Genomic DNA, 144,179 nt, shown 5'->3' with positions numbered 1-144,179 from the left:
TGCATCCTCCGACATGCCAACAAGGGAGGCTGTAAAAACAACAAAACTATTAAATATAAGTAAAACAAACAAACAGACAAAAAAACTCACCTCATAAACAAGGAATTAGGATCATGTAATTAAACTTTTTTTAAGGGAGAAGGCAGTGTTAGCTAGCAACCCAAATATAGGTAAAAGATCCAGTAAGACTTTAGCATCTGCTATTATTTTCAATCAATTCATCACCAAATGTATAAATAAATAAAAGATGTGCTTACAGTCTGAGGAGATTGTCCCCAACACCACAGATCGCATTCGCAACACTGTCCAGTGATGCTGCATCTCCCTGCAAAGGATCATCTCCTCCTCTCTCAGGCGCCTCACAGCCATCACCTTCTCAAAGACCTTTCTCTTTGTCCGGAGGTCAGCAGCAGCTGCAGTTTAACAACATCAGATGGGAAAACATAGCAGCATATTATGATTCAAGAACAAAACATTCAACTGCTGCTCAGATACTGGGAGTTTGTTTAAAAAGGATATTTAGAAATCAAGAGCTTACGTTCACTTGTGCTCTGCCAGGGCCAAACGTCGCTCTGCATGAGGGCATCACTGGATACGATTTGCTTTGTTGCTTGTTTCCTTGTTGTAGTCGTCAACAGCAGCCGCCAAGCGTTTCTTCTCATCTAAGATGACCTTGCGAATTCTGTGTCGCCTCTTGTTGCTATCTGTAAATAATCATAAAAAGGAACACCTTCACATAATGCATATATTTACATTTTAATCTACACTCATCAATTCGTTTGCTAGAACAAATCACATCCAGCTTAAACAAACCTGGATCTGATTTTATTCTGTTTACAAAGTAGCTGTACAAGCTGTACAAACTGAGCATCAAACGGTCCGTTTCAAAGAAACTGTGACACCATTTTGTCTGTAAAGACTTTGTGTTCGCACTCTGATGATGACGACAAGCTCCTCTACTCGTGCCTGCAACGCTCCAAGGCTGCCATCAGTTTGATCCGTTTCTAAGTGAGAGGAATATTAATCATAACACAGGATGAGTAACAGTCACCAAACTACAGTGGACTCTGTAATCACTGACTTGATGATATTCATTATAAGACATCTGGAGCCTTCATGTGCTGCATTATCATGAGATAACAAGTATGTTGGTGTTCAGCTTTATAAAACCAACTAGTACGACATCACTTCAACCCAGGTCCAATCCAATTTGATCAAACGCAACAACTCTGCCATCAATTCTGCTTTTACAAGCTTATTTTTCATTGTTTGTTGACACTGTCAGAAAGATCTTAACTCTAAGTTCTTTAATGAGGCCATGGTGGGTCCTGTTGTTATACACGAGTGCATTATATTGAGACTCACCTTCAGCCCATTGCTGCAGTGTGTCGTCATCCACACCCAGCTCATTTCTGCTCGCATTCAGGCTCTCCACTTGTTCTCTAAGGATCCTTATGATCTAAGAATACATTAATAAATGTCATTCATATGGACATTTTTAGAGTACTGGTGTTTTTGCCCCATTACCACACACATTAAAATGGGTGTTGAAAAAATGACCTTTAGATATCTCTGGCTCAAAGTGCGGCCCAGTTGTTCCACTTTCCTTTTGTTCCAGCCCAAAGCCAGGAGGCTCAGCATGTCTGTTCGCCCTGCATTTCAGTTAGTATACAAATAAGAATGAATGAGCAGGAGACTGAGTGGAATCTCACACACAGACACACACCTGCTTTAGACATGTACTTCGTTGTGATGGCCGCCCTAGACAGGAAACTGTTTACTTGTTCCACCTCTTCTCCAACTGTAGAACTGGCCCCATCCTGAAACGCACCTCCCCATTTGATCTATAGAAAGGAGGTCACAATACATGACTGCTGAATTCATTCAACCTTATAACAAAATGTCTTAAACGTATCCAAGACTACAAGCTGCAGTATACCTCGCACATCCAAGTGTGAGCTACTCAAAATGAAGTACACATTAAGATAAAGTCAAGTAAATAGTATTACGACAACACCAAGAGAAAAACAAAATAAATATCCACCCATCCAAATATGTATCCACACACACACACGTATGAGTATATGGTTATGGCGTTAACGTCATTTTAACAAGATTAACGCTGACAGCACTGATATATATGTGTATCTTACATCATTTGTGTGTCTCTGGATGTATTTCACAAACTCAGCAACTTCCTCATCTTTCTCAATGAAGACACCTTCAAAGTTCCCCTGCTCTGAAGTGCTGAACGAACACGGTGACAGTTGTTTGAAAAGAAACATCAAAATACAATTTTTGTACAAATCCATATTTGATTTATGTACACAATGCATAACGTACCTTGCATTTGATTGAAAGCGATAAAGCTTGCAGTTTCCATCAACTGAGACGGCGAGCATGTCTGGAGTGCAGGCAGGGCAGCTAAAGCATGGCTCCTTGCACATCCTGTCCACCTCACACTTTACAGCACTCCACTCCAAGAAACTTTTACTGAAGGCATCAGCTGATATTCGGCCAGTCTTTTAAGTAGAGGACAAACAACAGAATATTCACGGACAGTCATCATAAACATTGATTTGCACAATTTCCTTAAACTTGACAAATTTAGAAACTCACCCTTCCAAAATGGGCTGTTCGTTCATCCAGCACTTTGACAAAGGCCTTAAGTGACATCCCTGCTGCAGCTTCTTAATGTCATAGAAAGACTGAAAGACATCCATTGAAAACAGGGTGCAGAAATTTAAGGTGCCAGGCCAATATCCACCACCCTGGAAGTCCTTAACTGAGGGGGACCACATTAGGCCACAGCTGGTGCAGCTCACCACTGGCAGTGCAAGGTTATAACGGCCTTTAGGAAGGATAAGGAGAAATCCAGTCATGGCTCAACAAAGACATTCATTTTTTCCCATGTTGTTTTCAAAGCGGTCTGGTAAATCCAAATGACCTTTGACAGGTGCCCACATATACTGCGGGCCGAGGGTAATTCAAAACAATGTAGCAATGTACAATTTGCAATAAAACCTGCAAACACATCTATTGTGTATGTACTGTGTGACAAAAGAGCAACTTACCATTTATGGTTACAAGAGCCACAATTGCACCGGGTGAAACCTCAACGTTACCTGCTGGGCAGTCACACACAGTCTGGTCTTTGCACAGGCAACAGCCGAACTAACATTAAAAACACACAATATATATAAAAAGAATTGGAAATTAAATGATACACAATAAATATACAATAACAGCACACACTCATAGTACATAGCAATAAATGCATAAGACTTAAAAACCGTACATATTGGATTGTGAAACTCTGATGAAGGCTGCAAAAACCCTCCTGTTACTGCCTCTCTGCTGTGCAGGACAAAGCGTGTGTGAACTGCAATATCACAGTCAGCACAAAGGAATGGAAGAGGCAGGCAGTCCAGACACCTCACAACTACTTGTTTGCCACACTGACACACACGGTGTGACTGTGGATCCAGAGTAGCTAACATATTGTCTATAAGACAAGGCCTGGCCTCTTTCCACTTTAGCAAGGACACCATGTTTCTGATCGCCCAGTGAGTAGCAGCTGACTCAGACAACGTCTCACAAGTCATGGCTGCGTCCTCTTCTCCATCCTCCAACAACTGAAGGAGCTCCTGACGAAGCACCTCAGTTCCACACACTAACAGAAAAAAAATAAAGAAACTCTTCCACAAAGTGAAAAACACTCTAGGCAGTATGTTTCTTAGGACTGCACAAAAGCCCTGCCTAACTCAACTATAACAACAAATATAAAAGTAAAGGAATCACAATATATACAAGAAGGTAAAGTACCTTTTGTTGGGTTGACACTGGCAACATAACTAGGTTCTTCACGTGGACACTGATGCTGATCTGCAGACACTGGGGGGAAAAAGAGATTGAAGAATATTTACTTACTGAAATTCTTTGGTGAAAACAAGTTGTGAGATAAAATCAATGGTTGTGAGAACACTGACCACGTGGCAACTAGTACTTCGACTGGATGATGGTCTTTGAGGAATAAAATCTCCCTGTCTGTCAAGGGCGGCATCACTTACATTTTGATTAGATACCTTGAGTTTGTAAATGATCAGATTACATAATTGGAATACAATGTATCCAATTCAGGGTTGCAGGAGGATGAAGCCTATCCCAGCTGATACAGGACAAAGACAGGCTGCCAGTTTATTGCAGGGCTAACACGATATGTGTAACAGAAAATCCACTTAAATGTTTGATATTTCTTATAATAATCATAATTATGACTATTATTTAAAGGTTTCTTTAAATAATACATTTTGATTTTTTATAACCTCTAAAATATAAACCTGAGCTGTTTCAGATTCTGACCTCTGACCTCACTGCAGCTCCCTCTTGGAAGTACGTCTGCTTCTTGTCTACCCCCAGTGATGACCGCCTGCCCTTGATATCACGTACTGTACCTGAGGAACAAAAAAGGACAAACACTTGCCTTCATTTAAGAAGTACATTCATACAGAGGTAATCTATGGAAACACACTAGTTCACCCTTTGGGAGAAATCAGTTCCTGTGAAACATTTCTGTAAATGAACATCATGTGGAGAATGAATGAAATGAGTTCTTCAGGTGACTCAGCAGTCCCACACTGACAAGTGAAATCTAGTTAAACTATTAAGCATATTTGCTCTTCTGAAATCTGTGTTAAACAACAACAAACATAAATTAGTAACAAAAATACAGCTGAGTAGAGGCTTTACAAACCACCAGCAGCCATAATGCTAAATTTTAATCTTCAAATGTTTCTGAGCCGTCTTCAACCTGCTTTTAACACATTAAAGTCCCACAGTCAATGCAGCCTGACTCAATCCTAGATGTTCAGCACACAGAGACACAGAGGTGCCGTTTAAAGTTTAGTGATAACCTGAGTCACTGATCATTTGCAGTATTACAGAGTCTGGCAGTCTTTGCATGATGTCCACGTCACTGTGAGTTTCTAGCTGACTCTCAGGTGTGACAGGTGTGCCAGCAGGAAAGAGTAATAATAACCTGCATCCTGAGGTTTGTCATGCAGGATTAAAGCAGCCAGGCTTTGTTCACACAGCTAGGATTGTATTTTACACTGACCCTGGGTCAGTATAAGTATCATACAGTTTAAACGAAGCACTGAAACTTGCACATATTTATTACAGATGCACTGAAGCTAATCGAGATATTTGCTGTCAGTCTGTGGCTGCGATTAAACACTTTACTGGAAACTTTATTAACTAGTAACTTCATCAGTCATGACAGAAGCTAATATTTCTGTGCTAACATCGTTTAAACAGTAACAGCTTTCCTCCAATATAAGCTAACGTTTACACCGTAACTTTAAGCTAGCACCATAAAGACGGTAAAACACGTAATAACATCTACAAATGCATCTTAAAGCTGTTATATTAGCACTCGGTGTATTACTAACATAACCACATTAACATTACTGACACTCGCAGACTTTTAATAGTCATTCTATAAATGCTGTCCGTTTAAATGGTCTTACCTGGTGGTCCATATGGTCCATAAGTGAAGCAGAGGGAGCCTGACCATGCGTCACACGTTTGACGAGTTGGGAGTGAGAACGTGTTGGGCTATAAGGAACACACTCACTTCCTGAGCCCTGGGCAATAAGAGACGTTTTGTGTTTTATGATTTATTGATATGTTTGATCCTTTCTGAGCTGCGTTAATGAAGCAGTCATTAGAGCACCATGTCCGCTAGAATAGTTCTGTAGTTTGATGCTTGAGTCGTTGCAGACTTGTTGAAACTCCCTCACCCGTCAAAGCAGCGTCTTTGTTATTCGAGTCCAGCAGATGGCAGTGTTTCACTGTCTGACGGCTGTCTGAAGCTTCAGCTGGATTATCCGTTTTCATGTTTGATTAGAGGTTTGTGTGTGTGTGTGTGTGTGTGTGGGTTTTTAGCCACGAGTTGTCCACGATAAAGCATATTGAATGGCCTGTCTAATATTGTTAGAATTCTCCTTTGGGTTAGTTTCATTACTCAATCGGGACATTTATTTGGAAAAAGAAAAAAAGAGGGAAAAAAAAGAAAAAAAAAGAAAAGAATTAAAAATAAATAAATCCTCATAGTTTACATTTACAAATATCAATACTGAATGTTACGTCCCTCTGCAGCTTCTAATCGTCTCAGTGTTTTCAGCTGGTGCTAATTGGCCACACCTAGTCAGGTGTGGATAAAAGCATACCTGAGGCAAGCTTCCCGGCAGTGCACTAGTCTTTGCCTTGGTGGCACCAGCCATTTTAGCCAACCTGGTTTTCCATTTTAGGATGAAACCTCTTCTCACCCACACTCTGCTATTCATCTCTGTTTTTATGTTGTGGCTTTTGAGCCGGGTCGTAACACTGAAGATTACAAAGATCAACATTAAGACCAGTCTGTGCATTCAAAGCAGTGACAGAAAAGAGTGTGGGGCATTAACCCCCACTCACTGAAATGGCATCCAAGATGCCTTCATAACTTTAAGAAAAGGAAAGAAAAAAGGCAATAAAATGCAACAGCCTTTAAATTTGGTTTTATTTGTAGAGTAAATGTAATAGCGTACATGTTAAATAAACATTTAATTCCCACGAAACATACTAATGATATGGCAGACATCGAAACAGGTAAAAGAAACAATCATATTTATTCATTTTCATTAATTTAAAATACCCTTTACAAAGTATATATATAGAAACATAATCCAACATATGTGGAAAAAAAACAAAAAAAACTGACACCCTGCTTTAAACGCACATATATAAAAGTTACTCTTTTAATAATTTCTACTTTGTTGTCCTGATGACGCAGTCGTTCACCTGCATGTGGTGCAATCCAATTAGGCTGTCAGTAGTACTTCAGGTCTCCCAGCCCTTTGCCAGACAGGAGGAGACACCAACCCCCAGGTAACTCAAACAAAGATGTATTAATATAACATAAAACAGAGCTTTGACCTTGCAAGGTTAATATGTGTGCACGCCATATAAACATTGGAAGGTGTGATGGAAAAATGAATACATTTAATAAAGAAACGATATTGAACAATAAATGGAATATTTTAAAATAGTGACTGTAAATTAAACTAAAGTGAATCAACGGGTGGTGAGGTGTGGAGCTTACCATGTGTGGCATGCCATCACACATGGCAACTGTCATGACCAACTCAGCGTGGAAACCTGAGATGAACCTAAAAAGTAGAAAACTCAGGGTTTTTTTTTTAAATAATTTCTACTTTTTGTTGGCAGTCGCTGTCCTGATGACGCAGTCGTTCACCTGTGGGGGAGAAAACAAAACAAAATTGTCAAAAATGTTAAAGTTACAGTGAAACTTCAAATCCTTGTACAATTCAGTGGTATTTATACTGTAAACTTAATCCCTATGCTGTAAACTGACATGTAACTCTAGGAATCACTCATTTCAGCCACCTTTGCCACCATTTTCCACATTAATTAGAAGAAATGAAATAAATGAATCGATTAGCTCAAAGAAATTCCACTGCAGACGAGTGTTTTGGTGGTTAAACTGCAAAGCAAGCCACGCACATGGTGCAGGCCACTTCTGTGGGCTCTATCAGGGATTTATGTGACTAGTCGACTAATTGTCACTAGTCTGTATCAGACTTACCAGTCGTTCAATCTAATTGTTAACATTTTAATTGATGCCCAATGCTGGTACATTGTGTTCTAAATGTTAGGCAGCGATCTACCACCAGATGGTGCACTGTTGTTGAGAAACGCCATAAATCTATTAATCTACCCTGATCTTCTTGTTAACACTGAGATCGCAGATACACGCAGAGGAAATTAGTTTCCTGAGAGGTGGAAAACCTCTCCTTTAGGAGAGCAGTTAAGTCAATGGGGGAGGGGCTCAGAGTAGAGTCACTACTCCTTCACATCAAGTAATCCTGTTACTTTACTGATTACTTATTTTCAAAAGTAATTAATTACTTAGTTACATTTTAAAAACACGATTTACAACCTGAATAGGTGATAAAGCGATAGATCTTTCAGCCCAATTCTACTTTTTCTGCATAATTCATCATATAAAATGTAATCAAATGGAAAAGTCTCTCTTTTTAAAACTTGTTTAATTAGTTTTAATCTTTTAACTTTATGCATCAAGCAAAAATTGAATTATATGCAACATTCTCTGACTGGAAGAAATTTGTTTAATATTTAAACTTATTTTCTACACATTCCAGCACATAAAATAAAATATTTTTTGTGTTTACACTCACTCTTTCAAATAGATGCAAGTAAAACACAGCAGAAAATAAATAAAATCAAAGACTAGCGGTCCTTTGGCTCTATTTTCACCTGTAAAGCAGGAGTAGGGTAGGCGGAGGTTTACCCTGGTGCAGGTGTGCCGCGGTCAGTTGAAGAATCCGCGAGTTTCTCTGTGACTTTCCCATTACGTTGTAGCGCACTCGGTGCTTGCTTGGAAGTTTAGGGGGTTTTTTCGCCGTAAAAAGAAGTTTTCTTCCCACGCACAACGGACGCTAATGTTTTTGTCACTTTTTATGGAATCAAACTCAAAGTAAGGTCAGTACTTCCACGCTTTAAACGCTGCACGCTCATACTCTCTCCCGCACTCGATATATTATCCATTGTTGATCTGCACACAGCTGTTGTCACGGACGTTGCACTTGCTTACGTCACTGTCATGAGACATTCTCGCAAAAAACTCACTGTTTTAGTAACGCAGCGTTCCTACGGGAAAGTAACGGTAATCTAATTATCGTTTTTGCAATAGTAATCCCTTACTTTACTTGTTACTTGAAAAAAGTAATCGGATTACAAGTAACGCGTTACTGCCCATCTCTGGTCAGGACACAAAAGACTGCATTTCTAAGCCAGTTGGCACCCGTACCGTAATATGCATAAGAATAGTGCAACAACATTTTAGGTGCGGCTGGCTTGACTGTGTGGTCGTAAGTGAGGGCTCACTTGACCGCGGTCAAATATGGTGCTGGAGAAACAAACTACAGAGAACTTCGTAAAGAGAGTATTGAGTGCTTTGGCGATGTAAATGGACTGGTTCTTATATAGTACTCAAAGCACTTTAAAGAACTTGCCTCATTCAGGTGTACGCAAGCACTTTTCTCTGTAAGCACTTTCTGTGTAATGTTCACACACATTCGGAGAGCAACTCTGGGTTGGTATCTTGCCCAGGGATATTTGGCATGCAGACGGGGATTGAAGCACCTTCCTCTACTACCTGAGCAAAGCCACCCCATGTTCGTCTGTGCACAGATTTCTTTCAATACAGTATTATCACAATTGTGCAAAAATACAGGCATGAAAGCTTAAAGTGCGCGATCACAATAAAGGTGACGCTCAGAGACTGACTGAGTGATCTGAGAACTCATCAGCCCTCATCACTGCCTTCACTTACTTGCTGCTATGGGTGCAGGAATAACACAGTTATGCAGTTATCTGGGACTCTCCACCATTTGACCTTAGAACTGAAGAAGCTTCTCAGATGAGAGGTGAAACGTCTTCAAGTAACTTAAAGAAGTCCAGACGCTTTTCTTTACAAGCTCCTTTGACCAGTTATGCAGTTACTTTCTCAGTCTGCTAGAGCCTCCACTTGAACGCAAGAACCTTCATTTATCTTCTCAAACGGAATTCAAAATGTTTTTTACAAATTGAAGGATTAAGATATAAATCGCAGAAGCATCGATCCACACATTCAAAGAAGAACAACCCAACAAACTCTTCATAAAACTCCAAGAGATATGAAAATCTTTATTTCTGTCTATTCTGTGTTGTTAATAACATCACATCTTCACATAGTAGCAAAAACATATTAAACAAACATTAATCTCAACATGCATACTGTACTTCAAGTTTCTCTCATGGAAAGGCCAGTGTTACTTTTATAGTATCCTTTCCATAAATATCATAAATATCTTTACCCATGTAGTGGAATTATTTTATTTTTTCATTTTAGTTAACAAGTATAATGTGACCACATTCACTTTTTATCAGGACAAGCTACACCACCACGGTGGTTAGCATACAATAACACTGCCTTGTTCTCAAAGCTTCTTGCTAACTGTACTTTTTTCTGAGATGTTCTCTTTAAGTAAGGATACTGAAAGTGTAAGCAGTGTATACGGTCACATCACGTGCTTAAGGTTGTGTTAGCACTGATAATTCCTTCACAGTTCTTTAAAGATGCTGAAGTCATCATATCAGCTGTAAATGCAGTGCTGCTGCTGTCCTTACGCTATACTTTCAAGCATCACACTTTCTTACTGACCAGTTTATTTCCACTTTTTATGCTCTAGTATGGTGTGACTGAATGAAGTCAGCAAACCAAATTCTGTCCATCTGACGATGAGAAGAAACTTGCATGAAATGGGAAGAATGAGATGAAGATGGCTCCTATGCTTTAGACGTGGCACTGTTTCTGCCATTGTAAGTACGCTAATGCTTGAAAGATCCATTAAAAGTCTGACACTTCACTCTTCAGCTGGAGCGTCCATCAAGTTTTACATTCCAGGTTTCCTCGTTGGGATTACGACTCAGACGATGATGTGAAAAATTAGTTATTACATTAAACCCATAAAATCAACACTGGCAAAAAAGCCGTGCACTTCACAGAGCAGCTTTCTATGGCCGAGCAGCTCCTGCAGGTGTAAGGTGTAGGTGTCACAGCACTCTGGTCCAAAGAGGTTATGTGCAGCATGCAGACAGAAAATGGCTTTACAGAATATGACTGAATGTTGAGGCACCAAAACACACTCAGTCTGCCCCTCAGTCTGATCAAGAAGAAAACCTGACTGAGCGCTTCATAACATCAGTACGATGATGTCCCAGAGGCCATGTTCAGGTTATTCTCCCGTCCACACTGAGCGGGCGGATCAGTGGAGTCTGCATTAGCTTTAACAGAAAGGTCTGATTTAAGCAGGTAAGCTGAATAGACAAGAAAAGCTAGAAAGCTTTATCAACTATAACCCCAGCGAGGACCTTGACAGGTGTCTTGTGTACAGGTGAAGGCTGGACAGTCAGCAGGATACCTTCCTAACATTTGTCATTCCCAGCATTGAACCGTTTCCTGGCACAGCCTCAGTGAAACAGAGCATCGTTTCCACCCCACAGTTACAGACAGGCTGTGCTTTTCTTTGGTAACACCGTCGAATGAGCCCCGTGTCCTCTCTCAGTAGCTGCTTTCGTGTCCTGTCAGGATGTACAGGCTGCTCAGTGCTGACGGGTCATCAGTCGGTGTGCTCTGAAGGATGATGTCTCTGCACATTGTCAGCAAATGAGAAGGAGATGAGTTGTAAAGGAGAGCCAGAGAAAGGCAGTACTAACCTAAAGCCAGTGCCTCCACCTGCTTCTACTCCTCCCACCTCTAGTACTAACACTACTCTACTGATACTACAACCACTGTAGTTTGACTTTAATGCTACACACTGGTACAGTACTGGTACACTTACTGGAGTTTTACTCCTGTTCCTGCTCATCACCACGCCTACTACTTTTTTAAACTTTATGATAAGTGTGAACATTTACACACCAGCATACAAACAAGTTTAAAGTAGAAAAAAGGAAGCAAAGAGCTGAGAAATACATAAAACATAACACAGAAGAAAAAGAAACCTTTGCAGGGATTCCTTCTACACCCAGTTTGAGTAAAAACTAACTGAAACACAAGGAAAGAAGATAAGATCAACTAAAATAAGGGTTGTATAATAATACTTAGTACTGGCAGCCAGCAGCGCTAAGCCTCAGCCTCCCAGTAGACACACCTATGGTACCGATTTAAAATCCTACATGTCTTTGTTCTCAGGTTATCACGTTCACAAACTTTGGTGTCCACGCTATTTGCCTGCCAGGCTGACAATGATTTAGATCACAGAAACATTTTTAAGCTGTTATTCCTGGTTTCACAGTGGAAAACTCCGGGTAACGTCCATTATCTTTGCTCCTGTATAAGACTTTCCTGAATGCTGAGGTTTGGTCTTCCACATGAAATTCAGTACTTTTGTTTCAGTTTCATTAATGATGCATTGATTTTGGACATCGATGTAATACATATGTGATACACGACAGTCTTTGAGTCCGTCCTTCTCATATATAATCCCACTGTTTTTGCACTTCAGATGATTCCAGTAATGACTGATTTAAAAAAGAAAAGTGAAATATTTCTAATGAACTCACCACGATTCTTATTACAAACTTCATTAAGAGCTGCTGGATCAACAGGGGTGTCCTGGATTTGTTAGTAATATAATATAGTAATATATTATTATTAGTTTTAATTATTTAGTCAAAAATCAATTCCAGACTGCTCTGAGCAACATGCTGCAGCGAGAGTCCTGACAGGGACTAGAAACAGAACATTTATTGGCTCCCTGTTTTATCCAGAATAAAAGATTCAAAATCCTCACATAAAAGGTTTTGAATAATCAGCCCCTGTCTTATCTTAATGACCTTATAGTACCATATCACCCCATTAGAGCACTTCGTTCCAAGTATTTAAAAGTAAAATGGGAGCCAGACCCTTCGGTTTCCAGGCCCCTCTTGGTAAATGGTAAATGGACCGGTTCTTATATAGTGGTTTTCTACTCTGAGCACTCAAAGCTTGCCTCATTCACCCGTTCACACCCATTCATACTCTGACGGATGCACCGAAGAGCAACTTTCATGCAGGATATCTGGCATGTAGACGGGGAGTAGGTGACCTGCTCCCCCACCTGAACTACAGCCACCACTTCTGTGGAACCAGCTTCCAGTTTGGGTTTGGGAGACAGACACCCTCTCTACTTTTAACATTAGGCTTCAAACTTTCCTTTCTTCCCTGAATCCTCCCTTAGTTAGCCTAAGTCTAGGCTGCTGGCGGGTTCCCGTGATGCACCAAGTGTTTCTTCTTCTTCAGTCGCCCTTTTCACTCACTATCTATTTAAACACCTCTCTGCATTCAATCATTAGTTGAGAATATTCTCTGGCTCTCTTCCCCAGATTGTCTTTGTCCCGTCTTCCTCCTCTCACCCCCCCAACCAATCGCAGCAGATGCCCGCCCCTCCCCCAGCCTGGTTCAGGTTTTCACCTGCTAAAAGGGAGTTTTTCACCTTTGTGCACCATAATTGCAGGGCCTTTACCTTACAATATACAGTGTCTTGAAGTGACTATTGTTGTGATTTGGTACTAGCATAAAGAAAATTAGCACTAAGGAAAGTAGTTTTCTGTACAAAGTGTCAGGTAGACGGTAGTTGGTAACTTTAATGGCTGTTTTTCTTTGGAGGGCTGCATGCAAACACATAGGCTGCATTTCCTAAATCCTTGGATCTGAGTAACCAACAGAACAAACACTCTAGTGTGACTCCTGCTTTAATGCTACCATTAATGCTAGCAGTATTCATGCTACTTCCACATGCTACTCTGAAAATCACTTCCAGGTCTATTAACAATAGTATCAAGAAAAATACTATCCTGATTACTTCTGATGTACTAGGATTACTAGTTTCTCACAGTGATTGATAGCTCTTGTCAGCATACAGTTAACATACCTGTTTGTTCCCAGAACTCTGAACACACGACTCTCATCTGTAATTTCTTGTGTTACCTGCACATAAAGTGAAAATTCACATGTGTAATGACTTAGAACAAATATGATACGCACATGATACGAGCTCAGCCAACGTTGGATGAATTTACTAGTTCATCACCTCATCTGAAACTCCTCCGTTTGAGGCCATGCTTCCAGAATGCCAGCACACTATCCTGCAAGCAGACTGACAGAACAGGAGGTGTCACTCAGCTTTCAGGACACACATCAGCTCTCATTCACTTTGTTTGTCACATCATCATTTCTACCTAGTGTTTCAATGGGGAAGTCAAAGACTATTTCTGCAGCCAGCTGTCTGGATGGAAGTCCTTGCAGGTTCACGATCTTTACAGTTCCTGTCCAAACAGTACACAGATTGAGAATGAGCATGAAAGACATTTGAAGGATTCACAATATGCGAGGGGACTTACTTTCCAAGGTGATGAGAACAGTGTCTCGGTCCAGCTGGGTTACCTGCACGACTCTGAGTGCTCCACTATCTCCTGATGCACGGAAAGAAGGAAGCTTGTTGCAACAAGTTGAAGCTTGAAGCTTCAGGAAGTCAGCAGAGACACGCAGAAACGGTCCTACCTGGCACTGGAACAGGAGCGCCGTTCAGCTCTATAATATCAAACCTGAGCTGTTGGCCGGTTGGTGGTTTATCATTACTACAGTCTCTCACTCCAACACACAGCTGAGAAGAGAATCTGGGAGTCTGATGGCGAGTTGCTGTGAAACAGTCACCAAGGAAAACAAAAAAAACTAAATAAATTCTCATGGATGGTTAAGTGATGCTTGTTAAACCTGAGCTGAACCTGTTCATACAACCGTCAAAAACAGCACAACAGAATTCTTGTATGATTATTAAATCTTGAGATTAAAGATAAACCGATGCCATCCATCCATCCATCCATCCATCCATCCACCCGTCCATCTGTTCGTCCAAACATCCACCCACCCATCCATCCATCCATCCATCCATCCATCCATCCACCCGTCCATCCATCCATCCACCCGTCCACCCATCCGTCCATCCATCCATCCACCCACCCACCCATCCCTCCATCCATCCATCCATCCATCCACCCATCCATCCATCCAGCCGTCCATCCATCCATCCACCCGTCCATCCATCCATCCATCCATCCATCCATCCCCTAACTGCACGTCTTTGGACTGATGCCACTTTTCCATAATGTTGTGGCACAGGCGTGTTTCTCCAAGCAGCACTGTGTTAGGACTGCAGACAGGCTTAACACAGAGCTCTGTTCTCACAGTACATACATTATCGTTATGAAATGTGCGAGACATTCACAAAAAAACTGTCAATTATCTGTGCTATGTGATCTAATGGTGCATGCTGGCGTTGAACTGTGTGCTGATAACACTGTTCCTGTAGCACAGAAAACACATGGTAACCATTCAGTTACACGAGCTTGGACCCAGAGAAGGTGCTGTTGGTGTTTTTGGACGGCGTTTATACAACGTTTCTTTTATTTAGTCTCTAAAATCTTGTTGGGCTTGAATAAAAAGTATGCATATGTTATTAAAAAAAAATCAATTACATTCTTCAGCTTCAGATTTTGATATGCTGTCTGTCTACTTTTATGTAATTCAGGTCTAATGACTGGTTTGCATTGTGGAAATAGGGTTAGAGTTAGAAAGGAAGGCATTTATTCAGGTGGCAAGTTCGACATATCTGTACAAACCTTTAGATGCATGAACTTTTGAAGAGGCTCATACCACAAGAGTAAAACCAGGCCAGATGGGACAGCCCCGCACAGATATGTACTATCTGTGTATGGGTTTCTTGCTGAAACAGAGAGAGCAGGACTAAGTGTCTGCAGTTGTTCTCCGTGAACAAACAGACTGACCAGAGTAACTCGGCATTGCTTACCTACACTGCACCTCCTACAACCTTTAGTGTCAGGAATCTTTACAGATATGGTAAACTTTCTGTGGCCAACAGAGAATATCCAGGTCAGAACAAGCAGACAAAATTGGGTTTACAGTATCCTCCTTCCTCAAAATCAAGTGGTAGCATCATACATGACATTATTAACACTGCTGCACCTACAGCTCCTGTTTCCCTGCATCTGTGATGGCGTGTCGTACCTGAGACTGATCCGCTCAGTGAGGCGGTTGGTGCTGAGCGACAGGCTGCTGTGTTTCTTGTGCAGATGTCCTTTCTGTTCAAACAGAGCTGGCAGGCTGTGCAAGTAAAGCTGGGCCGACTTGCCTGCAGGATGGAGCCTTTTTAGAGCAGCATATTATCGAGTGGACACAATGTTCTCCGTTTGTGTCACGCTGTTTGTTACCTGATACGGACATCAGCACATTGTTCAGAACATATAGCCATATACATCGCTGAGGGAGGAGCTGTGGGGAAAAGACAAGCAGTTCACTGAGACTTCAAACATCCAGCTTCAGTCATCAGACTGTTCCAGAAACATCATTTCCTGGTTTTCAGTGCTCCTCCTTTCATCAGGAGCTGCACTCCTTACTCAGGTTTTTCAGGGTGATGCGATTAATGACTTGCACTTTTTTGTTATTACTTGCATTTTTACACAATGCTCTTCTACTCTGACTGACACTTTCAACTACCAGCTTGACCGCGCATCACTCTTTTCTACCTCAAAACGACCAGTTACACATGTCTGCATGAATTCTGCACGCACGTTTGCACTACAAGCTGCACACAAACACGTGCGCACATCCATGATTTACTCCAAACCTAACTTAACCTTCGGCGCTTTTTAACTTTCAACCCCTTCAGTGCAAACATTGGGAGAAGTTTGCCAATGTGGTATTATAATATTATTTTATGCCACGTTAGACCCCTAATTGAAGATTGTGAATTATTATGTAGTTTTAGTTTGCATTATTCTCCTGAATTAGAAGAAGGTGATAACTATTGCATTTGTTAAACTGATTTGCATTACATTAGACTGCTGATTTATTGTGAATGAATGATATTGTTTCATGATGCATTATACTGCTGAGTTATAAGAAATACTGTTCGCAGAAAGTCATCGCCTTATTTGTCTGATTAGAAGAGAACAGAACATGCTGGAGTTTTCTGCCCCATCTCAGCAGGAGCAGATAAACAGGGAGCCAAGGTCGTAGCTTAGGCGCCGTGTGAGAGAAAGCATGTGAATGTTTAGGCTTTTATGATAAGGTGGAGGCCACTAGAGGCTATAAGAGTTTGATCAATGCTCCACCATTTTGAGATCTGATGCTGTCTACGTACGGTGTCCATCTCCCACGCGTGTGATCATTAAAATCATCGTTTGACTTAACCCGGTCGGACCAGTGTTGTTATTGTGGTTTTTCCTCTTGTATCCATCCCCAATATTTGAATCCGTAACACCATCAAACTTGTCGTTGGAGGGGAGAGGGAGGGGAAACAGGAGGACAAAGGATGGCGGGAACAACTGAGCTGTAGTGCTTTTTTTTTTTCAACTGTGCAATATTTGCAATATTGTTTTATATTCGACCTTTTTTGTGGGGCAAATAATATTGACACCAGTCATTTTGTGTTTTTCTGAAATTATTCTGTTATTGTGTACAAAATATTAAAAAAATTCAGCTATATATGTTGATGCATGCTTTTATTACCAGTCGCATTGATTGCTGTAACGCCCTGCTCTCTGGTCTCCCCAAAAAGAATATATCACCCTTACAACTTTTACAAAACTGCAGCTCGTGTGCTGACGAAGACCAGAGGGTGGGCCCACAGTACACCGGTTTTAGAATCGCTGCATTGGCTCCCCGTGTATTTCAGGATCGATTTTAAAGTTCTTTTATTGGTTTTTAAATGTCTTAATGGTCTGCTTCTCTCAATAACTATCGCCCTGTAGCCCTCACCTCAGTAGTGATGAAGTGCTTTGAACGCCTGGTCAGAGACTTCATCATTTCTTCACTACCAGACACACTGGACCCACTACAGTTCGCTTACCGTCCAAATCGTTCCACAGACGATGCCATCTCTCATCTCCTCCACACATCACTCACTCACTTGGACACTAGAAGGGGGAATTATGTTAAAATGCTCTTCATAGACTACAGCTCTGCATTTAATACCATAATTCCCTCCACACTCACCACCAAGCTGGAGCATCTGGGACTCAGCTCATCTATGTGTCAGTGGATCTCCAACTTCCTAACTGGCAGACCACAGGCAGTAAGGATGGGCGGACATGTCTCAGCCTCCACCACTCTCAGCACTGGAGCCCCCCAGGGGTGTGTTCTGAGCCCCCTGCTGTACTCTCTGTACACATATGACTGTGTGGCCACTACCAGCTCCACCACCATCATCAAGTTTGCTGACGACACCGTCGTGGTGGGCCTGGAGAACTGGTGCCAGAGGAACAACCTCCTTCTAAACGTCAGTAAGACAAAGGAGCTGATAGTGGACTTCAGCACTAAGCAGGAGAGGAACTACCAGACCCCTGTCATCAACGAGTGCCCAGTGGAGAGAGTGGACAGCTTCAAATCCCTCGGAGTTCACATCACGCTGGACCTGTCATGGTCCTGTCACATCAACACCGTGGTGAAAAGGCCCGACAGCGTCTCTACCACCTCAGACGCTTGAGAGACTTCCAACTGCCCTCCAAGGTGCTCAGGAACTTTTACTCGTGCACCATAGAGAGCATCCTGACGGGAAACATCTTAACCTGGTTCGGGAACAGCACCATGCAGGACAGACGAGCTCTACAGAGGGTTGTGCGGTCAGCTGAGCGCACCATCCGCTCCGAGCTCCCTGACCTGCACTCAATCTACAGCAGGCGGTGCTGGACCAAGGCCAGGAAGATCGTGAAGGACCTCAGCCATCCCAACAACAGACTGTTCTCTCTGCTGAGGTCAGGAAAGCGATTCCGCTCCCTGAAGACCAACACAGAGAGACTGAGGAGGAGCTTCTTCCCGCAGGCGATACGGTCTCTCAATCACACCACCACACAGTACTGACCCACACATATGGTTCTTACACACACACTGGACTTTCTGGACATTGTTTTCACTTCATCACTTAAATCACTTTAAGCATATTTGCACTGCACAAGACATAATGTGGATTGCACAACACTGGTCACTATATTCTTCATTTCCGGTTAATACTTGTACAGCTGCTGTTATTGTGTATATATTTATTTATTTATATTTCTTCATACATTCTTATATAGTTCTATATTGTGTATTTTGTTGTACAGTTATTTTATTTTCAACTTTAATTTATATATTTTATCTTATTCTCCCAGTTAAATTTACCCTTCATTCTAATTTGTGTTGTACAGTTATTTCATTTTTAACCTTAATTTATATCTTATTCCCTCCTAGTTAAATTTACCCTTTTTAATTTTTCCTATTTATTTCCTATTTATTTCCTTTTTTTTTTTCTTTAGGTCACGAGCAGTTGTCCAAGCATTTCACTGCATATCGTACTGTGTACGACTGTGTGCGTGACAAATAAAATTTGAATTTGAATTTGATTTGGGCCTTCTTATCTCTCAGATCTGCTTTTACCATACGAACCCTCGCGGACCTTGAGGTCCTCTGGTACTGGCCTTCTGACTGTTCCCAAAGACAGCACACATACTCACGGAGAGGCAGCTTTTCAGTGGTATGGTCCTCGTCTGTGGAACAGCCTGCCGGAGGAGCTCAGGGCCGCAGAGAACGTACATGTTTTTAAGAACAGGCTCAAGACCACCTTTTTAATTTATCTTTCACCTAACGTTTATTTATTTTATGCTTATTTATTCTATCCTGTTATTCTATTTATTAATTTAGGTTTTACCTAATATTTATTGATTTTATTCTTACTCATTTTTTATCTTCTTACTATTTCTATTGTATCCCGTTCTTATTTACTTTATCTTTTTACCCTGTATACATCCTATTGTGACATATCTCCAGTGTTTCCTCGGAGGGGGCTCTCTGCACCGGGGCTGTGATCGACCGTGGCTGCTGGGGCTCTGGGGGTCCTCTCAGCCTGGCTGGGGGGGGGGGGATATGGGTGCATTCATGATTGTTTATGTTAATGAGAGTGTGGGGGGTTAGTTGGAGGGCAGGGTGGGGTGCTTTTAACCATGTAAAGCACTTTGTGCTACTTTTTTTGTATGAAAAGTGCTTTATAAATAAAGATTGATTGATTGATTAATTTCCCAGCTTTGGTCATTATATACAGTATTTTGGAGACAGAGAGTTACAGACTCTCTCCCAGACCACGGACTCATAATACAAGTCAGAGCTTTATAAAAAAAAAAAAGTTGTGTTTTCTAAATTGGAGTTCAAGTTATTTGTACTTCCAATAGTGTTAATATACTACACAGGTCATGAACAAGATTTCTTTTACATTTTCATTGTAAATGGGCTGAAGCAGTTCATTAAAAGTAGTCTAACATAAATGTAAACGCTGTAATTTGATTATTTTAATAAACCATGAAACTTGGATGGATTCGATGCCGGTGTGACCACAGTGCACACGTCTGCTGTCGCTCACAGTGGTCCAAGGAACCGCTCAGGGAGTTTGTGTGTTCGCTCAGACACCTGAAAAATTAGAGGGAACATTGGGCCTCTGACATTCAGTACCCAGTTATTAAAATGTTAAGTGTAAATCATCCGCAGCCCACAATAGCAGCTGAATTTACTACGATTTCAGATCTTTTTACACGTCAATAAGAAACCACCGATGTGTAAAACAGGCTGACAACAGAATGACGTAAACCACACTGCTGCAACTGTGCAGCTCTCAGGTTTTATCTATTGTTTCTCTGTGTGGCCAGCAGGGGGAGGTGTTTTTTTTTTTTTTTTTTAAATATTAATGAAAACATTTTTCATGAAAGTTGCAAATTTGTTATCTGTTTTTATGACATTTTTCACTGTGGATTACAACAACATCAACATTAGAAAATGAAATACATTTATAGTAGGTGATCATTAATCACTATTATTGGCACTATTAAAGGGCCCCAAAAATCAAACTTTGCTTAGGGCACCACGGAGGGCCAACCCTTTTTACACTTCAACGATTGTACACAAAATACAATCATCCATCCTTCTATCTATTTATTTTTGTCCACTTATATAATTCAGCATCACAGGGAAGCTGGATCCCAGTTGTTTTTCACAGAGGGCCAAGCAGTGGAGGGAGCTGCCGACCTCCCAGCAATACATGTAAAAGCTTTATTTTATGCTGACTCTGGTCATCTTTATCTATCATAAATATTTGCTTCACGATCTGAAACACGTAAGTGTGGCAAATATGCAAATAGCTAAGAAATCAGGATGGGGTAAATCGTTTCTCACTGCACTTCTGTTAGGCGACTGAATAAAAACACAAAGTCAGCAGTCTGGCTATGAATGTCTTTAATGTTTCCAAGATCAGAATCACATCAGGGTGTACAACCTCACCCCTGGCGCCGTTGCCCACCTCTCAATTTTAAATACACGTAGACATTGAGGGCTACCAGGAGGGGCTATGCGCTTACCTGCTGCTGAGTAATTGCATATGAGAGCATGAGGGTGGGAATGGATGTTTGTATCTGTGTGTGCCTGTTTGTCTGTGTCCATATGTCAGGTCGGGTATCAGACGCCACCTCTCTGGGGACATCTCAGGCCCTCCAAGGTATGGAGGCCTATCTCCCCCCACCACTCCCCCTGCCAGTGGCAGACGCCCTCAGACATCGGTGCATTGGTGGTTCTTTGTGTCTGGGGATGGGCGTCCAGGTACTGCTTGTCGGGGCCTGGAGCCTGGGGCTCGCTCGGGCTCCTTCAGGGTGCGGTGCCTTTGGCCTCTCAGCCTGGGGCTCGGTCACTCTGGCACAGCTGGCTGCCGGCGGAGCTCACGGGCACGTCACGTTTAAATCATGCTTTTTATCCGTTTTTGTTTTTTAATGTTCTGTAAAGAACTTGGGATCACCTTGTTGTTGAATTGTGCGATATAAATAAACTTGCCTTGCATTTTGGCTGCTACCTCAAAGCACACTGTGCGCTGTCGATCTTACGTGCTGCACAATAATATTCAATATTTAGTATTTACAGTTATATTCACATAGATCATCGCGGTGATGTTGTTTATTATATTGCTCTCTTTTGTTTGCTTGTTTTCTCTTTTTTCTTTCTCAACAGGTGATCCAGGTGATTGATATGTGGATTTTTTGTCTGTTTGTTTTGTTGGCTTGGACAACTTCCTACCAGAACCGTGGAAGTGGAAGCTTCAGTGAAGAAAGATTCCTGCTCCCAGCCGTTCATTGGCTCGGCATTTTAAACCCCTAAAGGGTCACCTGGCCTGTAAATAAACAGGGCCAATAAAAAAAATCACAAGAATAATACAAAACTTTCAGCCAGTTTATCTTAATACATTAACTTATTCTTGTGTACACAGTAATTCATAAATAAATAATGTATATTATCAATAAAGATTGATCTAAACAGTTTAACTGCTATGTGCAGATAAAGGTTGCATAGCTTTAAAACATTTGCTATCCAGCAAATATCAGTCAAACTCAACACAAAGGAAACACAACAATGGTTCAAATTGTTTGGACCGGTGATCCAAATCAACTGGCGTTGGTCAAACAGATGTGTGGTAGACTTACTTTGAAGGAGCTGCTACCGACAAACCAGCAAATAAACACCAAATATTTCATCTGTGACATTTGTGAGGTTTCCTCAAACACACTCCGTCAGTCTTGTTGCTGTTGAACGACAAACTATTTAAAAATGTCGCGGGTTTACCTGGTCATATTCTCATTCACGGGGCGCTCGCCAAAACAAAAGCAAACCATTAACACCACGCCGATGCTGTTCACAGGACAGCAAGAGTAACGATCAGGAGCATCTTGTCTTCATTATCGTTCCCCTCGTACGTGTTATTACTGCGATTTCAGCGTTTTCGCTTCACAACTAAAGTGTGCAGTTTACTTTGTGTGGACTCAGATGTGTCAGTTGGTTTGTCTTTGTTTGTGAGTGTGGAGGAGAGTTAGATTGGGTTGGTTTTAAAGCTAAGTTAAGAATATTCTGAATTTCAATTCAATTTTATTTACATAGCACCAAATCACAACAACAGTCGCCTCAAGGCGCTTTATATTGTACAGTTTAATTTCCAAAACTTGCATATGATCTTCAGTTTGCAGCTGGACTATCACATAGCAGCTGGAGCAGTCTCACATGGAGGCCAGTCCACTGCTGCCACCTGTGGCCAAGTGCCATAGCCTACTACTAGATGAACTTGTGACACACATCTGCAGTAGAGGCTGAGTGGCTGCTCTCACACCTGGAGCATCCAAATCGACCCACAAACACGCTGAAAGATGCAATGCCATCAATGTGGATTGTCAAGACTGAGAGACCTCTTCCCTCTGACCCCTCCCCAAACCCTCAAACCCTCCTACCCACCTCGACATACAAACTCTGTGTGGCTTCACGTGTTCTGTTGATGTTTACATGATCGAAATAACTTGAACACAAACACAAACAAACAAAGAGGAAGACCGCACCGGAAGGAAACAACTACAAGTCCCAGCATCCTCTGTGTTTAGGGAGCAGCAGTGAAAGTGAAAGTATTGAGCCTCCATTCAGAGCAGCAGGAGGAGGAAGGTGGAGCTGAGGCAGGTGAGTGTTAACATGAATGTTTCTTCTTATGACATAAAATAATTCCACGCTGTTCGTGTCTGTGGGTGAAATGTGAGGCCGGTCGGCTCCTCTGAGCGCTGGTTTCCTGTAAGTAGAGAGGAAGTGAGTTTAGCTGAGCCTCCGTTTAGTGTGAGAGAGCAGGAGGAGAGTGAGAGCTGTGCTGAGGCAGGGTGAGTGTTAACACCGCTCTGACATTACTGTGTCTCTGTGGCGGGAACAACAGGCTCCGTCAGTGGAGGCAAAAATAATCAGACTTTGGTTTTTCAAAGGAAACAACTTTATGTCGGAGGTTCCCGCACGCTCATTGGATAACGATGTGTCAATCTCGAGCTATTAGCCAATGAGCGTGCGGATTCACAGAAAGACCCGCCTTTATCACGGGACTTTAAAAACTACAATGGCGACAGAAACTCCGTGAGTGGAGTTCAGGGTGACGTTATGAAACTGTGACGTTTGAGCCACTTCCTGTTCTCAGTCCCAGCGTCCTGATCACCGAGGTTTCTGTTGCTCTGATATCTGATATTGATTATATTGGTAAACAGGCTGTAGCATAAACATCAAACACAGCTGAAGCAGTTTTTGGATGGTTGGCTTCAAATGATCCGTCGGTTTGAAAAGTAAAAACAATTAAAAAAAGGTGAAGCTGATGCAGGGTGAGTGTTAACACCAGGACTTTAGAGGGAAGAAGAGTCACAGCTCAGCATGTTGTTGACGGGTTGTTGTTCAGTCGGGGGAAGACATCTGAATCATTGCAGGGGGAATGGCTTTCACAACTTTAATGAATTTACTCTGAGTACATGATATGCCATAATTATCTATGAATTTGTTATATGTTAACACATTTCCGTCATTGTCTAAAAGGTGTAAAACCGTCCAAATGCCATGATCCATCCAATCCTTATAAAAGATGGATTTTCTTTTATCGTATACATCTGTTGTTCCAAATCGAATTTGTATGTGGAGAAAAAATATGCTTGTGTATCATTTTCCAGTACTGGAGAACCTGTTTGTGAAAATTGGATAATTTAATTTGGAAATTTCAAAGTCGCACTTTATAAGAAATTCAATGCCACCCAGCTTCTCCAAAATTACTTTGGGAAAATAAAACCAAATACTGTTTGAATTATTTATGAAAGATTGCAACCATTTGAGTTTGATGGAACCATCATTGCTTCAAAATCAATCGCATTCAAACCTCCTTCTTCAAATGACTTCACTATATCATTCTTCCTAACATAATGTTGCTTGTTTCTCCAAATGTAATTGAAATTAATTTGATTTATATTATTGATTAGACTATTGGAAACATATAAACATTGTGATGGATAAATCAATCCAGAGATACCTTCTGTTTTAGTAAGCAAGACACGTCCAAAGATGGAGAGGTGTCTTTGTAGCCTGTAATCTTTTTGATTTCTGGGTAATTTGCTCAAAATGTAGATTTTCTCTATTATTTGTGTTCTTTGACATTATAATACCCAAATATTTAATGTCAGTTTTAACAGCTATGTTAAGAGAGCTACTAGGTCACAATCACGAATAGTTAATAATTTGCATTTTCTAATATTCAGGTACAAACCAGAAGCCTTTGAGAAAAGTGAAATTTCATTCATGTTCTATAAAAACTGACGATTCCTCGTCTAACATTAAAGCGTTTAGATGTTCCAAAAGGTAAAGAAACAGAACTATTGAGTCAGAGTATAATAAAGAAATTAAATCTATGAAGTTTTGTTTACCAAAACCAAAATAGGGTAGAGCTTTTAAAATAAAAGGATGTTCGACCGTATCAAATGCCTTATAAAAGTCTAAAAAAAGAATCACACCATCATCTTCAATTAAGTGATTAGAATCCAGTAGATCTACAACCAATCTAATATTATTGGTCGTAGATTATCGATTAGTCTTTTATCTTTACCAGGTTTGGGAATAAGGGAGATAAGACCCTGTTTCATTGTCGTTGCTAACATTTCATTACTAATGATTTCAGTAATAGTTTTGAAGAAAAATTCTTTTATTTCTTTCCAGAAGAATTTATAAAAGATTGCAGTCAAGCCATCCTGACCAGGAGCTTTGTCATTTTCAGTTTGTTTAAGGCTTGATCTCAGTCATCCAGTGATATATCAGAATCACAAATTTCTCTGAATGCAGAATCGATTTTTGGAGTATAAGGTTCAATCTGATCACAAAAAGTTAATGAATCAGCAATTAAATATTTTGAGGAGAATAAATTTGAGTAAAATTTATGTTTTTCTTCCGCTACAGTCTTATGATTTGTGCATTCCTCCCCATTTATGATTAATGTATTAATAGATTTCTTTTCTTGCCTCCGTTTCTCCAAATTGTAGAAATATGAAGCACTTTTTCAGCTTCTTCTATCCATTTTGCACGAGCTCTAATGTAAGCTCCATGAGCCTTTTTCTTGTATAGATCATCTAATTGAGTAAAGACAACAGGGATTTCTTATCAGCCTCTGACATAAAATGTCTATTACAATAGTTATTTATATCGTAAAGTAATTTACTTTCAAATTCCTTCTGTTGTCTACTTTTCATTTTACTAAACGTAATTGAAAATTCTCTAACTTTAAATGAAAAAATTCCCATCTATGTATGTAATTGCCAATTGTTACGTTGTTGTAAATGTTATGGAGGAGCTCTTTAACTATCTTAACATACCCGTCATCAATTAATAGATCTGCATTTAATTTCCAGTAATCTTTTTTAAACTGCGTTTTATTTTCAGGGTTAAGTTTAAAAGTAATAATACTGTGATCTGTCAATGGGGCTGCTGAGATGGAAACATGTGAAACATCTATATAGTAAAGTCGACCCAACCACAGTATGGAATGCCAGCAGTGCCATAATGAATTAATTAAATGCACCATTGAATAATAAATTAAATGTGACAATAATTAATTAAAATTTGAAATAATTAATTAAAATGGGAAATAAATAATTAAATAAACATTTTTTGACACATTTAATTAATTAATGAATTATTTCACGTTTTAATTAATTATTGCCACATTTAAATAATTATTTAATGGTGTATTTAATTAATTCATTTTGGCACAGTTGACTCCTTCAGGTCTCACCATAAATTTATTTTATGTGTCAACCTCACCCATCAAACCCAGGGGGCGGGGTTAATGCTGATCGAGTCAGAACCATTGCTTTGGCCTGGTGGCCATTGTTTTTAGAAGGCGTTACTGCACACCAACAACTGCCATGTGGAAACTAACAGAACTGAACTTTGAAAAACCCTGTTTGTGTTTGTGTGTGGGATGGACTCAAGCGCAGACAAGGCAGCTAGAATACAGTTCCGTTTTTTACTATACAACACCAGGTGCAAATATATACAAGTGAGATGGCAGGGGGAATCCAGGGCACAGGGAAATCCGGGAAAGGAGCTCTTCACACACGAGGGACTTCATAAAAAACACAGCACACCAAGGGTTCCAGGGAAACGGAATTCCTGTTTACAGACAACAAGTGATTAATCCAAAGGGTCAGCGATACGAAAAGGCAACAAGAGACTAGTACTCCGGAGCTTACTACCGAGGTTACTCAATAGTCCAGCGACGAGATGTTTCCAGCCTCTGCCTTAAGTAGTGGATGAGTTTAGGCGATGAGCCACAGATGTGTGATTAACTTCAGGTGCAAGGGCCAGGGGCGGGAGCCCGCAATGAGCTGCGCCCTGGCGAGACACAGCTAGCGTGAGAGAGGTAGATGTAAACAAGAAACATATGTAGCCAACCTGAGTCAGCCGGGCAGACACGGGGACCATGACAGTTTGTGTCTCACCAAATACCGTTTTAATATTTTTTAGCCGAGAATGTAGCGGTTTAATCTTCAGATGTCTGGTCGGTTTGTCAAGATACAGCTTTTTTGCAAAAGTGCTTCGATGATTTCGGAGATGTCTGCCCAGCCCAGTCTCACGGCAAAGCGTGGGACAGACCCGCTCGCCTCGCAAGCAATCGAGCTGCTATTACCACCGACAAAGCGCAGGCCGGTACACAGCTGTAATAACCCCCGCTGCACACTGACTTCATTTACAGAGGTTATATTTATCGTGTTTTTATTTCCTGATGTTCGTATGTGTCATACGTGTTCCAGTCGCCAATTCTGAATTATAACTAACATTAAAAACATGTTTAAGGAGGAGAGAGAGCAAAAAGATTCGATTAACATCTGATGTTTGGGTTTTTGTTCAATAATCAGCGTGACCTGATAAACACATAAAAGAAATAACGTTGGTGTTTCCGTCATGTAGTAACTGTTAGGTTTAACTGTACAAAGGTGGTTCGACACTATGAAACACACACAGACTTCATGATGTTCGCCTCATTTTTTTATTGTGAATATTAATCATGAGGGTAAACGGCCCTGTACACCACGGAGCGAGGTCAGCATGTCCACCATATCTTCAGCTCTCTGAGTTAACCCATCAAACTAATCTAACGCTCATCTACGAATAATTCACGGGTCATATCAATATGATTTTACAGAAAATCATCCTTATTACTGCCAACTATTCCAGATACCGTCAAATGTTAAAGGAAAATATGAGGATGAGTGTCTGTGAGCTGAGAAGGACGTGAAGCGAGCAGTTTATCCCAGAGCTGAAGCTGCTCTGTGTGCAGAGATGAGCTCAGATTCCTGCTGTGATTGATCAACAGTCACAGAAATGTAGACTTGTAGTTATTACTGCAGTATGGTCACAGCAGATACTGATAAACATGTATTATGAGGATGGATGATCAAGTTTCTCACTCTCTCCTTTAAATCTCAGTTTTTTCTTCTTCACAGTTTATCTGTTAATTTATTAATGAATAACACTGAAAGAGTTTCTGTTATATTTCCCCTTGAACATCAGCTTATTAGGGCGGCATTAGGAAATAGCCCCCCTCCAAAGAATGAATAAATGAATGATGATAATAATAAAATGATTCAAAAGCAGAGCTCAGAGTGGTAGAATGGTCAAACATGGATCCACGGGTGGTTCAACTGCATTTGGTGACGTGACTAAAGCAAATCTTTCAAATAATCCCACCATCAACGGGATGTTGTCTCCTTTACTACGGTTACTTTACTTGGTCACCGTGTGAATTTCTTTGAAATGAACCAAATTCTTTTATTTGTCGGTTGTTGCATATTTAACCTCTACAGTCAGGAAAGGAGGAGATTGAGGCCTCAACAATGTTGGGTTGCAGCTGTGGTTCAGGTTAGAGTGAGTGTCCATGGAATAAATGTAAGTCAGTGAACTGGAAACATGACTGTGTTCAAACTTTGTTTCCTTTTTATAATGAGTCTAATCAAAGGTGGACAGAAGTATCTCCACTGTGACTTTTCTGTGTCACCATCAGAGCTTCTGCACAGTGTTTCTGGGGCAGATAACATTGCAGCATTATGGAGACATTATGGAGACAAAAAGAAAAGCGTCTGGACTTCTTTAAGTTAAACTTAAAGGAATCCAGACGCTTTTCTTGGACTGTTGGTTTCAGTGTTGAGTCTCATTCACACACTCCCTCAGACTCTTCACACACACTGATTTGCTGACATAAACACACTCCTGTGTGCTTCACACACACACTGAGGACCATCTACAGACTGTGAGCTCCGTCTTCTTTGTCTTTGGAGCCGAACTCTGACAAAGTTAGGAACAAAACTTTCTCCAGCGTGTGAACTTTCCTCCTAGACTCAGTCTGAGCAGTCAGACCACATATTTCTAAAGCAGCACATGAAGGTGTGGCTCACACACACACAGGTGAAGGAAACAGCTGCAGTATTAAAAACTGCTTCACTGTCTACAAATATATGAACTGAATGTTTCTTTCAGGCTGTAAAAACCTTATTTATCCTCCATTACAGTCCTGCATTCAGAGCATTACTTCTGTTATATTAGTACATGTATTTTATTCTGATGAACACATGAAACTCTGAGCTGGATTGAATCCATTGAATCAGAGTCCAGGACTCAGACTAAACACACTGAATGTGTCCTGAGCTCGGCCGCTGTTCCACAGTAACTGCTGTCAGAGTCACTGTTACTGAGTTAGCTTAGCTAGCAGAGCAGCTAGCAGTTAGAGTATGAACTCTGTAAGCAGTCAGCTCGGTCCTGGACATGGTTACTGACATAAAGCTGCTCTCTGCAGCCATGTTTGACCTGCTGCTTTGTAGGACTACAGTAATGGAGGATTTGGAGGCTGAACTGGGCTCTGTGACACTTTTTGTAGTGAACTGATGAAAGCTGCGTCTCAGATGGATGTTAGTCCAACACATCAGACACGACCTCTGCAGCTCTCAGTTGATGTGCACATGAATGATTTGTGTTTCCTCTGCAGGTGAAGGTAGAAAGTGTGTGTGAGCTGATGTGAACTGAGCAGCATGGATCAGTGTGAGGACAGAGAGGAGGGAGTCCCTCCCTCTAAAAGCACTCTGTGTGGGGAACATGAGAGCCAGACCAAAGCTCAGAGGTGAGATGACCATCTCTAACTGTCCATGACTCTTCTCCATGTCACAGCTCAGCACTCACATCACTGCTCCATCATTATTCACACTCATACCTCTGTGTGTGTTGTTTTAAAGCCCAGAGCTGTGGGGCGTACCAGGCTCAGCTGGACATAACCCTGAAACTAATCCAGAGCCTGGACCTGAACCCAGCTGTGTTTCCTTAAAGAGCAACGTGTCGAAGGGTGTTGGTGTAAACTTTAACAAAAGACTGTTATGTGACAAAGAGTAAGTACATTATTTTTATGAGATTGTTCATCATGTCTTTAATTTAATATTTCCAGTTTTTCCTTCCTGTCTCATGAAGCTGTGACATTTATTGTTTTTCTTTTAGGATCAATAAGAGGCCAGAATCTCCTGGACCTGAACCCAGCTGTGTTTCCTTAAAGAGCAACGAGTCGAAGGACTTTGTTGTAAACTTTAAAGGCTGTTCTTCTGCTGCTGAGAGGTAATGTGTGTCTAGATGTTGTTCCTGACTCTGTATTTCTGAATAAATCCTCATGTTTAATATCAGCTCAGCTCTTTTTCACACATTTCTATGTTGGTATGTGAAGCGGTGTGTGTTGGAGTGTTTCCACAAACACAGCAGTCAGAGTGGAAAGAGTGGATGTTGTAGGAGGTGTTTGTGTAGTGAAGAGGCTGAGTGTCTGTAGGACTCCAGCTGCTCCAGCAGGTGTCTCCTTTGTGCTTTGCTTCAAACACAGTGTAGGGAGGAGCTTCCACTCAGGTGTTTCAGGTGTTGCTGGATGGAGGAGGACAAATAGTTTTTCCCTTCAGTGACACTTCAGCAGCTCAATGTTCTGGGAGATGTTTGTCTTTATGAAGGTTTATGGATTCTTGTTCTTACTTTGGTTAAACTGAGCAATACATTTTCCATCTAACATTTAAAGTAAATTTCCAGGTGAATAAAAGATCTGCAGCTGCAGCCTCTGTGATGTTTCACAGTCTGAAAGTAACAAATTCAACCAGAGTTCAAACAAAGGCTTAATATACGTGTGTGTTTGATATAATGCCAACAAGTACAAATAGGTGTTCTTACAGGTCTTAATCACAGAGGTCTGATAAGTCTGGTGACTTTCACACTCAGCAATTTTGCTGCCTTTTATTTTATATTGGCCTTTTTAAAGCCCTTCAAAGTCTCCCACATTCATACAGAGCTTTTAACACCAAACTCCTTTACAGTCCTTCTCCTCTCACACACGATCACACGACTGATTTGTCTGCAGCAGCTGTGTTACTGCTAGTATTTTATTATGTGTGTAATCTCCTCATATTGTTCCTGTGGTTTAGTTTGACTTCCTTCTGCAAACTCAGCTGCTCTGTTGCTGATACACGTCTCCATGAATATGATTGATCAGATGCTGCCAACACCATGTGTTTCATGTGAGCGCTCAGCTGAAACCCTGGGTTGACTTATCGAGTTAATAACAAGCTTCACGTGACTGTGAATGCTAAAGTGAATCAGATAAAGGAAAGAGACCCTGCTAATGTTGGACTCACTTCTTAGTGTAGATCCCAGGAGGAAGTTCAACATAGCCATTCTTTGTGCTAGCTCGACCAAACCTGAGACCACAGTGCAGGATAATGATCATCATCTGTCTCTGTCAAGGACATTTAAAATCCACAAATAACAAACATAATTATATTTGATCATTAAAAATATGTTTTCAATTAAAAAAGCATGAGCACACTGGTGGATTACAGAAACATGAAAACTCGTTAACAGTAAAGTTAATTTAGATGTAAACAAAGTGTCAAACATACTTAAGTAGAAGGACTGATGTTTGTGTTAAAATACCCTCTTAAAGCTGAAATAATGATTCAACTTCTTTACTCAAGTAAAGGTAAAAGAGTCCAGGCTCTGAAATGTACTCACAGTATTAAAGTAAAAACTGCGGTAGTTCGTAACCTAAAATCATCACACTGCCCCTCTGATTGTCGCCCCCCAACTACTCTTTCAAGGATTGTCAGGTTGGAGATCGGCCTATAATTAGCTAAGACAGCTGGGTCTAGGGATGCTTTTTAAGTAAAAGTTTAACTACAGCCAGCTAGGGATGGGTACCGTTTAGATTTGAAAACCTGCTAAATCAGAATCAGTTGCTGATGACGGCTTTTTTCTTTTCCATCAATCACGTATAATCTTAACTCAAAGTGAACATAGACTTGATTGAAGTAACTCAGATCAGCCAATTCAAAATGCTAATTCAATCAACTCTGAGTTCATGGCTAGACTCAGTTTGTTGGCCCTGCACCTTAAAACTATTCCCTGTTTGTCTCTCGTGTTTTTTGGATATTGTTTTCACATCTTATGTCACGGCTAGCGGGGCGAGCCATGTTGAATTTAATAAAGGACCCAAGATGCCGACACTGCTGTGAAGTGAGTGAGCTTTATTGAAACGGTGAAGTGCAGTGGAGATGGCCTGTGCAGAAGCTAAGATAACCTCTACTGAAAAAACTACAAAACTAACCTGGAACCTTAAACGGAGACACGGGGAGACAACACAGACGAACCAGCAACAAGCAGGAGAAAACAAAGGGCTCATATACACAAAAGAGCCATCAGGGAATGAGAAAAGGGAGACACAGCAGGATTCATTGGACATAACCAGACAAGGGGAAGCAAAAGTAGACACACTAACGTAGGACATGGCACTGTCAAAATAAAACAGGAAGTGAACACAGAGACACAATACTAACACAGTACAGAGGGAACACAGAAACCAAAACCTCAGAACTAGAAAATCTTAATCAGAATGAAATTGTAACAAAAGACAATAACAATTAAAACAAAACTACTGAGTCCACAGACTCGGGACATACATCGGCTCAAACTGTGGTCATAAATATTTTGTACTTGTAAATCAGACTGTGTAGTTTTGAACTGAGTTTTGTAACATTGTGAAACAAAATATCTGGAAAGTTCATGTTTTTGCGTTCATTGATTTGTGTGTGTAAAAATGTAAAAATGTAAGAAATGTAAGAAACATTAGAACTACTTTTGCTGACACAAAGTTTGGCGAGCACTGCAAGTTGTCCCTTTAAACCAGTCACTGATATAAAGAGAGCACCTTGTTCCAGGGCATCTGAGCATGGAGGGAAAGCTTTATGCAGGAGATGGTAAGAGCTGTTGGGACTAAAGAAACTGAGCAGAAAACTACAGACATCTGGAAACTGAGTTGTTAATTCTCAGTGGGATCACCAGGACTAGCAAAGCTCCACCATGACAGTCATCTGATTGACTGAACCCATCCAAACATCACTTCATGGACCTTTAGCTTGTGTCTGTGTGTGGACAGACATAACATGAGCTAATTATACATTACTCCTCCACAGAGTGGACCAGCAGAGAGCAGAGGTTTCCACTGGTCAGTCTGCACAGCAGCATCAAACACACCTGGACTCTGTGGTTATGGTTTGTAGTACTACGTTTACATTTGTTCTTTTCAGTCACCTCTATGCTGCACTTTGTGGACCAGAGGATTGTCAGTGTGTCCAACATAAGTCAGAGTTTGGGCTCCATGATTTCAGTCAGATTGGGGTGACTGTAGCTCAGGAGGGGAGCAGGTCAGCTACTAGTTAGGTTTGTGAATCAAACCCTGGCTGGCAAATGTACTGGGTAACGTACTAAACCCAAGCTGCCCTCTGATGCATCCATCAGAGTGTGAAAGAAAGTATTTAAGCATAGAACAATGTGCTTGGTTGAATGAGGCATGTTGTATAAAATGCTTTGTGTGCACAGAGTATCAAAGAGAGCTATATAAGAACCAGTCCATTTACCACTGGGTAATTCATATAGTCTTCTTTTCCAGCGGCTGGAGGACAACATCACCATGTTTGTGAAGAACGAGCTGAAGAAGATCCAGAAGCTTCTGAGTCCAGATCACCCAGAAACTTTAAAGAGCCAGATGGAGGATGAGGAGATGTTTGAAGGAGAGGATGAAGATGAAAGAAAGAGCTGCAGAGAAGCATTTCTGAAGATCACACTCCACTTCTTGAGGAGACTTAAGCAGCATGAGATGGCTGACCATCTGCAGAGCAGTAAGAGAATTTCTCTAAAGACTGAATATTGATCTTTCCTAATAGCTCAAGAAATGGACCAATAGACATTCATCCTTTCAGGGTACTGAAAGGCTATGATATTTATTATATAATATTTGTTTCTGAATTTCTTACTTTCAGAATTTGCTCCACTCTGTAAACGTGAACTTAAAGCCCAACTGAAGAAGAAGTTCCAGTGTGTGTTTGAGGGCATCGCTAAAGCAGGAAGCCCAACCCTTCTGAATCAGATCTACACAGAGCTCTACATCACAGAGGGAGGGACTGCAGAGGTCAATGATGAACATGAGGTCAGACAGATTGAAACAGCATCCAGGAAACCAGACAGACCAGAAACAACAATCAGACAAGAAGACATCTTTAAAGCCTCACCAGGAAGAGACGAACCAATCAGAACAGTGCTGACAAAGGGAGTGGCTGGCATTGGGAAAACAGTCTTAACACAGAAATACAGCCTGGACTGGGCTGAAGACAAAGCCAACCAGGACATCCAGTTCATATTTCCATTCACTTTCAGAGAGCTGAATGTGCTGAAAGATGAAAAGTTCAGCTTGGTGGAACTTGTTCATCACTTCTTTAATCAAACTAACGAATCAGGAATCTGCAGGCTTGAAGACTTCCAGGTTGTGTTCATACTTGATGGTCTGGATGAGTGTCGACTTAATTTGGACTTCAACAAAACTAAAATCCTGACTGAAACAAGAAAGTCCACCTCATTGGATGAGCTGCTGATAAACCTCATCAGAGGGAACCTGCTCCCTTCTGCTCGCCTTTGGATAACAACACGACCTGCAGCAGCCAATCAGATCCCTCCTCAGTGTGTCGACATGGTGACAGAGGTCAGAGGGTTCACTGACCCACAGAAGGAGGAGTACTTCAGGAAGAGATTCAGAGATGAGGAGCAGGCCAGCAGGATCATCTCCCACATCAAGAAAGCTCGAAGCCTCCACATCATGTGTCACATCCCAGTCTTCTGCTGGATCACTGCTACAGTTCTGGAGGATGTGCTGGAAACCAGAGAGGGAGGAGAGCTGCCCAACACCCTGACTGAGATGTACATCCACTTCCTGGTGGTTCAGGCCAAAGTGAAGAGGATCAAATATGATGGAGGAGCTGAGACAGATCCACACTGGAGTCCAGAGAGCAGGAAGATGATTGAGTCACTGGGAAAACTGGCTTTTGATCAGCTGCAGAAAGGAAACCTGATCTTCTATGAACCAGACCTGACAGAGTGTGGCATCGATATCAGAGCAGCCTCAGTGTACTCAGGAGTGTTCACACAGATCTTTAAAGAGGAGAAACAACTGTACCAGAACAAGGTGTTCTGCTTTGTTCATCTCAGTGTTCAGGAGTTTCTGGCTGCTCTTCATGTCCACCTGACCTTCATCAACTCTGGACTCAATCAGCTGGAAAAACAACAAACAAGCTCTCAGACAGAGAAATACTTCTACCAGTGTGCTGTGGACAAGGCCTTACAGAGCCCCAATGGACACCTGGACTTGTTCCTTCGTTTTCTCTTGGGTCTGAAGACTAATCAAACTCGTTTGCAAGGCCTCATGACACAAACAGGAAGTAGCTCAAAGAGCAATCAAGAAGCAGTTCAGTACATCAAGAAGAAGCTCAGTGAGAATCTGTCTGCAGAGAAAAGCATCAATCTGTTTCACTGTCTGAATGAACTGAATGATCGTTCTCTAGTGGAGGAGATCCAACAGTCCCTGAGTTCAGGACGTCTCTCCACAGATAAACTGTCTCCTGCTCAGTGGTCAGCTCTGGTCTTCATCTTACTGTCATCAGAAAAAGATCTGGATGTGTTTGACCTGAAGAAATACTTTGCTTCAGAGGAGGCTCTTCTGAGGCTGCTGCCAGTGGTCAAAGCCTCTAAAAAAGTTCTGTAAGTTATGAAGTTTTTATTATTTAATTTGGTTGGTATGTTATGAAAAACACACTGCCATGAACCTCTGTTTTGTTTTTGTCAAAATCACTGTAATATAATCACTGTACCTTTATATACATGTGACTTGTATTAATGCTGCTGCCCTCTTGTGGCTAAAGTGTAATTATGTTCTTGTTATTAGGGAGGATTTGAGAGTAACATGCCAAGTGAGTCAGCACCTTCGCTTTAGCTTAAAAAATCCAAATTCTTATGTCATCAGTTATAGTTGCATGTATTCATTATCATAACTTAACCTTTAATATTGATATCTTAAAATTATTTTGAGTAAACTAATGTTAAGGTTCAAATATTGGGGAAGGAGAGTACAAACAACCATGGTCCAGAACTTGGTCAAACAATTGATTTTAATGAAATACACGCGTGGGAAGACCAGCTCCGTTCGCAGACCGGGCTGATCTCCGACTTAATCAAAGCATAAACAGATATTTTATACCATCAGGGCTTGAATTTAATGACGCCCCCTCATACGTCACAAACAGAATATATGCATACGTCAAATCAAAACCACAATGACTTTTAACACAGTTTAAAAGAACATTATCTCCTATCTTCATGGCAGGTACTTCCTGTCACTGCCGGATGCTCGCTTATCATCGTGACACATCAGCAGCAGTTCTGCGACAAACTGCTCTTTTGCAACCCCGAGCAAAACATGATTAAACTTCCACCTATAAATGATTCTCTTTAACTAAGTGTGTGCCTCGTCCTTAAAGGCTCCTCGAAATAACCTGCACTTAGACTCTGCTTTCGGTTTCAGTTCTGCAAAAGACACACTCTTCAAACCTGCAACTTCCTGTCAGCCTGCAACTTAGTCTTTCTGAAAGACACACACTGTTTAAACATCTGAATGCAATATCAATTTTGTAGATTATATTATTAATGCAATGGTAATGATGATGATTATTAACAATAGCAGCAAAATATCTCTCCAATCTCAATACTCCCTCTCTCGACCTCTGGAACACCAGAGGTCACAATACATTGTGTTGGGTCACTCCTCGGCCCACTCAGCTGCTTCCATGTCCATCCATGGCATCATGGACATCGGGGTCACCACTCCCGCTCTGACCCTCTCTAGCCGTCCTCTGGCTCAGCAAATCAGACAACCTCATGTCATCTAAGTGGCCCAGTAATAAACACCAGCTCCCCCTCGAGAACACTCCATGCGTAAGATTAGGTTTTTTCTGCGTCCCTCTCTTGTGGTCCATCATGCCTCGGGCCTCCAGGATCCTCACCCCCCTGTGGTCGCCGAGATCTTCTGTAAAGCAAACCAAACACCTTTTCCTGCACCTCCCTAACTTATCATCTTTGGGACTCTTTAATCAAAAGCCTGATCCTAATTATCTTCTTGACTTATTGACTTGTATTTATATATATTCTTCAACGTTACTCATCATTTTAAAACTCTTAAAACGCTGCTTTCACGTCCCTGCATGCGTTTCCTGTCGCTTGCCTTATCTAATCATCAACATCCTGTACACAGAACTCTCGCTGCTGCAAGGCCTCCACTCTGACCTAGAATCTCCTTTCACAAGAAAATCATTATAAGCGCCTATTCTACTAAAAGATCCAAAAAAAACAACCACTTTAATCAATTAAGTTTAAGCATATAAGCAATTACTCCTGCATACATTTTATCATAGCTAAACGCTGCCTTGAAACAACTCCTGTGTGTTAACACCAGTGTTGGTCAAGTTACTTGAAAAAAGTAATCAGTAACTAATTACTGATTACTTCCCCAAAAAAGTAATCCCGTTACTTTACTGATTACTTATTTTCAAAAGTAATTAATTACTTAGTTACTTAGTTACTTTTTAAAAACACGATTTACAACCTGAATAGGTGATAAAGCGATAGATCTTTCAGCCCAATTCTACTTTTTCTGCATAATTCATCATACAAAATGTAATCAAATGGAAAAGTCTCTTTTTTTAAACTTGTTTTATCAGTTTTAATCTTTTAATTTTATGCATCAAGCAAAAATTTCATTATATGCAACATTCTCTGACTTGAATAAATTAGTTTAACATTGAAACCTATTTTCTGCACATTCCAGCACATAAAATGAAATATTTTTTGTGTTTACACTCAGTCTTTCAAATAGATGCAAGTAAAACACAGCAGAAAATAAATAAACTCAAAGACTCAGCGGTCCTGTTGCTCTATTTTGACCTGTAAAGCAGGACTGGGGGTAGGCGGAGGTTTACCCTGGTGCAGGTGTGCCGCGGTCAGTTGAAGAATCCGCGAGTTTCTCTGTGAATTTCCCATTACGTCGTTGCGCACTCGGTGCTTGCTTGGAAGTTTAGGGGGTTTTTTTCCGCTGTAAAAGGTTTTCTTCCCACGCACAACGGACACTAATGTTTTTGTCACTTTTTATGGAATCAAACTCAAAATAAGGTCAGTACTTCCACGCTTTAAACGCTGCATGCTCATACTCTCTCCCACAATCGATTTATGATCCATTGTTGATCTGCACACAGCTGTTGTCACTAACGGCGCACTCGCTTAGGTCACTGTCGTGAGACATTCTCGCAAAAAAATCTCGGTTTTAGTAACGCAGTAACGCAGCGTTCCTACGGGAAAGTAACGGTAATCTAATTACCGATTTTGCAATAGTAATCCCTTACTTTACTTGTTACTTGAAAAAAGTAATCAGATTACAGTAACGCGTTACAAGTGACGCGTTACTGCCCATCTCTGGTTAACACTAACTTCATTTTAAAACTCACATTTCCTATGTTATAACCTGTTTTTGGTACAGCCTTTTTATTTCATCTTGCTCCTTTGATGTAACAATACCTTCTCATTCTAGTTTATCAGACTTAACCAAAATATATGCTTTCCTTCCTTTGGTCCTTCTCTAAAGCAAGAAACTCCTATTCAGTTCCTCTTTTCTGTCACTTGTTACAGGGCCAGCTCAAGTTCAGTTAAACGCTAAATTAATTTGAGGCCTTTTGCCTGGAATCAATACTGTCATGTGTGTTTATGGACTCTATATGTCTGTAAGCGTGTGCAATCCTTCAATAACTCATATCATCCTCACAGTAGATTGGCTAATCATAGCGCTAGCCAAAGGCTCGTGACCCACAAGAGACGAATTGAGCCGCAACTCCCTTAAAGGCACAAAATGCAATATGTATAAAAAGTCATTTCTACGTATAAGCTCTCCCCTTTATCCTAAAAATAAATCTATGTAATATCTGTATGTGTGTCTTCTATTCATTAATGTAATTGTCAGTTATTTTCTCTCTTTATTTTACCTTCTTCTTGTTTACCTCTTTGTTTGTGACGTGGACATCCCTAAACCATCCTGAGTTCCGGCTTCAATTTCAACCCAATTGTACCCTCTATTCTCGCAGTCGAACTCGTCTGGGCTTCACCTTCCCACTGGCTCCTGTGCCCTTCTCTTAGTGTCCTTTGTTGTCTTGTGATCCCCAGCAAACACAGTCTGTTTCTTCTCTGTTTCTTCTCCGTTGCTCTTTTCAGTATTTTCCTTTTAGATTAAATCCCAGCCTGGCAATATATCCCATTCAGTGTCTTTAAACAGTTATGTCACACTGTTCTTACCAGCCTGCAGTTCACCGTGCATTTTCCATCACGTGCTTTTCTTCCATGCTGCTGCTGGTATCGTCAGTGTAGTTTCAGTTGCACTGTCTTTTGCCTGCTGTTAATTCTTGAAGTCCACGATGTTCTGTCGGTCTTCATCAGGAGATTAACTGTCCTATGAGCTTCTTCTCAGGATCGGGACAAGTGGGAGGTCAAGCTGTAAAATTTTAAGCCAAAATCTGGCCTGTTTTCCTCCCAATTCTGTTAATCAATGGTTTTGTACTCAAGATTCTAGGTTGAAAGAAGTCCACCTGTATTGACACACTAAAGCATACAATTAATATCCTTTTCATTTCTTTTCTTAAAACCTCCATTTGCTTCATCTGCCTGGAGTTTAACTCGTATGTTTCTCTCTCTGTGTGCTCACTTGTCACAGTCAGTTCCTTTTATGGGCATGCAAAGTTCCTGTCACACACACCATTTCCTGTCAACCTTGCAGCTGCTCAGAACCATATTTTCTGTTTCTATCTCTCCTGTTTTGTTTTTTTTACAGGCTAATAAAACTCTTGTTTTACTAAGTCTTGATCTAAAACAATTCACCCTTATTTCACGCACACACTTCTAAATATACTAAATTCTTTGCGTTTGTCAGATCGTCTCACACACACACCGCCTTTTCTCTCACACTTCCACTTCTGCACTCACTCTACTATCAAAACTTTCATAGTGTTATTATTATTTATTATTTTGTACAAATCACACCCAATCACTCAAAGCCTGCTACTCACAGCATTCACACACTTAAACTGTGACAAGAGTTGAGGAATATACTCACAACACGCTTTCCTAAGAGTATTTCAGACATGCCTTTCATAATCAGAAAGAGCAAGTCAAAGAAAACAATTGAAACCTCTATTAATTCTCACAGCACACACATAGAATAGAAAAAATAAAACACACCAGCATTTATTGCTGATGAGAGGTTACTCCTAAAAGTAATATGTTAGTCTTAAATATATACAGTGCACTCACTATATTTATATATCAAAACTCAGTCAATTACTATACATCCACTACGGCAACTCAAAACTTTATTTATAGCCCTCTAATGAACATAAATGGCGTCTTAAACACACACTCAACAATGTTTGCAGCAGTATTTGTAAAACCAACTGTGGTTTAAACAGTTCACTGCTGACTAATTTGCATTTTCACACTCACACACACACAGTCTAAAAATAGCTCCAGCACTGCCTCAGACTCCTTTCACACAGAGATCTCTTATTTTATATTACAAAGACGTCTTATATTTACAACCACTGTCACATCTGTCAGCTTTAGCGCCTAAACAATTTCGACAAATTTAAGTTAACGGTCCAACCGATAAAGTCCAACTTTTTTGTGATCAATTAACCAGTATCTGTCCAACAGTTTCTGGCCTCATCTCTAAAATCCCTAACTCAATTTAAAAGCGTCAACCAACCCAAACTTTGCCTGAAGCTCTATTTTTGGCATTTCACAGCCAAGGCTTACCCCGAAGTTTTAAGTTAAAGTTACACGCCCGAAGTCCAACTTCTGCTGGCCAAAAAAGCGCAGACTACCGTTCCAAACGGTAAGGAGACTCTAACTCCTAGTTATTCTGGAGTGCCCCAAGCTCCACAGTGACCAACTGACTATCCCTCTTCGAGGACAATGCCTAAGCGTCCTTGGCATTGGCAAGCGTTACCTCTGAGGACTGCGCTTCCTATCAGTCCAACTGACGTTCTTGAATAATTTATAATACTTTGGAACAACAGTAAAACAGCCAAAAAAGTGTAAGACTGAAGCAGGTCCAACCTTATAACCAATACGGGCTCCACCCCAAACAATAACCAAATTCCCTAATATACTAAAATCACTCAGCAGTCCAACTGCTTTCCACGGTCCAACCGTATTAAATCATTTAGCGGTCCAACCGCATTCAATCATTTTTAGCAGTCCAACCACATTAAATCCTCAGTACTGTCATGAGATTCTCATCAAAATCAAAGCAGACATTCCCCAGTAATTTCAGTGAGTAGACTTTAATTTGTAATGTCCAATTTGGCACACTTTGGAAATAATTCAACAGGTAGTGCCTTACCTTTGGATAAGCGGCTTAGAACAACAATGAGAAAAAGAGAGCTGATTATTAGCTCATCAAAACACAAAACAAAATCACAATGAATTATCGGTTAATTTCATTTAAAATAATTCATTAAGTATTTATGTACAATTCAAATTAGTTAATTACATATTTTGTTGGTTTGTTTTCTATTTTAATTATTTTACTGACACATTTAATGAATTATTTAATGATGTATTTATTTAATTCACGTTGCTACTCCTGGCCCTGCATCGCTGTTCATAAATACATTTTATTTGTCAGCTTCACCCATCAAAGTCAGGGGGCGGGGTTAATGCTGATCAAGTCAAAACCATTGCTTTGGTCTGGTGGGCGTTCTTTTAGTGGGCTTTTCTCAATACTAAGTAGGCCTACACACCAGGGTTTGGACATGTGTGGACCCAAACTATACTTTTACCCTTTTTTGTGTGTCACCAAATACACTTTAATATTTTCTAGACAAGAATGTAGTGGCGTAATCTTTAACCTCGTTTGGCTCCAAACAGAAGTGACAGACTTGAGCAGGGTTCATTTAAAGGCTGACAGAAGTGGAGTGGTGACGGGGAGATGTTTGACAGGACAGTGTTTCAGCCTCCACAGGTTCATGTTGTGCTCCATCAGTCAGTGAAGATGAAGTCAGTGCTGATGAGGCTGTAGAGTGTGTGAGGGATGTGAATGAGGATGATGAAGATCTGATGATAGCAGATAAAAACAGGCTGCAGAGACTTTGAGCCATACAGGGCACACAGTGTGTGTACAGAACAGCTGAAATCATTATGGAGGCCTCACTGGAATATGGAAGCATCACAGTACAGCTTCAGTGAAGCTTTAAAGTCTCTGATATGAGATGAGAAATGAAGCAGCCAGAGCTTTTTCATGAGTGGAAACCCACTGTGACTGTGAGCTGCTGCTACAGCCTCCAGATTAGCCAGCAGCTCATCCTGCTCAACATGGACCTGTGGTCAGAGTGTGTGCTGGATAATCCGGCCCAGGATGAGGCCAAACTGACATGGGATGAAATGTCTGTCACATAATTGAGCTTAGTGTAGTTTCATTTCTGCACAATTTAAAAACAACCAAAACTTTGTTCTGTCTTTTCTATGTTATACTGTAGACTTTCTTTGATACTGTGTCCAAAAGGAGCAGCTTTTACTTTGAAGGGGAGGCGTCTCTGTTTCCTCTTCAGGTTGGATGATGGAAGCAAATTAGTAGCTGTGTCCCAAAACGTCGGCTGCATCCTCCAGAGGCTGCATTTGAAGGCCGATTACATCACAGCCAGGCGATGAAGGCTGTCCGTATTTGTCGACTCCTTCAAATGTGCCCGACAAATGCGTCCTTCATTTCCCCGAATTTGAAGGATTCGTCGGGTGTGTCCTTCGTGGCCCACCATATCCCAGAATTCATATCCCAGCCAAATTTCAGCTGCCGACAATGGCGGCAGCTACTAAGTTTTCAAATTACTCTTATTAATCTTTCTGGGTCACAAAATAAACTTTTAACATATTTTCAGGCGAGAAAGTAGCTGTGTAAACTTCAAATATCTGCTTGGTTTATCAAGACATCGCATATTTGCAAAAGTGTGCCGACGTTTTCGGAGACGTCTGTTACCCACCCGCTCGCTAGCAAGCCGGGGGGTTCAATGGTCACTCCAGCCGGCGAGAGCAGCAGACGCCCGGCTTCATCGTTTTCAGACCCCGCTCTTTCGCTACTCAGGTGAAACATGATATATAAGTCACTCGGATAACTTAAAAATGTAATTGTTTGCCTTTTTTCTGTGTTTTATTTGTTCCGGAGTAAATCGGTTTGGCTGAGATCAAAGTTCCTCCGGGATTTTCACACAGCTGAATAAACGTTAAACAGGAAACTGATTAAACAGAAGTGTGAGACGGTCGAGAATTTACGCCAGTGTCCTGTTATATTTTAGATAGCAAGGAGCAGACGGCCGAGTTTATTAAACTCCACAAAGACAGCGGTGACGCAAATCTGAAGGCTAGACCGTCCCATTTCACAGCCTCGCACTTCCAGCCTTTTCGGTCTTTGAAGGACCCGGCCCACGTAGACCGCGAATACCGGGTCCTCCGAAGGATGCAGCCGACGTTTTGGGACAAAGCTAGTGTGTGATGTTCTTTCAGAGTTGCACTTTGTAGACGCTCCCTGAGCACTGGTCTCACAGCCAGCTGCACATAGAGACCAGTGTTGTTAGTCCAGGTCAGAAGATGACTTGTTGGAATGAAAATGAGCTTGTAGTTTGTCTGCTTTAATAATGTGACTGGAAAAAGGTGTTGGACTTCAAATATGTCCATTTCTTTCACACTTCACCTTTAAAAGTGAAGCCTTGTGGTTCCTGGAAGGAAAAACACGACTTTTTCAAGTCTTTGTCCTGTTTTTATGATAAATGTACGACTTTAATGTGAAACATTCAAAGTTTTTTCTCTTGTTGTGTTTGTTTGAAGCTGCTTCCTGTTGGCTTCAGCTGTTTGGAGTTTCCATTTTCTAAACTTCTACATTCTGAACCTTCTTCAGCTCTGAACAGATGATGAAACACTGAATGATTTCAAGCTCACACTTTGTCTAATAAACTTACATCTTTCATTCTTTATACAGATTGTGGGGCTGTGGTTTGTCAGAGATCAGCTGTGATTATCTGGCAGCAGCACTGAAGTCCAACCCCTCCCATCTGAGAGAGCTGGACCTGAGCTACAACAACAAGCTGCAGGATTCAGGAGTGAAGCATCTGTGTGGTTTCCTGGAGAGTCCAGGATGTGGACTTGAAACTCTGAGGTCAGTCAGCATGTTTTAGTTGTGCTGAGATGAATATGATGTGAAAGTTGTGCTGACACTAAACTGCAGACATCAGGCTGATATTATACTGATCCACACTGAGGATCTTCATGGTAAAGTCTGTTTTCTTCTTCTCTGGTTTAGTCCATTGACTGCAGCAGAACAATGTTCACATTTCAAACAGTGAGACTCAACGTATGGCCCGTGGCCCACACGCGGCCTGCCCACCTTCCCTGATTCAGAGAGAGGGGACCCTGATTAACTGTGTAGTGTTCTTCCTCACAGTTCTAAGTATCAGACACAACAATGAATAATCCACAGCTGACTGTCTTTAGCAGGTCAAAGGTCACGGCACACAGCAGACAGTGGGAAATATTATAACTCTGATCATTTATCAGCACATATCCATATGTATAAAAACAAAGCTGACACTGTGAGACTTGATCAGAGGTGTGATCATCACAGCAGAGGCCTTTGTGTCAGAGTCACTGAGGATCAAACAGAAACACATGAAGCAGATTTTCCTGTTCTGGCTTTTTATAGCAGATAAACTTCAAAATATTCTGCAGTCCATCAAAAACTGAAGCAAACCATGAATCAACATGTGAACATGAGCTGATGCTGCTGAAGTGAAGCAAAGTTACAGAGGTTTGATTACAGACACAGCTGAGAGTTTGTAATCTGTCATCATTTTAAAAGGTTTACATTTCTTCAGTATATCCACATTTGCAGCTGGTACCTCAACCTCCACTTGTCCAACACAACTGCTGTCCACTGCCTCCATGACATTGTGATTTTGCTGTTGGTCTTCTGTCAGATCTTCATCAATCACTTCTGCACGGGGCACACCTTCAGACTCTGCAGCTGCATAACGAAAGCCTGTAAGATAAAATTAGACATAAGGTAAATGTACACCAATATTCCAATGACAGGTGTGTGATTCATCTGGAAGTTATGTGCGGATTAGTGTACAGTGATAGCAATTTAGTATGTTTTTAGAGGGGGGGGGGGTTGTTTACCTCCGATGGGTGCTCTTTTTCGCTTCCGTTGCGTACGCCTTGAGTGCCGGTCCGAGTCTGATACAGGTATGTCGTCATGCCCCATGTGCAGTGTTGGTTCCCAGTCTGGATTTGTTACATCCATTTCATATGCTGGTTTGCCTGCAATAATGCCAAATCATAAGCTACTCAGTCGACATGATGTGGTTCTGCAGCATCACACATTAGCATGTTTTATCTCATTATCTATGACCTCAGCACGTTGAAAATCACACTAAAAGCCTTTCAAGAGTGATATGAATTAATTTAGAACTCACCGGAAAGAAAATGCCGTGAGCAAACCAACAAAAAGCTGGGGATTGCAGAGAACTCGATATCCGCTCGTCTCACCGCTGCAATCCAAGCCTGACGTCTTTGTTTAGTAATATCGGATACATGGGATCCCTCACGTTGCCTCCAGGATGGAAAACGATGAAAAGAGAGCCCGTTATCCAGCTTCTTGCCTTCACGATCGTGTGATCTAACGTTGCAACCGACAACACAACACGTACGATCCATAGCTGAAATGGTATCCTTTGGCTGGCCTACTGTCATGGCGGAAGGGGGCGTGGCCCATCTCCCGTGACATCACGCTCCAAAGCCCTATAGGTGGGAAAATGTACCATGTCGACCAATCAAAAATGATATGGAAACATGACATTTGGTTGTTTAGCAAAAGGGGGAAGTTTTAGGAGTGACCGGCAAGAGAGAGCGAGTGAGCGAAAGAGAGAGAGAGTTTTGATACGTGAGAGATTTGTGACGTTTACCGTGTTTGGTCTCAAGTTAGTTTGTTGTCTTGTGTATTTAGTGTGTAGCTGTTGTTTTGTTTTGTGTGTCAGTTCTACTAGTGATCGTCACAGTTGCTGCCTTAAAGCCAACAAAGGCAGATTGCAGTGTAAACGCTGAGTGACACACCTGCTGTCAGACCTGCAGGTTTATCCCTGTGCTGTTCTCATATGTGTTAGAGTGACACAAACTATTGTTTGACACCTGATTGTTCTGTAAATAGTTTGAAATGATTATATGAAAAACGTCTGAGCCTTGGCTGCATTTTTTGGTAAATAGTACCATATAACTTTGTTGTTTGCAAAACGTGTGCGTATTTTTAAAAATGTACAATCTCTATTTGCATTTCAAGTTATGAAGATGATTCGTTAAACATGTGTGTGGTTTTTACAGTCAAAATATCACTTTCTACTTGTATTTTAAATTTTGTCTGAATTTAGATAAATTGTGCTGATACAGTTGGTCAAAATGAGAAAATAACAGATTGGCAAGATGAACTGTTTTTAAAGGTAAAATATAGAGGCCACATCAAAAGTAGTCAAGAAGGGTTAAAGGCTAAAAGCAAAGTTGTCACCAAGTACTGTTTATATTTGTGTGTATTGCTGCAGCTTTTTTGAGTATTAATTTGGTGCCTTTGTGTGAAATAATGGTATTGTGAGTGATCCATATAGTCACAAAGAATAGCCACTTGTTTCTGTGCTACCAAAGTTCCCCGGCTTTCATTCAAAATGTGTTTATCGTCAGCACCTGCACATTAAACTACTTAAACATTATAAATGTCTTCAAGCTCACACTGAGGCCTGTGGGGTACTATCAGCCACTGAGACAGTACACACATTTATATGTGTTTGTATATGAATATTTCATACTTTAAGACTGCCTGTTTATTTAAGGGAGATGAACAAAATACATTGGAATTGTACAAAATAATATCATGGATGATAAATTAAATAGATTTTAAGTAGATGCTTGTGCATTCTTAAAGTCTTATATGTTGAACTGAACTATGTGATCTGTTCAAAGCCTTAATCTTAATTTGAAGTGAAATGTGCATTTTGAGTTTATACACTATGTATATAAGGCGACCGTTTCCTTTTGCAGTATTTTTGTGTGGTGTACTTTTCTATGTCTTAACAAAAGGGGAACAAAGGTGTTTAAGTTCACCTAGGATGATGTGTTTTAATTTTCACATGGTCTTGCTTGAATTTGACCCTGACAAAGGCGTATGAACTCTGTCAGCTGTTTGGAGTTTCCATTTTCTAAACTTCTACATTCTGAACCTTCTTCAGCTCTGAACAGATGATGAAACACTGAATGATTTCAAGCTCACACTTTGTCTAATAAACTTACATCTTTCATTCTTTATACAGATTGAGGGACTGTGGTTTGTCAGAGATCAGCTGTGATTATCTGGCAGCAGCACTGAAGTCCAACCCCTCCCATCTGAGACAGCTGGACCTGAGCTGCAACAACAAGCTGCAGGATTCAGGAGTGAAGCATCTGTGTGGTTTCCTGGAGAGTCCAGGATGTGGACTTGAAACTCTGAGGTCAGTCAGCATGTTTTAGTTGTGCTGAGATGAATATGATGTGAAAGTTGTGCTGACACTAAACTGCAGACATCAGGCTGATATTATACTGATCCACACTGAGGATCTTCATGGTAAAGTCTGTTTTCTTCTTCTCTGGTTTAGTCCATTGACTGCAGCAGAACAATGTTCACATTTCAAACAGTGAGACTCAACGTATGGCCCGCGGCCCACACGCGGCCTGCCCACCTTCCCTGATTCAGAGAGAGGGGACCCTGATTAACTGTGTAGTGTTCTTCCTCACAGTTCTAAGTATCAGACACAACAATGAATAATCCACAGCTGACTGTCTTTAGCAGGTCAAAGGTCACGGCACACAGCAGACAGTGGGAAATATTATAACTCTGATCATTTATCAGCACATATCCATATGTATAAAAACAAAGCTGACACTGTGAGACTTGATCAGAGGTGTGATCATCACAGCAGAGGCCTTTGTGTCAAAGTCACTGAGGATTGTTAAGGTTCAAAATATTGGGGATGGAGACAAGAGAAAAACCACAATAACAACACTGGTCCGGTCGGGTTGAGTCAAACGATGATTTAATGATCACACACGTGGGAGATGGACACTGATGCAGACAGCCTCAAAATCTCAAAATGGTGGAGCATTGCTCAAACTTTTATAACCTCTGGTGCCTCCACCTTATCATAAAAAGCCTAAACATTCACATGCTTTTCTCTCACACAGCGCCTAAGCTACGACCTTGGCTCCCTGTTTATCTGCTCCTGCTGAAATGGGGCAGAAAACTCCAGCACACTCTGTTCTCTTCTACTCAGACAAATTAGACAATAACCTTCTGCGAACAGTATTTCTTATAACTCAGCAATATAATGCATCATAAAACAATATCATTCATTCACAACAAGTCAGCAATTTAATGTAATGCAAATCAGTTTAACTAATGCAATAGTTATCAGCTTCTTCTAATTCAGGAGAATAATGCAAACTAAAACTACATAATAATTCACAATCTTTAATTAGGGGTATAACATGGCATAAAATAATATCATAATTTTACAATTCCCCCTGATGAGGTCATTAGAATAATGACCTCACAAACACCCTGTAGCCCAGTGTGGCCGGGTTCATCTCTTCTCACTCCTGAGGTCCTTTGTCCCCCTGAGGGGCAAACCATATGTAAGATGACCTCTGTGTTTGCGCAAGTCAGGTGCAAGACAAACTATTACTACAAGGATAGAAGGTCCAGATGACACTCCCCTGTTCTCCCACAGCTTTATTTGGTGTTCCCTTATACCATTCAGACGTAGACTAGAACCTCTGTCCGAAGAGCTCTTAACCTTTATTTTATTGCTGCAGCTACCAGTGTCGTCCAGTTGGGTGATCCTCTGCTCTTAATTCTTCAACCTTAGGGGTTAGACAACCCTTCAGTCGTAACACAGATCAGGGGATTATTCTGCTCCGATTTCAAACAACGATCTGTGTATTCTCCAGAAAAAGGAACAGGAAGGTGTCCCCTTTTTGCCCAAAAGCCTCTCGAACTTCGTTGGTCTGGTGTTCCCGGATTTCCGCCAACCCCTTCATGGTTATTGCTGTGTTTATGGGATCCATCCTTTTGTGGTGACTAGCTGGAGCCCAAACGCCATGACCCTTGGACCCAGTTGATGTCTCGGCAGTCACTGTGTCTGACTCTGCTGCGGAGGATCCTCGCATCTCTGTGACCTCGTCTGGTGTCTGTTCCTTTCTCTGTAAGAGACAGAAAACCAAAACACCTCTCTTCCTAACCCTAATAATCTAATGTTATTATCTACTGACCTTCTAGTGATTCAGAATTGGTCTAAAACATTCAGAATGTCCCAGGGACTTATTCTAATCATATCTTATGTGTGTGTAAGCATGTTTGCATTTAGCCTTCCGCACTCAAGGCATTTCTTACACTTTATCAGTCCGGACAGTCACGCCGAACGAAGCTTCTGACCTTCAAAAGGCCGAGTGCCAACTCGTTATAAGCACATTTGCAAGGTGTGTCTGAAAATTATTGAAACCCCTCTTTTTAACAAAAGACAAAAAATTAACAAATCTTCTAAACGCTATTCAGTTCATTTCAATGAGTAATGATTAAACATGAAAGTGATAGTTTATGCTTTTTCACTGATTCTCTAAAAGGTCCGTCTTCTCGGACCGCTATTAGCTTAAGCTTTACCATTCCTAAATTATTAAAGACACAAATGAAGTTATAAAATGTTCAAATAATCCTGGTTTGATGTTAAAGCTCAACCTTCCCCCCCTTTTTTGACACATTCCAATGTGTCAAATCAACGGAGCTAGAACATTCAAAAAAAAAGTTAGGCAGCTACAAAGTTTCCCAGACTCTTAAGGTGATCCGCGTGTAACGTTCTGACTCAGGTATTTAATATTTTAATAAATCTCGTTTAATTGACTGCCACTATTTAAACTAACCTTAAAGACATAATTTAAGAAAAGATCACAAAGAATAACATGATATCAGTGTTTTGTAAGCGCGTGCGGCCTTCTATGCTCGAAGCCTTTCCCCTCAATAGATCAGTCAGACATTCGCGCTGACTGTAGCTTTTAACCCTTATTAACTTGAGCACAACTCTACAATGAGCAACAAGTTGCAATATGTATAAAAATGATCATGGTTACACCTGCAATGAAAAATTATATCATTATCCTAACACCTGTAAATGGAAGATTCATCAGAAGTTATAACAATCACAGGAACACAGATGTTAGTATAAGTTCAAAAGCTTCAATAAATGATCATCGATGCAATGCTTGTTGCATGATTCTCATACAATAATAATGCTGACATTGAAAATAACAGTATAACACCCCCTTTTCTCCCCTTACTGACCACAGCAGGGGGATCTTAGTTTTGAATCAGCCATGAATCCAGCTCACCTGATTCATCAGTGAGCTCCACCGTCACTGGCGTCTGACAGGGTGGCGCTGCATACTCTTCCTTTAATATCACTATTTTCAACCTGTTAATGAGAGTGTTTAAACCTGAAGTCGACTACGTCCACAACAAGTCAATACAGCTGTAAATGTGGCCAATTATCAATCTATTACCAATCAATAACAACAGATAACTTCTATTTTATGCATGCTTTTAATCAACCACTCACCCAGAGGATCTCCAATCCCAGCAAGTTCCTTCTCCTCCTTTAATGAGTCTGTCCTCCTTCCATGCCCTGGTAACCGGTCCATCCAGAGCCATATGATCTCAAATATACATACAACAAGCCAAACCACACCTTGGTCACACCAACCCCTTCCCACCCCCAAGATGTCCAATGCCATCCTAGTATGGACTGTCAAAAGTGGCTTTAACGCTGACTGTCCTGACAATCCATCTCATACTTTTCCTGGTCAGATTTGCCAATCTCTGCACCAGGGTTTTAAACGTTTCGCCATTTTCATTAGGTTTTATTTTTTATTTAGTTTCGACTCCAGATTTTCAATTTTTTGCCAGTTGTAATTAGTTTTTACCAATTCTTTGCTAGTTTAGTCTAGTTTTTATTTTCTGAAAATCCTTAGTTTCAATTTAGTTCTATTTGTGTTTTGCAAAAGTTAAGTGTAACAAAATCTCCGTTCCATCATATCAGTCATGCTCTTCTAATTATCCTTGGGTGTTGAGACTAATAACTATTAACTCTTGCCGCACCGAGTGTTCCTAATTTTGGTTGAAGTCAATTGATAACCTTTTGAAGGCGATTGTTTCACACCTTTATTTAGATGTCCCAGTCCTGTTATCTCGGGATACATCACGCTGCCTTATCTGGGGTTAGCTATTTTCTTGGGATGCGAGTTAAGTGGGTGAGCTCTAAAAGGAGGGGGAGTGTGCTCCCCCTGATGAGGTCTTCTAGGTAAGCTAGGTTAACCTTCTTGTGTGAGCTTTTCAAGTGCACTTTTAAGGTTTGTGGGATTTTTTGTTTTATAAATGTCCCTCAAGGCCCCCTGATGACCCAGTAATTCATTTTTGCGCACTGTAGTACACATTTAGTTTTTGCTTGTAGCTCTCATACTCTACTTGCCACTCCTCTAAGTCCTGATGTTTCTTAGAGAGAATAACAGAACCTTTAAAATTATATCCCATGTGTGGGGGTGTGGCCTTGCCAATTGTTTTTCCCACCTTTTCAAAATGGCTGGCGTGCCCACAAGCACATTTTATGGAAGAAAGAAAGGTAAGCTTGATATTTACATTTAAAATGTTTTGTTAAACTCAGATTTTTATTTTATTCAAAAAATAAACATCTGGTAAATAATTTCAGGGGTCTTTAAGAATTAGGCTCATTTACTTTCACAGGGAACATGACTAATTTATTAATGTGTGCTCTACACATTGGGACTTTATATTTATATTTATTTCACTTTTTCCTAATACCCAACTTTTGAGAAAGGCGGAGAGAATTCTTAACACAATTATTAAGGGAGATTCAAACATAGATTTTTCAAAATATGAGAGGGTCAGGACCCACTAAAAGCCACAGAGAAGATTATCGAGATGCAGTGGCAGATGTAATAGAGAAAGACACAGGGCCACCTGAAATCTGTCGTCCTATCTGGTGCAAAACCAACATGTAATAGAATCTGGAATTTTGATTTTGAGTTAAAAATAAAATATGGGTAAAATGCAGAAATGTTTTCCAGTAAAGTAAAAAATAAGAGTCGCAATTATAGTTGAATCCATAACACCTAATTGTTTCTACGAGATCACGTCGTTGCTGAGAGTTATCAGTGATCTCAACGTGTGAAAAGAACTCACAGTATCTGGGGTTTAAGCTCCTCTTGGCTGAGAAACCCGGGACAAACATGTGAACAAGACCTGAATAATACCAGTAATGAAGACTTCTCTCCAAAGATCAATAAAAGGAAGCCCCAATCTGATGAGAGTCTAGCAAAATATGGTTCACTCCACTTGCCTGAAATGGTTAGCAGTCCAAGGCATTTCAGTTGTAGAATGATTGGGTACAACAATGAAACAGATGTGAGATGAGGGAAGTGCCAAATGTTCCTTTGTGTCTCCAAATAAAATCAGTACTTCCTCAGATATCCTAAATAAATTGACTTTTGTGAAATAGACAGTTCAGTGCCATCACTTATTCCTAAACCAATAGTTTACAGCTAGTGAAGTGTCAGTGACTTCTGGGTTGGTCCCTGATCTTCATCTTATGAGATTGTTATTTTAATAACACTTGATTCATTTAAAAGAAAAAAGAAAAAAAAGAAAAAAGAAAAAACGAAAATATTTTCTCCCTGTTTTTTCTTATTCTCTGGGTCTCAGGAGGACATTACGTCCCTCTCCACTACAAGACTCTTGTTATGTCTACAAAACACATGTTATTTCACCATGTTATTGAATCAAATACTTCATGCTTATGTGGTTTACGACATTATATGTATCTAAATCTCCACTTTGTGTCTAAATGTTTGAAGAATTTTTGAGGGTCAAATTTTGAGAATTTGACCATAGTGAAAGTTATGGCATTATCACCCCCTTTGGGGATTACCTTTTTCCAGTTTTGATGATATTCCTCCCCGTTCTTTATTTTTTTCAAGTACCCCTCTTCGGTGGCGAGAAACTGTTGGTGTGATCAAGCGGGTGCTGTAAAAACAAAAGCTCAGGACAGAACAGTCACCAGTCATGTACTTCATTCAAAATTAACAAATATCAAGCTTCATATTGATCCTCTGAGTGTAATGGTACATTTTAATTTGCACTTCTAAAAACAATATTTTCTTTATTTTACTCTTGTTCTTGTGCAGCACCACCCCTCAGCACATGCCCCTGTTATTTTATCTTACTTTTAAATTGTTGACTACTTCAAGAGAGCGCCCAAAAGACGGGGACCAGTGTTTATCATTACATATCTCCATTTTGAGTGTGGCTGTCTATCATTCCCCTCTTTTTCATAGACCTCGGTGGAGGGTTTTTTGTTTGTTTGTTTTTTTCTAAAATTAATTGACTCGCTATAGTGACCCACTATGGTTAATAATAACATGCTCAGTCATGAGTGGGATCAAACCTTTTCTTCACTTTAGCATTTAATATTCCCAACAATATAATGTAATACCTTAATTAAAACACAGCTACTAAAACACAATTTCCTTAATGCAAACATCAGTAGCTCAAAATTAGCAACCAAAGGGTTCAGTCTGCAGTTCACACTGCTGTGAAGCTACAGCTCTTTAGTCTCTGTCATTCTTCTGTTCTTGCAGACAAAACAAAGCAAAACAAAACATCCACCCTTCTTTTACAGGCTGGGTGAATTGTCTGTGGACATTTAATAATCCTAAAGTCAGCACCGTTTTTTGTCTCAGTATCAAGTCAGTTAAACTTTTAGTCGTCAGTCCATGACTTTTAGTCGTCAGTCATATGCATACATCCACACACATTCATACCAAAAGTTGCTGATAATGGAGTCCCACGCGCAGCCTATTCGAGGCTCCATCACCAGCAAGATGACGTCATCATTTTAAAGGAAACAGCTCCTTGTTTGTTTTTCCTTCTTTGGACTGGATTGACTCGCTGCAATCCTTTTAGGCTTCAGGATCAGTGTCCCATATAAGTCAATTTTCTCCCAAGCTCATTATAATCATGGAGAAAAAATACTTTGCGACTGTTTTCAATAAGAATATTTTATAGCGCTTTAAAGTTCAATCTCTCAGGCCTGGATTAAAGAGCTGATTTGTTAAATCAGGAACTCACAAAATACCAAAATATCACCACCGGTGGATCACACCTCTCAGATGTTCTTATCTCAGTGCACTGTAACAAAAGCAAAAACAAACGTAAACAATAAAACACTCATATAATAACAAATACTGGGGCCCATTGCAAACATGTCCAAAGTTCAAACCATCTTTCTCTCTCTTAGAGAAAGAGAACAATCCAAACCTCACTGATAGAATCAACCTAGTATCAAACAAAACCCAAAGATCAACCAAAACTCCTTTTTGCACCAACAAAACATGTTGGATTTACTTGACTCAATAGTGGACACTAGTTACACACCAACTCTTTACCTTGGCAAAAACGTAAACAACTAAGTTGAATCAACACAACCTTTTCATAATCTCTTCGAAATAAAACTCACACCATTCATTCATCATTTTCGCTCTGTACCACTGCTCCTTGTTAGACTGTGTGAAGCACAGTAAACAATTCAGTGGAGGCTTTGAGCCATAAACAGACATCACGCACAGACATTGTTTTCATTATCAAAGTGCTTCAGACCATGTCCTCTAAATCTACACAAATGCCCTCTGCGTGGCATGAAATACATTTAAGCAATAAATAATCAATCAGTTCTTGCTGTTGTAACCAACTCCGTATTTGGATGTTTGTGTGCAGCATTTGTTAGTAAAGCATTCTTCATTGCATCAGCGTGTGTGTGTGTGGATCACTTCTCAGTTCATTGAATCAACATTTTAATTTGTGTGTGTGTGTGTGTCATTTCTCCCTCAATCAACGAGTGCATATGTTCATATGTATGTTTCTTTTCACTCTGAGTCGGTGCATGTAGATGTGTGTGTTTGTGTGGGTGTTTGTGTTCATCACTTTCCTGTTGTAGTGTTCTGGATAAACCACGGCCTGAAGCGTGCCCTGGGTCCTGCCCTCCTCCTTTTCAGTCTGTTTGCATCCATTGGTGCTGCTGCTCAGAGTTCTGTCCATACTGGTTCTGGCCCCAATTGAGGCAGTCCTTTTCTCCAGTGTCCAGCATCTTCTCCTTATTTCGCTCCTCCTTAACTTGACCCTTTTGCTTCGGTCTTCCTTCAGGGTTTTGATACGCAGCTCAATTGTCTGGATGTCCGTTTGTTGCTTGCAGAAGTGCGACTGCTGTCCGTTTGTTTGCAGGTGGAACGGCTGACATCCAGAAGGTGTATAGGAGAGTCTGCAGCTTCCACCTCCCCAGTGGAAGACCTCAATCTTTGTTCTGTTAGTCTAACACAGGCCTCAAGGCTCTCTGGGATCCCTGCTTGCACTCTCAAGCCCACGGCTGAGGTCGTAGTCGTGGTCCCATTCCACGGGAATGGAGTCCATGGTTGTTTGGGTGTCTCGGCCCGAGCGTTCAGTCCAGAGCTGGGCAGCCCAGGACGCTGAGCGATCGGAGGACGGCAGAGGCGACAGGAAGCCATCCCCCTAACGTTCGCTCCATAGCAGACCGGACAAATTACACTGCTCATCTAGCTCCAGGATGCTCCGGCCTGATTTCAAGTCCGGTGTCTTGGACTCCAAGCCTGATGGGTTCGATTTTCAGCTAGCTCCTCCTGGGCCATGCTCAGTTTCTGCTCTGATGCCTCGAGGTCTTATTGAGGGCAGAAACCTCAGAGTCTTTTCCGTAGAAATCAGATTTAAGTCCATTGATGTTATCCTTGCTTTGCTCCACGGCCTTTTGCGGCTCTGCTGTTCGGCTCTTCTCAGAGGTCAACTCCTGGCCGAGCCCCGACACCTGTGCCTTCAGCTTATTTTCTCCTGGTGTTTTGTCCATTCTGAGGTGACCTCAGTTACTCCTCCTGTCCCTGGCACGCCCTTTTTGCTGCCCGATGGTCATTGTTGGTCCGTCACTGTCCTGCACAGTTTTAATGCAGAGTGGTTAAGGTCAGCATGGTTTTGCTCGGCCTCACTTTTCATCTGGGCTTGATGGGCGTCTCGTCACAGCTCTGTCAGCTGAAGCTGTCTTTTTCCATATGGCAAGAATGTGTGTGAGAGGGGTGTGTCCAATCAGGCACAATGCTGGTGGCTTTGCGAGTGCCTCGTTTTCCAAATCCAGATGTTTCTTTGTCACGTACACAGCAACAGAGAGAACAGTCTATTGTTGGGATGGCTGAGGTCCTTCACCATCTTCCTGGCCTTGGTCCAGCACCGCCTGCTGTAGATTGAGTGCAGGTCAGGGTGCTCGGAGCGGATGGTGCGCTCAGCTGATTGCACAACCCTCTGTAGTGCTTGTCTGTCCGGCATGGTGCTGTTCCCGAACCAGACAGTGATATAGCTGCTCAGGATGCTCTCAATAATTCCTTTATATAAGGTGGTCAGAATCGGTGGTGGGAGCCGGGCCTTTCTCAGTCTTCTCAGAAAGAAAAGACGCTGACAGAAATCTCCCCGTGTAGTGAAACGGGCCTTGGATTACCGCTCTCCGTCTCTGCTGCATGAGATCATTTTCCTGCAGCACTGTTGACATTTTCAAGTTGTTGTTGCGGGTTCAGCTGCTTTAGCATTTGGTCAGGGTCACATCAAAGATGGTAGAGGAGAGAGCAAAGATGGTAGAGGGGAGAGCAGGAGTCCAGAGTCAGCTTCGGCTTCCCGGGCCGACAAAGCAGCCTGTAATCAAGCATAAAGAGAAAAAACAAAACAAAACAAAAACAAAAACAAACGAACAGGAAAATCATGTTGTATTGGCTGTGTTACTCAGAGAGGGGAAAAACAACGGGACCAGGCCCTGTGTCAGCCTTCTCTCCCCCTTTTTTTGTTTTTTCTCACCATATAATCCTCTCATAACCCACCAAGCTGACAGGACAACACAGGTACATGTTAAAATTCTTAAGATCATGTTTAAAGCACAAAAATGGAATTTTCTTTCATTTAGTAATCACTTGTATTAATCAATCAGAAGAAAACATGTCACAATTTGACTTTTATCAACCACTAAATTTGTCGTGTTATCACTGGTTGTGATTTTTTTTTTGAAGTTAAGTTGTTGTCCTGCAACCCAGAGGGTTTATTTGTTAGTAGTGGATAAACTTTATTGTGTAACGGCGGGTGTATGTTAAGCTTCACTGCTTTAAAGTTGCTGGAAAATCTTCACATGTTCATGGGTGTAAGCTGTTTCTTCATTGCGTGTATGTGCGTTTGTACATGGGCTAATTTAACGTTTTTTCTCAAACGAGGCATTTCTCTAGCACGTGCCTCTCTCTCACATTTCTCTGCTTGTGTGTTTTTATTTCACCTTTTTGTTGTGATGCTCCAGGCGCCTTCCCAACCTCCACAAGTCTGTTGGCCGCAATTTTATGTGTTAAAACTTCTCTTAATTTCTCCTTTAATTCTCTGCTAGCTGCTGTCTTTTCCACAGCTGCTGATTCTTGCTGATTTTGTGTCCATTACTATAATTTTGCTTCGGCCGCCGTGCTTGTGGGGGCAGTTGGTCCAGCCCCATAGCCACCTGTATCAACACACTGAGAGATTTATTTAATATCATTTTCATCACTGTTAAATAGACTAGCAGGCAAGACGCCCACCTTTGCACTGCAGACTACATGCCAGTCTCCCAACACACTCCTCTCTGAGTTTCAGCTTTAAAACCCAACCTCATTCACACCCTAGTCATTCAAAACCTTATTTGTAGTATCATAATCAGCAAAATCAGCGTTTTAATTACAGGCATGTATCATTGTTTGCAAATCAAAATTATAAAACTCAAAAACACGCTAAACAGGAAGCAAAGTCCTCTGTGCGCGTCACAGCTCATTTGCATGTTCACACACCGTCTAAAAATAGCTCGCAGTGCTGCAGCTGCACGTCACACACAGGGTCACACAAAGCTCAGACAAAACTCTTTTATTTTATATTACAAAGACGTCTTATATTTACAATCACTGACAGGCCTGACAGATTCAGCACCTAACAAATTTCGACAAATTTAAAATAACGGGTCTCACCGAAGAAAGTCCAACTTTTTTGTAGTCAATCAAACAGTATCTGTTACTTCTGGGAACAGTTTCTGACCTAACTTCTAAATCCCTAACTCAATTTAACTTTGTCCAAACAAGCACATCACACCATTTAAACGGTGAGGAGATTCTAACTCCTAGCTTATTTCGGGATGCCCTGTACCCCACAGTTAAAGCCAAACTGAACTACCCCTGTTCGCCGACAGGTCAAGACCGCGCGTCCACGGCCAGGAGGGGGCGTAACCCCCGGGCTATGTGCTTCTTAGCAGACTTCTGGGCTGCCGTCCTATAATAATTTTCACCTAACCGATTTTGAGAAATTTTACCATAACGGGTCTCACCGAAGAAAGATAACTTTTTTACGACCAATTAAACAGTCTCTGTTACTTCTGGGAACAGTTTCTGACCTAATTTGTAAAACTATTAACCAGTCTCTGTTACTTCTGGGAACAGTTTCTGTCCTAATTTCCCTACCAAACTACCTGAGCCTTCAGCTCAATATCCAGGGACTCAAACCCAACATTCTCTGTTACTTCTGGGAACAGTTTCATATTTCTTCAACTTCATTAAATACTCTTAAGCAACTTTAACTGCATACCACACGGTGATTCTCATCAAAATCAAAACAGACACTCTACCAGTAATTTCAGTGAGTAGACTTTAATTTAGTCATATCCAATTTGGCACACTTTGGAAATAATTCAACAGGTAGTGCCTTACCTTTAGATAAGCCGGCTTTTGTCCACTCACATCAGACCACTGGCTCGTGCCTGTCCGTTCGAAAACCTCGGACCGTCCAAACTTTTAAATTCCACCCCAATACCACAGGACGAGCCCCCAGCAGAACAATGTTCACATTTCAAACAGTGAGACTCAACGTATGGCCCGCGGCCCACACGCGGCCTGCCCACCTTTCCTGATTCAGAGAGAGGGGACCCTGATTAACTGTGTAGTGTTCTTCCTCACAGTTCTAAGTATCAGACACAACAATGAATAATCCACAGCTGACTGTCTTTAGCAGGTCAAAGGTCACGGCACACAGCAGACAGTGGGAAATATTATAATTCTGATCATTTATCAGCACATATCCATATGTATAAAAACAAAGCTGACACTGTGAGACTTGATCAGAGGTGTGATCATCACAGCAGAGGCCTTTGTGTCAAAGTCACTGAGGATCAAACAGAAACACATGAAGCAGATTTTCCTGTTCTGGCTTTTTATAGCAGATAACCTTCAAAATATTCTGCAGTCCATCAAAAACTGAAGCAAACCATGAATCAACATGTGAACATGAGCTGATGCTGCTGAAGTGAAGCAAAGTTACAGAGGTTTGATTACAGACACAGCTGAGAGTTTGTAATCTGTCATCATTTTAAAAGGTTTACATTTCTTCAGTATATCCACATTTGCAGCTGGTACCTCAACCTCCACTTGTCCAACACAACTGCTGTCCACTGCCTCCATGACATTGTGATTTTGCTGTTGGTCTTCTGTCAGATCTTCATCAATCACTTCTGCACGGGGCACACCTTCAGACTCTGCAGCTGCATAACGAAAGCCTGTAAGATAAAATTAGACATAAGGTAAATGTACACCAATATTCCAATGACAGGTGTGTGATTCATCTGGAAGTTATGTGCGGATTAGTGTACAGTGATAGCAATTTAGTATGTTTTTAGAGGGGGGGGGGTTGTTTACCTCCGATGGGTGCTCTTTTTCGCTTCCGTTGCGTACGCCTTGAGTGCCGGTCCGAGTCTGATACAGGTATGTCGTCATGCCCCATGTGCAGTGTTGGTTCCCAGTCTGGATTTGTTACATCCATTTCATATGCTGGTTTGCCTGCAATAATGCCAAATCATAAGCTACTCAGTCGACATGATGTGGTTCTGCAGCATCACACATTAGCATGTTTTATCTCATTATCTATGACCTCAGCACGTTGAAAATCACACTAAAAGCCTTTCAAGAGTGATATGAATTAATTTAGAACTCACCGGAAAGAAAATGCCGTGAGCAAACCAACAAAAAGCTGGGGATTGCAGAGAACTCGATATCCGCTCGTCTCACCGCTGCAATCCAAGCCTGACGTCTTTGTTTAGTAATATCGGATACATGGGATCCCTCACGTTGCCTCCAGGATGGAAAACGATGAAAAGAGAGCCCGTTATCCAGCTTCTTGCCTTCACGATCGTGTGATCTAACGTTGCAACCGACAACACAACACGTACGATCCATAGCTGAAATGGTATCCTTTGGCTGGCCTACTGTCATGGCGGAAGGGGGCGTGGCCCATCTCCCGTGACATCACGCTCCAAAGCCCTATAGGTGGGAAAATGTACCATGTCGACCAATCAAAAATGATATGGAAACATGACATTTGGTTGTTTAGCAAAAGGGGGAAGTTTTAGGAGTGACCGGCAAGAGAGAGCGAGTGAGCGAAAGAGAGAGAGAGTTTTGATACGTGAGAGATTTGTGACGTTTACCGTGTTTGGTCTCAAGTTAGTTTGTTGTCTTGTGTATTTAGTGTGTAGCTGTTGTTTTGTTTTGTGTGTCAGTTCTACTAGTGATCGTCACAGTTGCTGCCTTAAAGCCAACAAAGGCAGATTGCAGTGTAAACGCTGAGTGACACACCTGCTGTCAGACCTGCAGGTTTATCCCTGTGCTGTTCTCATATGTGTTAGAGTGACACAAACTATTGTTTGACACCTGATTGTTCTGTAAATAGTTTGAAATGATTATATGAAAAACGTCTGAGCCTTGGCTGCATTTTTTGGTAAATAGTACCATATAACTTTGTTGTTTGCAAAACGTGTGTGTATTTTTAAAAGTGTACAATCTCTATTTGCATTTCAAGTTATGAAGATGATTCGTTAAACATGTGTGTGGTTTTTACAGTCAAAATATCACTTTCTACTTGTATTTTAAATTTTGTCTGAATTTAGATAAATTGTGCTGATACAGTTGGTCAAAATGAGAAAATAACAGATTGGCAAGATAAACTGTTTTTAAAGGTAAAATATAGAGGCCACATCAAAAGTAGTCAAGAAGGGTTAAAGGCTAAAAGCAAAGTTGTCACTGTTGGGTCTGTGTTTCCACAAGCCCCGCTAATTCTAGAGACTTATTCATCATGAAGAAAACAAGACAGTCGATCGATCGATTATTTGTGCAAGGAAGGCCTCGTCTGTGTCCACCACGAAAATGACCACAGATCTGACCTCCTCCTGCTACCTTTTATTGGGAGACAGTTCACACAAAACACGTCAGAACAAAGCCACGCCCCCTTTGTTCTAAGACAAAGCATTTTATGTATATGTGTGAACTTCTGTAAGAGTGTGTGTGTGTGTGTGTGTGTGTGTGTGTGTGTGTGTGTGTGTGTGTGTGTGTGTGTGTGTGTGTGTGTGTGTGTGTCAGACCTCCTGCTGACCAAAGGGTCGTAAATCCAGGAAGTTTACATCAAAAGAAACAGATCTTCCAGATAGGATGTATCTACAATAAAACCTCCCCCAGCACAGAGTGGTTGGAGAGGTGGCCAGGATCAAAGGAATGGCTTTGATCCTACTGCTTGAACTAAGACTGTACAAATTTAAGAAACACAATGGCAACATTCAACAATTAGACTTAACAGTCACCAAGTACTGTTTATATTTGTGTGTATTGCTGCAGCTTTTTTGAGTATTAATTTGGTGCCTTTGTGTGAAATAATGGTATTGTGAGTGATCCATATAGTCACAAAGAATAGCCACTTGTTTCTGTGCTACCAAAGTTCCCCGGCTTTCATTCAAAATGTGTTTATCGTCAGCACCTGCACATTAAACTACTTAAACATTATAAATGTCTTCAAGCTCACACTGAGGCCTGTGGGGTACTATCAGCCACTGAGACAGTACACACATTTATATGTGTTTGTATATGAATATTTCATACTTTAAGACTGCCTGTTTATTTAAGGGAGATGAACAAAATACATTGGAATTGTACAAAATAATATCATGGATGATAAATTAAATAGATTTTAAGTAGATGCTTGTGCATTCTTAAAGTCTTATATGTTGAACTGAACTATGTGATCTGTTCAAAGCCTTAATCTTAATTTGAAGTGAAATGTGCATTTTGAGTTTATACACTATGTATATAAGGCGACCGTTTCCTTTTGCAGTATTTTTGTGTGGTGTACTTTTCTATGTCTTAACAAAAGGGGAACAAAGGTGTTTAAGTTCACCTAGGATGATGTGTTTTAATTTTCACATGGTCTTGCTTGAATTTGACCCTGACAAAGGCGTATGAACTCTGTCAGCTGTTTGGAGTTTCCATTTTCTAAACTTCTACATTCTGAACCTTCTTCAGCTCTGAACAGATGATGAAACACTGAATGATTTCAAGCTCACACTTTGTCTAATAAACTTACATCTTTCATTCTTTATACAGATTGTGGAGCTGTGGTTTGTCAGAGATCAGCTGTGATTATCTGGCAGCAGCACTGAAGTCCAACCCCTCCCATCTGAGACAGCTGGACCTGAGCTGGAACTACAACCTGCAGGATTCAGGAGTGAAGCATCTGTGTGGTTTCCTGGAGAGTCCAGGATGTGGACTTGAAACTCTGGGGTCAGTCAGCATGTTTTAGTTGTGCTGAGATGAATATGATGTGAAAGTTGTGCTGACACTAAACTGCAGACATCAGGCTGATATTATACTGATCCACACTGAGGATCTTCATGGTAAAGTCTGTTTTCTTCTTCTCTGGTTTAGTCCATTGACTGCAGCAGAACAATGTTCACATTTCAAACAGTGAGACTCAACGTATGGCCCGCGGCCCACACGCGGCCTGCCCACCTTTCCTGATTCAGAGAGAGGGGACCCTGATTAACTGTGTAGTGTTCTTCCTCACAGTTCTAAGTATCAGACACAACAATGAATAATCCACAGCTGACTGTCTTTAGCAGGTCAAAGGTCACGGCACACAGCAGACAGTGGGAAATATTATAATTCTGATCATTTATCAGCACATATCCATATGTATAAAAACAAAGCTGACACTGTGAGACTTGATCAGAGGTGTGATCATCACAGCAGAGGCCTTTGTGTCAAAGTCACTGAGGATCAAACAGAAACACATGAAGCAGATTTTCCTGTTCTGGCTTTTTATAGCAGATAACCTTCAAAATATTCTGCAGTCCATCAAAAACTGAAGCAAACCATGAATCAACATGTGAACATGAGCTGATGCTGCTGAAGTGAAGCAAAGTTACAGAGGTTTGATTACAGACACAGCTGAGAGTTTGTAATCTGTCATCATTTTAAAAGGTTTACATTTCTTCAGTATATCCACATTTGCAGCTGGTACCTCAACCTCCACTTGTCCAACACAACTGCTGTCCACTGCCTCCATGACATTGTGATTTTGCTGTTGGTCTTCTGTCAGATCTTCATCAATCACTTCTGCACGGGGCACACCTTCAGACTCTGCAGCTGCATAACGAAAGCCTGTAAGATAAAATTAGACATAAGGTAAATGTACACCAATATTCCAATGACAGGTGTGTGATTCATCTGGAAGTTATGTGCGGATTAGTGTACAGTGATAGCAATTTAGTATGTTTTTAGAGGGGGGGGGGGGGTTGTTTACCTCCGATGGGTGCTCTTTTTCGCTTCCGTTGCGTACGCCTTGAGTGCCGGTCCGAGTCTGATACAGGTATGTCGTCATGCCCCATGTGCAGTGTTGGTGCCCAGTCTGGATTTGTTACATCCATTTCATATGCTGGTTTGCCTGCAATAATGCCAAATCATAAGCTACTCAGTCGACATGATGTGGTTCTGCAGCATCACACATTAGCATGTTTTATCTCATTATCTATGACCTCAGCACATTGAAAATAACACTAAAAGCCTTTCAAGAGTGATATGAATTAATTTAGAACTCACCGGAAAGAAAATGCCGTGAGCAAACCAACAAAAAGCTGGGGATTGCAGAGAACTCGATATCCGCTCGTCTCACCGCTGCAATCCAAGCCTGACGTCTTTGTTTAGTAATATCGGATACATGGGATCCCTCACGTTGCCTCCAGGACGGAAAACGATGAAAAGAGAGCCCGTTATCCAGCTTCTTGCCTTCACGATCGTGTGATCTAACGTTGCAACCGACAACACAACACGTACGATCCATAGCTGAAATGGTATCCTTTGGCTGGCCTACTGTCATGGCGGAAGGGGGCATGGCCCATCTCCCGTGACATCATGCTCCAAAGCCCTATAGGTGGGAAAATGTACCATGTCGACCAATCAAAAATGATATGGAAACATGACATTTGGTTGTTTAGCAAAAGGGGGAAGTTTTAGGAGTGACCGGCAAGAGAGAGCGAGTGAGCGAAAGAGAGAGAGAGTTTTGATACGTGAGAGATTTGTGACGTTTACCGTGTTTGGTCTCAAGTTAGTTTGTTGTCTTGTGTATTTAGTGTGTAGCTGTTGTTTTGTTTTGTGTGTCAGTTCTACTAGTGATCGTCACAGTTGCTGCCTTAAAGCCAACAAAGGCAGATTGCAGTGTAAACGCTGAGTGACACACCTGCTGTCAGACCTGCAGGTTTATCCCTGTGCTGTTCTCATATGTGTTAGAGTGACACAAACTATTGTTTGACACCTGATTGTTCTGTAAATAGTTTGAAATGATTATATGAAAAACGTCTGAGCCTTGGCTGCATTTTTTGGTAAATAGTACCATATAACTTTGTTGTTTGCAAAACGTGTGCGTATTTTTAAAAGTGTACAATCTCTATTTGCATTTCAAGTTATGAAGATGATTCGTTAAACATGTGTGTGGTTTTTACAGTCAAAATATCACTTTCTACTTGTATTTTAAATTTTGTCTGAATTTAGATAAATTGTGCTGATACAGTTGGTCAAAATGAGAAAATAACAGATTGGCAAGATGAACTGTTTTTAAAGGTAAAATATAGAGGCCACATCAAAAGTAGTCAAGAAGGGTTAAAGGCTAAAAGCAAAGTTGTCACCAAGTACTGTTTATATTTGTGTGTATTGCTGCAGCTTTTTTGAGTATTAATTTGGTGCCTTTGTGTGAAATAATGGTATTGTGAGTGATCCATATAGTCACAAAGAATAGCCACTTGTTTCTGTGCTACCAAAGTTCCCCGGCTTTCATTCAAAATGTGTTTATCGTCAGCACCTGCACATTAAACTACTTAAACATTATAAATGTCTTCAAGCTCACACTGAGGCCTGTGGGGTACTATCAGCCACTGAGACAGTACACACATTTATATGTGTTTGTATATGAATATTTCATACTTTAAGACTGCCTGTTTTTTTAAGGGAGATGAACAAAATACATTGGAATTGTACAAAATAATATCATGGATGATAAATTAAATAGATTTTAAGTAGATGCTTGTGCATTCTTAAAGTCTTATATGTTGAACTGAACTATGTGATCTGTTCAAAGCCTTAATCTTAATTTGAAGTGAAATGTGCATTTTGAGTTTATACACTATGTATATAAGGTGACCGTTTCCTTTTGCAGTATTTTTGTGTGGTGTACTTTTCTATGTCTTAACAAAAGGGGAACAAAGGTGTTTAAGTTCACCTAGGATGATGTGTTTTAATTTTCACATGGTCTTGCTTGAATTTGACCCTGACAAAGGCGTATGAACTCTGTCAGCTGTTTGGAGTTTCCATTTTCTAAACTTCTACATTCTGAACCTTCTTCAGCTCTGAACAGATGATGAAACACTGAATGATTTCAAGCTCACACTTTGTCTAATAAACTTACATCTTTCATTCTTTATACAGATTGATCGACTGTGGTTTGTCAGAGATCAGCTGTGATTATCTGGCAGCAGCACTGAAGTCCAACCCCTCCCATCTGAGAGAGCTGGAGCTGAGCATCAACAACAAGCTGCAGGATCCAGGAGTGAAGCATCTGTGTGGTTTCCTGGAGAGTCCAGGATGTGGACTTGAAACTCTGAGGTCAGTCAGCATGTTTTAGTTGTGCTGAGATGAATATGATGTGAAAGTTGTGCTGACACTAAACTGCAGACATCAGGCTGATATTATACTGATCCACACTGAGGATCTTCATGGTAAAGTCTGTTTTCTTCTTCTCTGGTTTAGTCCATTGACTGCAGCAGAACAATGTTCACATTTCAAACAGTGAGACTCAACGTATGGCCCGCGGCCCACACGCGGCCTGCCCACCTTTCCTGATTCAGAGAGAGGGGACCCTGATTAACTGTGTAGTGTTCTTCCTCACAGTTCTAAGTATCAGACACAACAATGAATAATCCACAGCTGACTGTCTTTAGCAGGTCAAAGGTCACGGCACACAGCAGGCAGTGGGAAATATTATAACTCTGATCATTTATCAGCACATATCCATATGTATAAAAACAAAGCTGACACTGTGAGACTTGATCAGAGGTGTGATCATCACAGCAGAGGCCTTTGTGTCAAAGTCACTGAGGATCAAACAGAAACACATGAAGCAGATTTTCCTGTTCTGGCTTTTTATAGCAGATAACCTTCAAAATATTCTGCAGTCCATCAAAAACTGAAGCAAACCATGAATCAACATGTGAACATGAGCTGATGCTGCTGAAGTGAAGCAAAGTTACAGAGGTTTGATTACAGACACAGCTGAGAGTTTGTAATCTGTCATCATTTTAAAAGGTTTACATTTCTTCAGTATATCCACATTTGCAGCTGGTACCTCAACCTCCACTTGTCCAACACAACTGCTGTCCACTGCCTCCATGACATTGTGATTTTGCTGTTGGTCTTCTGTCAGATCTTCATCAATCACTTCTGCACGGGGCACACCTTCAGACTCTGCAGCTGCATAACGAAAGCCTGTAAGATAAAATTAGACATAAGGTAAATGTACACCAATATTCCAATGACAGGTGTGTGATTCATCTGGAAGTTATGTGCGGATTAGTGTACAGTGATAGCAATTTAGTATGTTTTTAGAGGGGGGGGGGTTGTTTACCTCCGATGGGTGCTCTTTTTCGCTTCCGTTGCGTACGCCTTGAGTGCCGGTCCGAGTCTGATACAGGTATGTCGTCATGCCCCATGTGCAGTGTTGGTTCCCAGTCTGGATTTGTTACATCCATTTCATATGCTGGTTTGCCTGCAATAATGCCAAATCATAAGCTACTCAGTCGACATGATGTGGTTCTGCAGCATCACACATTAGCATGTTTTATCTCATTATCTATGACCTCAGCACGTTGAAAATAACACTAAAAGCCTTTCAAGAGTGATATGAATTAATTTAGAACTCACCGGAAAGAAAATGCTGTGAGCAAACCAACAAAAAGCTGGGGATTGCAGAGAACTCGATATCCGCTCGTCTCACCGCTGCAATCCAAGCCTGACGTCTTTGTTTAGTAATATCGGATACATGGGATCCCTCACGTTGCCTCCAGGACGGAAAACGATGAAAAGAGAGCCCGTTATCCAGCTTCTTGCCTTCACGATCGTGTGATCTAACGTTGCAACCGACAACACAACGCGTACGATCCATAGCTGAAATGGTATCCTTTGGCTGGCCTACTGTCATGGCGGAAGGGGGCATGGCCCATCTCCCGTGACATCACGCTCCAAAGCCCTATAGGTGGGAAAATGTACCATGTTGACCAATCAAAAATGATATGGAAACATGACATTTGGTTGTTTAGCAAAAGGGGGAAGTTTTAGGAGTGACCGGCAAGAGAGAGCGAGTGAGCGAAAGAGAGAGAGAGTTTTGATACGTGAGAGATTTGTGACGTTTACCGTGTTTGGTCTCAAGTTAGTTTGTTGTCTTGTGTATTTAGTGTGTAGCTGTTGTTTTGTTTTGTGTGTCAGTTCTACTAGTGATCGTCACAGTTGCTGCCTTAAAGCCAACAAAGGCAGATTGCAGTGTAAACGCTGAGTGACACACCTGCTGTCAGACCTGCAGGTTTATCCCTGTGCTGTTCTCATATGTGTTAGAGTGACACAAACTATTGTTTGACACCTGATTGTTCTGTAAATAGTTTGAAATGATTATATGAAAAACGTCTGAGCCTTGGCTGCATTTTTTGGTAAATAGTACCATATAACTTTGTTGTTTGCAAAACGTGTGCGTATTTTTAAAAGTGTACAATCTCTATTTGCATTTCAAGTTATGAAGATGATTCGTTAAACATGTGTGTGGTTTTTACAGTCAAAATATCACTTTCTACGTGTATTTTAAATTTTGTCTGAATTTAGATAAATTGTGCTGATACAGTTGGTCAAAATGAGAAAATAACAGATTGGCAAGATTAGTATTTAGTATTTTAGTATTTATTTATTTATTGTCATTGTCAAGAACAATGAAATTGCGTTTGGGGCTTCCATACAACCCAAAAAAAAGAAGAAAATAATAAATACCCCTTAAAACCCAAGTGTACATATTTAACCCAGTGTGACTCCAATGCAATAAGACAATCCTTAGCAATAATGTTCGTAGAAATTCAGACAAAGACCTGAGAAACATGACAAAATACAACAATGCAACCCATTCAATATTATTGTACTGTGAGATATGATATCAGATATGATAGTTATCTATTTAAGAAAGAGGGGGGGGGGGGGGCAGGAGGGGGAAGAGAATAAAGATATGATGCACCAATGCAGACCAGTTCATTGCTATTAAGAAGTTGGATATGGTTATTGTCCGTGAGAGGGGGGCAGAGAGTTCAGGAGCCTCACAGCCTGTGGATACAGGCTGTTGGCCAGTCTGGATGTTCTGGCCTGTATAGACCTGTACCTTCTCCCTGAGGGCAGCAGATGGAAAAGGTGGCGCGCAGGGTGATGTTGGTCCCGCAGGATACTGTGCACCCTCCTCAGACAGCGAGTGGGGAAGATATTACTGATCTCTGGCAGACTTGTTCCAATAATTCTGCCAGCTTCTTTCACCACCCGCTGGAGTGCTTGCTGATCGGCCTTGGTGCAGCTGGGGAACCACACTAGAAATCCATACGTCAGAACGCTGCTGATGGCACAGTTGTAGAAGTTCAACATCAGAGATCTGGGAATGTGTGCGCTCCGCAGTCTCCTCAGGTAGTAGAGGCGCTGTTGGGCCTTCCGTACAACTGAGGTGATATGGTTGCCCCAGGACAGGTCCTCGGTCACAGTTACCCCCAAGAATTTAAAACTGCTCACCCTCTCCACCGCCTCACTGCCAATGAAGAGAGGCAGATGGTTGTTATGACCCCTCTTCCGGAAATCTACAATGATCTCCTTGGTCTTTTTGGTGTTTAAGACCAAGTTATTGTCGTGGCACCATGACTCTAGTTGTTGCACCTCTGTCCTATAGTTTGTCTCATCATTGTTGGATATAAGTCCGAGCACTGTAGTGTCATCTGCAAACTTAACAATGAGATTGGACGCGCAGGAGGAAATACAGTCATGGGTGAAGAGAGTGTATAGCAGAGGGCTCAGAACACACCCCTGAGGGGCACCGGTGTTGACCACAAGGGTGGAAGAGGTGTTCTTACCCACTCTGACACTCTGTCTACGGTTAGTGAGGAAGTCCACAATCCAGTTGCACAGAGAGGAGTTAAGTCCCAGTTGGTGGAGTTTGGGACGGAGTTTGTATGGCCGGATGGTATTAAAAGCCGAGCTGTAGTCTACAAAGAGGAGCCGTGCATAGGTGTTCCTGTGTTCCAAGTGCTTCAGTAATGTGTGCAGCACTGTGGCGATCGCATCCTCGGTTGACCGGTTCTCCCTGTATGCAAACTGGTGCGAGTCCAGGGATGGTGGAAAAGCAGCTCTGATGTGTTTAATGACCAGTCTCTCCAGGCATTTGGCGGGAATGGGGGTGAGTGCCACAGGTCTGAAATCGTTCAGACATGTGACATTTGACTGTTTTGGGATGGGAACGATGGTTGCTGCTTTGAAACAGGATGGTACCAGTGAACAGGACAACGAGGTGTTATATATAGAGGTGAAGACGTCCGCCAGAGGCACAGTCTTTTAGCACCCGGCCCAGCACTCCATCCGGCCCGGCCGCCTTCCTGGTGTTAATGCTCCGGAACACACGCCTCAGCTCATGAGTGCTCAGGACTGGAGCAGGATCGGTTGAGGGGAGAGGGGACAGGACAGGGTCGGTGTTCTCCCTGTCAAAACGGGCATAAAAGAGATTTAGATCCTCAGCCAGAGTAGAACTGTCGGCTGAGGGTGATGGTGTTCTTCTTTTGTAGTCCGTGATAGCCCTGATGCCCTCCCAGACCTGCCTTGGGTTTGTGTTGTTCTCAAACCTGGCCTCGATACGCCTCCTGTGCTGCTGCTTGGCAGTCTTGATGCCTCTTCTCAGGTTGGCCCTGGCAGCACTGTATGCCTCCTGGTCCCCGGATTTGAAAGCGTTGTTCCTTGTTCGAATAAGTTGTTGAACTCCGTGTGTCATCCAGGGTGGATTATTAGGGAACACACGGAATCGTTTCCAAGTTGTTACATTGTCCACACAGAAACAGATGTAGTCCAAGACAGTGGAGGTGTAACTGTCCAATGCGACACGATTGTCAGTGTCCTGCACCTTGAATACATCCCAGTCTGTGCAGTGGAAACAGTCCTGAAGCATCGGAATAGCATCCTGCGGCCATGTTCTCACGGTTTTGGTTGTAATCCCAGTGCTCTTGATCTTTTGTGTGTATATTGGGTGTAGCAGAAGGGAGAGATGGTCTGACAGACCCAGGTGGGGATAAGCCTGGGCTCTGTACGCATTCGCCATGTTGGTGTACACCTGGTCCAACGTTCTATCTCCTCTGGTAGCACACTTCACATTACGGTGGAAATTGTGAAGTACAGATTTCAGGTCCGCGTGGTTAAAATCCCCAGCCGCAATAAAGACACTGTCCGGGTGTGCTACCAGGCTGTTATTGATGCTGCTGCTCAATTGTGCTAACGCTAGCTTAGCATTAGCATCTGGTGGAATGTAAACAGCGCAGATGTAAACGGCAGAAAATTCCCGAGGGAGATAGAATGGACGGCACTTTAACACCAACAGTTCTACCTCTGTACTGCACAGTTTTTCCGTTACCGTGACGTTCGTGCACCAAAGGTTGTTAATATAGATGCACAGCCCCCCGCCAGTCTTCTTACCCGAGTCCGCAGACCTGTCGGCTCGATAGGCGGTGCGGCCTGCTAGATCGATAGCCGCATCGGGAATGGCGCTGTCCAGCCAGGTTTCAGTGAAAATCATGCACGAACAGTTATTGATAAACTGTTTTTAAAGGTAAAATATAGAGGCCACATCAAAAGTAGTCAAGAAGGGTTAAAGGCTAAAAGCAAAGTTGTCACCAAGTACTGTTTATATTTGTGTGTATTGCTGCAGCTTTTTTGAGTATTAATTTGGTGCCTTTGTGTGAAATAATGGTATTGTGAGTGATCCATATAGTCACAAAGAATAGCCACTTGTTTCTGTGCTACCAAAGTTCCCCGGCTTTCATTCAAAATGTGTTTATCGTCAGCATCTGCACATTAAACTACTTAAACATTATAAATGTCTTCAAGCTCACACTGAGGCCTGTGGGGTACTATCAGCCACTGAGACAGTACACACATTTATATGTGTTTGTATATGAATATTTCATACTTTAAGACTGCCTGTTTATTTAAGGGAGATGAACAAAATACATTGGAATTGTACAAAATAATATCATGGATGATAAATTAAATAATTTTAAGTAGATGCTTGTGCATTCTTAAAGTCTTATATGTTGAACTGAACTATGTGATCTGTTCAAAGCCTTAATCTTAATTTGAAGTGAAATGTGCATTTTGAGTTTATACACTATGTATATAAGGCGACCGTTTCCTTTTGCAGTATTTTTGTGTGGTGTACTTTTCTATGTCTTAACAAAAGGGGAACAAAGGTGTTTAAGTTCACCTAGGATGATGTGTTTTAATTTTCACATGGTCTTGCTTGAATTTGACCCTGACAAAGGCGTATGAACTCTGTCAGCTGTTTGGAGTTTCCATTTTCTAAACTTCTACATTCTGAACCTTCTTCAGCTCTGAACAGATGATGAAACACTGAATGATTTCAAGCTCACACTTTGTCTAATAAACTTACATCTTTCATTCTTTATACAGATTGATGGACTGTGGTTTGTCAGAGATCAGCTGTGATTATCTGGCAGCAGCACTGAAGTCCAACCCCTCCCATCTGAGACAGCTGGAGCTGAGCTGCAACAACAAGCTGCAGGATTCAGGAGTGAAGCATCTGTGTGGTTTCCTGGAGAGTCCAGGATGTGGACTTGAAACTCTGAGGTCAGTCAGCATGTTTTAGTTGTGCTGAGATGAATATGATGTGAAAGTTGTGCTGACACTAAACTGCAGACATCAGGCTGATATTATACTGATCCACACTGAGGATCTTCATGGTAAAGTCTGTTTTCTTCTTCTCTGGTTTAGTCCATTGACTGCAGCAGAACAATGTTCACATTTCAAACCTTCAAAGAAGAAGAAAAATCCTCCACTGGATAATTCACTGTGAAACTCTCCAACTCTTCATTCCACCTTAAAGTCTGTCTGACACTGAAATCCAAAGCAAAATGTGCGTTTGCTTTACAGACAGCAGTCCAACACAAACATACACACATCATCCAAAACACAGTCCAACATCCAAATCTCCTCCACTGCCAGCATGAATGATGGGAAAGAGAAGGAGGAACACTCTGACATTCAGGGTTAGAATGAGTTTCATGAAGCAGACTGTGAAGATCAAAGCTGCATTAGAAAGCTTACATGAATGAATGAGTGGACAGAAGTGGACAGAGATCATCTGAAGCACTTCAAAGGCTTTAAATCAGCACATTTCTCTTTATTCTTTATCAACTCTGTTAGTTTCTCTCAGTTTTCTGTGGAATGAAGCTAACAGCAGGCTAATAAGATGCTGACCAATAGGTTTCTATTAAAGGTTGTAATTTGTATATGAAAAAGTGCTTTGGCTCAGCAGGGATCAGCTTACAGGTAGAATACAGCTGCTGGATGGGATTAGCATGTCATAGCTATCTACCAAACTGCTAACTGGGGGATTTCAGGCCATCTATGGATCATTTTTGCTAACTGTTTATTCAGCTTAGGCTCACAGGGCTGCAGCCTGTGCCCTAGCTGTCATAGGGCAAGAGGCGTGGTCCACCTGCACAGGTGAGCAGTCCATCACAGGGCCAACAGAGAGAGACAGAGAAGCACTCTCTCACATCCACACCTACAGCCAATTTAGAAGCACCAATGAACCTAAGCAGCATTTCATTGGACTGTGGGAGAACATCCAACCTCCACAGAAAGGCCAACAAGCTTCAACCTACAACCTTCTTGCTTTAAGGCACTAGTGCGAACCACTTTCCCCCATTTCAGCCCAAATCCTGCATCTTCCTGTTTCTGACTCCAGGCCAGCTCCACTAACACTTTCTCATCAGACACTGCCACCTAGTGGAGGAAGTCTTAGTTCCATTTGAAGCTCCAGATGACAGTTAGTTCCTTTACAAAGAGGTGGAGGTGGTGGGGCCACAGCACCATCATCACTGAGTGCCATAGGACACTTAACCTTTGTTTCCATGTGCTGGGAACTTCCTGTTGTTCCAAGGAGGACTGGAAAATGTGTGAAAACCTCCCAGTCAGTTCCTCACAGCACACTTCAATCATTTCCCTCCCACAGCATCAGGACCAGGGCTTTTTCTCTCTTTGGTCCCACTAAGAGATTTCCACACAAACACCTCATCAGTGGGACTCTCAGAGCTACCAGCCCTTTGCTACAATCACAAAGCTCTTCATTGAAATCAATGATATCAAAGCTGGAATCAAATGAGTCCAAGTCTTCTGCTGATTCAGCATCACATTCATCTTTGCTCCTTGTTCTGCATCCCCACCATGGACTTCATTCCTTTCCAAGCCAGCCTTGAGTGTCCTTTATTCAGCTCATCCTCTGCTTTACTTTTACACCTGATTTTAGCTGCTTTATCTCTCTTTCAACAAGTTTCTGTGCCTCAATCTTTTTCTTCTCTCCCTCATAACAAGACAGCTTCTTCTGCCTGAGAACATGTTGGAGTGATTTACTAATCCAGGGCTGCTTATTGGGGAAAATACTTCCTGTTTCCAAAGTAATCCCCATTTTTCCCAGAAAGAAATGCAAGTAGAAATCGATGATCTCAGTGAGAACATGAGCCTTTAAAAAGTCCCAGTGGGTGCAGTCAAAGCAGTCCCTCAGTCCCAGTATAGAGTCTTTGGTCCAGACTGGAACAACTGTGTGCCCAGTTTGAGCTCTCTTCAGTCCTGTGACCTGACAGACCCAGAGGGGCCATCACATCACATTTAGAAGCTCCCCTAATGGAGCCACAACACATGTCCAACACTTAGTCTGTCTTGTTGGACCAACTGGAAGAAATGATTCAAGGACTTAGTCACAGAACAGAGATTCAAATCTCCAAAATCCAACTGGCTGCATCAGGACATATAGTCTGAAACTCTGCACAGTTTCCTGTTTGAAGCTGCTTCCTGTTGGCTTCAGCTGTTTGGAGTTTCCATTTTCTAAACTTCTACATTCTGAACCTTCTTCAGCTCTGAACAGATGATGAAACACTGAATGATTTCAAGCTCACACTTTGTCTAATAAACTTACATCTTTCATTCTTTATACAGATTGTGGGACTGTGGTTTGTCAGAGATCAGCTGTGATTATCTGGCAGCAGCACTGAAGTCCAACCCCTCCCATCTGAGAGAGCTGGACCTGAGCAACAACTACAACCTGAAGCATCCAGATGTGAAGCAGCTGTCTGATCTTCAGCAGAGTCCAGACTACAGACTGGAAACTCTGCTGTAAGTAGAGTGATGGAGTGAGTGGGTGGTGCTGTCAGCAGTATTGTACTAAACACAGTCAGTATGAAACAAAGATCCAGTGTTTCCTGTAAAGCTGCAGCTTCTCAGTGAAGCTGTGAGAGGAGAATGGTGACAGGCTTCAGGATTGGACACAAACACTTCCTGTTTCTGACCTTTATGGTCACCATGGTAACGGCTGACACGCTCTGATCAAACACTGTCAACAGCCAATCAGCTCTCTGAACAAAGCAGCACGCAGACCAATGACTGCATTCATTTCCAAGTTTAAAGCAGTGAAGAACACAGTCTGTAGGTGAGGAAGAATTTAGTGAGAGCAGATGTTTGGATGGAATTCCTCCAGTTAACAGCTGGAACCGTCCATCTGGATTGTTGGGCTTGTTGTTGGGGTTCCTACAGAGCTCAGAGTGGACACACCAAGGTTCTTCTAATGAATGAAAGTCCAAACTCAAACTAGGAGGGAAAAACATTTTCATCAACTTCAATAAAAATCCAAAGATTAGAAAAAGTGAAGCAACAATGAGTCCTAGTACAGTCCCAGCACTGAAGTCCCTGCTGCTCTTTATACTGGATGTGCTGCATCACTGACTGACAGCTGATGAAGAGTCTCTGGAAACACTCGTTTATCTCCTCTGCTCTTCCTTCTTCTCTCTGCAGGTGGAGGTGATGATGGTAAACAGGACTGTGTGTGTGCTGAGAGAGGAGGAGCTGTGTCCTGATGATCCAGAGAGGTTGAAGCAGCAGCAGCTTGTGTGTAGAGACGCTCTGACTGGGCCATGTTACTGGGAGGTGGAGAGGAGAGCTTCATCCAGCAGTGACTGACAGAGGAATGAGAAGAAGTGCAGATGACTGTCAGTGCTGCAGAGTGAACTGCTCTGAGAACAGCTCCACTGTCAGACACAATGTAGAGTCCAGCATCATCCCTGTGTGTCCCTCTGGATCTGACAGAGGATCATCAGTGTATCTGGACTGCTCTGCTGCTGCTCTGTCCTTCTACAGTCTCTGCACAGTCTCTGTCTGACTCTGGCTTCAGACCCTCCTGGATCAAACTCACCTGGAAAGACTTTCAAACATCACTCAATAGATTTGAATACAGAATATATTTGATATATACTGTAGATGTACTGTAGAGTTGCAGTTTGTCACTTGTAAATACAGTCTGTGAGCAGCTGTGAGCTGAAAGATCTTTCTAGAAACAGGAAATGTTGCTTTTTCATATATTTCCACAACATTAATATTGATCCCACCTGTCTCACCTGTTTCATGCTTTTATACATAATAACAGGACACGTGTGATCTGAGCGCTGCTGTGGTTGCTGTGCTGCACGTCTTCATTTAGATAACAGAGACATCTAGTGGTTCAGAGGGAGAACTGCAGGAGGTGGAGCTGTGTTTTAGCGTGGAAAACTTTTTATCTTTTAGGCGCAGATACAAATATGACAAGTATCAGTGTGAGATACAAAAGGTCACATCAGTCAGCAGAGGGAACAGTGATCACACAGCAATGTACGAATAGAAACATAACAGTGAATCTGGACATGTATACAGAGGGAAGCAAACAAACAGGATGTAACACTACATTAAAGCCACAAATGGGAAGAAAACAAACACAAAGGAAAATATATTTGATCTCAGGAATCCAAATCAGATGCTTTAGAGCAGGGGTCGGCAACCCTGGGCACGCGTGTCACAGCTGGCAAGCGAAGGGTTAACTGATGGCACGACCATAGCTGGACTGGCCATCGGGCATACTGATGATGATTTTTCATTTTTATGGGCTGATGATGTTTTTTTATGTTTTTTTATTTTTTGTAACGGTATAAACGATGGAAGGTGGTGGATTGGCCGGATGCTGGTCGATGTGTAGAAATAACTCAGTTGTTTGGTGGTGGCTATGGCGGAGCTTCCACAGAGGCAGCAGGTGGATGAGGGAAAGGGGAGGCGGGAGGAGCAGAGACCCGAGGCGGCCGCCGGTCCGAGTGTTGGCCCCCTTGAACTTTCCCACATTTTGTCACATTACAGCACAAACATGAATCAGTTTTATTGGAATTCCACGTGAAAGACCAACACAAAGTGGAACGGAAATCATACATGATTCCAAACATTTTTTACAATAAATAACTGCAAAGTGGGGTGTGCGTAATTATTCTGTCATGGAAAAACACACTGCCATCAACTGTTTTGTTTTTGTCAAAATCACTGTAATATAATCACTGTGCCTTTATATACATGTGACTTATATTAATGCTGCTGCCCTCTTGTGGCTAAAGTGTAATTATGTTCTTGTTATTAGGGAAAACATTTGAGAGTAACATGAAAAATGAGTCAGCACTTTGGCTTTAGCTTAAGAAATCCTCATTTTTATGTCATCAGTTATAGTTGCATGTATTCATTATCATAATTTAACCTTTAATATTGATGTCTTAAATAGATTTTGAGTAAATTAGCAATTTTATGGTATTTTATGGTTGTATTAAATTAATACATCACTAATGAATTAATTATTTCAGTAATTAATTTAAAAATGTACATAATCAATTAAATAAATATATTAATAATGAATTATCCATTAATTTCATTTAAAATGTTTCATTATTTGTTCATGTACAATTCAAATTAGTTAATTGCATATTTAATCAATTATTGGTTTGTTTTCTATTTTAATTATTTTACTGACACATTTAATGAATTATTTAATGATGTATTTATTTAATTCACGTTGCTACTCCTGGCCTTGCATCGCTGTTCATAAATACATTTTATTTGTCAGCTTCACCCATCAAAGTCAGGGGGCGGGGTTAATGCTGACCAAGTCAAAACCATTGCTTTGGTCTGGTGGGCGTTCTTTTAGTGGGCTTTTCTGTCACGGCCTGCGTGGCAGACTATGATGAGGGGAAGGACGACCCAAATGCTGGACTCTTTGATGAGGTCAGTGTGTTTATTTACAGTGATGCAAAATAATCCAAACAACAATAAATCCCCAGTGCGTTCCCGACTCTGACATGTCCTCTTGCCAGTGTTGGTGTTCTTTGTCTCCGCTCCTCAGTGTCTGAGCACCCCGTGCTCGCTGCCCTCTCGTCTCCACACTCCCCCTGGGGAATAACAAAGAGGCAGCCGTCAGCAACGCCACAATGCAGCAGACTAACCTTAACTAACTCGCCAAGAGACGAACGTGAAGTTACGCAATGATCCAGCATCGGAGACAGCTCCACCACACTCCTAAGTAGCTCCTCTGACGAGGCTTGATCAGCTGCAGGTGTGAGTAATTCTCCTCCGCAGGTGTGGCCAGGCTCCTGGCTGACACACCCACACACACACCTAGATACACAAACATGGAAACAGGAGACAGCAGCACCAAAAACACACATGTCCATAACTTCTTACAGGCCCTGGGTCACCCAGACCCCGGTCCCATGACAATTCCTCAAAACTAAGTAGGCCTACACACCAGGGTTTGGACATGTGTGGACCCAAACTATACTTTAACTTTACCCTTTTTTGTGTGTCACCAAATACACTTTAATATCTTCTAGACAAGAATGTAGTGGCACAATCTTTAACCTCCTAAGACCCAAACTCCTCCGTGGCATTCATTTTTAGTTTCTCTTTGATATTTGGGCTGATTGGGACCTGATGAATGTAAAAACAAAGAATTACCACATTTTTTGTTTCTGAGAAAAATGAGAGCCACATATGAGGATATTGGTCTAAAATGTCGATAGCACAGTGGCAGTGTAACATCCTCGTAAGTGGATATCACGCCCTTGTAGAGCAAAATGTAGTATTTTGGTCTAAACAACCCAAATTGTGATGTCCACATATGTGGACGCCAGGTCCTAGGAGGTTAAATATCTGTTCACTTTGTCAAAATGAACCTAATCATCTCTGATGAGTTCAGTGATGTCTGCCAGCTCACCTTGCAAGTGGTCGAGCTTATACCGCCGACAACGCGGCCACAACTTGTAAACCCCCTGCTGACTATCAGCTCTGGAGTTATTTGTTTATGTTAGTTTCAACTGTTCCTGCAGAAAGTAAGCACGTGTTACTGATAAAAAGTCCAATAGAAGCAAAGTCTAAACTTTGAAAACAAAAACCTGTCTGATTAAAATCTGATCTTTGGGGGGTTTCAATAAGCAGTGTGACCCGTGTATATGCATCAGGGGTGGTTTTGATTATCGATTTATCGATTAAAATCGATTCTGGCTTGGATAACGTGATATCGATTCATTAAAATCCTGAATCGATTTTTAATATAAATTTATTTTGGCCAAAACGCCAGAATCTCAGGTTAAACCTCCCAAAGTTTCAACAACCACCAAACAGCTAAAACAGTAAATGAGAGCAGGAACACGGATTCTGCACAAAGACGTAAACACAAAGCGCGGAGCCGCCGACGCATCAGAATCAGTGAGATGTGACTTTCTCACCTGACTGCACGGACACGAGCTGAAAGCCGACAGCTCGCTGATTCTGATGTTGCGGCGGCTCCACGCTTTGTGTTTACGCCCTTTTTGAGCTGATTCTGAAGCTGCAGGTTTGATGTCTCTCCAAACAATATTGAGTAAACCAGCAGCAAAAGAAGCTCCAAACTACGCTTCACATAAACATCGTCATGAATTCCCTCTGATTGTTTTGCTGCCACCAGGATAAAATCACACTTCATGCACAGCTCTCTCTCTCTCTCTCTCTCTCTCTCTGTACTTCTAGAACAGTTTCCTGTTTTCTGCATTATTCGCTTGCTTGTTATGCACAAGTCTACCGTTCTTACAGCCTGTCGGCTGCTGTTTTTTTTTCTTTTACTTACTTCTGAAAACAAAGCCTCGTTTCTGCCGTTCAATACTGAACAAATTTAAACTTTTTAAAATGATGCAAAATTGCAAAATGCTCAGCTGTGTCTGTAATCAAACCTCTGTAACTTTGCTCTGCTTCACGTCAGCAGCATCAGGTAATGTTCATATGTTCATTAATGGTTTTCTTTTGTTTTTGATGTACTGCAGAATATTTGTATAAAATCCCAGGCCAGGAAAACCTTCATGTTTTTCTGTTTGATCCTCAGCTACTTTGACACAAAGGCATCTGCTGTGATGCTCACAGCTTTGATAAAGTCTGGCAAGTGTCAGATTTCTTTTTATCGATATAAAAATATAGAAATGTACTGATGCATGTAGTAACTGTTAGCTTTAACTGTACAAGGCTTGTTAGACATAATGAAACACATCGTACAGATTTCTGGATGTTAGACTATAATTTTTATTATGATTATTAATCTTGAGTCTAAAAAGTCAGTCAAGTATATCCAGGATATCTTTCTGTTAACTGGATTCACTGACCCTAACACTGGGACCAGGATAAGTGGTCGCATGAAGCTGGTTATCAGCTGACAATCTTATGATTTAATTAATTTAATTAAGTTATTTAATTTTTCTAATTTTTCCTCTACATTTCCCCTGAAATGAAGGGATTGTGTTAAACATGCTTTAGTTCCTCACATTCTTCTGCATCTCTTTGTTCAACCCCCTGAATTAAAGCTGAAAGTCTGCACTTCAAACACATCTGAGTTGTTGCATTTAAAATAGATTTTAGTGTATGTACAGAACCAAAATCAGAAACTAAGTTCTCTCTGTCCAGATATTTATGGACCTAACTGTATAATCTATACAGCACGTAAAAAATGCTGTAAATAAAGAAGTCTGTGAAAATGTGGCACTTAAGGTCAATTTAAACTGAAGTGATATAATCTTCTCCCCACAGTTTGAGTTTGTATTGTCTCAGCTGCAGACAGACTATGATATTAATATTATTAGTTATTAATATTATTAGTTATAAAGGACACCTTCCTGCCTTTAGTCTTATTCATGATGATTATTAGTCGTCTTCTAATGTCCACAAGTCTGTATGATGTGTTTCATAGGTTCTAACAAGCCTTTTAAACTTAAGTTACTGCATTGCTGAAACACCAACATCTGCTTATTGAACAAAACAAAAACAACCAAAAGACCACACATCTGATTTCATTTTTATTTTAATAGACTTCCAAAGATTATACCAGATAACTGGCCTCAGAATATAATTGAATAAACATGTTTAAAAACAATAACCTAATCCTGTCTTGACAGGCTGAGCTCTTCAGTATCCACCAACAGCATCGTCATGCTGAGTCAGACGTTTCTGCTCCTGCTGGAAATACTCTTCCTCTTTCCACATTGTACCAAATGTTTTTAAATGTTAGTTTCAATTTAAAATTAAAGATTAAAAAAGTGTAACACATATAAACATCAGATAATTAAGACAAGCGAATGGTTCAGTTCCACATGTGCTCCGCTGACACATTAAACTTCAGTAAAATGATGCAGTTATGAAACAACTTTAATCTAAAACAAACTGATTTGCTCAGGAGCAAAAACAGTGAAGTCAGTGACTGTAAGTGAGTGAGCTGTGCTGGTGACTGGATATCAGATTTCCAGTCATTAGAGCAGATAAGTGGCAGAACTATATTACTGATTTAATTTAAATGCAAATAGCCCAAATCCTGATTAAAGCATCAGGTTCACTTATAAAGTATTCTGTAGTTATCTTAGTGTCCATCGCCCTTCCCAACATGGGAATAAAGCAGCTGTGAGAGAATTAAACATGAATGAATCAATGGTACGGAAGTGGAGGAAGCAAGAAGAATGAGCTGAGTAAAGTTTGACTCATGCGACATTTTTGTTTCGCTTAATGCGCCTTATAATCCAGTGAGCCTCATGGTCTGTAAAATATGGTGCATTTGCAAATTATGTGCACAATATTGGAACTAAACTATTTTATATTGACAAACAGCGGCCCGCATTAAACTGTGACTGTCACCAGGTAATGTGGGCGTGTTTGCTGAATAAGCAGCAGGTGTTAAACAGCTGACAGGTGAACAGGATGCATGCAGGTAAACTCGAGGGCCCTTCGAGCTGATCGGTGGTGTCGTGAGGAGAATTTCAGCTCATTATTCATGTTACAGAAACACAGAGGTACGAGACCAGGCAGAAGACTTTCTGATTATTTGTTTTTAGTTAAAATAATTCCATTGTTGTCTAGTGATGGTGTGGTAAAGCTCTGTGAATGTGTCCAATTTTTCCGGCTTTGTTGCTTCACCCAAAGGCAGATCACACAAAGTTTAACTGCTTATTATGAAGAACTGACATCTGCTGGTCATTTAATGTTCAGCAGCACTGCTGTGAGAATACCTGTAGGACACATACCAGTGGATATGTGAGCACATGCACAGCTGCAGGGCTAGAAGGGCCCAAATGAATTAAATAAATAGATTCTTAAATAATTAATTAAATGTGTTATTAATTGATTAATTACATTTATTTAAAAATCATTAAATTTTTAATTAATTTATTGTAAATGTTGGAAATGAAATTATTTGGCATTAAATCAATGATGTATGTATTTAATAAGTATTTTGAACTTAGATTCCTGTCAACTCACAATCGACACAAACACAGTGAACACAAAGCTCCAACTGTCTGACAACAACAGGAAGGTGACACATGTGGAGGAGGTTCAGTCACATCCTGATCATCCAGACAGATTTGATGTTTGTGAACAGCTGCTGTGTAGAGATGGTCTGACTGGTCGCTGTTACTGGGAGGTCGAGTGGACGAGGAGGGCTCGGATATCAGTGAGTTACAGAGGAATCAAAAGGAAAGGAAGGAGTGATGAGTGTGTGTTTGGTGGAAATGATCAGTCCTGGAGTCTTTGCTGCTCTGATCATTATTCCTCTGTGTGGCACAATAACAGAGAAACACCCATCTCCTCCTCCTCCTCCTCCTCCTCCTCCTCCTCCTCTGTCTCTAACAGAGTAGCAGTGTGTGTGGACTGTCCTGCTGGCACTCTGTCCTTCTACAGAGTCTCCTCTGACTCTCTGATCCACCTCCACACCTTCCACACCACATTCACTGAACCTCTTTATCCTGGATTTGGGTTCTGGGATCCATCGACTGGTTTCATGAAGGGTATTTCAGACTTTTTTGGCACACTTAGGTATGAATTGACTCTTTGTAGTTAGTCTTACCTGTTAGAGAAACAGTTCAGTCTTTACATGTCTGTGTCTTTCACTCAGAAACACATGATGAGATTCATGGACTCAGTCAGTTGATGTTTTAAACTAAATGATTCACAAATTATTATTCAACACAAGTTTGGTGAGCAGCAGGGCTCATCCTGATTTTTGTTTTTGTGCATTATAATGATGAAATAACTTTGTCATGTCTGTGGTGGCCTTTGGAGAATTAAACCATCCTTTAGAAACTAGATATAAATGTCATATTTTCCAACATTGATATTTTTCTGTGTTTCAGACGACAATGAAAAGATAAAGAACAGTCTGTAAATCACAAGTTATCAATTCAAATGATTATTAAAGCCACAAGAGAAGCTTCCTGTTATTTGTACCACTCACCTGGTCATGTGATCCAGCTGTGCAGCCAATCATAACTGCCATCACTTTCTACTTTGATATTTCCATGGTGAATGGACTGATTCTTGTTTAACACGTTCATACTCTGATGGATGCATCGGAGAGGGTTAGTGTCTTGCTCAAGGATACTTTGTGTGCCAGCTGGAGCAGTCAGGGATTGAACCACCAACCTTCTGATCATTAGATGCCTTGCTCTGTCTCCTGAGCTACAGCCATCATCAAAGCTCTTTCTTAAATCCTCTCTGAGAGGAGCTCAAACACGAGGAAGAGACGAAAGTGAGGGAAGAGAGTGGACTCATTAGTAAAATGAAAAACAGCCAGCGTTGATGTTTAAGACAAGTGCGGTAACAGAAACACTATATATAGCAGCGGTCACCATGGCAACATCAATGTCGGTTGCTACGTATTGTACTGATCCTGATCTGTGAGCCTCATATCAGGATATGCTGTTGTTTGTATTTGTTTGCATTGTTACCATTTTTGTGTCTTTTTTAACAAACTACTTTTATCTTGCCATCGTTTGTCAGAGAGTCAAACTACATTTGGTTCATCTTTCTACAATAAAAACATTTCTTCATCTTAATTATTGTATGTGCAGAGTTGTAGTTACTCACAGTGACCACTGGAGGCGTGTGATCCTGATAGTTTCCCTGGAACCGTCCAGTTCATCCACATTAATGAAGCTGTTGGTGATTAACGCTCATCTGTACAACTTTAACAACAATATCAAACATTTAATCGCTCTGCAAACAGCTTGTCTGATGTATAAACTGTGTCTTAAAGGATCAAAGTAAATGTCACATTGAAAGCAGATTTCACTGTAATGTCCTCTGTTTGAAATATTCCAAATATAATCTGGCTTGGTAATGATTTACTCATATATTGTCCACGCAGACTAAAGCAGTAGGAGATGAGATGGAAAACAATTAGAAGAATCTTTACTCTTTAATGTCACAAATTCCTCTTTGTATGTAACATAACAACATACATGATACAGCTGCAGCAACTGAGGCGAGGAGAGAGGCAGCAACAAGAAAACTGGAAGAAGGAGACCAACAACACCACCTGTGGAAATCTTTCCCCAATCAAGCGTCATCATATCAGCATTTCATCAAAAGCACACATGCTGACAATGCAGAGCTGTGGCAAAATCATTGAAATCATTTATGAAACAAATGAGTGCATCAAAAATAAGAGTGGAGCTGCAATGAAAGAGAAGTGAACTTTCTTCAGTCAACACAAAGTTTTCCCTGACAGGTGACATTTAATTAAAGTGACTTTATCACCACACACACATTCAGAGGCAGTCTACAGGAGCAGAGCTGCAGCTATTCAGCAAATGTCTCCCTGCAATCCTCACTGCAACACCTACATGTGAAAATGAAACCACCTCTACTGTTCACACATGAAACGTCGTGTGAAGAACCAGTTTTCCTCACATCTCTGTTTTAGTAACTCTGAAGTCTGAACTTTGGATTTTTGCATCCTGTTTGTACTGATAACTGTCAGTGGATGATTTTGATCCCAAAGAAATCTTTAACACACATGTAGTGATGGGACGTGTTACTGAAACAATGGTTAGGAAACAGAAATCGCCTGAGAATCTGCTCATGTTTAAGATTTCTTCTTTACAAACATTTTCTATGGCTGTTCCCAGTATGACCAGTGATACAAAGCATGGGAAATGGGGATTAGTTCATTCAGACAAATACACTTTTTAAAATGTAAAAATAAAGAAATGAATCAATAAAATAAAAAGTCAAAGAAATAAAAAATAAGGGTCTGAGGCGTCTGTCTCACTGTATCCATGGCAACAATTTACTTTCTTTCCTTCATATCAGAACCACATCTTTGAAATCAAAACATTTAAGATTCAAATTCAATCACAGATGTGTTCAATGAAATATTAAATGAAGCAGTGCAATGTTTTTATCACTATCCAAGTTTGAACTCTAAGTAGAAGATTTAAAAAAGCAACACACACACACTCACACACACACACACACACACACACACACACACACACACACACACACACACACACAGTATGCAGACATGATTTAGCTGATGATAACATAACGACTGCACAGACCCGTGGGATGATTCATGTCCTTTTTCTATGCAATGATGAACTTCTTGCTTCAGGACCTTCTTGATGAATTTGTTTTCTAATCCACAGTTTTCTACCTGATCTGTGTGTTTGAAGTAAAATGTGTTGCTTCAAATGTAAAAGTTAGACAGAAAGCATCAACGTGGACTTCAATCAGTGTTTTGTGTTCATACAGGTCAGCTGTTGCACACAGAGCTCCTGGATTTACACTGTGCCCTGGTTCCTGTGTTTCTGTATGTAGTTTAGTCTAAAGTGGATCCTCCTCATGCACAGACTGAATTATCTGTTCAACAATCAGCATTTCTGATTCATGGATTTCATTTGTTTTTGCTAGTTTTGACTTAGATTTCAACATATCTGTGGTGGCATCTGTTCAGTGTTATGGAAGTTTTACAGCACTAATCTCACTTCACTCTGTAAGATAACAGTGAACAATATTACTATTAGAAAGATTATTAGAGAAGCCACAATCAGATGATCCCCTATGAGGTGTCCTTGGTTATAGTGTGAAGTCATCTGAGGGGAGAGAGAAGAAAGAAACACTTCAGTGTTAATGAAAAAGTCTTCAGTCTTCTTATGGGAAGAGACCTCCACCAGACCAAGACAGGTAACCATCCAACACGTTCTCATCCCAAAACCTAACAGACCGATGCCATGTGACAAACCGATGCCATGTGACAAATCGATGCCATGTGACAAATCGATGCCATGTGACAAACCGATACCTTTCGGTCTCCCTCTCTCTCTCTTGTGCTCCTGCTCCTGCCAAAAGCAAAGCAAAGCATCCACCCTTTTCTTACCGGCGTCGTGAATTGCTTGTCAACATCTACTCATCCTAATGTTGGTCCAGTCTTTGTCTCAGTGTCAAGTCAGTCAACACTTTAGTCCACATGGTCAGTCCAGTCACAGTCCAGTCACACACATCATGCACACACATTCACACTAGATCTTGCTGATAGTGGAGCCTCACGCACAAAGCATCAGAGTCTCCACCCTCATCAATATGAGCTCATTTATTTGTTGTTTCTTTTGTTTTTAGAAAAAGAGTTCTTTATGATCTTGGACTGGATTGACTCGCTGCAATCCTTTAGACAGGAACTGGCAGGTTCCCACAGGTGACCTTTTCCTCAGCCCATTGTAATCTGGAAAAGCTCACCTTATATTTGCTCTCACAACAATGTTTTACAGCGCTGTTAATTCAATCTTGCAGGCCTGCTTAGAACAAAGAAGGAGGAAAAGAGAGCTGATTATTAGCTCATCAGAGCACAAAACATCATCACCAAAGGGGGCGACACCTGACAGTTTTCTCTAAGTGCACTGTTACAGAAATAATGAGCCGCTCCTCGACATGTCCATGTTTAGTAAAACTCCCTCTATTGAAATAAGAAAACAAGCCAAACCTAACTGACAGAATGAACCCATCACTAAAACAACGACCCCAAAAATCTTCATCACAGAAAAGTTTTGCTTACTAATCCAACAATATGTTGTGGGAATTAGAACTTTCCGGGTCATAAAGCTTTTGCCCGACTCTTGGCTTAACTAATACTGACATAGTCTGAAATCAGACTTAAAGTCACTCCCTCTGTTCATTTAGGATAAATGTATCTATATCTGATTTAGGCTAAGTGCCTTTTGTTTAGATGAACTGCTGGACTTCCAGACCAGCAGGTTTAGGGAAGTCTTTATGGGGTCACACTCTGACCCCCCCCACCACACACACACACACACACGCACGCACGCACGCACGCGCACGCACGCACGCACACGCACGCACGCACGCACGCACACACACACAGGCAACGTACTCTTTGTTTGTATGTAGACGTCATATGTTAATGAACGTCATATGTATATTCATGTAACCTCAATAAAAGAGCAGTGTTACGGGGGAGCGGACGAGAGCAACTGGGGTGAAGCGAAGGAACGGCGTTTGTCCGGTTCTCTCCCGTGCACGGGAAACATGAAGAACTTTGCCTACTCGTGTCTTGCTTTGCTATGTAATTAAATTGTCCTTAACGTTCCAACGAATAGGTTTATGCTACAAACCTATCACTGAGGTTAACTACACAACCCCTCGCCACCTCCTTATACACAGGAGTGAGTACAAAAGGGTTCGTACGGACGCATCAGCCGGCCGTCCTTCTGCTCGACACTGTTAGCTGAAAGATGATCGGATCATCCTCTGTCCTGTATTTAAGGCTGAGAGTCTTTGTCCAGTCTCTTTTCCACAGCTACTGTCCACAGCACTGATCCACCTGCAGCACAGCCCCACTCAGTTGTTTTATGATTTACATTGTGCACGTTTCCCTTCCACTGAGCTTACAAAACCTCTGACAGGAGAAGTCAGGCATGTGTTTCCCCCACCTCCCCTTTTAGGCAGTAATAAAATAGAAAACAAACAATCAAACAGGCTAAAGCTAGAGCACAAGCAAAGACAGCACCGGTGACTAAGTTCTCCCATACTGGACGTACGCTACCACGTGGGCTCAAACAGCAGCACGTCAGCTCAGTTTACATACTGTTGACATCTTCATCAGAGGGTCAGCAGGGAGCGCTGCTGAGCTGCAGTCGTCTCCACCAGAGTGACGGAGCAGGAATCACAAACAGCACAAACCCACCGTGTTGTTTCCACCCTGTTCAGGAGATCTGAGCCCCCATCCCTTTTTTTCATGTTGCAGCTCTGCACTGCAGGCCCTGAACGCCTCCCGGTTACCCTCAGTGTGCTTAGAGTTTAATTTACAACCGACGAGCTCACAGATCATCTGCAGGCAGGTGAACGAACCCTTAATGTGAGGATAATAGCAGAGCTGAGCTGAGGTCAGAAATAGTCAGGAACGGTGTCGACACAGTGAAGTCAGCTGTTTGGGAATTTGTCTGATTATCAGTTTGGGGGGGGGTGGGTGTTAAATAACAAAGGCGGTGTAGGATGGAGAGAGGAGGAGGGAGGGAGCAGTGATGATATGAAGTCAGAATACACATGTGGCAGACATAAGGGGGTCAGACAGGAGCAGCATCAGTCTCTGCTCTGTTTTGTTAATAACGTAGAAAAATAATTTTGTACAATCAAGCTACATCGACGGACGCTTTACCTCACGTACCCTAAAATGAAAAAGTAGTGACAGTAAGACGGAGGCTGCACATGACACCATGACTGAGTTCACAGCTGTTGCTTTGATTCTAACGTTTAAGACTTTTGGCATCGACTCCGTTTTAATAAATGAGTGCTGGGAGGCGTCGTTTGACTTCAGGAGCTCCTGCAATGCTCCTGCGATGCTCCTGCGATGCTCCTGCGATGCTCCTGCGATGCTCTTACTCTGCGGGAGAAAACCAAAAACCAAAAGTAGCAAACATGGAGCGATATGACTCGTTTAGATTTTGGGAAACGTGCATCGACAGGTACAGTGTCCTTTTCCCCGCGTCTTTAAAAATGATTCATGCATAGATCCCCCACTGAGAAAACCCTTTTATATACTTTCTCCTTTGTACACATTTTATATAGAACTATATATAATATCATTTCTCTATATCTATATTTTCAGAAAAATTCTTTCCACACAATAAAAAAACAACAATTAAACAAATGCTTCAAACAAAACAACAAAAAGAGAGAAGATGGAAGAAAGAAAATCACGACTGAGGCCAGTTTGGCACTTTGTCATGAGAACATGACAGAACTCTGTTAGTTGACGGTAAATAGCGAAACTCTATTTTTCTTTGGTTTTTCTTCTCCCTCGATGAGAAATGAAACACAGCAGTACTTACTTGGCACCTAAAAATGCTGGTCGAATGAAAGATATCAGTGTTTTCATAGTTATATGTTTAGTGTACGCCTCCCGCCTCCAAACTGCTCAGCAGATCGGGAATTTTTAGAGAAGAGCAGGAGGGAGGCGTGTCAAATGAGAGGAAGAGAGCAGTAATAAAACACGGATGTAGAAAAGAGAAGCATAATGTGCACATAACACACAGGAGATGGAAAAAGAGATGACGCCAACGTAAAAAAGAGAAAACAGCGAGGAGCGAGAGAGCATTCGTCCCTTTGACAAATGTTGGAGGTCTTGAGCCTGGAAACAGCAGACCGTCTTTGAAAACAGTATCTTTGAAAGATCTGAGTCACCCACCCCAAACTGCTCATCTGCTGCTGGACACTTCAGTTGCACCTCCACATGCCACCAGTGGAGGGAGCTGCCAAGTTTCACAGCACATGACGCAGCAGGTGTAGTTGCTTTTGGAGAAAGAAGAGAATAAGAGGACAGAACGAAGGCCCACGTCTAGAGGCCTCCCTTCCAGAGCGGAAGCAGAGCCAGTGTTCCTGGTCCCTAGGTGGCGCTGTGTCGGGCCTGTCCCTACTATACCCTGGTGGTGGAGTGGGGGTGGGGCAGGGTGTTGTTGTGGCCGGTGGAGGGGAATGTGTTGAAGGCGTGAAGAGGCTGCATGCTGGTGATGGTGCTGGGGATCACGGTGATGGTGTATGGCGTCATCAGCGGCACGTTGTCGGGGACGCGGCGCAGCGCCAGGGTGTAGTCGGGAGGGCAGGCGGGCCGCAGGATGTCGTGGGGTCGCAGGGGCTCCATGTCGTGGTGAGCGTCGTGCTCCCAGTCCTTCATCTGCAGGGACATGATCTCCTCCTCCTGGCTGTGAGCCAGGTCGTTGGCGGGGCCGCCCCGCTGAGGGGACAGCCGGTGCCGGCGCATCTCGTGCTGCTTGTCACGCTTGTAGTAAAGGGCGGCGAAGGCCAGGATGTTGAGGAAGAAGAGCGACGCTCCAACTGCAACTGTCACGCTCAGTTCGGTGGAGTAGTCGCAGGTGTGTCTGGGAAAGAGGTCCTGGGGCGGGCGCTCTGAGCCCTCGGGCTCAGGATCTGATGGGAAGGTAGGGTAAGGATGACGAGTGGTTCGAGGAACGTTGTTTCTGGGCCTCATGGTGCCGGGGTCACGGCCTGCGGGGGAGCGCGTAGTGGTGGGAAAGAGCACGTCGTGCAGGCTGTGAAGATGAGGGACTAATTCCAGCCAAAAGGCCACTTTGTTAGCTCTGTAGTTGTCTCTGACACGAGGTTTCAAACCGATGTGAAGGTACTGCTTGTCCTTCCAGTTGAACTTGGTCCAGATGACCTCCTCGAAGCGGTTGGGCTTGGTATGAATGAACTTGGTGTCCTGAGGGACGGGCAGGTTGGGGTCCCTGGTGGAGCATAAAGGTTAAACGTTTCAGTTCAAAGTTATATTCAGTCTCCATTATAAGTAACATGTGGCATCAATACACTGAATACAGACAGGAGGCCCATTCTCTGTGCAACCTTTAAACTATCTAAGACCAACCGGCTGCTCTGGGATCTGGATGCTTTTGGTGAACCAGTATGTTCAATTCTTCAAAGCCACACGGGAATTAAACTAGCAACCCAGATTCAAGTATTCAAGATGACTAGAAGGCTATCAGAGAACATACAGTAACGTGTACAGTTTACACTACTGTGACATGAGGCCTACCCAGTCTTTGCGAAGTTAGTCCAGTAAGTCATGACCACAGCGCTCAGCATCACATCGTTCTTGGAGAAGTTGCACGGGAGCAGGTCCGTGGCACCGATCATCGGTACGCCGAACACGTAAGGTATCTCGTCTCCGTGCGCGGCGTCGGCCCACTCGGGCCGCGTCTCGGTGTGGCAGTGGTGGTAGAACGTGTAAAAGTAAACTGGGGACTGAAACTCAGCATGGAGTTTGGCAGTGGCCACAGCTGGTGCCACCCACTGGTGGTCCGTAAACAGGAAGCGAGTGAGAAATCTAGAGAGGAAAAAAAAGTCTTTCTGATAACAGAAGGAGTGACAGGCAGCAGAGAGGAAGCATGACTGCATTATCCAAACATGTCTGTACTGTGACTGTGGTCCGGCTGTGAGGGGTTCGCAGGCCGATCTGTCAGAAACACCGACACTGAGATTGGGAGCCCACTACCTGGGGGATGATAGCATTACTGCCCACAGAGCCTCAAAGGTTAAGGCGCAGACACGCCGTGATGTGGATTAGTGGCTCTCTTTAGCACGCTTGTCTTGTTTGATGCACTTCACTGGGCTCACATGTTACTGATTCCATTCTTTACTCGCATGTTTTAAACGCTTAAAGCACTTTCACAGCTTTTGATATTCTTTTGAAAATTCATGTGAACTCAAGCTGTCAGAATTGTAATGTAAGCTTTGATAATTGTCCACATTTGTCATTTTGACGATTATCCGTTTATTTTAATGAATACAGCAAACAGAAAAAAACGAACAAATCAACAAACGCGGCTCCTAATGAGACAAAACCTGATGCTGCTGCAAAATGCAGTTAAGTGAGAGGAGGCTGTAAAATGGAATAACTGAAAAAGTGGCAGTGTACAGAGGTGGCGTCCTCACCCTCTGGGTAGCCGTAGAGGTTGTCAACAAAGTTGGAGATGGTGTAGTCGAACGCCGCAGCTGAGATGCCGTCGTTGTCCTCACTGTCGTCCACAAACTTCAGCCCCTCTCCCTGGTTCACTCCTATCAGGATGTCATAGTTTAGGAGCTCCCCCTGGTGGAGCAAATAAGGAAGAACATGCTGAGTGCTGGAACAGAGCCTGTGTGCATCACAAGTCTACAACAGGAAGTGCAGCTGAAGCACAGCTTTGTGAATTGGCAGCATTTCATTTCCCAGTAAACAAAATAAAGATTAGCTGTTGCCATGAAATTCCTACTATAAACTGTAAATACTGCAATATATGCAGGGTTCATACACATTTTTAGGGTCAAATTCAAGCACTTTTTAAGCACATTCAAGGTCAATTTTCAAGCTTTTCCAGCACATTACCAAAAAAGAAGCATGTTTCACTTTGCATCACCTCAGTAAGACCTTGTAAAAATTTAAACAAATCATCTGAGGTCGATTTAAATGTCTTTTGTTCCCCTTTTGTTAAAAGAGCAGCACACAAAAATACAGAAAAAGGAAACGGTTGCCTTACATGCATATAGTGTACAAACTCAAATAAACACATTCCTCTTAAAAATGTGCAAATGTGAACAAATCAACTTGTTAGAGATCTTCATCTCCACTGTAAATAAACAACAAGCCAGAAAACAAGAAAACTGCACCAAACACCACAAACACCAACAAATTAATGTCTTCTCATCAGACATTGAAGCTTCTTTCCTGTGTGACATAAAAAATAAGAGACAGATGTTTGTTTGTTTTTTTAACTAGTTAAGCACCCACGTTCAGTCATCCACCCATTCACGCACACATTCACACACTGGTGATGTAGCTACAGCCACCCTGGGGCGCCACCAGGCCCTCTGACCACCACCAGTAGGCAACGGGTGAAGTGTCTTGCCGGGTGAAGTGTCTTGCCCAAGGACACAACGACCGAGACTGTCCAAGCCGGGGCTCGATTACAAGGCGAACTCCTAACTCTTGAGCCACGATCGCCCAGTGGGGACATGGGGACATTTCAATTTCCAGCAGGAAGCTCCCCCTTTTTGTTAAACCCTTTAGATCAGGGGTCGGCAACCTGCGGCTCTTTAGTCCTTATAGTGCGGCTCCGCGTGGTTTGGGGAAATAAATTAGCTGAAGTGTATTTTATTTATGTTAGTTCTTTTTTTAACTTGTAGTTCTAAATTGGAAGATTATTGTGATTTTGCAATATACAAATAAAATTATATTTTCTTATTTTTTCATCGCTCAAAATAAGCGTCACACTCGCGGAAGCCGGTGTACCCGGCGAAACGCCGTGCATTTATCGAGCCTTTCAACCCCAGATAGGCCAATTATGGCTCTTTGGCTCTTTGGGTCTTAAAGGTTGCTGACCCCTGCTTTAGATGAACAGAGTTTTTTAATTAAATACATAATCTTTAATAAATGTTCTCTTTTATAAAAAGTAGGATAATTAAAAAAACTTTTATTATACCTCTATTGAGTAGAAAAAAAACTCGTGTTTTCTGTCGTCTGTTATATAATATTAGTGATGTTTGTGACAATTAATTTCTTAATCGGCTGGACTAACCAATAGTCCACAACCAGGAAACACTGAAATTTTAAGTTAAGTTTGAAAACAGTTTAAAAAAAAATACCCCATTCCAAAATGTCTTGTGACAATCTCATTGGCTTAGGGAGTGATGATGTCATAGATCTTAAGAATCTTAAGTCCTTTGATGTTTTTCCTTAAGTAGGGGTGAGAAACAGCAAGTTTTAGTTCGTTTCAGCAGCATCTGTTTTTGCAGCCTACAAAACGTTCACCACAAGCTCTTCAAAGTCATCGTATAGAAACTCCAACATGTTTCCAAGGAAAAAACAACCAATTCAAAAAGATTACGCCGCCTCTCCTTCCTGGCGTGGCCGGCCAATTTCCCCAAATGGCTCCTCATCCTTCCAAAGGGCGTTAGAGGAGAGTAGGAAGGAAAACTACCTTCTCCAGAAAAAAATGCAACAAATTGAAGAAGAGAAACTTCAACTGGAGGACAAATGTAGACGAATGGAAGCCCAAAATAAAGAGCTGGAAGAAAGACAACAGCGCCAGCCGGACATAAAAATTATTAATGAGGGCTGGGGAATCAAGTTTGCTCAGAGCCGAGAGCAGATTGTGCACCTCATTAAAGAAAACAGGCAAAAGAGTGCAGAACTAAAAGAAATGACCAACCAGCTCCAAGACAAGAAAACGATGACTGATAAGATACAACGGGATCTCCAATACATGGACCGAAAAAATCGGCTCCTCCAAAGACAGCTCCATGAAGCTGTGGAAGAAAAGAAAGAATTCCTCCAACAGAAGGAAGAGCAGGACAAAAAGCAACGAGACATGCAGCACGAACTGAAGAGCATGAAGGAAAAATACCGCATGCTGAAAGAAAGCCTGGATGAAACACTGCGCCAAAATAAAGACCTTCTTCAACAGAAAGAGCAACAGCAGGAAAGACTGAAAGAAGGAAAACGTGTCGTCCAGGACTTTGAGTCTAAAAATCTAAAACTGCAAGAGTTTTGTAATCAGCTGGAGGACAAAGCAACTAAAGTGGAAGAAGAAAAGGACAAACTGGAGAAACGCTGCTCACAGATGCAGAGAAGGATCGATCAGATAGCGAGAAACAACTCCGAGCTCGTTAAGGGGATTTTGGTGGAATTCAATAACTTGAAGCGTGAACACACTCAAATGCAGGCGCAAAAACAACAAGAAGACAAAATACATGAAGACCTGCAGCTCACGCTCCAAGAAATCCAGAAAAGAAACGAGCAGTTAGAAGACAAGCACAAAGAGGTCCAACAGAGAAATGCAGACATGCACAAGGACAAGCTGATACAGGAGGCAACATCCAAACAACTCAAAGACAAGCTTGAAGAACAACAAGCAACATTGGAAGAGGTGGAACAAAGATGTGAGAAACTTGAAGAACAAAACGCAGAAACCATCGATGAGCTGAGAAATCTCATCCTGGAGAAAAAAGCGCTCGTGGAAAAGTGCATGAAAAAAAAGAAAAAATGGTTCCACTTGTTCCGGAGGAGAGACGCTACTGCTTCCTCACCTGATGTAGCCTCGTCTTGCTCCACCTCTGTTAACCCCCCCAACTAGTCCCGGCCGTTGACTGTCCCCTCCTGAGCCTGGTTCTGCCGGAGGTTCCTGCCCGTTTAAAGGCAGTTTTTCCTCCCCACTGTCGCCAACTGCTTGCTCAGAGGGGATTGTTGGGCTTTTCTCTCCTCTGCCTTGTTTCTTCATTTACTTGTTTAACTTTTTTCATTATTACTTCATTTTACCTTGTTTCTTCATTTACTTGTTTAACTTTTTTCATTATTACTTCATTTTACCTTGTTTCTTCATTTACTTGCTTGTTTAACTTTTTTCAACTTATCTAAATAATAAACCAATTAAATTTATCCTTTGAGTATTTTTCATCTCATCTTTACAGAATCTTTCCAAAACATTTTCAAACATTCAGATCTGTCTTTTATTTTCTTCTTGAAGCCTCATAAATGGTGAACTAAAAACCCGGAACATGGTTTGAAACATAGTTTCAGCTGAAACTGGCATAACATGCTGTGTGTGTGTGTGTGTGTGTGTGTGTGTGTGTGTGTGTGTGTGTGTGTGTGTGTGTGTGTGACAGGGTATCACTAGTTAGGTCATCATGTTTAGACTCATTCACTCCAAAATTATTTAGGCCAAATCTTTAAAACAGTGTCATTTCATACACATTTTCAATTCACTTCAATCGCACAAATGCAGAAATAATTATTTGCAGTATCTTATTTATTATGAGAATGTCATGCCTGATCATTTGTACCTACACCACCAAAAATGGGGGCAAAAGGGAGGAGATCATGTTTAATCGGTTATAAGAAAAGGTCAGAAATATAAGTGCCGACATGAGCAGTGTCCACAGAAACCTCTGACTCTCAGCTCAAAGCTCATATAAACCATTTCTACAACCAGCAAACAAACAAAGACACCGAACAGTTAAAAGAGCAGTGACGTCACCACGAATCTGTGGTCAGGTAATATCCATGTTTTGATTGATGATTTTCTGGAGTTAAATGTGAACCGAAGCATATTTTGGGTGTTATATGCTATTAAATACTTTTTAATTTATTTAAAAGTATTTAATAGCATATAACACCCAAAACATGCTGGGTGTGGAAATAAAAAAATCAGAATTTCCTCTGTTTGAGTCACAGTAACTTTGACATAGTAACATTTGCAGTAAGTCCTAAATGTTCACCTTTAAAATCCCTCCCTCTGTTCATTTTGCCCACATCATGTTTCAGTGGTTGGCCTCAGGTTCTTCAGCTTCCTGACAGTCTGAAGTCAGCTGACAGAGTTTCACCTGCTAAATACACAGAAAATCTTGTTAAAGCCGCACAGTTTGCCCAACAGTAATATTCCCATTAAGCCCTTTCTAAACACTTTATAACAATGTGTCATCACTAAATTATAAACTTCTTCTCCAGATCTGCACGACTGCACTTAGTCACAGACGTTATTTAATTGTCCTGCGGCTGCTATCATATATTTTACCAAACTGTTCTTCTCACACAGTCACAGATATATTTCTCTCAATGCAAACTTCACTCATGTCTCAGACAGGAAACTTGAGTTTTTCTTTTTTTTCTGTCCCCACTCATTCAACTAATTTGCATATTGAGTCACATCTCGAGAAGTTGCCCTGACAACAGAAATGCATATTCAAAACATTGCTGCATAATTCAATTATTATTCTTTTATTTTTATTTCTACAGTCGTCACTTCTTTTGCTCAATCAGCTGGAAACCACTTCTAATTCACTATTTTAAACCTGCTTTAAGCTTCTAATCCCTGGTTGGTCCTCCCAGTCACTTTTTCCTTGTCACAAAAGTCGCTCTATTGTCCTGCAGCTTCCTGAGTTATTCCTCAGCTTCAGCCTTTAAGTGTGTTAAATCTACACCATTCAGCATTTATGTCATGTATTCACATTCATGAGTGTAAGCATGTCTTCATTGCGTGTATGTTGTGTGTTCATATTAATATTGAGTGTAAGCTGGTCTTCGTTGCCTCGATGTGTTTTTATAATCAGATTTAATTCCTGCATCTTTGCGCTGAACTGTGGATTCAAACTGTCTCACTTCTGATTCTCTCCAAAAACAATTTCACATGTGACAATTTCTACATGTGTGTTTTCTATTTTTCTATTCATTTATGTATTATTAGTTCATTTATTTCTTTATCTCTCTCTCTCTCTTACTTTTTTTATTTACCTTTCTGTTGCGATGCTCTGGATGTTTCTAAACCCCACAAATGCAGTCTCACTGTTCAACCCAATTTTCCTATGCTGGCATCCTGGCAGCTGCACGCTTGACTTTTCTCAGTTCATGGGCAGTTATTTTGCGCCTTGGTTTTTCCACACGCTTCTTGCGACCCTGTTGACTATTTTGAATGAAACGCTTGATTGTTCGATGATCACGCTTCAGAAGCTTTGCAATTTTGAGACTGCTGCATCCCTCTGCAAGATATCTCACTATTTTTGACTTTTCTGAGCCTGTCAAGTCCTTCTTTTGACCCATTTTGCCAAAGGAAAGGACGTTGCCTAATAATTATGCACACCTGATATAGGGTGTTGATGTCATTAGACCACACCCCTTCTCATTACAGAGATGCACATCACCTAATATGCTTAATTGGTAGTAGGCTTTCGAGCCTATACAGCTTGGAGTAACACAACATGCATGAAGAGGATGATGTGGACAAAATACTCATTTGCCTAATAATTCTGCTCTCCCTGTAGACTTTTGTCTTATCGCCTTAACCTCCATGGTCTCAAATTCTTTAAGGATATAATTTCTTTTAACCGGATTAGGGCAAATTTCATTTATCAAAATATTCCTGATCACTTTGTTTGTAAACCTGCTGTCACCAAATTCAACTCCAGCTATGCAGAGCTGCCTCAGTCCAGGAGAAATTTTAGAGTGCACAATATCTTCTTTTATCATTGATCTCAAAGGGACTGGGATGGCTTTCACTGGGGATTTATATCTCTTAGCAGTACATCTTACATCAAATTTCTCACAAAACGTCTCATGTTTTAGTAAGACCCCATTATCATCCATAAAATGAGCTACAGCCCAAATCCCTTTAGATCTCCATTCATCCACGTACACAGATTTCCTACACAAACGGATATACCTGTTGTTCCATATAGGGGTGTTGTGAGGAGTAAAGCTATGTTTATAGATTAATTTCCAGTAGAGACGGACCTGCTGATGGAAAGCTGAGAGTTTAACAGGTAACGAACTGCAATCAAAGTCACAACGTAACAAAAAGTCTATTCCACCCATTTTGCCAAAAATCACATTGGGAATAATGTTCCAAAAGGAATTTTTGTTCCTAATGAAAGATCTTAACCATTTCAATTTTAGTACACCATTCATAACATCAAAGTCAGTGGCATTAGCCCCACCCTCTTCATAATTCTTAATCACATCATTTTTCTTTATATAATGACATTTGTTCCTCCATATGAACCTAAAATTAAGAGTATTTATAGATTTAATTAGTTTTGGAGGTATGGGCAGAGAAAAGGCTGGATAGATGAGTCTGGACAGACTGTCCATGTTGGTTAGCAAGATTCTCCCAAACAGAGTTATGTCCCTTTGCAGCCACATGTTTAAAATTGACTTACACTTTTCTATATTGGTACAGATATTCTTATTTTCTGTTGATGTCTTATCCTTGCAAATTACAATGCCCAGATACTTCACCTCTTTTTTGATCTGCATATTATTTATTTGCTTGCAGGGGACACTCATGCAGAGCTAGAATTTTGCATTTATTAATATTCAGCTGTAGGCCAGAAGCTTTGGAGAAATGGTTGATCGCCTGCAAGGCTAAAGGAATCTGGTCCTCATTTTTTAGAAACAGGGTGGTATCATCTGCCAGCTGACTGATTATTATCTGTTCACCCATCACAGTTAACCCCTTAATGTGACTGTTTTTAATCAAAATAATTCCTCTGACACAGAAGACCTACATTCCTGGTTTAATTCTTGCTGTCAAAAAATCATGGACTCTGTGGCTCCTTTAAAAACCAGGCAGCTTAAGGCTAAACCTGAGCCTTGGTTTAATGAGAGCAGTCGTGCTGTTAAGAGGGAATGTCATCGAGCAGAACGGAGGTGGAAAAAGGATAAACTGCATGTATCATTTCAAATTCTCAAAGACTGCTGGCATCGCTACCAGAACACTGTTAAAGAGGCAAAAAGGGAATATTTTGCAAATATTATTTCTTCCAACTGTCATAACCCACGTGTGTTATTTAGGACCATTGACACTGTTTTTAATACTCCTTTGAATGTCTGTTTGGAAGTTTCTCCTGAGATTTGCAATGATTTTCTGAACTTTTTTATTGAAAAGGTTGTCACCATCAGGGCTCTTATCACAGCTCCTGACTCTGACCCCTCTGTCTCTGTCCCTTGCGCTGCTGTTTTCACTCAGTTTGAGCTTGTGACGCTCTCCTCTTTAGAGGATGTGGTTCGCCATATTAAGCCCACAGGTTCCCCACGGGATCCTGTCCCTCCACAATTCTTTAAAGAAATTTTTCCTAGTATACAACAGTATGTCCTTGACATTATTAACAGCAGTCTGTCTTCTGGTGTGGTTCCTGCAAATTTCAAACATGCAGTAGTACAGCCACTGCTTAAGAAACCTGGCCTTGATCACACAGTTTTAGCGAACTATAGGCCTATTTCCAAGCTGCCTTTAGTCTCCAAGGTTTTAGAGAAAATTGTTTTTAGTCAACTGAAAGATTTTCTAGATGAAAATGGAATCTTTGAGGTTTTTCAGTCAGGTTTTAAAACCCTTCACGGCACAGAATCTGCATTACTAAGGGTTTTTAATGACATCCTTCTGGCATGTGATTCTGGTAACCATGTTGTTCTTGTCTTGCTTGACCTAACTGCTGCCTTTGACACAGTAGACCACAATATTTTAATTTCTCGATTACATAATGTAGTGGGTATTGGTGGCACTGCACTCAGTTGGTTTAGGTCTTATTTGTCAGATAGAACTTTCTCTGTCAGCCTTCTTGGTTACGAATCGTCTTCTGCTCCTCTGTCATGTGGTGTCCCACAGGGCTCAATTTTAGGGCCACTGCTCTTTTCTCTGTATCTACTGCCTCTGGGTTCTATCCTTAGAAGGCATGGGATCTCATTTCACTGTTATGCCGATGACTGCCAAATTTATTTGACACTAAAACGCAAGGATGCCATCTCCATAAAACCTCTCTTGACATGTCTAGATGACATTAAAGCTTGGTTGGCTCGAAACTTTTTAAATTTTAATAAAAAGAAAACAGAAGTGTTGGTGTTTGGACCCAGTGGTCCCTGTGAGTCCTCCTCTGTTGTTTTAGGATCCCTGGAAGTCTATTTTAAATCTGTTGTTACTGACCTTGGTTTTAAGTTGGACAGTGATTTTAAATTGGACAACCAAATCAGAGCAGTGGTGAAGTCCAGTTTTTATCATTTAAGGCGACTGGCAAGACTAAAATCTTTTCTTTCGAGGCAGCACCTTGAAACAGTGATCCATGCTTTTATTTCTTCCCGCCTGGACTACTGTAACTCACTTTATGTGGGGGTCAGTCAGTCATTGCTCTCACGTCTGCAGCTGGTTCAAAATGCGGCTGCACGACTCCTAACAGGAACTCGAAAAAGAGAGCATATAACCCCCGTGCTGGCCTCTCTGCACTGGCTGCCTGTGTCTTTTAGAGTTAATTTTAAAATTCTTATGTTTGTTTTTAAATGTCTACACAGTCTTGCCCCGCCTTACCTCTCTGAGCTTCTTCATCCCCACATACCCTGTCGGTCTCTCAGGTCAGCTGACCAGCTGCTCCTGGAGGTACCGAGATCCAGGAGGAAGCTCAGAGGGGACAGGGCCTTCTCTATTGTGGCTCCAAAATTATGGAATAATTTGCCCATGCATGTTAGAGAGGCCCCTTCACTGTCCACTTTTAAATCACGTCTTAAAACCCACTTTTATTCCTTGGCTTTTAACCTCAGTGAGACTTAGTTTCTTTTTTAATGCAGTAGTTATTTAATTAATGATTTCACTCTTCTTTTATTTGTTTTTTATTTATATCTCATGTAATTTTATTTTACAGTTCCAATGTACAGCACTTTGTGTCAGCTGTGGTTGTTTTAAAGTGCTTTATAAATAAAGTTGATGATGATGATGATGAAAATAGACAACAGCTCAGCAACCATGATGAACAGAAGTGGTGAGCTGCTACATCCCTGCCTTATCCCTCTATTAACCTCAAACCTTGAACATGTACCATGTTCTAGCAAAACAGAGCTGTTAATGTCATTATATAGCATCTCTATAACATTGATAAATTCCTCTCCAAAACCAAAAGACTGCAGAGTTTTTAATATGAACGTATGTTCAACTGAGTCAAATGCTTTGTAAAAATCCAAGAACAGGATGTACCCCCTCTCTTGGATTAATTCACTGTATTCAAGGAGATCCAAGACCAGCCTAATATTGTTATGAATTAGTCTTCCTTTCAAAAAACCTGATTGTGTTTCACTGATAATGTTTGAGATGCCTTTCTTTAGCCTCTCAGCTACAGCTCCAGACAGGATCTTATAGTCAGTGTTTAGTAAGGTGATGGGTCTTAAATTGTCTAAAATTCTTTTATCCTTACCCGATTTAGGGATCAGGGTTATCAGCCCTTGTTTCATGCTCGGCATCACTTCTTTTTTCTCTATCGATTCCTTTAATGCATCAAACAATAAAGTTCTTAGGTCCTTCCAGAAGAATTGATAAAAATTAGTAGTGAGTCCATCTGTCCCTGGGGACTTGTTTAATGCCATTTTCATGACCACCAAATCCAGTTCCTCAATTTTAAGCTCTGAATCACACAGATCTTTGAACGGCTTGTCAATACATGGGATGAGATTATGAATCTTATCAAAGAAACTATCAGAATCAGCTGCTGAATATTCTGAGGAGTACAATTTGGAATAAAAAGTGAAGACTTCCTTTTCAATCTTTCTGAAATCTTTACATTCAGTCCCATTTATCAACAAGCTTGAGATTAGATTTCTCTGCTGTCTGCACTTTTCCAGCTTACTAAAATATGATGAGTTCTTTTCACCTGCCTCAATCCACTTGGCTCTCGATCTTATAAAGGCACCCTGGGCTTTCTCTAGGTAAAGATCGTCTAATTTAGTTTGTAACTCCATCAATTTATTCTTTTCTTGCACGTTTAGTTTTTCTTTACTACAGCACTGAGTTATTTCACGAAGTAAATTACTTTCATATTCCCGTTTTTCCCTGTTCAGTTCTTTGCAGAATTTTATAGTGAATTCTCTGATTTTGAATTTAATAAGTTCCCATTTCTGTATATTACCCACTACTGAGTCATCATTTTTTATATCTGTAATTTTATGTCTAATTTTATCACAATACTTGTCCTTATTTAAAAGGCTGGCATTAAATTTCCAATATCCCCTGCTACTACGTTTCATCCTTGTTGGTTCTAAGACAAGATCAATGAAACAGTGATCAGATAGGGGTGCTTTGGAGATTTTAGATGGTGAAGTACACCTCAAAATGTCATCGCTCACTAACCAATAATCAATTCTTGACCTGCTTTCTCCATTAGGTTTAAACCATGAATAATTCTTAACTCCAGGATTCAAACTTCTCCAAATGTCTGTAAAATTATTATCACTAGAAAAGTTCTCAATAATGTTATTCTGTTGCCTCCTTCCTAAGCGAGGAGGCCATCTGTCCATCCATTCATCTGAGGTCATGTTCCAGTCTCCTCCTACTAGGATGTAATCTGTGGGGTACATAACTTTAAACTCTGAAATAACATTTGTTAGATTTTCCAATAGACGTTTATTTTGACCTTCGTTATTATGTCCATAAAGATTTGTAACAATTAGAAATATACCTTCGCTCTTCAAGCTGCAGTTGACCAATGACCCTCACTATCAGCTTTATATGTTATAATCTCCCCTGGGAACTTATTAAAACAAATCGCCACACCTCCAGATCTGTTAGATCCACGACTGAAAAGAATCTTGTCTCCCCACTGATTAGCCCAAAAGGTAACATCGGCATCCACAGAGTGAGTCTCTTGTAAAAACAGACAGTGACATTTTTGCCCCTTGCAAAATAAAAAAAGTGCCTTTCTCTTAACAATTTCCTTCAAACCCCGAACGTTTAATGAACCAAAAGAAATTTTTGAGTGAACCATAATAAGAATATGCTAAGAAAATAACTTTTTTTAAAAAAAAGAAAAGAAAAATATATAAACATGAGTTTAAATTGTAACACTTGTCACCAACTCAGTGACTAATAACCTTTAACTTTAAGTAGAACTCTTTTGTCCCATTAATAATATTCCACTGTATACAGTCTTACATCAAGTCTTTCATTCAACGTCGATGATCCTCCGTCCTTCGATGTATCCATGAGGACCCCGGAAAAAGGCCCGTTTCCCAGCCCGTCTGGCTTGTTCAATTTGCGGCCACAGCCGCCTCCTCTCTTCCCAGTCCTCCCGCGGCAGTACCTCAGCGAAGTGGAAACCGCCGTTCTTACAGACAGCCGAATCTTTGGTGCGACGCCAAATCTCCTCTTTCACGTGTCTCAGAGCAAACAGAATGATGATATGTCGGACCTTGTTCTCAATCTTCTTCCCAACTCTATGCACCACATCCACAGATTCTTCAAGCTTTGATATCATATCAGGTGCGATCTTGCCAAGAATTCCAATAACCAGCGATCTGACACCTTCATCTCTTTTCTCTTCTAATCCTTTAATCCGGAGGCACCACCTCATTTTGTACCTTTCTTGCTCTCACACTCTCTCCTTGAGATCGTAGTTATCTTTGGTCAACTGCTCGTTTCGTCTCTCCAACTCTTTAACCTTTTGTTTACATTCTTTCACCTCCTCCGAGTTGAACTGAACCGCTTTGGCTAGGCTGGCTAGCATCGTACTAGCTTGCTTGCATTGCACACTCAGGTCAGCTAGCTGCTCGTCCACTCTTTTTTCAAGGTTTTTTCTACGTAGTCATGATCCGTTCCTTCTCTGCTGTCTTCCTTTCCATCACATGGCGATGTTGTTTCTTGTTTTTTGAGGTCGAGTTTGAATTTAGCAGGTTTAACTATACTTGGGGCAGTCATTTTACTACTTTCGAGTGGAAACAATAACGAACACAAAGTAAATTCTGGGACAAGTTCAACGAGCTCCTAATTCGTGCGACTGCTCAACTCGCCATCTTGCGCCACCGTCTCACTACTAGATGAACTTGTGACACACATCTGCAGCAGAGGCTGAGTGGCTGCTCTCACACCTGGAGCATCCAAATCGACCCACAAACACGTTGAAAGATGCAATGCCATCAATGTGGATTGTCAAGACTGAGAGACCTCTTCCCTCTGACCCCTCCCCAAACCCTCAAACCCTCCTACCCACCTCGACATACAAACTCTGTGTGGCTTCACGTGTTCTGTTGATGTTTACATGATCGAAATAACTTGAACACAAACACAAACAAACAAAGAGGAAGACCGCACCGGAAGGAAACAACTACAAGTCCCAGCATCCTCTGTGTTTAGGGAGCAGCAGTGAAAGTGAAAGCAGGAGGAGGAAGGTGGAGCTGAGGCAGGTGAGTGTTAACATGAATATGTTTCTTCTTATGACATAAAATAATTCCACGCTGTTCGTGTCTGTGGGTGAAATGTGAGGCCGGTCGGCTCCTCTGAGCGCTGGTTTCCTGTAAGTAGAGAGGAAGTGAGTTTAGCTGAGCCTCCGTTTAGTGTGAGAGAGCAGGAGGAGAGTGAGAGCTGTGCTGAGGCAGGGTGAGTGTTAACACCGCTCTGACATTACTGTGTCTCTGTGGCGGGAACAACAGGCTCCGTCAGTGGAGGCAAAAATAATCAGACTTTGGTTTTTCAAAGGAAACAACTTTATGTCGGAAGTTCCCGCACGCTCATTGGATAACGATGTGTCAATCTCGAGCTATTAGCCAATGAGCGTGCGGATTCACAGAAAGACCCGCCTTTATCACGGGACTTTAAAAACTACAATGGCGACAGAAACTCCGTGAGTGGAGTTCAGGGTGACGTTATGAAACTGTGACGTTTGAGCCACTTCCCGTTGAACGTGAAACTGATGGTTTCTGGTGTTTGGGTCTGTTTTTCTGTATTTATGCAGATAAAGTGTAAACTCAGATGAATTATAGCATCAAATGTTAAAGGAAAATATCAGGATGAGTGTCTGTGAGCTGAGAAGGACGTGAAGCGAGCAGTTTATCCCAGAGCTGAAGCTGCTCTGTGTGCAGAGATGAGCTCAGATTCCTGCTGTGATTGATCAACAGTCACAGAAATGTAGACTTGTAGTTATTACTGCAGTATGGTCACAGCAGATACTGATGAACATGTATTATGAGGATGGATGATCAAGTTTCTCACTCTCTCCTTTAAATCTCAGTTTTTTCTTCTTCACAGTTTATCTGTTAATTTATTAATGAATAACACTGAAAGAGTTTCTGTTATATTTCCCCTTGAACATCAGCTTATTAGGGCGGCATTAGGAAATAGCCCCCCTCCAAAGAATGAATAAATGAATGATGATAATAATAAAATGATTCAAAAGCAGAGCTCAGAGTGGTAGAATGGTCAAACATGGATCCACGGGTGGTTCAACTGCATTTGGTGACGTGACTAAAGCAAATCTTTCAAATAATCCCACCATCAACGGGATGTTGTCTCCTTTACTACGGTTACTTTACTTGGTCACCGTGTGAATTTCTTTGAAATGAACCAAATTCTTTTATTTGTCGGTTGTTGCATATTTAACCTCTACAGTCAGGAAAGGAGGAGATGAGGCCTCAACAATGTTGGGTTGTAGCTGTGCTTCAGGTTAGAGTGAGTGTCCATGGAATAAATGTAAGTCAGTGAACAGGAAACATGACTGTGTTCAAACTTTGTTTCCTTTTTATAATGAGTCTAATCAAAGGTGGACAGAAGTATCTCCACTGTGACTTTTCTGTGTCACCATCAGAGCTTCTGCACAGTGTTTCTGGGGCAGATAACATTGCAGTATTATGGAGACATTATGGAGACAAAAAGAAAAGCGTCTGGACTTCTTTAAGTTAAACTTAAAGAAGTCCAGACGCTTTTCTTGGACTGTTCAGTGTTGAGTCTCATTCACACACTCCCTCAGACTCTTCACACACACTGATTTGCTGACATAAACACACTCCTGTGTGCTCTCTTGGCTTCACACACACACTGAGGACCATCTACAGACTGTGAGCTCCGTCTTCTTTGTCTTTGGAGCCGAACTCTGACAAAGTCAGGAACAAAACTTTCTCCAGCGTGTGAACTTTCCTCCTAGACTCAGTCTGAGCAGTCAGACCACATATTTCTACAGCAGCACATGAAGGTGTGGCTCACACACACACAGGTGAAGGAAACAGCTGCAGTATTAAAAACTGCTTCACTGTCTACAAATATATGAACTGAATGTTTCTTTCAGGCTGTAAAAACCTTATTTATCCTCCATTACAGTCCTGCATTCAGAGCATTACTTCTGTTATATTAGTACATGTATTTTATTCTGATGAACACATGAAACTCTGAGCTGGATTGAATCCATTGAATCAGAGTCCAGGACTCAGACTAAACACACTGAATGTGTCCTGAGCTCGGCCGCTGTTCCACAGTAACTGCTGTCAGAGTCACTGTTACTGAGTTAGCTTAGCTAGCAGAGCAGCTAGCAGTTAGAGTATGAACTCTGTAAGCAGTCAGCTCGGTCCTGGACATGGTTACTGACATAAAGCTGCTCTCTGCAGCCATGTTTGACCTGCTGCTTTGTAGGACTACAGTAATGGAGGATTTGGAGGCTGAACTGGGCTCTGTGACACTTTTTGTAGTGAACTGATGAAAGCTGCGTCTCAGATGGATGTTAGTCCAACACATCAGACACGACCTCTGCAGCTCTCAGTTGATGTGCACATGAATGTTTCCTCTGCAGGTGAAGGTAGAAAGTGTGTGTGAGCTGATGTGAACTGAGCAGCATGGATCAGTGTAAGGACAGAGAGGAGGGAGTCCCTCCCTCTAAAAGCACTCTGTGTGGGGAACATGAGAGCCAGACCAAAGCTCAGAGGTGAGATGACCATCTCTAACTGTCCATGACTCTTCTCCATGTCACAGCTCAGCACTCACATCACTGCTCCATCATTATTCACACTCATACCTCTGTGTGTGTTGTTTTAAAGCCCAGAGCTGTGGGGCGTACCAGGCTCAGCTGGACATAACCCTGAAACTAATCCAGAACCTGGACCTGAACCCAGCTGTGTTTCCTTAAAGAGCAACATGTCGAAGGGTGTTGGTGTAAAATTTAACAAAAGACTGTTATGTGACAAAGAGTAAGTACATTATTTTTATGAGATTGTTCATCATGTCTTTAATTTAATGTTTCCAGTTTTTCCTTCCTGTCTCATGAAGCTGTGACATTTATTGTTTTTCTTTTAGGATCAATAAGAGGCCAGAATCTCCTGGACCTGAACCCAGCTGTGTTTCCTTAAAGAGCAACGAGTCGAAGGATGTTGGTGAAGACTTTAAAGGATGTTCTTCTGCTGCTGAGAGGTAATGTGTGTCTAGATGTTGTTCCTGACTCTGTATTTCTGAATAAATCCTCATGTTTAATATCAGCTCAGCTCTTTTTCACACACATTTCTATGTTGGTGTGTGAAGCGGTGTGTGTTGGAGTGTTTCCACAAACACAGCAGTCAGAGTGGAAAGAGTGGATGTTGTAGGAGGTGTTTGTGTAGTGAAGAGGCTGAGTGTCTGTAGGACTCCAGCTGCTCCAGCAGGTGTCTCCTTTGTGCTTTGCTTCAAACACAGTGTAGGGAGGAGCTTCCACTCAGGTGTTTCAGGTGTTGCTGGATGGAGGAGGACAAATAGTTTTTCCCTTCAGTGACACTTCAGCAGCTCAATGTTCTGGGAGATGTTTGTCTTTATGAAGGTTTATGGATTCTTGTTCTTACTTTGGTTAAACTGAGCAATACATTTTCCATCTAACATTTAAAGTAAATTTCCAGGTGAATAAAAGATCTGCAGCTGCAGCCTCTGTGATGTTTCACAGTCTGAAAGTAACAAATTCAACCAGAGTTCAAACAAAGGCTTAATATACGTGTGTGTTTGATATAATGCCAACAAGTACAAACAGGTGTTCTTACAGGTCTTAATCACAGAGCTCTGATAAGTCTGGTGACTTTCACACTCAGCAGTTTTGCTGCCTTTTATTTTATATTGGCCTTTTTAAAGCCCTTCAAAGTCTCCCACATTCATACAGAGCTTTTAACACCAAACTCCTTTACAGTCCTTCTCCTCTCACACACGATCACACGACTGATTTGTCTGCAGCAGCTGTGTTACTGCTAGTATTTTATTATGTGTGTAATCTCCTCATATTGTTCCTGTGGTTTAGTTTGACTTCCTTCTGCAAACTCAGCTGCTCTGTTGCTGATACACGTCTCCATGAATATGATTGATCAGATGCTGCCAACACCATGTGTTTCATGTGAGCGCTCAGCTGAAACCCTGGGTTGACTTATCGAGTTAATAACAAGCTTCACGTGACTGTGAATGCTAAAGTGAATCAGATAAAGGAAAGAGACCCTGCTAATGTTGGACTCACTTCTTAGTGTAGATCCCAGGAGGAAGTTCAACATAGCCATTCTTTGTGCTAGCTCGACCAAACCTGAGACCACAGTGCAGGATAATGATCATCATCTGTCTCTGTCAAGGACATTTAAAATCCACAAATAACAAACATAATTATATTTGATCATTAAAAATATGTTTTCACTTAAAAAAGCATGAGCACACTGGTGGATTACAGAAACATGAAAACTCGTTAACAGTAAAGTTAATTTAGGTGTAAACAAAGTGTCAAACATACTTAAGTAGAAGGACTGATGTTTGATTTAAAATACCCTCTTAAAGCTGAAATACTGATTCAACTTCTTTCTCCAAAAGTTGATTCAGTTCATCTGGACGTAGCGTTTTGTGGGAGAAACATTTCGTCTCTCATCCAGGTGACTCCTTCAGTCTCAGCTGACTGCAGGATTCAATCTTATAAACAGGACATTTGCATAATGACTGAAACCAGCCCACTGAAGGAACAATGGGCTGTGAGGTCAATGGTCATGAGTACCATTCACAGAGAGTTGGGGAATGGCTGCAATCACAGCATGTAAGATGGTGACAGATGTACCCTTAGGCCCCTCCTCAATTCAGAGATGGTCTTTCCCTTTTCACGTAAATGGCCTCCTTGACTCCGCCTTCAAACCAGCGTTCCTCCCTGTCCGGGATGTTACATCCTCATCATTGAAAGAGTGTCCACTGGCCTGTAGGTGTAAATAGACTGCAGAGTCCTGGCCTGACGAGGTGGCTCTTCTGTGTTGTAGCCAGAGGTTGTTTGGTTTCCCCGATGTATAAATCCTGCCAATCGTCCTGCACTTAACAGCTACACTATGTTACTCTGTTTGTGTCGGGGGACCCGATCCTTGGGGTGGACCAGTTTTTGGCGCAGCGTGTTTTGGGGTTTAAAAGCCACAGAGACCCAGTGTTTAGAAAAAATGCGACTCAGCTGCTCCGACACTCCTGACACATATGGGATAGCTACAGGTTTTCTCTTAGGCAGCGGTTGTCCTTCTCTCCTGGATCGACTGGAACTTTCTTTAGGAGCCTTTCCAGCTTTGACAAAAGTCCAACTGGGACACATTTACGCTACGTCCAGATGAAGAGAATCAACTTTTGGAGATTTACTTTCCTGGATGATTGAGAATGCTTCAAGACGTTCCTCCTAAAGTGTTATTCAGAAAAATGACAAAAAAAGTTTTAAAAATAAGGATTAAAATATTAAAAACTATGTTTTTGAGTTTCCTGATGTAGCACAAAAATATATGAACATAACTGTATATAGGACAGATATTTCACGGTTCTTTTAGGCAGCACCAAAAAACAAAAAGACTATTTTTAAGCTGTCTGAGGTAGTGAGTCAACATGTCACACTGGGTCAAAGGTCAGGGAGTAAAAGTGTGTTTTAAAGGAGGTTTAAAAGCAGCGAGTGAAGGAGCCTGTCGAGGTAAATCGTTCCATAACTGATCAAATTCAGTTGGTGGACCTCTGTGTGAAATCAAGCATCTGGTTCGCAGAGAGGATAACCCTCACATGGGCTGTACAACATTATATAGGGAGACATTGTATTTTTATTTTATTTTTTATTCCTATTTATTCTATTTATCCCCTTTGTATATTTTATTTATATTTGTCTCTGTATTTATATATGTGTGTGTGTGTGTGTGTGTGTGTGTGTGTGTGTGTGTGTGTGTGTGTGTGTGTGTGTGTGTATATATATATATATATATATATATATATATATAATAAAACAATTCTGTAACTGTAACTTCGGTCGTTGCTGTGCTTTTTGGAAGTCGAATTTCCCAGAGGAACCCACCCGAGGGATTAATAAAGTTCTATCTTATCTTATCTCTTATCTTATCTTAAAAACAGAGATTATCGTAGCCATCGCTCTCTCGCATGGACGTGGCAGTCTTGCTGTCTGCTGCGAATCCTCCCCGTACCTCCGTGACCTCGTCTGGTATCTGCTCCCTCCTCTGTAAGAGACAGTAAAGGAAAACACGTCTCTGCCTAGTCTTGAAAATCTAATCTTATCATCCATTGTTCTTCTAGGGCCTCTTCTTCTTGTGGCCTCAGCTAACTGCTAATATTTAAATGGCTAACATTAACATGTGTGCCAGCCAGGTTCACATTTATGATGAACTATGATTAATTAACTGATGTTGAAACTGGAGCTTTACTGACCTCTGAAATTCCTCCTAAAGTGTTATTCAGTGTTGTGACAGTCAGCTGCTTCAGCTGCTGCTGGGATGGGCTGTGGCAAAGAGAACAGAGAAAATCCAAATCAGAGTTTTTCTCTGAATTAAAAGCAAGGAAACAACAATATATTCTACATGGTGAAACTGATGGTTTCTGGTGTTTGGGTCTGTTTTTCTGTATTTATGCAGATAAAGTGTAAACTCAGATGAATTATAGCATCAAATGTTAAAGGAAAATATCAGGATGAGTGTCTGTGAGCTGAGAAGGACGTGAAGCGAGCAGTTTATCCCAGAGCTGAAGCTGCTCTGTGTGCAGAGATGAGCTCAGATTCCTGCTGTGATTGATCAACAGTCACAGAAATGTAGACTTGTAGTTATTACTGCAGTATGGTCACAGCAGATACTGATAAACATGTATTATGAGGATGGATGATCAAGTTTCTCACTCTCTCCTTTAAATCTCAGTTTTTTCTTCTTCACAGTTTATCTGTTAATTTATTAATGAATAACACTGAAAGAGTTTCTGTTATATTTCCCCTTGAACATCAGCTTATTAGGGCGGCATTAGGAAATAGCCCCCCTCCAAAGAATGAATAAATGAATGATGATAATAATAAAATGATTCAAAAGCAGAGCTCAGAGTGGTAGAATGGTCAAACATGGATCCACGGGTGGTTCAACTGCATTTGGTGACGTGACTAAAGCAAATCTTTCAAATAATCCCACCATCAACGGGATGTTGTCTCCTTTACTACGGTTACTTTACTTGGTCACCGTGTGAATTTCTTTGAAATGAACCAAATTCTTTTATTTGTTGGTTGTTGCATATTTAACCTCTACAGTCAGGAAAGGAGGAGATGAGGCCTCAACAATGTTGGGTTGTAGCTGTGCTTCAGGTTAGAGTGAGTGTCCATGGAATAAATGTAAGTCAGTGAACTGGAAACATGACTGTGTTCAAACTTTGTTTTCCTTTTTATAATGAGTCTAATCAAAGGTGGACAGAAGTATCTCCACTGTGACTTTTCTGTGTCACCATCAGAGCTTCTGCACAGTGTGGAGAAAGATCCAGAAGCAGAGCTGGACTGCAGACAGCCAGTCAGAGCAGCTGTGTACAAAGTAAGACTGAACATCTGTCTGCTGATGGACTCATTTCTGAAAACTGGACTTCTTGTGTTGTTCAGACATTGAAGAGTTTTCTTTCTCTTTAGTCTCATTGTTTTTCTTTCTTTCAGCAGATGTTGGTCTGCAGGAGGTTTTAGATGAACATAAGATCAGTCTGAGGAGGAGATGTGAACGTGTGACTGAAGGAAGTGATGAAACAGGAAGTAGAACCCTCCTCAACAGGATCTACACTGAGCTCTACATCACAGAGGGACAGAGTGAAGAGGTTCATACCCAACATGAGGTGAGGCAGCTGGAGACAGCTTCCAAGATGGACGCCCTCCATGACGCTCCAATCAGGTGCCAGGACATCTTTAAAGCCTTACCTGACCAACAGAGACCCGTCAGAGTGGTTCTGACCAACGGCGTGGCTGGTGTTGGAAAAACCTTCTCAGTGCAGAAGTTCACTCTGGACTGGGCAGAGGGCTTGGAGAACCAACATGTCAGTGTGGTGGTTCTGCTTTCATTCAGGGAGCTGAACCTGATCAGAGATGAGCAGTACAGTCTTCTGGAGCTGCTCCATGTTTTCCATCCAACATTACAGAAGGTCACAGCAGAGAAGCTGGCTGTCTCTCAGCTTTTGTTCATCTTTGACGGCCTGGATGAAAGCAGACTTTCATTGGATTTCACCAACAGGAAGCTGCTGTCTGATGTCACACAGAAGTCATCAGTCAGCCAGCTGCTGACAAACCTCATCCAGGGGAATCTGCTTCCCTCGGCTCTCGTCTGGATAACTTCCCGACCCGCAGCAGCCAATCAGATCCCTCCTACATGTGTTGACAGGCTAACAGAAGTACGAGGCTTCACTGACGCCCAGAAGGAGGAGTACTTCAGGAGGAGATTCAGTGATGAAGAGCTGTCCAGCAGAATCATCTCCCACATGAAGACATCCAGGAGCCTCCACATCATGTGTAGTATCCCAGTCTTCTGCTGGATCACTGCTACAGTTCTGGAGCACATGTTGACTACAGAGCAGAGAGGAGAGCTGCCCAAGACCCTGACTGACATGTACTCACACTTCCTGCTGGTTCAGACAAAGAGGAAGAAGAACAAGTACCGTGAGGGACGTGAGACGAGTCCACAGGAGCTGACGGAGGCTGACAGGGAAGATCTTCTGAAGCTGGGGAGGCTGGCATTTGAACATCTGGAGAAAGGAAACATCATGTTCTACCAAGAAGACCTGGAGCAGTGTGGTCTGGATGTAACAGAGGCCTCGGTGTACTCAGGAGTTTGTACAGAGATCTTCAAAAGAGAGTGTGAGATCTTCCAGAAACCAGTCTACTGCTTTGTTCATCTGAGCATTCAGGAGTTTCTGGCTGCAGTCTACATGTTCCACTGTCACACCAACAGGAAGACAGAGGTGCAGAAGAACTTTTTGGGAAAAGACTACAACGAGTCCTCTCTGGATGATTTCCTTAAACGAGCCATGTATAAATCCCTCCAGAGTAAAAATGGCCACCTGGACCTGTTTGTTCGCTTCCTTCATGGCCTCTGTCTGGAGTCCAACCAGAGACTCTTAGTAGGTCTGCTGGGTCAGACAGAGATCAGTCCAGGAACCATCCAGAGAGTCATCAACAACCTGAAGGAGATGAACAGTGATGAAATCTCTCCTGACAGAAGCATCAACATCTTCCACTGTCTGATGGAGATGAACCACCTCTCATTATTTCAGGAGATCCAAGAGTTCCTGAAGTCAGAGAGCAGATCAGAGAAGGAACTCTCTGAGATCCAGTGCTCAGCTCTGGCCTTCATGCTGCAGATGTCAGAGGAGGTTCTGGATGAGTTGGACCTGCTGAAGTACAACACATCAGAGCGGGGACGACAGAGACTGATTCCAGCTGTGAGGAACTGCAGAAAGGCTGGGTGAGTCCAGATGTGATCATTAACATCATTGATCAGTGTAGGTTAGTAGTTTAATGTTGAAAATAAAATCAGATTGTAACCACAAAGTGTTTGTGTCCGTACGCTGCAACCTTCCACACCATTCCTTTATTGTACAGACTCAGCAGCAGCTCCATGGATCCCAAATCCAAGAGTGGAGAACAGATTTGAAGTGTGTCACATCCATGCAGTCACAGCTGTTTCCACCATGTTTCCACTGATATTAATCCTGTTCAATGACACGTTTCATATCAGTGAATATGTTCTTTAGGACGTCCACTGACATGTTTAAGTGTCCTGCTGGAAATCACTCAAATCATCCATGAAATCCATGAAAAATTCTTTTAGTGTTTCTAACTTCAGCCTCTGTCCTCTCTCTCTCTCCATCCTCCTCACTGCTTCTTTCACTGATAATCACACAAACATCGTATTCAGCTACAAAATAACACAATAATATCATCTGATGATCATTATTATAAGAGCAGGATCCATATTTGATATCAGAGTAACACACTGCTTGGTTATGTGCAGTCATCATCAGTGACTGTGGGTCAAACAGAAGCTCTCTGATTGGTTGCTGACCTTGGTCACCTGTCCACTCTCACCTGTTTGTGTTTGCTCTCTCTTTGCTGTCTCCATCCTCTCTCTCCTTTCTCTCCCTCTCTGTCTTTGTACGTCACTCAGGTCCAATGGAAACAGTGACATTTACAAACCAATCAAAGACAAACTGATCCATGTCAGGTTATAACAATATTCAAAGTGAATACAGGCTGCTGCTGGACACAGACAGGTAACATCATTTTGACTTGCTGTCACCTGGATCTGGACTCATAAACACTGAAGCCCTGAACAGGAATACAAATCATTTTCTGCCAACTAGCGACACAGCAGCAGATAATGGCTCAGAAAGCTCAAATGAGCCAATCATTTCTGTGTTTAGTTCCCCTGAAATCAGATCTGATATCAGCAGCTCTGAGTTCATTCATCATTATTGTCCAGTGATGAGATTTCTGCTCCGTTTGGTAACAGTCAGCAGGTTTTTCCTGCGTGTGGACGTGAACAGTCGTACCTGACAGCAGGTAGCAAACAGAGATCATCTTTCCAGCTGGAACTCTTCACTGAGCTGAACTCATTCAAAATGTTCTGGAGTCAAAACAGGAAACAGTCCAAATGTGTGTCTTCACTCTGACTCTGGATCAGATCTCAGTGACAGACTGTGGACATTATGGAAGCCTAAATGTGACACCATCTTCCTCCTTCATCTGCAGATTAAAGCCAAACAAAGATTCTCATTAAAAGTCTGCAGGTCTGAGAGAGACTCAATCGTTGTGTCATGTCAAACACAGTAAGAGGAGCTGAAGCACAGATGTGAAGAGCAGATTCATCAGATTATGACCTCACTCTGTTTTGTCTTCATATACATTCAGTCTGTGTTTATAATGCAGATTTTCTGCTTTTATAATAACACATTTTATATTTTCTATCATCACAGACTGACTCTGTGTCGACTCTCAGAGTCTCACTGTGAAGTTGTGGCCTCAGCTCTGAAGTCCAACCCCTCCCATCTGACAGAGCTGGACATGAGTAACAACTACAACCTGCAGGATTCAGCAGTGAAGCTTCTGTGTGCTGGACTGGAGAGTCCAAACTGTCGACTGGAGACTCTGAGGTGAGTTCACTGACTGCGGCTGTTGTTGTTTTTCTATATTTCAGGTCTTTGATTGATGTTTGAAACTTTCTTTAGTTCCTAAATGTTCAGGATGTGTCTGAAGACAAATGTGAAGAAGTTTGAGTGCTTTCAGAAATGTTGTCTTTCCAAACGACTGAACAACAGTTTTTCCTTTTGGCTCCAAACAGAAGTGACAGACTTGAGCAGGGTTCATTTAAAGGCTGACAGAAGTGGAGTGGTGACGGGGAGATGTTTGACAGGACAGTGTTTCAGCCTCCACAGGTTCATGTTGTGCTCCATCAGTCAGTGAAGATGAAGTCAGTGCTGATGAGGCTGTAGAGTGTGTGAGGGATGTGAATGAGGATGATGAAGATCTGATGATAGCAGATAAAAACAGGCTGCAGAGACTTTGAGCCATACAGGGCACACAGTGTGTGTACAGAACAGCTGAAATCATTATGGAGGCCTCACTGGAATATGGAAGCATCACAGTACAGCTTCAGTGAAGCATTAAAGTCTCTGATATGAGATGAGAAATGAAGCAGCCAGAGCTTTTTCATGAGTGGAGATCCACTGTGACTGTGAGCTGCTGCTACAGCCTCCAGATTAGCCAGCAGCTCATCCTGCTCAACATTTCCTCACCAACTTTAATAGAAGTGTGATGTTTTCAGCTGGAGTGATGGTCAGGGTGGCCTCCCTCTCCTCTTCTTCTCCTCTTCCTCTTTCATTTGTAAAGCCACTTCTGCTGCTTTCATTCATTTGGAAGTCCTGTAGCTGAGTTTGGGAGAGACTAACAGCCTCGGCAGCAGAGGGGAGAAAGGCTGTAACACCACCACTTTACTCTGTTCTACCTGTCACATCATTTTATCAGGAAACAAATATGCTCATGTTTTTACTATGTTTGTCTTGAAGATGTAAGAAGATCACATGGTGCTTTTTATTATTGTGTTGGTTTGTTTGCTGTCTCTTGGATGGAGCCCAGCTGTGCGTGGCCCCTGGGCCTGTGGTCAGAGTGTGTGCTGGATAATCCGGCCCAGGATGAGGCCAAACTGACATGGGATGAAATGTCTGTCACATAATTGAGCTTTGTGAGAAATGTACGACTTTAATGTGAAACATTCAGAGTTTTTTCTCTTGTTGTGTTTGTTTGAAGCTGCTTCCTGTTGGCTTCAGCTGTTTGGAGTTTCCATTTTCTAAACTTCTACATTCTGAACCTTCTTCAGCTCTGAACAGATGATGAAACACTGAATGATTTCAAGCTCACACTTTGTCTAATAAACTTACATCTTTCATTCTTTATACAGATTGGAGAGCTGTGGTTTGTCAGAGATCAGCTGTGATTATCTGGCAGCAGCACTGAAGTCCAACCCCTCCCATCTGAGACAGCTGGACCTGAGTGACAACTACAAGCTGCAGGATTCAGGAGTGAAGCATCTGTGTGGTTTCCTGGAGAGTCCAGGATGTGGACTTGAAACTCTGGGGTCAGTCAGCATGTTTTAGTTGTGCTCAGATGAATATGATGTGAAAGTTGTGCTGACACTAAACTGCAGACATCAGGCTGATATTATACTGATCCACACTGAGGATCTTCATGGTAAAGTCTGTTTTCTTCTTCTCTGGTTTAGTCCATTGACTGCAGCAGAACAATGTTCACATTTCAAACAGTGAGACTCAACGTATGGCCCGTGGCCCACACGCGGCCTGCCCACCTTTCCTGATTCAGAGAGAGGGGACCCTGATTAACTGTGTAGTGTTCTTCCTCACAGTTCTAAGTATCAGACACAACAATGAATAATCCACAGCTGACTGTCTTTAGCAGGTCAAAGGTCACGGCACACAGCAGACAGTGGGAAATATTATAATTCTGATCATTTATCAGCACATATCCATATGTATAAAAACAAAGCTGACACTGTGAGACTTGATCAGAGGTGTGATCATCACAGCAGAGGCCTTTGTGTCAAAGTCACTGAGGATCAAACAGAAACACATGAAGCAGATTTTCCTGTTCTGGCTTTTTATAGCAGATAACCTTCAAAATATTCTGCAGTCCATCAAAAACTGAAGCAAACCATGAATCAACATGTGAACATGAGCTGATGCTGCTGAAGGGAAGCAAAGTTACAGAGGTTTGATTACAGACACAGCTGAGAGTTTGTAATCTGTCATCATTTTAAAAGGTTTACATTTCTTCAGTATATCCACATTTGCAGCTGGTACCTCAACCTCCACTTGTCCAACACAACTGCTGTCCACTGCCTCCATGACATTGTGATTTTGCTGTTGGTCTTCTGTCAGATCTTCATCAATCACTTCTGCACGGGGCACACCTTCAGACTCTGCAGCTGCATAACGAAAGCCTGTAAGATAAAATTAGACATAAGGTAAATGTACACCAATATTCCAATGACAGGTGTGTGATTCATCTGGAAGTTATGTGCGGATTAGTGTACAGTGATAGCAATTTAGTATGTTTTTAGAGGGGGGGGGGGGGTTGTTTACCTCCGATGGGTGCTCTTTTTCGCTTCCGTTGCGTACGCCTTGAGTGCCGGTCCGAGTCTGATACAGGTATGTCGTCATGCCCCATGTGCAGTGTTGGTGCCCAGTCTGGATTTGTTACATCCATTTCATATGCTGGTTTGCCTGCAATAATGCCAAATCATAAGCTACTCAGTCGACATCAGTGTTGGTCAAGTTACTTGAAAAAAGTAATCAGTAATTAATTACTGATTACTCCCCCCAAAAAGTAATCCCGTTACTTTACTGATTACTTATTTTCAAAAGTAATTAATTACTTAGTTACTTAGTTACTTTTTAAAAACACGATTTACAACCTGAAGAGGTGATAAAGTGATAGATCTTTCAGCCCAATTCTACTTTTTCTGCATAATCCATCATACAAAATGTAATCAAATGGAAAAGTCTCTTTATTTAACTTGTTTTATCAGTTTTAATCTTTTAACTTTATGCATCAAGCAAAACATTTAATTATATGCAACATTCTCTGACTTGAATAAATTAGTTTAACATTTAAACCTATTTTCTACACATTCCAGCACATAAAATAAAATATTTTTTGTGTTTTCACTCACTCTTTCAAACAGATGCAAGTAAAACACAGCAGAAAATAAATAAAGTCAAAGACTCAGCGGTCCTTTTGCTCTATTTTCACCTGTAAAGCAGGAGCAGGGTAGGCGGAGGGTTACCCTGGTGTAGGTGTGCTGCGGTCAGTTGAAGAATCCGCGCGAGTGTCTCTGTGAGTTTCCCATCACGTCGTAGCTACTCGGTGCTTGCTCGGAAGTTTAGGGGTTTTTTTCGCCGTAAAAAGAAGTTTTCTTCCCACGCACGATGGACGCTAATGTTTTTGTCACTTTTTATGGAATCAAACTCAAAGTAAGGTCAGTACTTCCACACTTTAAACGCTGCACGCTCATACTCTCTCCCGCACTCGATATATTATCCATTGTTGATCTGCACACAGCTGCTGTCACCAACGTCGCACTTGCTTACGTCACTGTCATGAGACATTCTCGCAAAAAAAATCACGGTTTTAGTAATGCAGTAACGCAGCGTTCCTACGGGAAAGTAACGGTAATCTAATTACCGATTTTGCAATAGTAATCCCTTACTTTACTCGTTACTTGAAAAAAGTAATCAGATTACAGTAACGCGTTACAAGTAACGCGTTACTGCCCATCTCTGGTCGACATGATGTGGTTCTGCAGCATCACACATTAGCATGTTTTATCTCATTATCTATGACCTCAGCACGTTGAAAATCACACTAAAAGCCTTTCAAGAGTGATATGAATTAATTTAGAACTCACCGGAAAGAAAATGCCGTGAGCAAACCAACAAAAAGCTGGGGATTGCAGAGAACTCGATATCCGCTCATCTCACCGCTGCAATCCAAGCCTGACGTCTTTGTTTAGTAATATCGGATACATGGGATCCCTCACGTTGCCTCCAGGACGGAAAACGATGAAAAGAGAGCCCGTTATCCAGCTTCTTGCCTTCACGATCGTGTGATCTAACGTTGCAACCGACAACACAACACGTACGATCCATAGCTGAAATGGTATCCTTTGGCTGGCCTACTGTCATGGCGGAAGGGGGCATGGCCCATCTCCCGTGACATCACGCTCCAAAGCCCTATAGGTGGGAAAATGTACCATGTCGACCAATCAAAAATGATATGGAAACATGACATTTGGTTGTTTAGCAAAAGGGGGAAGTTTTAGGAGTGACCGGCAAGAGAGAGCGAGTGAGCGAAAGAGAGAGAGAGTTTTGATACGTGAGAGATTTGTGACGTTTACCGTGTTTGGTCTCAAGTTAGTTTGTTGTCTTGTGTATTTAGTGTGTAGCTGTTGTTTTGTTTTGTGTGTCAGTTCTACTAGTGATCGTCACAGTTGCTGCCTTAAAGCCAACAAAGGCAGATTGCAGTGTAAACGCTGAGTGACACACCTGCTGTCAGACCTGCAGGTTTATCCCTGTGCTGTTCTCATATGTGTTAGAGTGACACAAACTATTGTTTGACACCTGATTGTTCTGTAAATAGTTTGAAATGATTATATGAAAAACGTCTGAGCCTTGGCTGCATTTTTTGGTAAATAGTACCATATAACTTTGTTGTTTGCAAAACGTGTGCGTATTTTTAAAAGTGTACAATCTCTATTTGCATTTCAAGTTATGAAGATGATTCGTTAAACATGTGTGTGGTTTTTACAGTCAAAATATCACTTTCTACGTGTATTTTAAATTTTGTCTGAATTTAGATAAATTGTGCTGATACAGTTGGTCAAAATGAGAAAATAACAGATTGGCAAGATAAACTGTTTTTAAAGGTAAAATATAGAGGCCACATCAAAAGTAGTCAAGAAGGGTTAAAGGCTAAAAGCAAAGTTGTCACCAAGTACTGTTTATATTTGTGTGTATTGCTGCAGCTTTTTTGAGTATTAATTTGGTGCCTTTGTGTGAAATAATGGTATTGTGAGTGATCCATATAGTCACAAAGAATAGCCACTTGTTTCTGTGCTACCAAAGTTCCCCGGCTTTCATTGTGTGGATGCCTTAATAGGCATCCACACTATTGAGATCCTGTTTCTCTTTCTTCTTTATTATTCCGGGTGTTTCCGTACACTTTTCGCCGTGGATCTACTTCCACAATTTTTGTGCTATTTTCACCGTTCAAACTCTAAACTGTTCTGCTCTTTCTGCTTATGCCGGCTATGACTTTTGGTGTTTATTACTATTATACTTTTTAAAATATTACACTTTTTTCCTTTAATTTGTCCCATTGAAATGAATGGGAAACTTCCACAATTCTGCTAAAACTTTCTTGTCTTTGAAACTTAACTACTGCCTCATACTTTCACCTAGAAACTCCATTCAAACTTTAAAACGTTCTCAAATGATTGGGCTATTCCTGTATGATTCAGCTTTTTCAGATCTTCTACTGTTTTCATCTTATCTCTCTTTAAGTCTTCAGTTGCAAAATTGTGATTTTTCAGAAAATACATGCGTTGCTATGGTTGCTATGCAATTAACTCAGAGGGGACAGTGAAACTGTTTGAATTTTCTCTTCATGTCCAAACAACTTCTTGCTACTCGCTCAATTTCCACTCAAGCCCCACAGATTATACACCAAAACGTAGGTATTTTTGCTGGCTTTCAGAAAATGTCCCTATCATTGTTGTGGGACTCATAGTTATTTTGCAAATCTCCTCAGAGTAACACAAAGTCAGAAAACTCTCCATATAAACTCAATGGAGAGTTTGTTCAAAATCACCGCTGGATTTCTCTAATGAGAGGCATTTTCAAATTGTCATATCTCCTTAACGAAGCGAAGTTAAGACATGAGGCTTGTCCCGGTATATCTTCAGACACTCCTGATGCTCACAATTCAAGAATTATTTTCTCACCTATTACCGTTCTGAGATGATTTAGACTTGTTTGAGGGTAGGAAATTTGTCCCTCGCTCAGATTTCATCAGATTTCAAATTCTGGAAATGAAACACTTTTTTCTCTCATATCTTTTTGATGGATTTCCACAGAGCCCTGAAAATTTCCATGACTGTTCACCAAAGCCTGCTGTTTCTTATGGTGAAAGAATGATTTTGATGCTCCATATAGATTTAGAGTTACCAAAGGTTGTTTGAGAGCAAGTCAAGGCAGTTTTTGCTTCGCCTCTACTCAGTTACAGTGTATTACAAGTCATATATCTTTAATAATTTATATTTTATCTCTGAATTATGAAGACCTGAAGATTCCCCCATCTCTTCTGAACAAAACAATGTCTGAATGACCGTTCTAGCCTCTACGGTTAGGAAATTATGGCCATTTGTTCGAGGGGAATCCTGAATGTCAGAAATACACTGAAGAAAACTCACACCTCTCTCTGTGTCTGCGTGTGTAAGGGCTGACTACAGCAGGTGCAGCTAATTTAACTGACCTACATATACCAAGCCCAGACTCTCAACAGCTCCTGTTCCCTTTACTGTCTGTGTATGTGTGTCTGTGTATCAATATTTCTCCTATGTTTAGGTATTACTCCTCAATCATAGTATTTCTGCTAAAGCAAAGTACTTCTACTACATCTTAGTACTTCTGCTAAATCATAGTATTTTTTGAAAAATCATAGTATATTTGCCAAATCATGGTATTTGTGCAAAATCATGGTTTTGGGGCCAAATCATAATATTTCTGTTATGTTATAGTATATGTGCTGAATATATTATATGTGCCAAATCACAGTATTTATACCAAATTATAGTATTTATGCCAAATTACAGTATTTCTGCTAAAAAGCAGAAATAGTCCTTTTTAGCAGGAATTTCTGCCAAAAGATAGTATTTATGTTAAAACATAGTATTTCTGCTAAATCAGAGTATTCCTGCCAAATCATAGTATTTGTACTGAAACATAGTACTTCTGCCCAATCACATTATTTGTACTAAATGATAGTACTTGTTCCAAATCATCGTATTTGTGCCAAAGCATCGTATTTGTATGGAGTCATAGTATTTCTTCTAAATCATAGTATTTCAATCAAATCTCAGTAGTTGTTGTTAAAACGCAGTATTATTGCAAAATCATAGTATTTGTACCCATTCATAGTATTTCTGCTAAATCATAGCATTTGTGCCAAATCATGGTATTTGTGCAAAAACATAGTATGTCTGCAAAACCATAGTATATCCCTTATGTTATAGTATTACTACTAAGGCATAGTATTTCTGCCAAATCATAGTATTTGTACTAAATCATAGTACTTGTGCCAAATCATAGTATTTGTTGCACATCATAGTATTGGAACCAAAACATAGTATTTGTCCCAAAGCATCGTATTTGTATGGAGTAATAGTATTTCTTCAAAATCATAGTATTTCAATCAAATCTCAGTAGTTGTGTTAAAATGCAGTATTATTGCCAAATCATAGTATTTGTACCCAATCATAGTATTTTTGCCATGTCATTGTATTTGTGCCAAATCATAGTATTTTTGCCAAATTGTGGTATTTGTGCCCAATTAATAATTCTGTTATGTTATAGTATTACTACTAAGTTGTAGAATATCTGTTATGTTATAGTGTATCTGCAGAATATAGTATTTGTGCCAAATCGTAGTATTTATACCAAATCACAGTATTTGTGCTAAAACATAGTATTTCTGCCATATTGTGGCATTTGTGCAAGAACATTGAACTGTTATGTTATAGTATTACTACTAAGTCATAGTATTTCTGCGTTGTTATAGTATTTGTACTAAAACGTAGTATCTCTGCCAAGTCATAGAATTACTGCAATTTCATAGTTTTTTTTAGGAAATCTGTTATGTTATAGTATTACTACTAAGTCATAGTATTTGTGCCAAAGCATCGTATTTGTATGGAGTCATAGTATTTCAATCAAATCTCAGTAGTTGTTAAAACGCAGTATTATTGCCAAATCATAGTATTTGTACCCAATCTTAGTATTTCTGCTAAATCATAGCATTTGTTCCAAATCATGGTATTTGTGCAGAAAACTTGGTTTGTCTGCAAAACCATAGTATATCTCTTATGTTATAGTATTACTACTAAGGCATAGTATTTCTGCCAAATCATAGTATTTGTACTAAATCATAGTACTTGTGCCAAATCATAGTATTTGTTGCACATCATAGTATTGGAACCCAAACATAGTATTTGTCCCAAAGCATCGTATTTGTATGGAGTAATAGTATTTCTTCAAAATCATAGTATTTCAATCAAATCTCAGTAGTTGTGTTAAAATGCAGTATTATTGCCAAATCATAGTATTTGTACCCAATCATAGTATTTTTGCCAAATTGTGGTATTTGTGCCCAATTAATAATTCTGTTATGTTATAGTATTACTACTAAGTCGTAGAATATCTGTTATGTTATAGTGTATCTGCGGAATATAGTATGTGTGCCAAATCGTAGTATTTATACCAAATCACAGTATTTATGCTAAAACATAGTATTTCTGCCATATTGTGGTATTTGTGCAAGAACATTGAACTGTTATGTTATAGTATTACTACTAAGTCATAGTATTTCTGCCAAATCATAGTATTTGTGTGAATTTGTATACTGTAATATCACTGTAGTATGTAGTGGCTAAGTAGGGGGTGTTTACAGTGTAAATAGGTCATCTCTTGTGTTGGAGTGCCCTCTTGTGGCGCCTTTTGGGTAGTGCCTTAGTAAACGTGAACCCTGTAAGAAGTGGTATCAGACTGATTTGTAGTGGAGGAATTTGTTGCCAGTGTTCTTAATCATAGAAACCACACCATATCACCTCTCCACATCCTCCTACTGTATGCCATGCCTCCCTGTACCATCCATCTGACCGCCAATAAACTCCACCTGTGGTAATCTAATCCCTGGATGTCAGCCTCTCCTTCTGACCGAGGATAGTTACTATTGCAGCACCACCCAGCATTAAACTGACGTACACCATTCTGTACAATAGTATTTGTGCTAAAAAGTAGTATTTCTGCCAAATCATAGTATTACTGCTATTTCATACTATTTAAGCGAAATTACAGTGTTTCTGCAAAAACATGTTTGAGGGGTGGAAATCTGTCCTCCTCTCATTTTTCAAACTCCGAAAATTAAGCCATTTCTTCTCTCGTCATGTCTCCGCGACGGAGATACAAAGAGCTATGTAAATCGTAGTCAAAGTACACCAAAGTCCGCTGATTCACCCAGTGCAAGAATTATGCTTCTATCCCACCTAGTTTTTGAGTACAAATTTATACACTATCACAGACCGGTAATTCATATTGATAATTTATTACAATTCTGCAAAGTTTTATGATTTTAGCAGCTTTTCTAATATGGACCTCACATTCTTGTTAACAGTCTATGGCAGAAATACATACAAGTACACAGCCTGATGAAGCAGACAGAAGCAGTACCTCTGATTGGTTCAGCATTTTCACCTCTTATCAGCACAAATCTCAGCCTCTTCTGCTGTTTTCATTAGAATTGTAAGCTTTTCCACCTTTTTTCAGTTACGTGAGAACCAGTTTGGCTCAATGAGTAGCTGAAAAATGTCAGCCTCTTCTGCTGTTTTAGCAGGATTTCAGAGTTCAGCTTTTTCACTTGTTTTAAGCACAAATTTCAGTTTCTTTACCTCATTTCACAACAAAGTTCTTCCTCTTCACCTCTTTTCTGCTAATTTGAGCTTCTGCTCCACAGTGCACATTGTCCCTCTCATCATATCTTTGCTTGTGACCAGAACTCATTTGGCTCAGAGGGTAGGGCATCTGCCGTGAGACCCGGTGGCAGAGGTTTGAATCCTACCTGTGACAGTTGCTACACATGTTCCCTGCTTGCATGCGCTCTGCTTTCTTGTGTGTCACTGCTCTCCAGTGTGTCATTACACATACAGCCATCTTCAGCAAGTACTTCTGCTTCTACACCTCTTTTCAGCTCATCTTTTTGCTTCTTTGCCTCTTTTCAGCAGAAATTCTTCTGATTCACCTCTTTTCTGCCAAATGTTTAGCTTTTTCACCTCTTATCAGCACAATTCTAAGCAGCTTCTGCTAATTTCACCACAATTGTCACTCTCTCCACCTCTTCTTTGTGTGAATGAGTTTGGTGCAGTGAGGTGAATTGCCGCCTTTAGACCAGAAGGGCCAGGTTCGAATCCTGCTCAGGGCAATGTTTTTTGTTTTGTTTTTCAACTTTTTCAGCTTTTTTCAGCAGACATCTTCAGCGTTAAGGCATCCACACAGCATTTTCGCAGGAAATGCAAATTTTTCTAGTTATTATTCCGGGTGTTTCCGTACACTTTTTGCCGTGGATCTACTTCCACAATTTTTGTGCTATTTTCACCGTTCAAACTCTAAACTGTTCTGCTCTTTCTGCTAATGCCGGCTATGACTTTTGGTGTTTATTACTATTATACTTTTTAAAATATTACACTTTTTTCCTTTAATTTGTCCCATTGAAATGAATGGGAAACTTCCACAATTCTGCTAAAACTTTCTTGTCTTTGAAACTTAACTACTGCCTCATACTTTCACCTAGAAACTCCATTCAAACTTTAAAATGTTCTCAAATGATTTGGCTATTCCTGTATGATTCAGCTTTTTCAGATCTTCTACCGTTTTAATCTTATCCCTCTTTGAGTTTTCAGTTGCAAAATTGTGATTTTTCAGAAAATACATGCGTTGCTATGGTTGCTATGCAATTAACTCAGAGGGGACAGTGAAACTGTTTGAATTTTCTCTTCATGTCCAAACAACTTCTTGCTACTCGCTCAATTTCCACTCAAGCCCCACAAATTATACATCAAAACGTAGGTATTTTTGCTGGCTTTCAGAAAATGTCACTATCATTGTTGTGGGACTCATAGATATTTTGCAAATCTCCTCAGAGTAACACAAAGTCAGAAAACTCTCCATATAAACTCAATGGAGAGTTTGTTCAAAATCACCGCTGGATTTCTCTAATGAGAGGCATTTTCAAATTGTCATATCTCCTTAACGAAGCGAAGTTAAGACATGAGGCTTGTCCCCGTATATGTTCAGACACTCCTGACGCTCACAATTCAAGAATTTCTTTCTCACCTATTACCGTTCTGAAATGAGTTGGACTTGTTTGAGGGTAGGAAATTTGTCTCTCGCTCAGATTTCATCAGATTTCAATCTCTGGAAATGAACCACTTTTTTCTCTCGTCATATCTTTTTGATGGATTTCCACAGAGCCCTGAAAATTTCCATGACTGTTCACCAAAGCCTGCTGTTTCTTACGGTGAAAGAATGATTTTGATGCTCCATATAGATTTAGAGTTACCAAAGGTTGTTTGAGCGTAAGTCAAGGCAGTTTTTGCTTCGCCTCTACTCAGTTACAGTGTATTACAAGTCATATATCTTTAATAATTTATGTTTTATCTCTGAATTATGAAGACCTGAAGATTCCCCCATCTCTTCTGAATAAAACGATGCCTGAATGACCGTTCTAGCCTCTACGGTTAGGAAATTATGGCCATTTGTTCGAGGGGAATCCTGAATGTCAGAAATACACTGAAGAAAACTCACACCTCTCTCTGTGTCTGTGTGTGTAAGGGCTGACTACAGCAGGTGCAGCTAATTTAACTGACCTACATATACCAAGCCCAGACTCTCAACAGCTCCTGTTCCCTTTACTGTCTGTGTATGTGTGTCTGTGTATCAATATTTCTCCTATGTTTAGGTATTACTCCTCAATCATAGTATTTCTGCTAAAGCAAAGTACTTCTACTACATCTTAGTACTTCTGCTAAATCATAGTATTTCTGCCAATTCATAGTATTTTTGCAAAATCATGGTATTTGTGCAAAATCATGGTTTTGGGGCCAAATATTTCTGTTATTTTATAATATATGTGCTGAATATATTATATGTGCCAAATCATAGTATTTATCCCAAATTATAGTATTTATGCCAAATTACAGTATTTCTGCTAAAACGCAGAAATAGTACCTTTTAGCAGGAATTTCTACCAAAAGATAGTACTTCTGCTAAATCAGAGTATTTCTGCTAAACCAGAGTATTCCTGCCAAATCATAGTATTTGTACTGAAACATGGTACTTCTGCCCAATCATAGTATTTGTACTAAATCATAGTACTTGTGCCAAATCATAGTATTTATACCCAATCATAGTATTTCTGCTAAATCATAGCATTTGTGCCAAATCATGGTATTTGTGCAAAAACATAGTATGTCTGCAAAACCATAGTATATCTCTTATGTTATAGTATTACTACTAAGGCATAGTATTTCTGCCAAATCATAGTATGTGTGCCAAATCGCAGTATTTATACCAAATCACAGTATTTGTGGTAAAACATAGTATTTCTGCCATATTGTGGTATTTGTGCAAGAACATTGAACTGTTATGTTATAGTATTACTACTAAGTCATAGTATTTCTGCATTGTTATAGTATTTGTACTAAAACGTAGTATCTCTGCCAAGTCATAGAATTACTGCAATTTCATAGTTTTTTTTAGGAAATCTGTTATGTTATAGTATTACTACTAAGTCATAGTATTTCTGCCAAATGATAGTATTTGTGCCAAAGCATCGTATTTGTATGGAGTCATAGTATTTCTTCTAAATCATAGTATTTCAATCAAATCTCAGTAGTTGTTGTTAAAACGCAGTATTATTGCCAAATCATAGTATTTTTACCCAATCATAGTATTTCTGCTAAATCATAGCATTTGTGCCAAATCATGGTATTTGTGCAAAAACATAGTATGTCTGCAAAACCATAGTATATCTCTTATGTTATAGTATTACTACTAAGGCATAGTATTTCTGCCAAATCATAGTATTTGTACTAAATCATAGTACTTGTGCCAAATCATAGTATTTGTTGAACATCATAGTATTGGAACCAAAACATAGTATTTGTCCCAAAGCATCGTATTTGTATTGAGTAATAGTATTTCTTCTAAATCATAGTATTTCAATCAAATCTCAGTAGTTGTGTTAAAATGCAGTGTTATTGCCAAATCATAGTATTTGTACCCAATCATAGTATTTTTGCCAAATCGTGGTATTTGTGCCCAATTAATAATTCTGTTATGTTATAGTATTACTACTAAGTCGTAGAATATCTGTTATGTTATAGTGTATCTGCGGAATATAGTATGTGTGCCAAATCGTAGTATTTACACCAAATCACAGTATTTTTGCTAAAACATAGTATTTCTGCCATATTGTGGTATTTGTGCAAGAACATTGAACTGTTATGTTATAGTATTACTACTAAGTCATAGTATTTCTGCGTTGTTATAGTATTTGTGCTAAAACGTAGTATCTCTGCCAAGTCATAGAATTAATGCAATTTCATAGTTTTTTTTTAGGAAATCTGTTATGTTATAGTATTACTACTAAGTCATAGTATTTCTGCCAAATCATAGTATTTGTACTAAATCATAGTACTTGTGCCAAATCATAGTATTTGTTGCACATCATAGTATTGGAACCAAAACATAGTATTTGTCCCAAAGTATCGTATTTGTATGGAGTAATAGTATTTCTTCTAAATCATAGTATTTCAATTAAATCTCAGTAGTTGTGTTAAAATGCAGTATTATTGCCAAATCATAGTATTTGTACCCAATCATAGTATTTTTGCCAAATCGTGGTATTTGTGCCCAAATAATAATTCTGTTATGTTATAGTATTACTACTAAGTTGTAGAATATCTGTTATGTTATAGTGTATCTGCGGAATATAGTATGTGTGCCAAATCATAGTATTTATACCAAATCACAGTATTTGTGCTAAAACACAGTATTTCTGCCATATTGTGGTATTTGTGCAAGAACATTGAACTGTTATGTTATAGTATTACTACTAAGTCATAGTATTTCTGCGTTGTTATAGTATTTGTGCTAAAACGTAGTATCTCTGCCAAGTCATAGAATTACTGCAATTTAATAGTTTTTTTTAGGAAATCTGTTATGTTATAGTATTACTACTCAGTCATAGTATTTCTGCCAAATCATAGTATTTGTGTGAATTTGTATACTGTAATATCACTGTATTATGTAGTGGCTAAGTAGGGGCTGTTTACTAAGTGCATCAGTGTAAATAGGTCATCTCTTGTGTTGGAGTGCCCTCTTGTGGCGCCTTTTGGGTAGTGCCTTAGTAAACGGGAACCCTGTAAAAAGTGGCATCAGACTGATTTGTAGTGGAGGAATTTGTTACCAGTTTTCTTAATCTTTAATCTGTATGCATGTTGTAATGCATACCCTGTTCTTAATCATAGAAACCACACCATATCACCTCTCCACATCCTCCTACTGTATGCCATACCTCCCTGTACCATCCATCTGACCGCAATAAACTCCACCTGTGGTAATCTAATCCCTGGATGTCAGCCTCTCCTTCTGACCGAGGATAGTTATAGTATTTGAGCCAAATCATAGTATTTGTGCCAAAGTATAGTATTTCTTCCAAATCATAGTATAACTGCACAATAAAGGTTCTTGAGCCACATCAGTGTTTGTGCCAAATCTTAGTATTTCTTCTAAATCCTAGTAATTCTGCTCAATGATAGAATTTCTGCTATGCTTTAGTACTTTTTTCCTAGATTGTAGTACTTCTGCTAAGTCAAAGTATTTCATGTAAATTATAGTATTTCTACCAAGTCCCAATGTTTCTGCTAAATCATAAATAATGTTTTAGTACAAATTGTATGATTTGGTGGAACTTTCTGTGTTCCAGCACAAATGCTATGATTTGGCAGGAAAAAAATATTATTTAGTATAAATACTAAGTTTTAGCAGAAATACTATGTTTAAACTTTAAAAAATTCTGCTATTTCTGCTGATGTGTGTTATGACTTTTGACCATTGAAATGAATGGAACACATTATCAATGTGGTCACTGATTTTGCATGATGGGCTGAGCTGTGTTTTACCTCAGTGAGATAAGCATCCGTTCTCAGACTGGGAGGCCTGGGTTCAAATCCAGCTTATGGCAACATTTCTTTCACTTAACAGTTAAACTTTTTTTAAACTCTTTTCAACACAAATTTCATTTTTTTCACCCCTTTTCAGCAAAATTTTCGGTTTTTTTAACCCCTTTTCAGCACAAATCCAAACTTTTTCAGCTCTTTTTCAGCAAAAACCTCTTTTCAGCAGAATTCTGCTCATTCAACTCTTTTCAGCAAAATTTTCAGTTTTTTCTGCTGTTTTCAGAAAAAAAACTCTTTTCAGCAGAATTCTGCTCATTCACCTCTTTTCAGCAGAAATTCTGCTGATTGAACTCTTTTCAGCAGAATTTTCACCCCCTTTTTTTTTGCCCAAATTCTGCTAGCACAATTGTCAATCTCTCCACCTTTTCTTTGTGAGAAAGTGTTTGGCTCAGTGAGCTAAATAGCTACCCTTTGACCAGGAGGGCCAGATTCGAATCCTGCTCAGGGCATCTTTTTTTTTTTGTTGTTGTTGTTGTTTCAACTTTTTCAGCTTTTTTCAGCAGATATCTTCAGCCGTTAAGGCATCCACACTGCATTTTCGCAGGAAATGCAAATTTTTCTAGTTCAAAATGTGTTTATCGTCAGCACCTGCACATTAAACTACTTAAACATTATAAATGTCTTCAAGCTCACACTGAGGCCTGTGGGGTACTATCAGCCACTGAGACAGTACACACATTTATATGTGTTTGTATATGAATATTTCATACTTTAAGACTGCCTGTTTATTTAAGGGAGATGAACAAAATACATTGGAATTGTACAAAATAATATCATGGATGATAAATTAAATAGATTTTAAGTAGATGCTTGTGCATTCTTAAAGTCTTATATGTTGAACTGAACTATGTGATCTGTTCAAAGCCTTAATCTTAATTTGAAGTGAAATGTGCATTTTAAGTTTATACACTATGTATATAAGGCGACCGTTTCCTTTTGCAGTATTTTTGTGTGGTGTACTTTTCTATGTCTTAACAAAAGGGGAACAAAGGTGTTTAAGTTCACCTAGGATGATGTGTTTTAATTTTCACATGGTCTTGCTTGAATTTGACCCTGACAAAGGCGTATGAACTCTGTCAGCTGTTTGGAGTTTCCATTTTCTAAACTTCTACATTCTGAACCTTCTTCAGCTCTGAACAGATGATGAAACACTGAATGATTTCAAGCACTTTGTCTAATAAACTTACATCTTTCATTCTTTATACAGATTGGAGAGCTGTGGTTTGTCAGAGATCAGCTGTGATTATCTGGCAGCAGCACTGAAGTCCAACCCCTCCCATCTGAGAGAGCTGGAGCTGAGCTCCAACAACAAGCTGCAGGATTCAGGAGTGAAGCATCTGTGTGGTTTCCTGGAGAGTCCAGGATGTGGACTTGAAACTCTGAGGTCAGTCAGCATGTTTTAGTTGTGCTGAGATGAATATGATGTGAAAGTTGTGCTGACACTAAACTGCAGACATCAGGCTGATATTATACTGATCCACACTGAGGATCTTCATGGTAAAGTCTGTTTTCTTCTTCTCTGGTTTAGTCCATTGACTGCAGCAGAACAATGTTCACATTTCAAACAGTGAGACTCAACGTATGGCCCGCGGCCCACACGCGGCCTGCCCACCTTTCCTGATTCAGAGAGAGGGGACCCTGATTAACTGTGTAGTGTTCTTCCTCACAGTTCTAAGTATCAGACACAACAATGAATAATCCACAGCTGACTGTCTTTAGCAGGTCAAAGGTCACGGCACACAGCAGGCAGTGGGAAATATTATAACTCTGATCATTTATCAGCACATATCCATATGTATAAAATTAAAGCTGACACTGTGAGACTTGATCAGAGGTGTGATCATCACAGCAGAGGCCTTTGTGTCAAAGTCACTGAGGATCAAACAGAAACACATGAAGCAGATTTTCCTGTTCTGGCTTTTTATAGCAGATAACCTTCAAAATATTCTGCAGTCCATCAAAAACTGAAGCAAACCATGAATCAACATGTGAACATGAGCTGATGCTGCTGAAGTGAAGCAAAGTTACAGAGGTTTGATTACAGACACAGCTGAGAGTTTGTAATCTGTCATCATTTTAAAAGGTTTACATTTCTTCAGTATATCCACATTTGCAGCTGGTACCTCAACCTCCACTTGTCCAACACAACTGCTGTCCACTGCCTCCATGACATTGTGATTTTGCTGTTGGTCTTCTGTCAGATCTTCATCAATCACTTCTGCACGGGGCACACCTTCAGACTCTGCAGCTGCATAACGAAAGCCTGTAAGATAAAATTAGACATAAGGTAAATGTACACCAATATTCCAATGACAGGTGTGTGATTCATCTGGAAGTTATGTGCGGATTAGTGTACAGTGATAGCAATTTAGTATGTTTTTAGAGGGGGGGGGGGGTTGTTTACCTCCGATGGGTGCTCTTTTTCGCTTCCGTTGCGTACGCCTTGAGTGCCGGTCCGAGTCTGATACAGGTATGTCGTCATGCCCCATGTGCAGTGTTGGTGCCCAGTCTGGATTTGTTACATCCATTTCATATGCTGGTTTGCCTGCAATAATGCCAAATCATAAGCTACTCAGTCGACATGATGTGGTTCTGCAGCATCACACATTAGCATGTTTTATCTCATTATCTATGACCTCAGCACGTTGAAAATAACACTAAAAGCCTTTCAAGAGTGATATGAATTAATTTAGAACTCACCGGAAAGAAAATGCCGTGAGCAAACCAACAAAAAGCTGGGGATTGCAGAGAACTCGATATCCGCTCGTCTCACCGCTGCAATCCAAGCCTGACATCTTTGTTTAGTAATATCGGATACATGGGATCCCTCACGTTGCCTCCAGGACGGAAAACGATGAAAAGAGAGCCCGTTATCCAGCTTCTTGCCTTCACGATCGTGTGATCTAACGTTGCAACCGACAACACAACACGTACGATCCATAGCTGAAATGGTATCCTTTGGCTGGCCTACTGTCATGGCGGAAGGGGGCATGGCCCATCTCCCGTGACATCACGCTCCAAAGCTCTATAGGTGGGAAAATGTACCATGTCGACCAATCAAAAATGATATGGAAATATGACATTTGGTTGTTTAGCAAAAGGGGGAAGTTTTAGGAGTGACCGGCAAGAGAGAGCGAGTGAGCGAAAGAGAGAGAGAGTTTTGATACGTGAGAGATTTGTGACGTTTACCGTGTTTGGTCTCAAGTTAGTTTGTTGTCTTGTGTATTTAGTGTGTAGCTGTTGTTTTGTTTTGTGTGTCAGTTCTACTAGTGATCGTCACAGTTGCTGCCTTAAAGCCAACAAAGGCAGATTGCAGTGTAAACGCTGAGTGACACACCTGCTGTCAGACCTGCAGGTTTATCCCTGTGCTGTTCTCATATGTGTTAGAGTGACACAAACTATTGTTTGACACCTGATTGTTCTGTAAATAGTTTGAAATGATTATATGAAAAACGTCTGAGCCTTGGCTGCATTTTTTGGTAAATAGTACCATATAACTTTGTTGTTTGCAAAACGTGTGCGTATTTTTAAAAGTGTACAATCTCTATTTGCATTTCAAGTTATGAAGATGATTCGTTAAACATGTGTGTGGTTTTTACAGTCAAAATATCACTTTCTACGTGTATTTTAAATTTTGTCTGAATTTAGATAAATTGTGCTGATACAGTTGGTCAAAATGAGAAAATAACAGATTGGCAAGATAAACTGTTTTTAAAGGTAAAATATAGAGGCCACATCAAAAGTAGTCAAGAAGGGTTAAAGGCTAAAAGCAAAGTTGTCACTGTTGGGTCTGTGTTTCCACAAGCCCCGCTAATTCTAGAGACTTATTCATCATGAAGAAAACAAGACAGTCGATCGATCAATTACTTGCGCAAGGGAGGCCTCCTCTGTGTCCACCACGAAAATGACCACAGATCTGACCTCCTCCTGCTACCTTTTATTGGGAGACAGTTCACACAAAACACGTCAGAACAAAGCCACGCCCCCTTTGTTCTAAGACAAAGCATTTTATGTATATGTGTGAACTTCTGTAAGAGTGTGTGTGTGTGTGTGTGTGTGTGTGTGTGTGTGTGTGTGTGTGTGTGTGTGTGTGTCAGACCTCCTGCTGACCAAAGGGTCGTAAACCCAGGAAGTTTACATCAAAAGAAACAGATCTTCCAGATAGGATGTATCTACAATAAAACCTCCCCCAGCACAGAGTGGTTGGAGAGGTGGCCAGGATCAAAGGAATGGCTTTGATCCTACTGCTTGAACTAAGACTGTACAAATTTAAGAAACACAATGGCAACATTCAACAATTAGACTTAACAGTCACCAAGTACTGTTTATATTTGTGTGTATTGCTGCAGCTTTTTTGAGTATTAATTTGGTGCCTTTGTGTGAAATAATGGTATTGTGAGTGATCCATATAGTCACAAAGAATAGCCACTTGTTTCTGTGCTACCAAAGTTCCCCGGCTTTCATTCAAAATGTGTTTATCGTCAGCACCTGCACATTAAACTACTTAAACATTATAAATGTCTTCAAGCTCACACTGAGGCCTGTGGGGTACTATCAGCCACTGAGACAGTACACACATTTATATGTGTTTGTATATGAATATTTCATACTTTAAGACTGCCTGTTTATTTAAGGGAGATGAACAAAATACATTGGAATTGTACAAAATAATATCATGGATGATAAATTAAATAGATTTTAAGTAGATGCTTGTGCATTCTTAAAGTCTTATATGTTGAACTGAACTATGTGATCTGTTCAAAGCCTTAATCTTAATTTGAAGTGAAATGTGCATTTTGAGTTTATACACTATGTATATAAGGCGACCGTTTCCTTTTGCAGTATTTTTGTGTGGTGTACTTTTCTATGTCTTAACAAAAGGGGAACAAAGGTGTTTAAGTTCACCTAGGATGATGTGTTTTAATTTTCACATGGTCTTGCTTGAATTTGACCCTGACAAAGGCGTATGAACTCTGTCAGCTGTTTGGAGTTTCCATTTTCTAAACTTCTACATTCTGAACCTTCTTCAGCTCTGAACAGATGATGAAACACTGAATGATTTCAAGCTCACACTTTGTCTAATAAACTTACATCTTTCATTCTTTATACAGATTGGAGAGCTGTGGTTTGTCAGAGATCAGCTGTGATTATCTGGCAGCAGCACTGAAGTCCAACCCCTCCCATCTGAGACAGCTGGACCTGAGCTCCAACAACAAGCTGCAGGATTCAGGAGTGAAGCATCTGTGTGGTTTCCTGGAGAGTCCAGGATGTGGACTTGAAACTCTGAGGTCAGTCAGCATGTTTTAGTTGTGTTGAGATGAATATGATGTGAAAGTTGTGCTGACACTAAACTGCAGACATCAGGCTGATATTATACTGATCCACACTGAGGATCTTCATGGTAAAGTCTGTTTTCTTCTTCTCTGGTTTAGTCCATTGACTGCAGCAGAACAATGTTCACATTTCAAACCTTCAAAGAAGAAGAAAAATCCTCCACTGGATAATTCACTGTGAAACTCTCCAACTCTTCATTCCACCTTAAAGTCTGTCTGACACTGAAATCCAAAGCAAAATGTGCGTTTGCTTTACAGACAGCAGTCCAACACAAACATACACACATCATCCAAAACACAGTCCAACATCCAAATCTCCTCCACTGCCAGCATGAATGATGGGAAAGAGAAGGAGGAACACTCTGACATTCAGGGTTAGAATGAGTTTCATGAAGCAGACTGTGAAGATCAAAGCTGCATTAGAAAGCTTACATGAATGAATGAGTGGACAGAAGTGGACAGAGATCATCTGAAGCACTTCAAAGGCTTTAAATCAGCACATTTCTCTTTATTCTTTATCAACTCTGTTAGTTTCTCTCAGTTTTCTGTGGAATGAAGCTAACAGCAGGCTAATAAGATGCTGACCAATAGGTTTCTATTAAAGGTTGTAATTTGTATATGAAAAAGTGCTTTGGCTCAGCAGGGATCAGCTTACAGGTAGAATAGAGCTGCTGGATGGGATTAGCATGTCATAGCTATCTACCAAACTGCTAACTGGGGGATTTCAGGCCATCTATGGATCATTTTTGCTAACTGTTTATTCAGCTTAGGCTCACAGGGCTGCAGCCTGTACCCTAGCTGTCATGGGGCAAGAGGCGTGGTCCACCTGCACAGGTGAGCAGTCCATCACAGGGCCAACAGAGAGAGACAGAGAAGCACTCTCTCACATCCACACCTACAGCCAATTTAGAAGCACCAATGAACCTAAGCAGCATTTCATTGGACTGTGGGAGAACATCCAACCTCCACAGAAAGGCCAACAAGCTTCAACCTACAACCTTCTTGCTTTAAGGCACTAGTGCGAACCACTTTTCCCCATTTCAGCCCAAATCCTGCATCTTCCTGTTTCTGACTCCAGGCCAGCTCCACTAACACTTTCTCATCAGACACTGCCACCTAGTGGAGGAAGTCTTAGTTCCATATGAAGCTTCAGATTACAGTTAGTTCCTTTACAAAGAGGTGGAGGTGGTGGGGCCACAGCACCATCATCACTGAGTGCCATAGGACACTTAACCTTTGTTTCCATATGCTGGGAACTTCCTGTTGTTCCAAGGAGGACTGGAAAATGTGTGAAAACCTCCCAGTCAGTTCCTCACAGCACACTTCAATCATTTCCCTCCCACAGCATCAGGACCAGGGCTTTTTCTCTCTTTGGTCCCACTAAGAGATTTCCACACAAACACCTCATCAGTGGGACTCTCAGAGCTACCAGCCCTTTGCTACAATCACAAAGCTCTTCATTGAAATCAATGATATCAAAGCTGGAATCAAATGAGTCCAAGTCTTCTGCTGATTCAGCATCACATTCATCTTTGCTCCTTGTTCTGCATCCCCACCATGGACTTCATTCCTTTCCAAGCCAGCCTTGAGTGTCCTTTATTCAGCTCATCCTCTGCTTTACTTTTACACCTGATTTTAGCTGCTTTATCTCTCTTTCAACAAGTTTCTGTGCCTCAATCTTTTTCTTCTCTCCCTCATAACAAGACAGCTTCTTCTGCCTGAGAACATGTTGGAGTGATTTACTAATCCAGGGCTGCTTATTGGGGAAAATACTTCCTGTTTCCAAAGTAATCCCCATTTTTCCCAGAAAGAAATGTAAGTAGAAATCGATGATCTAAGTGAGAACATGAGCCTTTAAAAAGTCCCAGTGGGTGCAGTCAAAGCAGTCCCTCAGTCCCAGTATATAGTCTTTGGTCCTGACTGGAACAAGTGTGTGCCCAGTTTGAGCTCTCTTCAGTGCTGTGACCTGACAGACCCAGAGGGGCCATCACATCACATTTAGAAGCTCCCCTAATGGAGCCACAACACATGTCCAACACTTAGTCTGTCTTGTTGGACCAACTGGAAGAAATGATTCAAGGACTTAGTCACAGAACAGAGATTCAAATCTCCAAAATCCAACTGGCTGCATCAGGACATATAGTCTGAAACTCTGCACAGTTTCCTGTTTGAAGCTGCTTCCTGTTGGCTTCAGCTGTTTGGAGTTTCCATTTTCTAAACTTCTACATTCTGAACCTTCTTCAGCTCTGAACAGATGATGAAACACTGAATGATTTCAAGCACTTTGTCTAATAAACTTACATCTTTCATTCTTTATACAGATTGGTCGACTGTGGTTTGTCAAAGATCAGCTGTGATTATCTGGCAGCAGCACTGAAGTCCAACCCCTCCCATCTGAGAGTGCTGGACCTGAGAGGAAACAACCTGAAGGATCCAGATGTGAAGCAGCTGTCTGATCTTCAGCAGAGTCCAGACTACAGACTGAAGACTCTGGTGTAAGTAGAGTGATGGAGTGAGTGGGTGGTGCTGTCAGCAGTATTGTACTAAACACAGTCAGTATGAAGCAAAGATCCAGTGTTTCCTGTAAAGCTGCAGCTTCTCAGTGAAGCTGTGAGAGGAGAATGGTGACAGGCTTCAGGATTGGACACAAACACTTCCTGTTTCTGACCTTTATGGTCACCATGGTAACGGCTGACACGCTCTGATCAAACGCTGTCAACAGCCAATCAGCTCTCTGAACAAAGCAGCACGCAGACCAATGACTGCATTCATTTCCAAGTTTAAAGCAGTGAAGAACACAGTCTGTAGGTGAGGAAGAATTTAGTGAGAGCAGATGTTTGGATGGAATTCCTCCAGTTAACAGCTGGAACCGTCCATCTGGATTGTTGGGCTTGTTGTTGGGGTTCCTACAGAGCTCAGAGTGGACACACCAAGGTTCTTCTAATGAATGAAAGTCCAAACTCAAACTAGGAGGGAAAAACATTTTCATCAACTTCAATAAAAATCCAAAGATTAGAAAAAGTGAAGCAACAATGAGTCCTAGTACAGTCCCAGCACTGAAGTCCCTGCTGCTCTTTATACTGGATGTGCTGCATCTCTGACTGACAGCTGATGAAGAGTCTCTGGAAACACTCGTTTATCTCCTCTGCTCTTCCTTCTTCTCTCTGCAGGTGGAGCCGATTATGGTAAACAGGACGGTGTGTGTGCTGAGAGAGGAGGAGCTGTGTCCTGATGATCCAGAGAGGTTGAAGCAGCAGCAGCTTGTGTGTAGAGACGCTCTGACTGGGCCATGTTACTGGGAGGTGGAGAGGAGAGCTTCATCCAGCAGTGACTGACAGAGGAATGAGAAGAAGTGCAGATGACTGTCAGTGCTGCAGAGTGAACTGCTCTGAGAACAGCTCCACTGTCAGACACAATGTAGAGTCCAGCATCATCCCTGTGTGTCCCTCTGGATCTGACAGAGGATCATCAGTGTATCTGGACTGCTCTGCTGCTGCTCTGTCCTTCTACAGTCTCTGCACAGTCTCTGTCTGACTCTGGCTTCAGACCCTCCTGGATCAAACTCACCTGGAAAGACTTTCAAACATCCCTCAATAGATTTGAATACAGAATATATTTGATATATACTGTAGATGTACTGTAGAGTTGCAGTTTGTCACTTGTAAATACAGTCTGTGAGCAGCTGTGAGCTGAAAGATCTTTCTAGAAACACGAAATGTTTTCACTCTTCTGTTGCTTTTTCATATATTTCCACAACATTAATATTGATCCCACCTGTCTCACCTGTTTCATGCTTTTATACATAATAACAGGACACGTGTGATCTGAGCGCTGCTGTGGTTGCTGTGCTGCACGTCTTCATTTAGATAACAGAGACATCTAGTGGTTCAGAGGGAGAACTGCAGGAGGTGGAGCTGTGTTTTAGCATGGAAAACTTTTTATCTTTTAGGCGCAGATACAAATATGACAAGTATCAGTGTGAGATACAAAAGGTCACATCAGTCAGCAGAGGGAACAGTGATCACACAGCAATGTAAGAATAGAAACATAACAGTGAATCTGGACATGTATACAGATGGAAGCAAACAAACAGGATGTAACACTACATTAAAGCCACAAATGTGAAGAAAACAAACACAAAGGAAAATATATTTGATCTCAGGAATCCAAATCAGATGCTTTAGAGCAGGGGTCGGCAACCCTGGGCACGCGTGTCACAGCTGCCACGTGAAGGGTTAACTGATGGCACGACCATAGCTGGACTGGCCATCGGGCATACTGATGGTGATTTTTCATTTTTATGGGCTGATGATGTTTTTTTATTTTTTTGTAACGGTATAAACAATGAAAGATGGCGGATTGGCCGGATGCTGGTCGATGTGTAAAAATAAGTCAGTTGTTTGGTGGTGGCTATGGCGGAGCTTCCACAGAGGCAGCAGGTGGATGAGGGAAAGGGGAGGCAGGAGGAGCAGAGACCCGAGGCGGCCGCCGGTCCGAGTGTCAGGTGAACTGAACTTCAGGTAAGAAGTTATGACCTGCAGTCTGTCTGGGTCAGATATAAACCAAGTTTAGGTGCAGTTTATTTTCCTTGTGCTGACTTTTTACAGTCAGTTATAATAACTCCCACTCAGAGGAGACCAGAGATCACATTAACATGTGTGTCTCTGTATTAAGAAACATGACATATTGGCCCAGTTTATTTTTCTTATCATTGTTGTGAGGAGACCATAAATAGCATTTGTATTTTCTGTTGTACAGTTCATTTGCTGTTATGGATAAAAAATCTTTTTTTGTTTCAAAGTAGCTGATAAATATTCGCTGATAGCTGCAAACATCTGCGCACAAATATAATCCTATGAAGTGGTTCTATATAGTGTGTAATTTATTGCTAATGCAATCATATGGCACATTGACTTCTGAGGAAATGTTAGATGCACTCATCATCAGAAAGGTGTCCGACCTAAACCAGGGGGTTTAGAGCATCATAGAGTTTTTGTGGTTTGTTTTCTTTAAGTCATTTCACAGATTTTCTCTATAATTTCAATTCCTTGAATAAAACAACAAACTTAGGGGATGATTTTGTAATCCGACTTTATGTAGGAAAGATTTGACTAAACGTAAAACAATCTTCCAACTCAGTCGTCATTCTTATCTTGTGAAATCAAACCAAATGTTCTGTTGTCTCTAAATCAGGGATTGATGAAATCTTTGGTTGCATCCATTTATGAACATGTTCTCATTCATATTAAATCGTAGTCTAAGTCCTTCTTTAGAGGGATAAATGTCATTCATTATCTTCAAATGTGTTTCTGTTGTTTTGGGGGGAAGTTTGAAGTCCATTGTTCAAAGTCTGTTAATGAAACTTTATGAAGTTTATGTAGGATGTTTTTCCTATTTTGTATTTGTTTGAATTATGATGTATTTCTGACTCTTGCTGCCATGATGCCAGGTCTCTCTTGAAAACAACATTTTTAATCTCAATTAAATTTTCACCTGGAGAAATAAAGATGATAATAATAATTTTGTCTTCAGGGAATCATTTCTCTGTAAAACAGCTTCTTCTGAAACTCTTGTTACATTTCTTGTTTATTGTTTGCTGGTTTTAGAAAAATGTCATCGTCTCTGTGTGAACTTAAACTCTACATGTGGTGTCAGCTATAAACGAGCTCTAGAGTCTAATAACGATGCTTTTATTATTGTCTGGTATCCAACCTAACCCTGGGCCTCTGGCTGAATGTGAAACACCAGCAGATGTTAAAAACTGTCTGGGTTACACGTGCATCACGTCGTGTGCTTCCTAACATGGATATGATTGGAATCTGGGCCTGTTCAAGCGGTGCTGGTATCGTTGTTGTTTCTGAGACTTTCCAAATCTTTACTGGATAAAAACGTAGCAACTGATGGATTTAACATTTAGCTCTCAGACTGTCCCAGAAAAGGCGGAGGTCTGGAAGTTTATGTGAAGCTCTGTCTTGCTGCTCAAGTCTTGTTCTCTCCATCTGCACCTCAGCCATTTGAAATCTTGGCCTTAACTATTGATCTGTTTGGAAATCAGACTGTTGTTGGCTGCTATCAGCCTCCACCTGCTTCCCCCAGCACATCACCGTCTCTGGTTCAACTTTTATCTGAGCTGCATTTTAATGACGTCTTTCAGATGGATGATTTTCATTGGGACTGGCTTTCTTCTGTGTCTGATGATTTTAAGGCACGCTGCTTGTTTTTAAAACTGACTCAAATTATTTAAAGCCTCACACGCCTTGATCCTAAACACCCAGATAAATCTGCTCTTATTGACCTTTTTTAACTAATATGCTGCGTAAGTTTTCCACATCTGCAGTTTTTGCCAACGACCTGAGTGATCACTGTGTAGTTGGTGCTGTGAGAAACACTAAAATCTCACGCTCCGAGCCCGCATCAGTTTGAACTGGGGTCGTATTAAACAGGCTGACAATGTCAGTTTGGGAACATTTACAGGAGAGTTGTGTCTACTTTGTGGACAGACACGCCCCTTTTTGCCAGGTCAGGGTGAAAGGTCGGGACAGGCCTGGTTTGGTTCAGTACCGGCCGATCTCCTACATGAGAGAAACCAGGCCTGGGCAGGAAGTCTGGCTCTGATGCTGATTGGCTACGTTTTCATTAGCTGTGTAATCGGATTACTGCCTCCATCATCAAGATGTAACTATTTTTTACTTTAACGACTGACAGTCCAAACGACCGTAGGAGGTTTTGGCAAACTATAAAGTGTCTCTGCCAGCTGTGACTCCTCAGAGCTTCCTCCTCACTTAAATATCGACTCCACTCCTGTGTCACACAAAACTGAAATGTTGCTTTAACAAACACTTTGTTGCTTCTTGCTCTTTGTTCAGCACAGTATCTGATGGTAAACCTCTTGCACACAACTCTGCTCGTAGTTCCTGCTTACTGATACCTTTTCCTTCACACCTGTCACAGTAGAAGAGGTTTGTAAGGCTTTGAATAGCCCCAACACCAGAAACTCGTCCTCACAATCGTTCTCCTTCCTTCTTGCACTTGGCTGCAAATATCATAGCTGAGCCAGTGTCTTATATTTTTAATCTTTCTCTACAACAGAAGAACACCACTATACTCTGTGTTCTCTGGTTAACTGGTCCTCATTGGTCTTACACAGGATGGTCCATTAGTATCATTTTATCTATCAATCTGTTTCTGGGTTACTGCCTCCTATTCATCAGAGTACATGTTAGGCAAACAGTTTAGTCACAGCCTGCAGTCTCAGCCTGCAGTCTCAGGACATCATTACATCCACTGTTCCATCAGTTCATGCAGAGCTTGGGAAGAAGGCGTTCTCCTTTTCTGCTCCGTCTTCATGGAAAACATAACCGAAGGATTTAAGGCTCTCCGTTGATTTCACTTGCAGACTTCAAAAGACGTACACATGTTTTTGTGAAACCATCTCTGGGAACTTGTTCTCGTTTTTAATGTGACTGAGTACATTACACAAACTTTTCTCTTATTGTTGTAATTTTAATATGTGTGTCTGGAACAGGTCTCTCTTGTAAATGAGACATTGAGTCTCAATGAGCCGACCTGTATAAATAAAGCTTCAATTACAAAGTCCTTTGTATAAAAGCTCCTTCAGCTGCCAGTGGGACGTGCTGTGGCACTATCGGTTGCAGAGCCTTTATATTGTTAGTTAGAAACTACAAATATAATGGCTCACTGTATTTCAGAATCAGAGAAACTTTATTAATCCAGGAGGGAAACTGAGTTGTCATAGCAGCAAATATACAAGAAACAACAAGCACTCATATAAAGTGAGTGTAGAAACAGAGTTATGATAAATAAATATTCAGATAAATAATATCAATATATAATATAAATAATCTATAATCCAGTTTTGAGTTCCCTCCCCAGACACCTTAACGCCCACTCACATCCTGGGCCATCTGACCTCAGGAAATCACATGATAGGGTGGGGCCAGGTTTCACAATGAGCTCACCCAAAACCCTGGCTGATTAGGACCCCCACCCGCTTTCACACCTTGGCTCATGTGATTACGTAGAGGATCATCAGGGGGTCCTTTGTCCCTCTTTGGGGGGAAACTCCCACTGGGTT

The 144,179-nt window shown here is 41.1% G+C and overlaps 3 protein-coding genes, 1 long non-coding RNA gene and 2 pseudogenes across 5 annotated transcripts in view; 3 read left to right on the top strand and 3 right to left on the bottom strand.

The window, feature by feature from the left end:
• LOC146577750 (uncharacterized) overlaps positions 1 to 1,795 on the bottom strand; it is a 2,115-nt gene extending 320 nt beyond the window's left edge. Inside the window, exons 1-5 of the long non-coding RNA XR_014891415.1 lie at positions 1,561 to 1,795; positions 903 to 1,459; positions 539 to 704; positions 258 to 413; positions 1 to 29 (exon numbers count right to left, since the gene is read on the bottom strand). The exon at positions 1 to 29 is cut by the window's left edge and continues 320 nt beyond it. This is a non-coding gene — a long non-coding RNA (uncharacterized LOC146577750). The remainder of the gene's footprint in view (positions 30 to 257; positions 414 to 538; positions 705 to 902; positions 1,460 to 1,560) is intronic.
• Positions 1,796 to 9,951: 8,156 nt separating this feature from the next.
• Positions 9,952 to 14,483, bottom strand: LOC146577749 (mitogen-activated protein kinase kinase kinase kinase 2-like; annotated as a pseudogene).
• Positions 14,484 to 29,595: 15,112 nt separating this feature from the next.
• LOC146577745 (protein NLRC3-like) lies at positions 29,596 to 115,765 on the top strand. Of its 2 annotated transcripts, XM_085268272.1 has the most exons (6): positions 29,596 to 29,684; positions 30,053 to 30,166; positions 33,052 to 33,130; positions 33,528 to 33,756; positions 33,898 to 35,665; positions 115,585 to 115,765. In XM_085268272.1, exons 1-6 carry the CDS (start codon positions 29,596 to 29,598, stop codon positions 115,763 to 115,765), a joined length of 2,460 nt encoding a protein of 819 aa, XP_085124398.1. The 2 variants fall into 2 exon arrangements, with proteins under 2 accessions (XP_085124398.1, XP_085124399.1); XM_085268273.1 differs by lacking the exons at positions 29,596 to 29,684; positions 30,053 to 30,166; positions 33,052 to 33,130; positions 115,585 to 115,765 and adding an exon at positions 47,392 to 47,587 and having other exon boundaries at positions 33,549 to 33,756.
• On the top strand, positions 80,573 to 83,159 carry LOC146577748 (stonustoxin subunit beta-like). The gene has a single exon (XM_085268386.1). It carries the CDS (start codon positions 82,536 to 82,538, stop codon positions 83,157 to 83,159), a length of 624 nt encoding a protein of 207 aa, XP_085124512.1. The 5' UTR covers positions 80,573 to 82,535.
• Positions 90,030 to 93,120, bottom strand: LOC146577747 (neuroligin-2-like). Its single transcript, XM_085249635.1, has 4 exons — positions 93,091 to 93,120; positions 92,046 to 92,216; positions 91,164 to 91,477; positions 90,030 to 90,858 (listed from the first exon to the last, which is right to left on the bottom strand). Exons 1-4 carry the CDS (start codon positions 93,118 to 93,120, stop codon positions 90,030 to 90,032), a joined length of 1,344 nt encoding a protein of 447 aa, XP_085105761.1.
• LOC146577746 (uncharacterized) lies at positions 93,952 to 95,089 on the top strand (annotated as a pseudogene).
• Positions 115,766 to 144,179: the final 28,414 nt, after the last annotated feature.

This window comes from Mchenga conophoros, linkage group LG3, assembly GCF_057382185.1.
Source record: "Mchenga conophoros isolate Kocher_MC1m ecotype Shallow Benthic linkage group LG3, M_conophoros_male_GT1.1, whole genome shotgun sequence".
Classification (NCBI taxonomy): domain Eukaryota; kingdom Metazoa; phylum Chordata; class Actinopteri; order Cichliformes; family Cichlidae; genus Mchenga; species Mchenga conophoros.
This window is presented reverse-complemented; position numbering and strand designations above follow the sequence as displayed.

Excerpts from the sequence above, each read along its gene's own strand:
- LOC146577745 (XM_085268272.1), top strand. The coding sequence starts at position 29,596 with ATGGATCAGTGTGAGGACAGAGAGGAGGGAGTCCCTCCCTCTAAAAGC. Across the intron at positions 33,131-33,527 it reads ACCTGGACTCTGTGGTTATG|CGGCTGGAGGACAACATCAC; the intron begins GTTTGTAGTACT and ends CTTCTTTTCCAG. Across the intron at positions 35,666-115,584 it reads AAAGCCTCTAAAAAAGTTCT|ACTGACTCTGTGTCGACTCT; the intron begins GTAAGTTATGAA and ends CTATCATCACAG.
- LOC146577748 (XM_085268386.1), top strand. The coding sequence starts at position 82,536 with ATGTATTTAATAAGTATTTTGAACTTAGATTCCTGTCAACTCACAATC.
- LOC146577747 (XM_085249635.1), bottom strand. The coding sequence starts at position 93,120 with ATGTCCCCACTGGGCGATCGTGGCTCAAGA. Across the intron at positions 92,217-93,090 it reads TGGGCGATCGTGGCTCAAGA|GGGGAGCTCCTAAACTATGA; the intron begins GTTAGGAGTTCG and ends TTGCTCCACCAG. Across the intron at positions 90,859-91,163 it reads ACTAACTTCGCAAAGACTGG|GGACCCCAACCTGCCCGTCC; the intron begins GTAGGCCTCATG and ends ATGCTCCACCAG.